This window comes from Desmodus rotundus, chromosome 10 (assembly GCF_022682495.2).
Source record: "Desmodus rotundus isolate HL8 chromosome 10, HLdesRot8A.1, whole genome shotgun sequence".
Taxonomy (NCBI): domain Eukaryota; kingdom Metazoa; phylum Chordata; class Mammalia; order Chiroptera; family Phyllostomidae; genus Desmodus; species Desmodus rotundus.
Genome location: NC_071396.1, coordinates 28,538,103 through 28,659,998, shown reverse-complemented (window position 1 = coordinate 28,659,998; position 121,896 = coordinate 28,538,103). Strand labels below are relative to the sequence as shown.

Below are 121,896 nucleotides of genomic sequence, written 5' to 3'. Positions count from 1 at the left end.
GTCAGATTTACAAGTAAGTAACCTTATAAGCAGACGTGATTTCCCTGCTACATGATATTTCCCAACAAGACACAAGCCTTCACACAGGGTTAAATTTGGAGAATTTGCTAATTGGGGGTAACACATTCAAACCTTCAATCTGTATTAATTGTTTATACTCATACAAGATTGAGACATCACGAAAAATATTTATTGAGACACTGTGCCTGGTTCACATCATATTTAATAAACATCAACTGTGTTCAAGTATTGGGGGCCCAGATTGAACACGGCATGGTCTGGTTCCTACGTTCTAGCAGCCCCCAGAATTTAAGTGGCCTTGCAGCTCTTTTTTACGCCAATAACTTTTGGCTCTAGTTTTCCCTGGTTTGGGTAAACTTATTTTTTTCCCTTTATGAATCCGTTTTCTGTTTTCCTGTTCACTCCCCCACCATCATTCTTCTACTCCTTATTTCATTTTCTCCTTTCACCAGCCTATATTCCTCAGTTTTAAAATTCTGCTGAAATTTCTCCTCCTTCAAGGAGCCCTCCCTGAGCGGTCCCGGCTCACCTAGTTGTACCTTTCTCCAGGCTCATGGGGCTAAGGCTACATTATCCCACAGGTGCCTCAAAGTCAACGATGTGAGCAGATGTAATCCATCCTATTGCCCTCATCCCGCCCGTCAGCCTTGTCTTCCTCCAGTGTCCTTCAGGCCAATGATGCTGCTAGTATCCACCCCTGGAGCCCAAACCAGAAGCTGGGGTGGGGGGTGGGACCTGAGACTCCTCTGCTGTCCCTAACCCCAGACTCAATGGTCAGGCAACTCTTTTCATTCAGGTCCTCTTTCTTCCTTATCTTAGTTACCATCTGTCCCCAGTGAGTCCCCTGAAAAGAACACCCTGAAGCAAGGATTTTGGTGCAGGTATTTTCTTTGATAGGTGATGTCAGGAAGCACTGTAAGGAAGTGGGGAAGCGAGATAAGGGAAGGGAGGAGGCAGTAAAAAGTGTGCAAATGAATGCATCACTCCTGAGGGCCCCTTGGGGCTAATCCTCTTGGAGCCCCACTTCCTGAGAGATTTTTAGGGAACGTGCCTCAGAACTGTCTTCCTGAGGCACGAGGAAGCTGGGGTATTGATCCACGACTGAGTTGAGCCCTCCTGTGGGGTAAGACCATGTCCTGAGTGGAGACACACAGGAAGCCGTCAGCATGTGTGGGGACCGTCTGGGGAGAGCTTCAGGGAGGGGGCGTTCCCACAGCAGTGACTACACCTTGACTGCACCTTGACAGTGATTACAGTCTTCCTCACTGGTTGTGCTGCTCCAGTCTTGCCCCCCTCAACTTCTTCCCTAAGCGATCCTTCTAGAATGCCTAATAGATCAAGTTAATTCACCTGCTTTAAACCGTCAGTGATTTCCCATTGCTTTCAGAAAAATTCAAAGGTCCTGGCTTGAGTTAAGGCTTTGCACTGTCTCACTCCCGACCACTCCTCCAGCCTCATCCCCTAGCACTTGATCCAGGCTCCAGGCTCCAGGGACACTACGCTGGCTGTGGCTTCTCTCTCGAGCCTCACTCAAGGGGTCCTTGCCCCTAGCACTTGCTCATAAATATTCAACAAATATTTATTTCATTATCTACTACACACCAGGCCCTGTGCTCGGTATTGCAGATCAATTAAGGAGTCAGCCACAGTTCTTGTCTTCAAGGCGCTCCCTCTCTAAAGGGGAGGAGATAGGCATACATTGGGAATACTCACCTTCCAACTAAGGCGCTGTATTAGAGAAGGGCTCTTGGAGAAAATCATGCCCAAGTGGAGACTCGATGGATAGAGAGGGGTGTACCTTGCAGAGAGGAGGAAGTCACTTGGCGCGTGCAGAGAAACTTCACCGATTTCTGAATGGGGATAGTGAGGTGTCCAGAGGGAAGAGGTGAAGGTGAGGCGGGCCAGGTGGTCTGGATTCCCTGCCTCCTAGGGGGCACGGGCTTTATTCTGAAGATCAGGATACAATAAAAGGGCCCCCTTTTTCATCCTCAGGCTTTCTAGAATCTAAGGGTGTCAAACTCATTTTCACAGGGGGCCACATCAGCCTCACAATTGCCTTCAAAGGGCCAAGTATAATTTTAGGACTGTATAAACGTAACCACTCCTTAACACTTAAGCGACAGCTTGGCAATGCTGCCAGGTAGAAACAAGGTGCCAGGCTGGGTAAAACAAGGTGGAGGACTGGATTCGGTCCACAGGCCTTGTGTTTACCACCCGTGCTCCAGACCCACTGTGGATTGCCTCCTCTAAGCAGCCCTCCCTAAATTCTCTTCCTTCCTTAGATTTATCATCTGTGCTCTTCTAGTACCCTGGGAAACCCCTCTTTTGGTGGCCATTAGGGTGGCTTGTGTTTTATGGTGTATCTCCCCCCAAAGGTGGAAGCCCCTTTGAAGGAAGAGCTGCTCCTCACCTCGATATCGAGGTGCCTAGTACAATGTGAGTCCCTTCAGCTCAGACACACCTGAGTGCTTTAAAGAGGGCTCGAAAGAGTGGGAGGACGGACAGGTGCTGCTCCTCAGCAGTTACCTCCAAGACATAAGTGCTCACATGTGGCCTACGTCACGTTGTGAGCCAGAAGCTCGTATAGACGATGGAGTCCAGGTACGTTCTCGAAACCTGAACAAAGGCTGTGATGGTTTCCTAAAACTGGTGACTTTAATTACAAGTAAAAGTGACTGTTTTGCTAATGGATTTTGTGGTGCTCTAAACTTCTTAACCTTACTCTTCCTTCCTTCTTACCACTCCCTGCAATTCTTCGACAACTGCTTTGATGGTGGGGAGAGAAAGGTGCTTCCTTAGGTGAAGCAAACACTGTTCATTTCTGCTTGGGGTGGACTGAGAGCCAAGTTCTCTGTCTGAGTGACCAACAGCATTTGAATGGGTAGGAGGTGGTCAGTGTGAGCTGAGTCTTCTGTGCCCCAAGAAAGGTAGCTTTTTTGCAAGGGTGGGAGCTGGGGTGGAGCCACCAGAGAGTGGAAACATCTTTTGGAACAGCCTGGTCTCCTTCCAGGGAGAAGGACAGGTGGGAATGAAGGAGCCATTGCTCATTGTCCCCCAAACTCAGACTACCGGTCTCTGAAGGAAAACTGTCTAACTTTTATATTCCTGGAGCAGAGAAGCCACATGCAGCTGGGTTTGCAGCTCCTGGCAGGATAAAAAGCATGCATTTCCACATGACTTGCTGAGTTACACCAAATTTTATTGTGTTCCCCCTGCCTCCCCTCCCCCCCCTTGTCCCTGTGGCTGGCTCCTCTGACCACAGACGACGTGGGGGCCCTCAGCAGCACTCCAGGTTTGTTTTCCAGTGTCTGGTGTTTATGCGCCACTTTTGAGTTGGGTTTTCCCCAGGCCATTGCCTGCTCTTTGAGGGAGGAAGCCTGAGAGCCTCCAGCTTCCTTTGTAACTTCCCAGTTCCTCTGCCCACAGCCTCTTGGAGTCTGTGCACCCACCCCAGTCACTTTGTTTTAAAGTGCTATGGGACTGACTTTCTTTTCTTCGTAGGAAAATCAGCGCTTGGCCGTGTGTCCGTGGCATAAGGCGTGCAGATGTAGGCAGTGCGGCCTTAGAAAGGCTGCGGAGCCGAGCACCCTTCAGGACGAAAGGGCCAACCATGGCTCCCCTCCTAACGACCTTCCTCCACAAAGCGGTGACTCCACCAAGCAGAACAGCTGTCCCATGCACGTCTCCTTTGCACCTCTCAGAAAAGGCGGTATGCAGCGCCGTTGGTAGTTCAAGTCCTCAGTGTCCCCCCCACCCTTAAGCTTTGTGACCTCAGAAGGTCACTTGAGCGCTCTGCTTCCCTTTCCTCTCCTGTAAAATGGGAATAGAAACCGAATCCAGTTCATGGCGATGTTGTAACAAATGAGCTATGGTTGGCACATAGTATTCCGCTGGAGGCACACTGGCCTATGCCTATTAGTAATTAACTGTTACTGATACAAAAGATTAGGAGGTTGTGTCTCTTCCACGACTTGGTTAGTGTGGCCCACCGGAGCCTTCAACCCTCACTCTCTCCGGGCCCGGTCCCAGCCGCCTAACCAGGTACCACTGTGATTGCTCAACAAGGTTGACCTGGGGGACGCCCAGACGCGAGCACAGGTGCGGCCCTGACCACAAAGAGGGCGTGGGCTCCGGTGCCGAAGCCGGGGTTTGGGGAGGCCGTGTGTGCCAAGAGTGGGGTGGGGATGGGGGCCGGCCTGGGCTCCACCGGCCCCGCGGGGGACGCCGAGGGTGCCCCGAAGGACGCTGTCTTGCACGGGACTCCACGACACCGCGAACTCTCGCACCCAAGCCGCGGCCCCGCCCCTCGGAGCCCCGGGTTGGCTGCGGCCCGCGGCCAGGCGCGGCCATTTGCCACGCGCAGCGTCACTGGAGCCGCTCCGCCCGGCCCCCGCGGGCTAGTCAGGGGGGCGGGGGTCGGAGGTCCTAGACGCCGCCGGGACGCCACCCGGCCGCCCCGCCCTCATCAAGTGACCAATATCCCTCCCGGGCGAACACGCCTTCAGAGGAAAGCAAGGTCCATCCCGCAGCCCGGCGCCAAACCGCCGTCATTTCCCTTCCTGTGCTGGATGATCTGTCTCCTCACCCACCCGGAAAAACATAGTCCGCCCCTCTTGTCCTTGTGGGGTAACTCTGGATTCCAGTCGGTGTGACTTAGTCCACACCTTTGTCTTCCCCATTTCAAGACTCTAGGGTCCATCGAGGGGGTAACGCAGCTCCAAAAGGAAACCTTATGATGTGATAGGCGCGAAAGGGATTCGGGAGAAAGGAACGACAAGGCGAGGCTGGCGGAGGGACACCGAGGCCTGTCGCCCAGCGCGCATGCGCGCGTGCGGGAACGAGTTCCGGTCTGGCCGGGGCCTGGCTCCTAAAAATAGCCCCGGTGTGGGGATCCGTGCGCGGATGTCCCGGCGAGTCCCGGGCTGAAGGAGGCGTCTCCGGGCGACGCAGAGCGCTGGTGGCGGGTCCTGGCTGCGGCGTGTGTGCGCCCGCCAGCTGCATTGGAGACACGGTAAGGGCCGCGAACGGTGGGACTGGGTCCTCGGGGCCGGAGGTGTCAGGTCGGCGTTTGAACCAGGGGGCCAGGCAGGGGCTGAGGGGCGCTGGGGCGGGATGCGGTGTGACCGAGGAGGGGAGCCTACCGGCCCCAGGGACACCAGGACAGGGCGGCGTCCGGCTGGCAGGAGGCCGGATGGCGGGCGCTGGGGCGGGCGGCTTGCGGTTAGGCGACCAGAGGTGATCGAGAGGGGTCGGCTCCGAGGGGCGAGGCGCCCGGGGAGGTGGGGGCGGGGTGCCCCGAGGGCTGGCCCGGGGACTGAGGGGGTGTCGCGGGGGGACTGGGCAGCGCGGTCTCCGCTGGTTGAACCTCGCCGAGCACGCGCGGCGTTTGGGGCTGGGGGGCGAGGGTAGACGTCACCTTCTTGAAAGTTGAAGGAGTTCCCTGGGGGACCGCAGCCTCTCCCGGGCGGAACGCCCGAGCGCCCTTTCCTTCCTCGTCGGCTCCGAGGCCGGGGTCTCGCCGGAGGGGTGGACCCCCAGTGTGAGGGGAGTTCTGCGCTGGGGTGGGACTTGAAGAAGTTCCCCCAGTTCTGCTTTGGAAGGTTGTTGGTCTAACGGGGCGGAACATTTAGGTCCGCACTTTCCGTGAGTGTAGATGTCAATGGCGGGGTCGGCATTCGGGGGCGGCGGAGGCGGCCCGGGCCCGGGCCGGGGGCACCTGAGGGTGCCGACAGCGGCCCCTTCGGGGAAGCGTCTCGGGGAAGAGGGGTCCAGGAGGGCGCCGCGTGCTGCCCAGGACGTCCGAGTATCGGCAGACAGATCTCGGCTTGCGGGGAAGGGTTGGTGTGATAGAAACTTTACCTTTGAGTTCGAGTATCACCCGCCTTGGAACCGTGAGAATGCAGTCAGTAGGTGACAGGGTGCAGCCAACTTCGGGGAAGGTGAGCGTTTCTGAATCGGAGAAACCGCGCTCCCCGCGGAGGTGCGGACTGGGAGCGCGACGGCCGAGAGGGGGAGCGAGCCTGCTGCCTCGGGCCGGCGGGGAAGCGTGTGTAGAGCGGAGGGACCTGCGTTTGACTTCACGGTGGGGTCGCGATTCCGGGAACGGCGTTCGCGTCGGGCAGGCCTGCCGCGCTGCGTGAACGACAGACGGTGCGTTTGCTTTAAAACAAATCCTGTCCAATTTTTCGTTGTTCGTTTGTTTCGTTTTGTTTTGTTTTGTTTTTTAAGCGCGGCGTGTTTCCTTTGTGTCTTGTATCGCGCATTACTCACGAAGGGAAGGTTTTTTGGAGCTGTAATTAGGTGTGCAGGACACGGGAGTACTTTCCCTTTAAGAATCCAGCTGTGTTGTTTTGGCGATGCTGAGCACTCCGGTTGTCAGTTTTAAAATCTGTTACCTTGGCAGTACTTGGACAGTCTGTGGAAAAGGTAAACAAAATAGCTTTATTTATTTTTTTTGGAAAGAAAGTAACTATTGTGCTGTTGTAGCTTTTGTTTGTCCATCTTTTGGTTCTGGTTTTTTGTTGTTGTTGTTGGGTATATTTTCGGAGGGCTTAGTCCACTCATTTCTTCAACGGTATGGCAACTTTTGTAGGAAGAAGTAAAAGATGTTTTCGCATGCCACTTTTATGTAGACTTTAGCCCATGTAATGGTCTCAGGTTACGTGTCATAAAATATTAAGATCAGTTTGTTCTGTATGGCGGTGCCCTCGGTGATTCTGGAGTCACTTTGAGTTCTAAGTGAGCATATTGTAAAAAGTTGTGATAATGGTGTTAAAATGATGAAAGTCTTGTGAAGAGTTAAAACTGGGATTTAAATACTTTGTTGTAGACTCAGTCTTTGCGATTAACTATTTGCAAGATTGTTTCCAATAGAAACTTAATTGCTGAAGTAGTCAATGTCTTGAATGGTGCCCACCTGAAACAAATTTTGCGTATCTCATTTAATTCACATGTGTTTAAGACTAGGGTTTTGTGTTTTTTCCCCCAAACTGGAACAAATGTTATGAAATTATATTTAACTCAAATTACTTTCCAGGGAAAGTTAAAAAAAAATTAAATTGTTAAGGGGTGTGAGTGAGGGGTACGGGTTGTTCAGTGGAAAGAAAAGAGCTCACAGGGGCCCAGAAATAATCTGTCACCGGGCTGAATTACCGTTTGAGAATAATCTCTTTCCATCTGCCTCGAGTTTTTATGTTTCCTTAATAGGTATATGTGACAAAGGTTGTTTTTGGTAAATGCAGTAGGAAATAATCTTTTTAAGGTGTTGAGTATTGTGGAGTGGTGTTTTGTTTTTCAAAACAGTTGCATTATGGCTTTGTATTTTCCATTTAGAATGCCATCCAGGTTGCCATTAATTTTATTAACATTCAAGCAATAGCAACATTACTTCGTCGGTTACCGAGAGAGAAATAGTGAAGGGTATTCTGAGGGTGGTTAAGTAATTGTGGGAATGTTTAATAAAACTTGATTTTAAAGTTTGGACTACTTCACTTACATCTTTAGTAGATTTGCCTTCTGATTTACAAGGAGGAGGCAGCTGGAAACAAACTTGTTATTGGGAAGGAGCATGCTGTCCGTTAGCTTTTAAAAAGCCTTTTATTTTTTTTTTCCTTTTTTTCTTTTCCCCTCCCTTTGCTGCTTTTAATCTGACAGGGCATACAGTGATGATGGTTCTCCATTGTCTGTGGGCATTTATTCTGCCTGGTAATCAGACCAAACCCCTGTATGTTTTTCACAGGATATACTCATGGTGCCTATGAATGTTACAAAGTCTAGCTGAAGCTTCTTTATCAGTGATGGGGCAGTGAAAATACTTCTCCCTGGGTTGAAAATGATCAGTCCTGCTTTTCTCTAGATTAGAAAGCAAATCTGTGAACATTCTTAGTAAATGGAGATGTTTAACTAATTAGAGAAATAGAAATAGGGAAAATCATATCCATCTCCCAGTTGGATGGCGTCCTGCAAAGGGACACTCGAAGGTGTGCTGATCTGCATGCAAGTCCTCGTGAAGGAGGACTTTCAGTGCTCCACTGCTGACAAAGTTACGAGACTTCCATAAAATCCAAAGGAATTACACTACCTACCCTTGGAATTGCTAGAATTCAATGAAATAAGGGATGTGAAAGTTTCTAACACACTGCCCGAGGCTTCATGTACAAAAACACACGTTCCCTGTATTCCTTTCTCCATACATCCCTTTTTTCCCCACGAGATGACACTGGTGCTTTGCCTAACACTTGTCCGCGTGGTGCCTGTGACCACAGGCCTCCATTTAGTGTGTAAGTGCAGGAGAATGCACACGTATTTGTTTGGGATACAATACCCTACCCCAGCCTTTAAACTCACTGTCCGGTTACACATAAAATGTTGAGTTGGCTGTTCTACATTACGTTTGCGATCTGTAATCATTGTTTAATTCTAACCTCCATAACCTCCCCAAACATTAAGAAAGTTAGAGTTAAATGTAAGTATTTTTCTTACTCTTTAGCGAAATATGTCCTTTAGGAATTCCCTGTGTCTTTCAGATACAGTAATTAAAAATTAAAATTAGAAAAATATTTTTATAACATAGCCGGAATAGGTATGTTTTAAACATAGCTTTTTAGTAGGTAATCTACAGGATGGGGCAAAAGCAGGTTTGCAGTTGTGAGTGTGTGAAACAGTTTATTCTATTATTATTAATTGTATTATTTTCCATATGAACAACTGTAAACCTGTTTTTGCCCTACCCTGTATAATTTTTTGTACTTCATTTTACCTGCTTTGTGGAACTAAATGATTTTATCTGCGTGTGCTTTATCTGTGTCCTGTGTAATATGTGGACCTGTGTCCAGTTTATTATAATTCAGTGTAAACCCATTTGTTAATGTCTTATGCATACCACATGCGTATGTTGACACATAGTAGATACTGTATTTTAATATAAATATTTGTTGTTTACTGATTTTAATATTTACTGGCATTTAATGACTTCAATTGATATTTATTGAACTTCAACTTTTATTTAATATTATCTTAGTAATCACTTGATGAAATCATAGGCATGTAAGTTAAAAAATTAGCTGCTTTTGAGGTGGAATATTTGAACACTGGTGTATGACAGCAGGTAACTAACTTCTTTAGTTTATTAACTGATGGTGCTGAACGCCAGGGGAGCTGTTAGCACAGGTGAGAGACAGGCACTAATCAGACTTCTAATGAACACCAACCAAGGCCCATCTTCTTACGGTTGTTTTGAATCAGTACTAATTTTATTTTCTTCCTCATACAAAAATATCAACTTTAATCTGTGAACCTAAAAAACACCCCCAAACCTTAACCATCAATAAAGTTAGGTTGTGAGGAATATTTTCGTAGTGGGTGGTAAATTTATACTGCCTGAGCCGGATCCTTTTACCAGGTTATTTTTGTTACCAGCAGCATGCTTGTGGAGGTTGGCTTGGATTACTTTTGAGGCATGATTTGTGACCCTTGGAACAAAGGGATCCTCCTCATGGAACCTGGGAAGGTAACTGTTGGCTTATTAAAACAAGGTGCTCTTGCGTTGACTAATACTGTGTTCGCCTCTCACTTCTATGCCCCTCCCTGACATTCCATCTTTTACATAGAGGTGGGGATCCTACTTCTAAAACTCAGATCTAAATGCCGTTTTGTTTTTTTTTTTTTTTTAAGAGAAGCTTTGAAAGCATAGAAAATTAGTAGAGAGGCAGTCATTTAAGGGATATGAGATTTGCTTTAAAGTCATACCGTCTTAGTAGAATACCCATTCTAGGACTTAATGCTCTCTGGCAAGTTCTCGATCTTTTCGCAGCTCAGTGTATAAAATAGTGATTATAAAGTTATCTACTCTGTAGAGTTGTTGAGATGATTAAATGAGACGTGTATCGGAAAGGCTTTCGCACAATGCTCGGTACCTGAAATGCGGTGATTTTTGCTCCCTGCCACTGCTATTGTTACCCCACTGCGATTGCTGATATTTCAGTCAGCGTTCCCTTCATCATAGGGTTCTGTCCTGTCTGTCCAGGTTCATTGTCAGCCGCTGCCCTTCAGTTTCTCTGACCCAGTTAAGGCCAGCTGTTTGCTCTTCCCTGACAAGGCCATGAATGCTGATGATTGCCACTTTTATTTTTCTAGCCCAGAATTTTCCCTGAGTTTGATATCCACTTGGGAATTGAGTTGGAATTTCAAACATAATATTAGCCATATGACTAAAATATAGCTATTTATTCCTTTCCCCCATCTTCTTCTTCCCCCGTACCCCCAAACCTGGTGTCTTTGCTGGCTTTTTCTCTCTCAGCAAATGGCAGTACTCGAGTCAGAGAAACTTAAGCTATCTTTCTAGATTCATTTCTTTTCTCTCAAGTCCTATCCACAAGTTCTGTTGTTCCCTCAGAATTTATCTTGAGCCAATCCACCACTCTTAGTCTTCGCTGCCACCTCTTAATTTCAAGGCATCATTATCCCTCGCATGAATTACTGCGGTAGCTCCTAACGGGGCTTCTTGTTTCTTTTCTTGCTCCTTAGAAGTTCTTTTTATCACACAGCAGCTCCAGGGATTATTTTAGGAGCTAAATCATGTCATTTCTCTGCATAGAATCTTCCTGTGACTTACCATTCCTCTCGAAATGGAGCCTGTATTCCTTTCCTTGGCCTGAATGGCCTTGATCTTTCTCCTTCTCACCCTTCTTCCTCTCATCGATCGTTCTTCTCCTCATTCCTTGGATGCCAGCCACAGGGACCCCTCAGTGTTCTTTAAACACGGTATGTTCTTATTTTAGGGTCTTTTGCACTTTTTGTAGTACCTATTAAAATGTTCTTCATAAGACTGGTATGTCTGAATCCTTTGGAACTTGGCGGAAATCTCACTTTGTCAGTCAGACCATCTTGTTGCTTAATGTCGTACTTCGTTAGTTACTGTCTCACACATCTTATTTCCTTTAAGATACTCATATGTATGCATATCACTTGGAAGACAGTAAGTACTGGGCTGAGTGCTTCGGTATCCTGGTTCGTGTTGGTGCCGGGAGTCGGCATGCTGCTCTGCTCAGGTGCCTGTTGCACCATTCATTCTTTAAGTTGTAGCTCAAATGTCATCTGTGATACCAGTTTTAATCTCTCTAGAGAAGTTTTTCTCCCTTGCTCTTGATACACTATTTGCAGGATAAATACCACTTTAGAATATCTGGAGTATGCCAGTTGATGTCATTCTCTCCTGCTCGGTTGAGCTCCTGCATCAGAGACTGTCTTGCTGTTTGTATGCTCAGTATTCTCCAGGCTATCATGGTGTGAGTGAATGCTCAGTAAAGGCTGAAGTTTCCCTAACTACTGGGTTGGCCAAAAAGTTCGCTTAGTTTTTTTCTGTATGATGGCTCCAGGAGTGCTTAGTTGTCTTTTAACTTCATTCAAAACAATTTTGTTAGATTGCACTGTGACAGCTGTCATATCAGCATGCATTAAAGAAAACTTACCAAAATTAGTGAATTTTTGTGCAACCATTTTAATATTTAAGATGGAAGAAAGTATGCAATATCTTTGGCATATTATGTTTTATTATTTCAAGAAAGGCAAAAATTCAACAAACGCAAATAAAGATGTGTGCAGTGTATGGAGAAGGTGCTGTGTGCAGTGTATGGAGAAGGTGCTGTGACTGATCGAACACGTCAAAGGTGGTTTGCGAAATTTCTTGGTACTATCGACACTTTGGCCAAATAATTCTTTGCCGTGGGGCTGTCCTATGCATTAGAAGATGTTTGGCAGCACCCCTGGCCTCTACATGCTAGAAGCCAATAGCGTGGCATAGTTGATATACTCAAAATATCCAGAACAATAAAGTTATTGGTGAAAATGAAAAATGTGTCTCATATTTTATGGAAAAAACCCATACACACTTTTTTGCCAACCCAATAAAACGACCAATCAAATCTAGTTTTCCCAGTTCGCCCTTAAACATCACAAAGGTACTTTCCCGACTATAAAGTCCTATCTTATGAATTTGTATGCATATTAACACACTGTCATCAGCATTCTGGGTCAGGGCGGTGATCTCAGAGCTGTCGAGCGCGAGCGGCATTTCCTGATATTCCATTTTGCCTTCCACATGGGCAGCGAGTGGCCGTCTTACCGAGGGCTCTATTTCCAGCTTGAAACACCTATCCCTGTAAAAACCTGGCTAGACAGTGTAGTTGGTCACCAGTCGCTCCTTCCTAACCAACCATCCCCTCCATTTCCTCCCTTTAGCTTATCCACCGAATTTTGTGTCACTTCAGAAAGGCTCGGGGAGGGACTCTGCAATTTAACACAGGGTACCTGAAGTAGGGTACTAATTCAACTGTGTTGCTAACGAAGGTTTACGGGGAGCTTTTGTGGCTGGTACTAGGAACGCAACACCGTTCGTGATAGTGAAAATCATTCCACATTTTAAACAGCTGCCTTACAAATGGGCTTTTGGAATATATCCCATTTGCAAGTTGGGGACTACTTTAGCAAAATGTTGATTTTGATACCGAAAACCTTTTTCTTAATAGTGTTAACCTTAATTTGACATGGATTATGAAGGGGAAGGAAAAGAAGAATCTGGGAGTTAAGATCTTGTCGTTTAGAAATGGCTCAGTTACCCAAAGGAAACTTTGAGTATTGGCAAAAAGGCGTTTTGTTTTGTTTTGTTTTAAACTTTTTGTTTTGGAGAAAACTTAAAAGGTACGGGAATAGTACAATGAACTTCCATATGCCTGTCACCTGCAGTCACCAAGTGGTAACATGTGGCATGTTTGCTTTATTACTCTTTGTGTTTGCAGAGTGGCCCCAAAGTCTGGAACCAGATACTAGTATTCATTTTATTTCCAGTTTGGCGCTCCTTGATTACGTCCTCTGGAGTGTGTCACAGGCTTCCCATTTGGTGTGAAGCATCACAGGCGCACACACAGGGGACGGACGGAGATGCTGCACCAGTGCACCGCGTGCTTCGATAACTACGGAACTGTGCGTTAACTGTACAAGGTCATTGGACATCTGTCTGTCCTGTAAAGGAATGGCAGGGATACACTCTACACATCTCCTTTTGGGTCTTCTCCTTCCTCCTCTTTGTTTCCTCTTACTCTTGTAAATATTGTCATTATTGAACCGTTTGAGAGTGGGTTGCACGAGGCATGGTCCTATTGCATTACAATTGTCATTGCATTATAGTTACCATGTCTTGTCTCCTTTAATCTGAAACAGTCCTTCAACATTTTTTCCTGTTCCCTGACCTTAAAAGGATTGGAGAGTCCAGAACCCTTGTTTTGTGGGGTGTCTGGTGGTTTGTGTTCATCATGCTGCTCCTTTGTTGTCAGACTCTGGCTGTGCACTTCCGGCAGGAATACCAGGGAAGCGATGCTGCAGCCTCACTGCACACTACCTTAGGAGGCCGGACGGTGTCAGTTTGACCCACTGTTGGTGATGGTTACTTGGGCCGCTTGGTTCAGGTTTGCCTGCCAGTTTTCTCCTTATAAAGTTATCATTGTCATCTTTGTTATTATTGAATAATTTGTGGGGAGGCAATTTGAGGCTGTAAAAGTTCAGTCCTCCGTAAAGTGGTCATATAATAGTTGCACCATTCATGGGTGATTCTTGCCTGAATCAATTATACAATGGTTCCAAAATGGTGTGTTTGTATTATTCCTGCCACATTTATTAGTTGGCATTTTATTCTGTTGTAAAGAACAGCTTACCCTTCTTGTTTGCTTTTTTAATACCAATATAAATGCACATACGCTATTAGTGTTAGTACAGTATTCATTTTGATGTTCCACGTTCACTCACATTTGGTCAGTGGGTGCCCCTTTGGCTTAACTCATTGATTGCGTTCACCTCTTCCTGTCATTTTTGGAGCACTTCCTTCTTTTGGGACAAAATATTCCAGACTCATCCTCTGCCTTCCCTACTGCTGTCTTAGACACAGCCGCTTCCTGCAGGAGTTCTGGTTCCTTTGATCGCTTAGGGTGTGTAGAAACGTAGAACCGGGCTCTAGACATGCTTGTTGATAGCGAGGTTTTAGATTCCTTCAGCTGGCCAAGCTAAGGAGTTTTGAGTGATTCCTCAGGCAGTAGACTGTAATTTCTCTTTACATTCCTGAAACTCTTTAGAAGAAAGTCTTCTCCTTTGCAAATGTTAACAATTTAAGTGACTCCTTTCACCTAATTTTTCTGTTTAATTTTGTAATGGTTGGGTGTTGTTTTTCAAAACACTTTAAGCTTCTTGGGAGAAAGAATCCTATTTTATGTTTCTTTTTGTAGTCAGTGACTATGTTCCACAGCGCCCTGAATACAGTTGATACCTATGTTGTTTATAACATATAATTATATAAATGACTCAGTCAGTATTATCTTTATTACTCTTACACCATAATTAAATATTCTTATAACACTTAGGTAATTTTGTGGATTCTTTAAAGTGAATTGGTGATTCATTTGTTCTGTTTTTAGTAACTCTGCTGTCCTAGAAGAAATGAAAAACTTTAATGTTTTTCCACTTCAAAATTTAAAACGCTAATTCCTGAGATTAAAGTATGTAATTAAAGAACATCAAAATGCCTAATCTTGGCATTGCTCTTTTATAGTGTTTTGTTCTTTAGCCAGTAATAACCTCTCTGGGCATCACTTTAATTAATTAAATGAGTTGATAGCTAGATCGTTCTTAACTTTACATGCTTGATACCTAATTAACATTGAATTGTTTATGAAAGTAAAATTAAGAGCCACAAAGTATAGTGGAAGGAATATTGTGCTCCTGAGCCAGCACTCGTTGGGTCTTACTTAATTCTCTGCAATGTATTTCTTAGTAATAATGGTCATTACCGATTTCCTCAGTCCACTGGGCTGGGTGGTGAGGCCTCCCAGTGACCAGGCTTGGCTTTCACAGTTGTATGGGTGGGAGTGTGGACGTATCCATATGTGCAGTCCACTGTGTTGTGTGCTTGATTTGGGCAGTGCAGACTTCTCCAGGAACACAAAGAAGGGGCGATTCACCCAGTTTAACTGCAGCAGAATTTATTCCAGAGGAATTAACACCTTCAATTTAGGTTGAAGCCTGCAGAGAGAATAGCATGGCTTTGTGAAGAGGGAGGGTAGTGTTCATCAGGCCTGTGTTAAGGACAGAGACACACTTAGAGAGCTTGAATTGCTTGGGGAAACTCAGAGTACTAGTGTGGGTGGATCAGTGCGGAGAGGGCAGGCCTCAGGGAAGGTGGGCTGAGAAGGTAAAGGGAGGGGGCAGGTTTTGAAGAGTCCTTAAGCTACGTAAAGGAATTTGTGTTTCAGCCTGGGGGAAATGGAAGCATCTTCAGTCTGGAAGGAGACTGATTAGAAGGATAATAGGGATTGCACTGTGGAGAATTCTTTGGAGAGGCTAAAACTAGTAGGCAGGGACAGTAGAGGGTGTTAGAGCAAGTTCTTGGTTGTTAAAAGGGGTGAGGTGGCCTGGAGTACCATATGGGGTGAGGGTTGAGGAGATGGGCGGATTGGAGAGATACAGAAGGCAGAATGGAAGGACTCAGGGAGGGAGGGCATGCGGAAGGTGAAAGAAAGAGTCATGGGTGCAGTGAGGTATTTGGGCAACTGAGGGAATGAAGGGCCAGGTCACTGAAAAAGGAAGCACAGGAGGAGGAACAGGCTTGAGGAGACTATGTGTCCCTTGTGGGAGAGTGCCAGGGTGGATAAAGGGGCATGTGGGAGTGGGGTGTATAGTTCAGTTCCAGGAGTGCACAGGTCCTGGTCATGACAAGCCCAGCGATTTGGCTGTGGAGTGGGTATTTGGAGAGGACTGGAAGTGAGGGAATGAAGTGGGCAGGGAACGGAAAGGTTTATCTACAGGAGTGTAAGGAGTAGTCTTGTTAACTCATTCTTCTCTTGTCTTTGTGATCTGGGTGCTTCTGAGAAGTACCAGTCTTTCCATTTCAGAATGCCTTTCCGTTTGCTTGGGTTGATTTGATGCTTTGTTATGATTCATTTGGGATTTTGCATTTTGGCCCTAATACCATAGGAGTGATGGTATTACACCAGGAGGCACATTGTATATCAGCAGGTACATGATGTCCGTGTCTTATTACTGGTGATGTTAATTTTGATCACGTGATTAAGGTGGCCTCTTACTGGTTTCTTCATTGTGAAGTTGTTTTTTTTTCTTTGAAAATGATATTTTGGGGGAGAGTCTATGTTAAATTTCCTGTTTCCCTTCAGACTTTCACCCACTCATTTTAGCATCCACCAGTGGGATTTACTACAGCAGTTATTTCTGTCATATTTACCTAATGGTGATTTTGTAGTTTTTTTCCTTCATTTACCAATTGAAAGTCTTTTATAATGAAGAGTTGTCCCTTCTCTTTCATTTAGTCATTTATTTATATTAGTACAGTCCCAAATATATTTTGTAGGTTATATGTTACACTCTCATTATTTATGTTATTGCTCAGATCATCCAGCTTTGGTCATTGAGAGCTCCTTCTGGTTGGCTCCTGTGTCCTTTTGACCTGTCTGCATTCTTTTTAAAGAACTTCTTACTTTCTGAAGTACTGTGAGAGACTGCATCCAGGCTTAACTTGTAGTTGCCCTGTCCCAATCCCATGACTGTCTTCTTTCCCAAAGAGCGCTGGCTTTCATTGGAGGGTAGCATTTAGATACCCAGATCTGGGAGCTGGGTGTGCTCGTTGCTACCGAGGTGTCTTTGTTTCTAGGCCTTCTCCTAGAGCTTAGGGACACATGTGTGTGCACGTGCACACCTGCAGTCCGTTCTATGATACGGCCTGTGTGTTCCCAAATTCCCTGAGCCACCTGCAGCTGTGCAGCACGTACCGCAGGGCTGTGTGGGTCTCTGGCTGGTTGGAGCATCGTCCCGCATGCTGAAAGGTGTGGGTTCCATCCCTAGTCGGGGCCCATATGGGAGGCAACCGATGGATGGATGGATGTCTGTCTGTCTGTCTGTCTGTCTGTCTGTCTGTCTGCCTGCCTGTCTCTTCCTTCCTCTGTTGAAAGTCAATAAACATATCCTCAGGTGAGGATTAAAAAAAAATACAGGGCTAATGGGATTGATGGAGTTAGGGGAACAAACTCAAAAACGTTGTCAGTGACACATTAAAAAGAAAGAGTAGGAACCTAGTAAACCTATGTAAAATAGCAGCATGGTTTGACATGTCAGACGGTTAAGTAATACTAAATACATAGCAAGTACAATATCTCACTGTGCTAAAAAATGTAAGTGTGCTTATGTGAGTGAGTGTCTGAAGGGTGGTAAGTGACTGGAGTAACCCTGGCTGGGTCACGCTGTCCCCGTAAGCCAAGGCTGTGGGTCCGCTCTCTAACCAGGCACAGGCAAGAATCAACCAATGGATGTGTAAGTAGGTGGAACAACAAACTGATATTGCTCTCCCTCGCCCTCTAGTCAATAGATAAAAAACAGCTGACTGTGGGGTTGTGGATGGGGAGTTGTCTCAGATCAGGTGAAGCACAGCAGCAGGTGTGGCTGGCTGCGGCTCATCGCGCAGGCGGTGGACCGTGGTAGCGCATTTTTATTTGAGTCACGTCTCCCGTGGGTGACTCGCAGTTTGTTCCTGACTTCAGTAATAATGTCTAAGTTTTTCCCATTTCTTCTTGGCATTCAGCTAGCTTTTTTGTGTTTGGTCCATTTTTTTGTTTTTAATGTTTGAATTTCTGATTCAGCGATTTTCATATCCTCAAATACTTGTTTGAATATATTTAATTGTGTTTGGAGTATTGACTTACCTTTTCTTCCTGCTTTGAGGTTGTTTTGGGTAGGGGGTTTTCCTCTGTTGATATGTGTCAAATTCCTGATTTTCTGGGCTTTACCTTTCCTTTGTTTATGCTTATGGTATTGGGGTGTTTTGCAGTGTTCCCAGATTATGGGTGCCCTCTTCTGTCAATATACAGCTGGCCAGTGGTTGGGAAACTTCAGTGCTGCGATTCTCTTTGGTCTTAAAACAGCTTACATTTTCCCTTTTTCTCTTTCCCTTTACTCTCCATTTGCCAGAGGATGTTTCCCCCTTCCCTTTGCCCATTTTCTTCACCAGAAGCCACGTGTTGCAAAGTTCTGCCCTTCTACGTGGCAGCTGGTGCCTTCACCTGGTGCCTGCTCCTTCAGGTCACCAGAACTTTGAACCACTCGTCCCAATTCTGGTGCTCCAGACACGTTTCCAGTATTTTCAGATTTAGAGTGGGTTTAATATTTCCGGTGGTCCTGGTAAATGACCCCTAGGCCCCTTTGCTAGCCTCCTTGCCCCCAAGCCTTGTGGCTGAGTACGCTTAGAGGGACTGCCTGAGACATCAAACGCTGGAATTTGGTGAATTTTCTGTTTTCATTCACAGTTAGTTTGCAGTATCAGCATTCTGTGTCTTCAGGCTATGCTGAAAGCGTGGTTTTGTGTAGAATTTCCTTTCCCTTTGTCTTTTTCATATGATTTAGGGAAGTATTTTTGGAGTTACTTAGATATTCTACAACCATTGTTCTCAATAAAGTCTCTTCTTTTGGGGAAGAGTGTGTGGGAACCTATTGATTTATGCCAGTGATTTTCACCTGGTGCTCCATACCACTCCGGCGTGCCGCAAGAATTTTTAAAACATGGAGTGCCTGACTATTTGGTCAGGGGCACTGACCTCTTTTCCCTTAGATTGTCAAATTTAAGGGAAATTGTTGTCAAAAAAATGACAACAGCCAACACAAGAATAGCCGCCTGGTGTGAATGAATTAAAATTATACCTATTTTTTTTATCAGATCAGCAAAAAATATATTTGTTGGTGTGCTGCAGAATTTTAGTAATTTATGTGTGCCCCAAGGTGGAAAAGGTTGAAAATTGCTGCTTTATGCTGTCAGGGCTACAAAGCTTTTAGTTCAGAAAAGACACGGGCAGTCACCTGCCACTGGTGAGCTAGACGCTCCAGAACGTCCCTTGTATGAGAAGTAAACTAACTAAATACAAATAATCGGACTGCATTTTGATGGCATGCAAATACAGGTTCTGGGCGACTGCAAGAGCCGTGAGTGCTTTTTTTCTGTAAAGCACGGCTATTAATTCAAAGGTCTGTTTTTACGACGTGTAATGGAAATGCCACGGTATTATTATAACACGAATGAGTTGCAGGCCTGTATTCAGCCGTGGGCTTTGGTACGGCTTTATTCTAATGGCAGTTTAACATGTGAAGTTTTCAGAAAAGGTAACGTCTCAATTTAGGATTTAACCGATAGATTTTAACTTCTTTGAAGATTAGGCCCCATGTACTTTTAAAAATTATTTTTCTATCCTCCTTTGGTTTTCTCAGTTTTATTTTATGATCTTGATAGTTGTCCTTTGATTATAATAAATGGTTAAGTGTGGGTTATTCCCTGCCTCTATACGCCTTACTTTGTTTAATGAGGTGGCACTATATCTGTTTGTGGTAGCTCAAGTTAATTGGTCCTCTGTTTTTCATGCCTTTTAACATGAGAAATTTAACAAAAAGTTGGAATTATACGTGGGAGTATTTTATGATTGGTTTCTAGAATTTAACTATTTAAAATATTTCCCTTTAAGCGTTTCTTTTTCTAGAATTAAAAAAATTTTGTCAGTGTTTTATGTTGTAGGAGTAGAAATGGACTTGTATTTCTTTAAAAAAAGAGCGGAAGCCGTGTGAAGAGGTGTTGGGCCTCCTGGGAAGTTCAGGGGACAGGGGTGGAGGTGGCAGGGCACAGGGGACGATGGCGTTTCTTGGCATGCGAGCACGATCTTCTCTTTCCGGGACTGTGTAAGAACCCAGCTTTTACGCCTTACTCAGGCTGGAACTGCTTTACTCTAGTTGACAGGATTAGTCTTGCCTTTCTCTTATCTTCGCATTTTTTTGTCACGTTAAACTCCAGTGCTTTCCTGTTTTCAAGGTTGTGCGTAATTGTGTTGTGCCCAGCTGTCTATCCTGTGCCCCACTTTGCCCTTTCTGTTCACACCTACTCGGGCTTGTGTCATCTTCCTTTCTTACCTCCCGCAGTCGAACAGCCCCTGGCTGCTTAAAAATCACCGTCTTCCTTGGAGTGCTTGCCTCTGTGAGATTTTACTGGCTTAAAGATACTGTTTCTTGTGACTTACTATTTATTTATATGCTTATGAATCTTTGTAAGGCTTTCGCACTTTCTTTTCAATTTTAGTATCAGATATTAAGTGACTCCAAATTTTATCCAAACCTTCTAATTGGCTTTTGTCATAATGTTTGCCTTTCTGTTTTTGTGAACAGAGTGACGAGGTTCTGTCATAGGAATGCTGTTAACGAACTGATTTCCACTGACATTCATGTGTTCTGCCTGTCCATTTTCTGGGCTACTTCTTTACGATTGCATTGCCCCTTCAATAAGTAATTGTAATTATTATGATGATGCTGATTAAAAAACCAGCCCAAGTGATTAGTTACCACTTCCTGAGCTTACACTGTACGCCAGGCACTGCGCCAAGCACATTATGTGCCCATTTAATGCTCACAACTAAATTCAGGATGGTTAGGCACTACCGCCACAGCAGAGGTGAAGACCCCAAGACTGAAAGGGTGATGTGCTCCTTGTCCTTGGTCTGAACTTGGTGAAGTTGGAACCCTATGTGTATGTAGAGCTTTCCGGTGTTCAGGGCCGGCTTTCCTAATGTGTGAGGTTTGGAGTTTTGTATGTTCTCTGGCGGGGGCTCAGAAATGTGCAGGTTTATTCGTAAGTGGAATCATACAATACGAACTCTCTAGTGTTTGGCTTTTTTCTCTGACCAAGATGTCTCTGATTGGTTCATGCATGCATCCTATCAGTACTGTTCCCTTTGATGTCTCCACCACAGCTTCTCCGTTCACCTTTCGTGGATGCTCTGGCTGTCTCCAGGTTGGAGCCGCCATGAATAAACCTCCTGTGTACGTGTGAGCACAGCCTTGGTGTGGACATACGCTTTCATTATTCTTGGGCAGAGACCAAGGAGAGGGATTCTGGGTCATGTTAGGGATATGCTGACCTTACAAGCAACCGTAAAACTGCTTTCCGAAGTAGTTGTATAGGGTTATAGCCCCACCAGCAATGAGAGTTGCAGTGTCTCCATATCTTCAGCAACACTTTGTGTTGTCGGCCTTTTTTGGGTTAGCTACTTTAGTGAAAACACACTGGCCCCCTCCTTATCCATGGGGGGGACAGGTGGGGGTACATTTCAAGGCCTCCAGTGGATGCCTAAAGCCAGGGGTAGTACCGGACTTATATATACTATGTTTTTTTTCTATACATACTTTGATGACGTTAAATGTACACATTACAGTAAGAGATGAGCAACAATAACTAATAGAACAATTCTGACAACATACTTTAATAAAAGTTATATAACGCAGTCTTTCTCAAAATATCCTATTGTGTTATACTCACCTTTTCACTCAGAGGAAGCACTTTAGGGCTTCTCTTTGGGGCCACTGTTAAGTGAAGTAAGGGTCACTTGAACATAGGCTGTGATACCAGACAGTGTATCTGGTAGCCTCGGGGTGACTCATGGGCGGGGAGCATATACGGTGTGGATGATTCACATCCCAGGTGGAACAGAGCTGGACAGCGTGAGGTTTCATCACCCCACTCAGAATAGTGTTCAGTTTGAAACTAATGCACTGTTTATTTTTGGAGTTTTTCATTTCACATTTTTCCGACCGTGACTGAAACCCCAGAAAGTGAAACCACAGTTAAGGGGGGACTACCGTGCACTGGCATCTCAACTGTAGTTTTCAGTTGCATTTCTCTGATGAGTAATGATGTTAAACATTTTTTATTTACTGGTTGGTTGTTGACGTGTCTTGTTTGATGAAATGTCCAAATCTTTTTCCCATTTTTAATTGGGTTGTTTGCCTTCCTATTACTAAACTATAAGACATCTTTATATATTTTGGATAGAAGTTGTTTTTTTTTTTTTTTTTTTAATTCTCACCATTGTAGAACATTTTCTACCACAGTGGCTTGATTTTTATCTTCTTATGGTGTCTTAGGAGAAGCGGAAGGTTTTATTTTTCATAAAGTGCTGTTTGTCAACTTTTTCATTTATAGTACTTGCTCTTTGTGGCCTTTGTGATACATCTTTGCCTTATATGGGACAGTGGACTTTATTTATTTTTTTGCTGCCATGTGTTTTGGAAGTTTCACAGTTTAGCTTTTACATAGGTCTGTGATCCTTTTTGCATTAATTTTTGTGAATGTGATGAGGTAATATCAAGATTCATCTATTCTTGCACTGTTTGTTGATAGGCTTTTCTTTTCCTGTTGAATGAATTACCTTGGCACCTTTGTTGAATGCAAATGACCATATGTGTGTGGAGTTATTTCTGGATTCTCTATTCTGTTCCATTGATTTATGTTTTCTCTCTTTCTCTCTATTTTGTTCTAAACACAGCAGGCTGTATCCTCCAATCTTACTTGTTTACATAATTATTTTTAACTATTATACATTGGAATGACCTTTGTCAATTTCTACAAGAATGCTTGCTGGGATTTTGGCTGGGATTGTGTTGAATCAATTTGGGGAGAATCAGTATCACACTAATAGTGGCTGAGTGTTGTGATCCAGGAATGTGATAGGTCTCTCTCTTCCTTAATTTCCCTCCGCAGTGTTTTCCAGGTTTCAGGTTAATAGTCTTGCACACATGTTGTTACATTCGTCTTTACATAATTCTTTCTTTTGGTGCTAAGGCTAACACTATTTTATAAAAGTGCAGTTTTGCGCTTGTCTTTACTTGTACATAGAAATATGACTGTAAAAAAATTTTGATCTCGTATCCTACACCCTTTCAAAACCAGTGTTTTAGTTCCAGTCTTTTATTGTAGATTTTTTTGGATTTACTGGGTATTGTCATGCCATGTGCAAAAAGAAGCTGTTTTCTTTCTGTCTTTGCAATCTGGATGCCTTTCTTCCTCTTTCCTATATCACTGCACTTGTCAGGAACTCCATCCAGTAAACTGGGGACTAGAAACGGGAGTGTGAGTGAGTATCCGTGCCTTGTTTCCAGTCATGGTGGGGATGGACGATGTCTCTCACTATGAAGTATGACGCTACCTGTAGTGTCATAGTGGATGAGCCTCATAGTGGTTGAGTGACATAGCATCAAAAGTCATCTGTGGGTGACTCTTACTAGGTTGAGGAAGTTCCCTTCAGTCCTAGTTTGCTGGGAGGTTTCTCCACATCCCCCAAGGAATGAGTATTTTATTATGATTAGGTGCTTTCTCTACATCTGTTGAAATTAATCATGATTTTTCTTTTACCTAGCATGTTCATGTGAATTACATTCATTGACTTTTGGATACTACACCAGCCTTGCGTTCCCTGAGACAAACTCCACTTACATGTATCGTTGGATCGGACCTGCTAGTATTCTATTAATGATATTTGCTGTATATACACACACAGATGATTCTGACATGTAGCTTCTTTCCTTGTGGTCTCCTTGCCTTGTTCTGGTACCAGTGTTAACGCTGACCTCTTTAAATATGGTAAATGTCTTCTCATTTCCTCTGAGACTTTGTGGAAGACTGATTATTATCTCCTTTAGAGGTTGCAAGAATTCACTAGGGGAGCCATCTGGGTCTGGAGTTTTCTTTGTGGGAAGCCTTTTTATTTCGAATACAATGTGTCTATTAAATAGAGGGTTATTTAGACTTCCTTTTTTGTGTCAGTTTTGATAATGTGCATGTTTCAGTGAGTTTGGTGTATTTCATTTGTCAAATTTATTAGCTAAAATTGTACTTAGTATCATCTTACTATGCTTTTACTGTTCAAAATACCTCTCTTTCAGTTGTGATGTCGGTAGTCTGGGCCTTCCCTTTTCTGTTCTTGACCAGTCTAGCTAGGTGTTCTTTTCAAAGAACCAGCTTTTGTTTTCATTGATTTTCTCTATTGTTTATCTCTGATCTGTTACACCAATTAACTTTCATCATTTCCTTACCTCTTTTTCCTTTAATGTGGTATTTTCACTTAGCTTCTTGAGGAAGCTAATTTAGAACAATAATGTTACTTTTTTAGTCTTTTCTGACATAAACACTTAAAATTGGTAATTTCCAAGTATCCTTAGCTCCACCTCACATTTTTAGATAATGTGTTTTTGTTGTCATTCAGTTCGAAGTATTTTACAATTTCCCTCATGATTTCTTTGACCTGCGAATTTTTGGAAAGTGTTAATTTCCAAATACTTTGAAAAATCTCCAGTATTTTTCTGTTATCGACCTTTAATTTTATTCTTTCATGGCCAGAAAAACACTTTTATATGATTTCAGTTCTTATCTTTTTCTTTGTGTCTTATCTTATGAGACAGCATGTGTTCTCTTAGGTCAGACTGGTTCATAGTGTTGTTCAGGTCTCCCCTGTCTTCCCTGATTTCCTTTCTGCTCGTTCTACCAGGTGTTGTGAGGGGTCATTGACTCCTGCAGCTGTGATTGTGCATTTATCGCTTTCTCCTTTTAGTTCTGTCGGTATTTGTTTTAGGTATTTTAAAACTGTAATTGGCTGCATAAATAACTGAGGACTGTGTTGGATACTGATAACTTGACAGTTTAAGAACTATGATGTATGTTAATTTTTATACCTTGTACTACTCATTCTCCTGCAGTCTGCTGTGTGTAATACAGGGGCTCCAGCTTTCCTAAGATTTATACACACACACACACATACATACATACATCATACATATATATACACACACACATGCATACATATATATGGTATACCCTTTTCTATTTTATGTTTAACCTGTCTGCATCATATTTAAAGTTAGTATCTTTAACCAATTTAACAGTGTCTGCTTTTAGTCTGATAGTCTCTACCTTTTAATTGGGACATTTGGCCATATATATTTAATGTAATTCATATTCATATAGTTGGATCTAACTCTACCATCTTGCTATATGTTCTTCTTCTTCTTTTTGTTCTATCTGTTTTCCTACCTTTTTTTGGATTGCATATTTTTTAGCAATTCATTTTATCTTTCTTGGTTCATTAGTTTTATTTTATTAGTGTGTGTCTGTCTCTCTCTCTCTCTCTCTCTCTCTCTCTCTCTCTCTCTCTCTCTCTCTTGTAGTTGCTCTAGGGTTTTCCAGCATGCATTTGAACTCACCACAATTTATTTTCATCACTGTATGAATAATGTGAGGTCCTTCTTCACATTACCAATTTTCCAATTTTCTTTTCCTCGTTCTTCTATTTTTGTCATTTATTTTATTTTACATGATAATTCCATTATTACCACCTTTGCTTTACACAACCAAGTACCTTTTTAAAAAAATTAAAAGAAAATAAATGGTAAATTCACATATTTATCATTTCTGTTGCCCTTCCTTTATGTAGAACTAGGTTTTCTGTCTCCTATTTCTCTTTTCATAGATGTATTTTTAGACCACTTTTAGGGTTACAGAAACAGTCGATGTATTTTTAGAGCACTTTTAGATTTACAGAAAGTATAGAGTTTCAGTATACTTCCCCCCCCAACCTCCATTTCCCCCCTCACTCCAGGTCCCCTATCATTAACATCTTGCTCGGGTGCTGTGCATTTCCTACAACTGATGAAACAGTGTTTATATGTTATGAATGACTAAGCCCATTGCTGACATCAGGGCTCGCTCACTCTGTTGTGCAGTTCTGCTGTCCTTTTTCTTTCTCAAGAACTGCTTTCAGTGTTCCTTGTCATGCAGGCCTGCTGGTGACAGGTTCTCAACTTTTGTCTGAAAGTGTCTTTGTTTCCCCAGCTGTGAAGGATATTTTTATTTTATGTAGATTTTCGTTTACAGCTTTTTTTTCTTTGTAACACTTTAAGGTGTCATTCCTTTGTTTTAAATTTGCTTGCATTATTTTTGACAAGGAGTTTGTGGTAATTCTTATCTTTGTTCCTCTGTAGGTGTGTCTTCCCCCACTTTGGCTGCTTCTAGATTTTCTCTGTATTACTGGATTTCTGAAGTTTGATTTGTTATATGCCTTGGTGCAGTTTCTTTGTGTTTAAGTGGTTTTTGTCCTTTGAGTTTCTTGAATGCCTGGGTTCAGTTTTCCTCAAGGTGGGAACTGCTTCGGCTCTTCTTTCTTCAGACTTTTCTTGTCTTCCCACTCTTCTGGGACTGCAGTTTTACACCGTTTTTAGATTGCCCTTGATACCCTCGCAGGTCCTCAGTGCTCTTTGTTGCTTTTTTGCATCTTCAGTTTAGGAATCTTTTTTTCCTGCTCTGTTTAATCTGTTGCTAAGTCTGTCCAGTTATTTTTCCAGATACTACCTTTTACATCTTTAGAAATCCATTTGATTCTTTTAAAAAAATAATTCTTTGTTTTTCTTTAAATACTTTAATATGTTTATAGTATTCTAAACTTTGTATGTCTTTAAAGATATCATCTCTCTATTTCTGAGTCCGTTTCTTTTTTAGATTTTTCTCCTGGTAAGGATTACACATTTTTCCATTTTCTTATGTTTAGTAAGTTCTGATTGACTCTTGGACAGTCCTCACACCATTGTCTGAATTTTGATTTCCTCAGGAGAGATTTAAATTTTGTTTTGGCAGGCTGTTAACATTTCTTGCAGATCATTTTGAGCCTTTTAAGGCTTGTTTTTAAACTTTATACTGGCAGGTCTAGTGTAGCCCTTACTCCAGAGTAGTGTAAGTGAGGATTCTGATTCAGTTGCTCCTGACTGCCCCACGGTTTCAGGGAGATCTTTCTCCCCTCTGGTCGAAACGTGGACATCCGTCAGGCGTAATGTAGTCCCTGGGAGTTCGGAGCCTGCTGCTTCCTGACCATTGTTCTTTGCAGGGCCTTGTGGCGTTTCACTTCATTCATGCACGACATCACGTTCAATGAGAAACTTCGTTGTCAAGTTATGATAGCACTCAGCCACATACTGCTATTGAGAACTTCAAGTTTGGCTAGTTCAAATTTAAACATGCTATAAGTATAAACCACACTGAATTTCAGTCTGTGATATCCTGAAACGATAGTGTTTTGAGCATATTGGGTTAGATGAATTGTGTTAAAATTAGTTTTGCCTGCTTCATTTTACTTTCAAATGTGGTTACTGGAAAATTTAAAATTATTAATATATTTTAGGTTTACCTTACATTTGGGCAGAACCTCTCTAGAAGCCTCTGCAGACTTCAGGAACACTTTCTGTCCTTGCGCTCATGCTCTCTGCCGCTCTGCCCCGCAGTGCCCCGCTGCCTCGGCCTCCCTCAGTGCCCCTGTCTGTCTCGCTCACCCAGCCCTCTGTATTCTGCTTGGCTTCCCCTTCTTGCCCTTCCTCCTTACTCTGCGCCGAGACATTTACCTGTAGGGAACACTCGCCCTTTTTGCAGGCATCACAGTGCCGAGATGCTTCTTGTCCCGTGTTTTAAAATTATAATTTTACATATCTGACACATTTCTTAAGTTCAGTGGGAGGAGAGCATGTTTGGTACTAGTTACTCCATCGTGGCTGCGAGCAAAATCTTCCTAAGGCATGAATTTGATGCCCACAAATGAGAGCTGGCCCTTATGTGAGTGAAAAACACCGTTGCCACTAACCCAAGCTCTGATTACAAACTGAAGTTCGTATTTGAGCAAATACACACTTTTTATTGTGTTTATAGACAATTTTTAAATTTTTTTCACCTTTCATTTTTGTCCTAATCTGGATTGACTTTAAAGCTGTTTATTTTCAGGTAGAAACCTTGTTTCTTGCGCCCTGCCTTATGTTCAAGGCAGAGGTGTTCGAGGAAGCTTTGATAATTTCCAACATCTGACAACAATTTCCTTTATAAATGTATCGGATTGCGTTTTTTTTTTTGTTGTTGTTATTGTCTGTCACGATTTTAGGAGATGCTTAGGTTTTTAAGTTTGAAACTAGACTCATAATATCATGCCAGCAGTACTTTTGTCTCACTTTGCCTTCTAGCTTGTTGGCACTCACTGACTAGGCACTTAAACAGCAAGCTAACATAGCAGGAGGTAGGAGTTAGGGAGCCAGTTATTTTTGGCCATTCAGGTCTTCAGTTACCATCAACAGTTGTACTAGGTGTTGTCTGTTTGCTTGGTAAAGCGTAGCTGAAACATTTGAGAAGAGGAGTTTGACCCTTATTAAACTGGACAATTGGAAATTGACAGGAATTTGTGCCACTTACAATACCTTCAAAGGTCTCGTTTGTTCCAGTGCCTTCTTTAAAGGTTTTTTTTTTTTTTTTTTTTTTTTTTACCATGTGATTTTTGTGATATTGTCTTGTGTAATTTTATTTGTGGCGACTATCATGTATAAATTTAAAATGTAGTTTCCCGGTTATTGAGAAGTCATCAGTGCTTATCACTTTTGCCCACAGCAGGTACTCGCCTGTTGCCCGTCAGGGTGTCTGTCCCGCAGGTGTGGGTGTGCAGTGTGTGTCCACGTGTATCAGAAGTTGCTCAGGTGTGTCAGCCCTCTGATACTGAGGTTTGCTCTGCTGTGTTTCTAATTTGTTGCTACAGTGGGCATTCATTTTTTTACTAATTGAATTCATTAAAAAAAAAAGCATTGCTTGAACTGTGGTTAGGCGTAGCTGTTAAAGCATGCCTGAATTCTAATCCTGGCTTCCCCACTTCACTAGCTTAGCTGCGTGACCTTGGCAAGCTGCCTCTTAGTGTTTCAGTTTCCTCCTGAGGATAATAGTGAGGTTATTGTTGGTTTTACATCAGTTAATACATGTAAAGCAATTAGGAAACTGATTAGCAGATGATAAACACTGAGATGTTACTGCTGCTGTTCTTACTGTGATTACATTAGGTCTTCCCTGTTCCTTTTCTCACGTTTAGTCTCCTCCCTATGGCAGTACGTCATCCCCCCTTGCTTTATTTTTTATTTTTTTCTCGTGAAGAAATTTTCACTAATCTGCCATATCCTCATTCAGTGGGCTAGGAACTTGAACAGAGTAATGGAGCTTCACAGTTGAGGCAGTGGTGTGTAGTCCAGGTTAATTAGAAGTAGAGGGAGCTAGGTGGTTGGTTGGGGCCAGGTTTGGGAGGCACAGCAGTTAGAGGTACAGGTTGTCTAGCCCTTGCTGGACGGGAACAATGGAATTTGGAGGTTGGGTGTATGAAATTTACTTATAACTGACTGCAGCACTAATATTTTAGTTTTAGTGTTTGAAGGTCAGAGTGTTTCATTGTAGGTAATTATAGAAGAACTAGAAAAACGTGGCTTTCAGAATATTGCCTTTTAGAAACTGAGCACTGTGTACAAAACATAAGTCGTCGATAACAGTTCACGTGCAGAGTTTAGGAATGAATTGGATGTAAGAATGTGCGCTGCTATATGTACCTGTCACATTTGTGTTTGATCGTTTGTTTGCCATGGGTTGAATCACTAGCCTTCAGTTCCTGCGGTGACACCGATGACACAGAACTGTAGCTAAAATCCCTAATAAAATAATTAGTTTGGTGTAGACTGAGGACCCCTGAAGAGTAGTTTCACTTTGAATTACTGGGTTTTAGAAGTTGGTAAGTAATAAAACTGTATTTGAGGAGTTTCTCCTTTCTGCATTTCTTAGAATTAGGTTAAAGGCTGAAACTGGCTTTTTAAAATAAAGCAAGCTCCTTTTCGTCTTGCAAAAAAGGCTTATTTGAGTGTGTATGTGTGTACTTCAAAATTCAAGCTTTTAATACTTAATTTGTTGATATAAAAGGAATATAGAAATAGGAAAGATGAAAAAGGTATTGTTTCAAATAGAAATAACATTACAGTATTGTAGTAATTAGTATTGTTGAATCAGATTCAGAGGACTAGTGTTTCTGTGCAGAAATGAGGGTTTTCACTTGATGAAGCAGCTTCACTTGAGGGATTGGCAGGGTTACCCAGTCATGCAATTCTGAGTTATTGGGTTAGTACCATAATGGATCCTGGCTTGTTGGGGTGAGGAGAGGGGTGGTTTTTACCGTCTTTTCCCCCTTTCTGCCTAAATGTCCTGCTGTTATTTCCAAGCAAAAAAGTAGCAGGACTAGATTATTCTTCGTGCACTAATCCATTGGTTAGTATTCACCAGTGTTCCTTTGTTAATGTGAATTATTGACATTGATCAGTTTTATATTCATTTTTGGCATTTTATGGTCATTATCTTTATTTTATGTTCCCTTTAAGAGGTAGATAAAGCTGTAATTATATACTTTGTGTATGAATACAAACATGTATTATGGCAATAGAGATCATCGGCCCTGTCGACAGTTTTCTTTCTGAATGAGAACATAGTACAATAAACACTTTCAACTATTTTATCAAAACATAAATTCAATAGTCTGTGTGTACCAGGTAAATATAAAGCATTGTACAGCAGGTACATATAAAGCATTATCATGTGATACAGAGGATAGGAAAGTGGAACCTAGGAAACCAATTTGCTACTCTTGGAGTGCATAGGATATTACTGAACATCTGAGTAATACTCCCTGAAAAAATGGATTAGTCACATTAGAAATGCTCAATTGGCTAACATTATGTTTTTATCAACCAAATAAAGCAACTGACTTTTTTTAATTATTTTTAGAGAGAGGGGAGGGGAGGGAGAAAGAGAGGGAGATAAACGTCAATGTGTGGTAGCCTCTCACACGCCCCCTACTGGGGACCTGGCCCACAACCCAGGCATGTGCCCTGACTGGGAATCGAACTGGTGACCCTTTGGTTCGCAGGCCGGCACTCAGTCCACTGTGCCACACCAGCCAAGGCAAAAACAACTGACTTTTAAAAACGTATTTTATATTATTCGGCAAGTATTTGTGGAGCTATCTGTCTGGCACTGTGTTAGTATTAGAATTTGTAATAATGAATGTATATTTAATTATATGTCAGTTAAGAACAATTACTAACTCTTATATTTTTTTCTTTATTAGGAAATTGCATTTTGTGAAAAAGAAACAAAGGAGAATTTTCTGCAAGGATCATAGCTAAGTGCGCTTTTTGTTGAACATCATTTCTAGTAAGACACGTTTCATTTTTCTGTGATATGTAATAAACGAATACACTGGAAATGCTTTGTTAAAACACTGAACTTTGGGAGTTAAATGTAATCCATTCAGACTGCCTTGTGAGTTTGAATGACAGTCATTTGGGAGTTTATTTTGGGGATCAATGTAGATGAAATTAAGGACAATTGTAGAATCCAGTTCAAGTGCATAATATTACCTAGATAATGTCTCATATTTTGTCTGCCACTGCTCAGATAACACCAGATCTTTCCACTTTGACACGCCCATGTAGATTACCCTTGTTTTTTAAAAAAGAAGAAAAAGATCTAAAGTAGGTAGTTCATATGTAACAATAATTAGGAGGAAGGGAAGGTTGAGGATATTGCATAAGCTAAGGAAGCGGTTTTCAAATGATAGACGAAGCGGACAGATCTAGCCACGTTTCTTGAAAGGTGGGAAGGGTCAATGAAAAAATTAAGCTAATTTAAGCAATCCTTTAAAATGTGGACTTTTTTTTGTTGCTTTATATCATAGGCCCATAATTGCAAAGCCCTATAGGCCCTTTTGATTTGAAAACTTAGTTGGTCTAGGTTAATGGTTCCAATGTGCCAGTAAGATACGTCGCTCTACTCAGAAGTTTTCATGAGTGAAACCTCATCCGAAGTCTACCTTTTTTTCTTAATGGGAACAAATTATAATGTCACTAGACTATTTAAAAGTAATGTAAAAAATAGTTGGTATGCTATAACAAGTAATCATTAACATTTTAAATATTAGGTATCATTGATTAAGCCTGATTTTTGTCAGTAAAAAACTTGGGAAAAGTACTCAAGGTATTTTTCTTGTTATTTTAAGAATAGTTTTGCTATTTAACATAAGGTCTGATATTTTATTTGCATAATTAAATGTTAGCAAGTACTTTTATGAACTTAACAAAATGAGTTCCTTGTTAAAATACTGTATTCCAATATCAGTTTCTTGTGGCTATATATTTTTACTGTTAAAGTTTGAAAAACAGCCCATTTTATGATATCCTTCAGTTTGGGGAACTAGGAGAAAAAGCATTGTTTTTTCAATTGAAGCCAAGTATTTTTCAGTCCAAAACTTACATATGTACAGGCAGGATGGGAATAATGAAGTTTACTCTACATTTTAAAGTATAAACTTTGGTTAGTCTTGTATAAATCTTTGAATGTTTATTTTTCTTTCTTTCTTTAAAAACTTACACTTCTCATAAGTTCCTTTTGTTCACCAACTGCTCAAAACTGAGTGATTTGCATTAAAGCTCTGTAGGTATTCAGCCATTCTCATGCCCACAGCTCAGAACCCTGCACCTTCTCTGAACCTTGGAAATGGCTGTGTGCACAACTTCAGCTATTACACTGTGGGTCATGTTTAAGTGTTAGGGGATTCTCTGTGATGCTTCCTTTGCTACTTCGCTGCGATAATCATTCGAGGCTGTAGATAGTGTCTCATTCTTCGTGTCAGGGTCACAGTAGTTGATAGTGCTCTTCAAGATTTACCCCTCTGATTGTCTGTTTATTTCAGTAGTTGCTGACTGAGGTGTATGGAAATCTTCAACTTGAATTATGAATTTGTTTCTCCTTTCACTTCTTGGTTCATGTATTTTGAAGGTCTGTTATTAGGTGCATATTTAGTTTTTCTAATGTCTTCTTGATGAATTGGGTCCACTATCTTGAAGCGCCCCTCTTTATCTCTAGTAATATGTTGTAAAATATCAAGTTTCCGAAATAACTTGCTTAGTTTGGGACAGAAGGTCTGATGTTACTCTTATTTTGTATCCCCATATGTAAATGTTTTTTGGACTCTTAAGACTTTTGCAGTGACTGTTTTAGTCATTTGATTAGGATGTGTCTTAGTATGGTTTTCTTTGAGAAAATACTGCTTAGATTTTAATTTTAATTTTTTTTACAACAAAATTTGGAAATGCAGGCCAATATTCAAATACTCCACTTGCACCAGCCCCTCCCTCCCTTCCTTCCTTCCTTCCTTCCTTCCTTCCTTCCTTCCTTCCTTCCTTCCTTCCTTCCTTCCTTCGACATTCTCGTTATACTTTTGGTATTATCTCTCTTGGCTCTTATGCTCTTTGATTCTTTAAAAAATTCTTTTTTTCTCTGCTTTATTTGGAGGGTTAGTATTGTCATCTTTTCAAGTTTACTGGTCTTTTCTTCTGCAACATATACTGTGTTCTTAATCCCATCCAGCGTTTTTTTTAAAATTTCTGATTATTATTTTTCATCTCTGGAAGTGTTACTTCTTCCATTTCTCTCCTTATTATGTTATTTTCCTTTACCTTTTCCAGCATATAGAGCTTATTTATAATCATTCTTTTAGTGCCCTCATCTATTAACTCCATAAAGTTTTATTTTTCCTGGGTTTCTTTATATTGATTGACTTTTCTTATTACGGGTCACATTTTCCTCCTCTTCATTTCTTTAATTTATGTTTATATGCTGAACATTGTGATTTCATATTGTTGGGTGAAGGAATTTTTTGTATTTTTTGTATAGTGTAGAACTGCCTCTTTGTACAGATGTAAATAAATTACTTGGTATCAGCTGAATTCTTTTGAGCCTTCTTTTTGAGCTTCGTCAACATTGGTCCAGAGCAGACTTTGTTGTAGAGTTAATTTAGTCATCCCTTGCGGTAATGCCTTTCCAAGGGTTAGAATCCATGTCCTTTGGAGGATAATTCTCCATTCTAAGTGCAGTTGACCCATGAACAACATGGGTTTAAATTGCACGGGCCACTTTGGCATGGGTTTTTTTCAGTTGGACATCGTTCGGTTGTTCCTTGCTGTTCAGCTGACTGCAGTTCACCTGACCCGTGCAGGTCAGACCTGTTGTTCAGGGATGAACTTGGCGACTGGGAACCAGTGTAAGTGGAGGGCCAACGGTAGTTATGTGTATTTTGGAGGGAGGTTGGTGCCCCACTTCCCAAATTTTTCAGATTCAGCTATAATCCCAGTTGGTATTATTAAAATTTTGTTAGTTGGTCTGTTTTTGTATTGTGTTTTAAGGGAAGTTTTATGGTCCAATAATAGCTTAGAGTTCTGTACATACACCGTTGTGTCATCTGCAGATAACGACAGTTTTACTTCTTTCCAATTTGGATGACTTTTGTTTCTTCTGGCCTGATTGCCGTGGTTAGGACTTTGGGCACTGTTTTGAACAGGCGTGATGAAAGTGCACATTCCTGTCTTGTGTTTTTGATCTTTAGTTTTTCCCTGTTGCTTATGATGTTAGCTGTGGGTTTGTCATGTATGGTCTTGATTACCTGTGGTATGTTTCATCTATTCCTACGTTGCTGAGAGTTTTTATCATAAATCGGTGTCAGATTTTGTCAAATATTTTCTTTTGCATCTGTTGATATGACCATATGATTTTTACTCATTTGAGCTTAGGTAGTGTTGAAAAAGATGATCAAAGCAGGAGGACTTCCTATACTCAATACTTAGATATCTACAATAATTACTTCCATGAAATAGGTGCACAGAGATAAAGAGAAGAAACAGAGCCTGGGAGAAGGTCAATATGTCCATGGACGCTTGCTTTAGAACAAATTGGCACTTTAATAAGGGTATCAGGGAAAAATTATTCAATAAATCATATGGGAACAATTGGTGATCATAAAGAAAAGAATGGCTCACGCTCTGTACTGTATGCAAAAGTCAATTTAATATTGATTGAACATCTCAACATGAAAGGCAAAAATTATACAATTTTAGGAGCTAATGCAAAGAGAACATTTTTGTGGTCTTTTGACAGGCAAAGAGTTATTAAAAAGAAATAAAAACCACTAATGTAAGTAAAAGTGGTGAACTTGATTCCCTTAAAATTAAGACTTTTTTTCTTGCAAAGTTACTTTTAGGAGAGTAGAGAGGCAAACAAAAGTGGAAGAACATATTTGTAACACATGAAATGGACAAAAGGCATATGTCAGAATATTCAAGCAGTTCTACAAATCAGTGTGACGATCCAGTTGATAAACAGGCAAGAGACATGAAAAGGTACTTCATAAAGTAATCCAAATATTTAAAAGCTGTGTGAAGGTGCTTAACCTCATTAGTAATATGAGAAATACAAGTTAAAACTGCAAAGAGACTGTCAGAAGCAACTAGAGTGGCTAAAAGTAAAAGAAGTTCAAATTTTGGGTAGGTAAGTTATGGAAATTCAGTGTGCACTGCTGATGGGAATGTATGTTCTTACAGCTACTTTAGGAAACTTTTTTTTGATGTTCACATGTCCTGTGACCCAGTAATTTCTTTCCATGGGTGTACCCTCGGGAGTAATGCATGATCACATGTACAAAGAGATGTGTTAATGAGATTGGTAGCAGCAGTGTTTGTGATAGCTTCAAATATAATACATTGTTCATAAAAATCGCCTAAAATTGTAATATAATCATATAAGGTAATAAAAATAGGTGAACTACTGCTGCAGACTCACACAGGTGAATATCAAATACATTTCTCAAAAAAAAGCCAGAAACGAAGAATTCATAACTTGCAATTCAACTTATATAAAGATAAAAATACACAAATTAAGCAGGTAAAATGTTTATATTTTATATTTGTATACATTATATATTAACACCAAATATGCCATTTTCTAATTTTATTGCTTGCTTATTTTCTATACTTTTTTCTATGCTCCTTTTCGTAGTCATTTAGAAATCTGATTCTGAATATAATGGTAAACCCCAAGTCAAGTTTATCGTTATAAATAAAGATAAGGCTATTTATTTATCTGTACTTATCTTTATAAATAAAGATAAGGTTAGACCTAGAGAAGCATTTATATAATTTGGGTGATAAAAGGTTAGAAGTTTTTAGCAAACGGTATTTGAATCATAATGTAAAAACCGAGATGGTTTCCGGTCATGATGATGCATCTTCTGCACATAATGTAACTATGGGCAGAGCTCCCCTCCACCCCGAAGCCGTGGCAAACGGAAAAGCCCTTGGGGTAGGTATAAGTGTCCGCATTCTGCAGGGAGGGAGTGTTAACGCTGAAAGCTTGTTAGTGGTGCTGAAGGACTGGAACATCACTTTCATTTCCACACCTCGCCTCGCTATGTCCACTACTTCCCTTGTGTGGCCCATGTGAAGACTGGACGTTGCTGTTAAGTGGGTGTAATTAACCTGGTAATGAAAGGTCATGTGTAGATGGGTAGTAGTCTTAATAAGGGCAGTTTACAAAGTCTCTTTTCTCATCATGATTTTAATAACACTGTGCCTATCTCTAAGGAGCCCACTGTGCCCTATGGTTATATCCTGTGGGGCACAGAAAATAACCTTCCTCCCAGCTTCTCTGAGTTCTTTTAGCTGGGCTAATAATCAATTAACATGAGGCAAATTAACAGGAGAAAATGCCCCAAATTTATTGCAGATGTACATGTGAGGGTGCCATAAAATGATTAGACCCATGTGTGCATTGGGCAGTTGAGGTGTACAACCATTTTGGAGAAAGGAAAATGGGGCAGGGGTCTGGGGCTTCGTGGGGGCAGTAGGTGATAACACCAGCAGCAGGGACAGGGCACATCGTGGCAAGCACATGCGTGCTGGGCAAGCCAGCACCAGTGGGACACAGGGAGTTTAAGAACAGACTCTGATTGGGTCCTGCCTGTGTGTCACACTTGATTCAAAAAGGCTACGCTGCTAATATTCCCTTCCTGAATCAGGTTCTTCTTTCTGAATTTCTTTAGGCAGGTAAGGGGGAGGGTCAGAGGGTCTTTGAGTCTTTTGTTTCTTAATAACCAGCATAAAATCAATATCCTGAAAGGCATATTTGGGATGGCGAAACTTTGGTCCCTTCAGTCCTCCTCAGAGGTCGAGCTGGGTGCTTGCTTAACCGACTGAGGTAAAAGTGAGTCACTGAAAAATCATGTGCCATGTCATTGGTATACCTAGAAAGAAAATATAAAGTGTATAGACTGGTCATTCTGATAAAAATTTTGAACTTGTAATGTCTTTTTTAGTCAATAGTTTGAATTATTTAACATGATTAATACTTTATATCACTTTTACATAAAGGTATGTCTTGCTTTAAGGAAGCACAACTAAACAACTTCATTCTACCTGTACAGTTAAATGAAGGGAGTAATACTGGCATTAAAAAGTTGCTTCTAGTTTCTGTAACATTTAGTTAACTTCTGTAGCAAATTTAAGATGATTTGTTACCAATATTGGTGACCAACATAATTTTTAGAAGTGTGTTGCGTTTTGTATAAAACAAGGCATACATGTATTTCTGTAGTTGGAACAGGCTCTTAACATTTCATGCTATGCCTTTCCTCTAATCTTTAGCATTCAGCTTTAAAGTGCCCTGAATCTGAAACACAGGGTCAAAGCACACACAAATGTACCGCCTGTTACTAATCAAGAGAAAGCCAGGTACAGGCAGAAAGATGCCATATTTAAACCACTTCGGTTTTTAGATTTTACCTGAAACATTTCATAGAATAAGCACGTGATGAGAGGTGATATTTTGGCGTTCCAAAATACCAGGCAAATCCACCGATATTCAGTATTTCAGTTTTCCTAGCTTTTGTGCAAGTCCTTTGGAGGTGTGAGAGCCAGGCCACAGCTAGCCCTCGCAAAGATAGACAAAGGCCCCCTCCCAGTTTCAGGTGGATGCTGGCCTCTGCTAGGTTTCTGGGGCTCAGAGAGGGAGAACAAGCTGGCTCTCAGCCCCCATTTGCCTTCTCTTGGCGCCACACCCACGGGCAGGGTTCAGCCTCCATCCACTCTTGTTCATAGTGACTTTCAGGCAAAATGATTTCTTGCCCCTCTTCTGATAGGGGTGTAGACTTTGCGTTGTCGTGCTGCTCAGAATACCTGTCACGATGCCCAGAGTGCTTTGAGTGGGTTTTTAGTTACTAAGGATTATTTGCTCAGTGCTGTCTGTCTTTCTGGAATCAGATGCTAGCGTTTTGAATTTTACCTAAAATTTATAACAACCTACTATAAAAGTAGGCTTTATAAAATTACGTTTGAACATTTGTTTCTTTATGAAAGTTATATACAGCAAAAGTGCATTTATATTCAAAGGAAAGGGATTTTTGTGGTGGTTGTTGAATCATTTCTTTAGGTAGGGACTAATAGCCATCATTGCGTCCATACAACATAGCATTGTGTTTTAAAAATATGTAACTGGATGCAGTAGGCACAAGTCGGCTACAGTTCTGGCCGAAATGAAATCTCTAGTTATTTTCCATCAAACAATAGTTGATGATAGTCTTAAATTAATTCAGCATTTGAATTTCTGCCTGGATTTAATTTTTGGTAAACACTAATGGAAACAACCTATTTTAGAGGGAACAAAGAAAGACTGTTTCTTATTAGAAGTAACTGAAAGATAATTCTGTAAGGGCAAAGAACCTCTGATTGCATTACAACTTACAGAAAGATAGTTTCCCTCAACTTTGGCAAAGAGAATGTATAGTCTGATTGGTTTTTTGTTTGTGTATTTTATAAGGGAATATAGTGCATAATCGTGTGCATGTGTCTGTCTGTGTGTGAGTAATGTTGCACTATATGGTACTGAAATTGGGATTAAAATTATTTGACATAGCTTGATTCTGACTTTTCAAGGAGATCTTTTAGCAAAGTGGATAGCCTTTAGAGTTTCTTGCTTGATTGGATAATATTTTCCCCCTTCTAATAGATAGTAATTAGATGACCCAGGGGATTCATACTCAAATGCAGTAAACTTTTCTAATACTTTTTTAATATAATTGAAAGTTTCTGAAATCAAGAATCATATAGCTCTGGCTGGGTTGCTCAGTTGGTTGGAGCATCATCCCATACACCAAAAGGTTGCAGATTCGGTTCCCAGTCAGGGCACATAACCTAGGTTGTGAGTTCAATCCCTGGTGGGAGCTCATGCGGGTCTTTCTCTTTCCCCCTTCTTCTCTCTCCAAAATAAATAAAAAGCATGTCCTTTGGTGAGGATTGAAAAAAAAGAATCATATAGAATGCTACTAGGGAACTCTATAATAAAATTGAGAAAACAGTTCCATTTATTATAGCAACAAAAGAATAAAATAATTGGGAATAAATTTAAGAGAGGTGCGACACCTGTACACTGAAAACTACAAAACATCATTGAAGGAAATGAAGACCTAAGTAAATGCAAATGCATGCTGTGTTTATGGATGGGAATACTTAACATTATTATGATTGAATGACTCCTCAAACATTGAATGCAATCTATAGCAACATCTTAGATGGGTTTTTTTTAATTTTGTAGAAATTGATAAGCTGATCCTAAAATTTACATGGAAGTTCAAAAAGCCCAAAATAGGTAAAAAATAACCTTTGAAAAAAATAAAGCTGAGGACTGCCACTTCCTGATCTTAGAAATTACTGCAAAGCTGCAGCAGTGAAGACAGTGTGTGGAACTGGCACAAGGGACTAACATAAAGATCAATGGCATAGAATTGAGAGTCCAGAAATAAACCCTTGCATTTAAGGTCAGTTGATTTTTGGCAAGGTTGCCAAGACCATTCACTGGGGAGAAATAGCCCTTTAAACAAGTGGTGCTGGGGTACCTAGATATTGACATGTAAAGGAGTGAAGTTCGTTTTTTGCTTTACACTATATACAAAAATTGGCTCAAAGTAGATTGAAGACTTCAATGTAAGAGCTAAAATTATATTAGTTAAAGCTTCGTGACCTCGCATTAGGTAGTGGGTCCTTAGATGTGACACTGAAAGCACAACCAGCCAAAGAAAATAGGCATAATGACCTTTATCAAAATCAAAAACCCCTATGCTTCCAGGGATGCTATCTCAAGACAGTGAATACACAGCCTGCCGAATAGGAGAATGTATTTGCAAATCACATCTGATAAGGGTCTAGTATCCAGAATATATAAAGAACTCTTTTATAACCTAACAATGAAACGATGAATAACAAAAGGATGGGAATAAACTTTTCTCCAAAGATATACCAATGGCTGATAGGCACATGAAAAAATGTTTTACATCATTAGGGAAATGCAAATGAAAACCACATGAGATACCATTTCACACCAGTAGGATGGCTGTAATAAAAGAAAGTAACAAGCGTTGGTGAGGATGTGTAGAGATCGGAACCCTTGTGCTGTATGGCGCTGGCGGGGATGTAAAAGTTTCTGATGCCTTGGACAGCAGTCTGGCAGTTCCTCAGAAAGTTAAACGTACAGCCACCATGAGACGCAGCAGTTCTGCCCCTGGCTACTGTATACCTAGGAGAACTGAAAACATCCCCACACAGAAACCTGTGTTCCGTTAATCATAGCATTATTCATGAGAGTTAATACATACAGTGCCCTGACTGGGCCAACCCATACAGACAGAAGGTAGACTAGTAATTGCCAGGAGTTGGGAGGGGTGGAATGGGAAATGTCTTGCTAATGGGCACTGAGTTTTCTAGGGGGATGATGAAAATATTCTAGAATTAGATACTGGGAATGGTTGCACAACTTTGTGAATATCGTAAAAAGACAAACCCAGTGATGTTTATACTTTAAAAACATGAGTTTTTATGGCACAAGTGAATTATAACTTTTTGAAATTCACATAGAAATGAAAACAGATTGACCTCTGATACAATTTATTATCAAACCAGGATATTCTGATAGTGAGGGGCCTTGCCTAATAATTATGTCCACCCTCAGAGTGGACATAAAGCTGGCTGTTCCAGGTAAACCAGAATGTATGTTCTCCTTCCTTCCTTGAGTGTTTAAACTGTCCTCTTTCTCCTTATAGAAGAATATGAGGGATATAAAACTCTTGTATCTTTATCAAATATGGGAAAAAGAAAAAGGCTAAAAAACCCATGTAAATCAAGGAACAGGGAGAGAAAGTACTTCTTTGTGGAAATGAACATAAATGTGTGTATCAAGCGCAATCAGGACTTGACAAATGAGTCAAGGACTTGACAAATGTGATTTTTGTCACTTCACTCTTGCACATAGCCAGTGTTTGAATGAATGAGTAGTCTGGTGTTGTGATAAAACAGTTTCTCTGAGCTAGGGATGTGCATCATCATAATCTGTGGAGCTTTAAAAAATTACTGTTGCTGGGGCATTAGTCTCAGTTATGATTTAATAGTTTCGTTGTGGGGCCAGAGTAAGTTCATGAATGCAAAATAAATGTTTTAGCCCCTCAGTTGAATCTAGTATCCATTTAAATTGAGAGCTGCTGCATTCCATCAATGAGTTTTATCGATCCATTTTTTGAAATATATACTTATTATTGTTTTGTGCATAAATAGTAAAAGGCAGCAGGGTCTGTGAGAACCTCAGTCTAAACTATGCCCGCTCATCATTTTGTTTTCAGGACCAGTCTGGGGGTAATACAGAAATTGTGATTCGTCAAGAATCACTTTAGTCATTTTAATTCTTCAATAATAGAGATTGGGAGGAATGTTATTGTTTATGGGTTTTTTTTTTTTTTTTAACGTTATCTTAAAGCAAGAGTAGTAGTGGGAAGTAGGTTCAAGCTGAGTTCCTTTGCAGATACTTGAAACTATTCTCTTGATAGGCAGGGAAGGGCATCATCCCTGCTGTGCATAATAGGAGGGGCTGGGAGATAGAGACCTGTTAAGTCAGAACTCTCTAAGTTAGCTGAAACCCGCCCGTGGCCCTTCTATTTTGACAGCCCACTGTAGCCTCCGATAACTTGCCCTCTGGGGGCAATGGAACCGGGGGAGGACATAGTGCAATGCTGTGGTCCTTTCACATCTTCACTTTCTTTTGTGAATCCGTGTACAATTTAATAGAAATTACATTAGTGCTCTGCTGTTGAAAAGTAGCGTTGACTCATTAAGTGAGAGTCGGATGGCTCTTGAAGATTTTGAAGTTTAGTTTATTTCGTGATGGATCATGTCCATCCAGAAATGTCTCTGTGACCTTTTTGACTGATAGCTTTTCTTCAGCTGCTGCTTAGTAATTCCAGGGGTCATTCTGATGGGTGGCTGGATGGGAGGGGAGTTGGGGGCGATGGGTGAAAAAGGGGAGGAGATTAAGATGCACAAATTGCCAGTTATAAAAAAACAAGGCATGTGAAGTGTATGTAGCATAGGGAATATAGTAATACCTCTGTGGGGTTCTGGATTTACCAGGGTGATCACTCTCTAAGTTACATAAATGTCTACTCACTGTGCCGGACACCTGAAATTGGTACAATATCATATGTTAACTGTAATTGAAAAAAAAGAATTAAAAACAGCTCCAGTGATGATGCTATGCTGTTACAGCGAAACCTGGCATTAGAGCCAGAATTTCAATGCGGCCTCCTCGTGTGATGCTGCATGAATAGTACTTGTGGCCCCCAGTCCCTTCACCAGGAAATGGAGCAAATGCTAACTGCCTTATAAGGTTCCTGTGACTGTTAAATGAGATAGCATGCCCTAACGTCTCACATGCTGTCGGCGCATACTGGTGATTGGATGGAATGCTACTTACCTCCCCTTTTCCATTGATGAGGAACAGTGGACAACCTTCAAAAGGTTGGCTCTCGGAGAGTTTTCAGAGTTCGGGGCCTGAAATCTTTCTTAGACTGTGATTAATTGCTTTCATTCATTAACTAAGCAACTATTTATTGAGCTTCTGTTTTGGTTAGGCCCTTTGGTAGCCGCTCAAGTTACAAGGGAAAAATACAATAGATTTGATCCTCTTCATCACTGAGCTTACAGTTTGGTGGGAGTTGGGAGAGAGAAAATTAAACATTTCATTGTACAAGTAATTACATTACAGTCGTGATGAATGCCATAAAAGAGAAGCAGAGTGTGCTCTGAAGTATGTTAGGAGCCCTAATGTAGGTTGGGTTAGGGAACATTTCATGGAGGAAATAATGGTAATACTGAGACATGCAGAATGTCTAGGACTCTTAGTAAGGGGACGCCGCATTTGGGGTGAGACCTCATAAGAGGGGGCCAGCCGATTTTGTGTGTGAAGACCCTGCAAGGAGTCAGGAGCTTTCAAGTACAGAAAGGCCTGTACCTGACGCTTACTGAGCAACAGGAAGAGTGGCAGAGAATAAGGGCTGTGGGTAGGGGCAGAGACAAGATTAGACAGGACTTTGTAGGTCACATTCAGGGCTTGGGCTGTAAGAACAGTGGTGACATTCCAGTATTTGGATTTTATTTTATATTTAAGATATTTTTTTGAAGATTTTATTTATTTATTTTTAGAGATGGGAGGGAAAAGAGGGAGATTGAGAGGGAAACATCAATATGTAATTACCTCTCGAGCGTCCCCTACTGGGGACCTGGCCCGCAACCCAGGCACGTTCCTTGACTGGGAATCGAACCAGTGGCCCTTTGGTTCATAGGCTGGCACTCAGTCCACTGAGCCACACCAGCCAGGAGCCGGTATTTGGATTTTAAAGTTGCTCCAGCAAAAATGGGGAAATTGGATTGGAGAGAAATACGAATGCCCACTGAGACCAGTTAGTGGACTGTTGCAAAGCCTAGGCTAGGGCGGCAGTGGTGGTTTTGGGAAGGAGAGTCCTATGCTGTGAGTGGGAACCAAATCTTGTAGTGACTTTCTTCTTGTGGTCATAAAACTCAGCAGAGATTTTATAAATGGGAGTGATTTGGCTAGGTAGGATGTTTAAACTGGGCAGGGGAAAGGTGTCAATACAGGAAAGGTTTGGTTTTAAAAAATGTTGGATTTTGCAATACCTGTAGGATGCCCAGAGTGAGTAGTTGAGAATGTGGTTGGAAATACAGGGCCCGTTAGGCTGGTGATTTCGCTCTGGTGTCCAAGTGGTGTCCAGGGCCTTTGCAGTAGGTTGGTGACCCAAATACCTGGTGTTTGTCTTTAATGCACATTTCACAGCAGTTTGGATGCATCTGCTGTGATTTTCTTACCATTTGTAAACTTATTTGTGCTGCATACCACACTAAGGGTTTTATGTTATCTCTCTTAATTCTCACAAATGTCTGAGCATTATTATCATCCTGATGTTTTTAAGACATGGCACCTGAAGCTTAGAGAAGCTAAGTAACTAAGGTTAGCCATTAATAGGGGTGGAGCTGAGGTTTGAACCCAGCCAGGCTGGCTGCAGCACCTGTCCTCTTAACCACTAGCAGATGCCACTCCTCCGCGATATTTGACCCAGCAAGTAAACTAGACTGAGAGTGACTGAGCGAGAATGCATTTGTTGACCTTCGAGGGAGCCGCGTGTGCTGTGTGCGCTTGTGCCTTAGGTGCGTTAGTGTGCTTTCTCATTTACCTTAGTATTTACGTGTTCTGTGAGGTATTTGGTGTCTGCTCTGCTTTAAGAATGGAGAAACTGTGGCCCAGATGGCCTAGGTGACCTGGTCAGTTTCCTTAATGGCTAGTTAATGGCAGAGCTAGGATTTAAAATGGGCTCTTTTACTCTAAGGCGAGTATATTTTCTATTCCATTACTTAAAAATAAGAACTGTGTTGACCTAAAAATGAGAACTTTTTCCTTGAGGAACGTGATGGATTTAATGGTTATATACCAAACTACAGTCTTGTTCTTACAAATAAATTATAGATCGTCAGTGTTTAAGGTGGTACATTGAATTTCAAGGTTAAACAGCTAAACACATTGAAATACTTAAAAATAAAAGGTAGCTTTTATATGTATAGAAAGTAAAGATTTTTGTTTGTTTTAGAAGAGAGAAAATGGGAAGATATTATCTAGCAAATTCGTGTTTATTTTATAGTGTCTTTGAAGAAATGAGACAAAAATCACAATATTGATGTATTCGATGGCTTTTTATAGTCTGTAGGTAATTGTTAGCATTTTTATAGGACTGCGTCTTGATTTTGCTCAATTCAGTCATTTAATTTTCTTTGTTTCCTTTTTAATTTGAGAGGACAATTGAAAATTCATGTAATGAGGTAACATAGCATAATGTATTTTCAATATTGGCTTCTCTTGGTATAAGAGTTCAAGACTTTTATGTCACCAGTACTTGTGAACTGCCTACTGGATATCAGTGAGAGGCAGTTAAGCCTAGTATTAACAGTATAGCTCCTTCTTCAGGATGTGACTTTGGGATAAAGAATGTTTACCTCAGTGAGCCCTCTGCACAAAGACTAGTCTGAGGCACAGTCTTAAGAAAAATCGCCTGTGGTCTGTCTGCCTTCATTGTTTTGTGCTGTGAGTTGATGAGGTGGAGCGTCTTTCGGGTACTGAATGCCTGTAAAGTCACTCGAGGTTGAGGTTTCTTTGGGTGTCTGAGCTGCGGCCACGAGCGTTCTTATCACAGTGAAGGTGAAACCCTGTCTCACTTGGCCAGCGGAGCCTGTCTGGAAAAGATACTCGACTTTGGCTGGGTGGCTGGATGTGTGAGAATTTTGAAGCAGTTTGTAAGGTTCTTGAGAATTTTAGGGAGCAGTGAGTAGCTAAGTCAACAAACTATTCTACTGTCTCCTACTTTATCTTTGTTACGGTCAGTTATTAGTTACCATTTCTTGTAAAGACTGTGCTGTACCGAGTACCTGTAGGATATCAAATACCTTTCTTTAGAGCCACATAGGAAACTTTCATTTTTAAGGCTATATATGTGCTTCACTATGTGATTTATATTTATTTACAAGGCATTTTCATTTTCTGTATGTATCATCTGCTATTTTGACTTGGAAAATTTTGGTCTTACGACCATTTGTACATCTCTTACATCTAAAATAAAAAAATAGAACAAAATGATAGATCATGGAAAAGTGTTTATGATGTGGTGTGAAACTAACCTGCCTGAACCATTTAAAAATGATCTGTAATTTATTTACCCTTTTGGGAACAGATTACAGTCCGCTCTTAAACTGTCCGCCATGCATGAGTCAGGTGGGTGCTTTCTGCTGCAAGTGACGGAGAGGCTGACCGAGCAGTCAGCGTCTGACCATCTTGTCTGACGAGAAGGTCGGAGTTAGGGTGGTTCCAGCGGCGGTGAACTTGGGTCGCTCTTCTCTATCTTCTCTGGCGTTCTCATGGTCTGCCATTTCAGTCTAAGTTTATGTAGTTTTCCTTCCCTGCTAGCACAGTCCCGAGGCAGAGTGTGGCTGACCTGGACTGCCTTTATGCCTGTGGGGGAGGAAAAATGCAATTAATTAATCGTAGACTTCTTTGCTCTGGATTGCTTCTAAAGATCCCATCTTATTTTCTGTTTCATCTTTTGTTTTCATTGTTGACACCGAAGGAATGTGAACTGTCTTCTAGGTATCTACTGATGCTTATTTTTAAATTACATATATACATCAAGGAAAATGAACATTAAAAAAAGAATGGAGAATGACAAGTGTTTCTCTCTGCAGTCAGAAGTCCCTCAGACAGGGGAGGGTAAGAATAGTGTAGGAAATGTAGAAGCCAAAGAACTTACATGTATGACCCATGGACATGAACTATAGGGGGGGAATGTGGGAGGGAGGGGGTGGGCAGGATGGAGTTGAGTGAAGGGGCGGAAATGGGACAACTGTAATAGCATAATCAATAAATATATAAAATAAAATTTAAAAAAAAAAGAAAAAAAAGTCCCTCAGACAATAAAGAATCCCGTCAATAGATCCAGTCCACTTACTATGATGTCCATGGTGTAACATTAAAACATGTTATTGAAACATGTTAACAAGAGTGAATGCTGTTGGTGAAAATCTGATGTGTCTCGTCATGAACTTTGAATCCAGGCAAATGAAAAGATGATTCTTCCTTTCATAGAATCAGTCTTCTTCCATATAACAGCTTTTTCTGTTACGATAAATGTAAATTTTTTTAGGTTTATAGTATCTGATGAATTTCTGTAAATATCTTATTAAATTTGCAAAAATTTAAAATTGATGTTTGCCTTTTAGATATTCCCTAGGTGGCAGCCAAGCCTATGCTGGCCTCATTAATTTTATGATCAACAAATGGGTACTTGGAGTTGAAATAAACTGAGTATTAATAATGAGTATAATTTTTAAGCGCCTGTTACACCAAGTGCTGAACAGGTGCTGTATTTTTAGGAACCATCACAAAATCTCACGTGAAATTCATTATTCTCGTGTACAGATTTGAAAGCAAAGGGCGAGAGACGTTTACGTGACTGGGCCCCAGACTTGTGTATCTGGTGAATAACTGACGCCTGGGAAGGGGGCAGAAACTTGTTTGTGTGTCACTACATCTTTTGTTTGGCCCCTGTCTTCGGTGCGAGCACATGGGACAGGTCCATGGAGAAGAACACAGTCCCCTGTGTCTGGGGACTCCAGAGGTCCTAGACTCGCATGCCAGCCCATGCAGCCTTTAAGAATGGATTCCTTCTTACCAGCTTTTGTGGTAGAAGCCTGTAGTCTCAGAGAAACCTGTCAGCCTTTGGAATTCCATCCACATGGCTGCCTTGCAACCTTAGCTTTTTGATAAGCTCAAGAAAAGTTATGCCTTGTAAAGTGTTTGGCTCTTTCTCTCTGTTAGGATAGGAGCAATGTTATCTTGAGGCTTTTTAGTGTCCTCAGCTGAAGTTGTACAGTGGATCCTGGGGCAGTGCCGGGGTTAGAGACTCACAGTCGAATAGAATGGAAATACACCAGAATTTCTTAGGATGCATTTGTTCGTTGTTAATTAATTGTATAAATTAATATCGGCCCTATGAGGAATAAGTTGTCTTGATTTCATTTAGGAATGAAAGGCAGGATTCTGTTAGGAGTCTTCCTGCTGTTTATCATGGCCATAGATGTGTTAGGAAAATGAAGCAGGGTAAAGAATTTTGTTCTGTGGTCTTTTTACATTCTGTGTCTGTCTATAGAAAACAGTGATTGTAACCTAGGATGCTCTGTAGAGCTGGATTATTCTTATAGAAATGTATAAGTCTCCTGTGCTTTTGATATATTTACTGTATTTTACATATAACTAAACACTGAAACACTTGATGCTATATTCCTCCTTATCCTTGGCTGTACTGGAAATATATATTTTTTCTCTATTTGAAGTCAGTAAATACCTTTTCAGATAAACAGAGCAACTTTCACTGATTAGAAGTATTTGTTTTTATGATCTTGCTTGTCTTAGTGTCTGAAAATCTAATTATCTTGAAAAAGTGCAAAGTTTTTACCTTTCAGGGATTGTCCTTCTCTCTAATAATATTGTTGGACACGAGACCCTTGCCCGCATGACAACTGCGTAAGACTTTATTTGGTGTTGCCCTTATCTGTCCCGCTTCTTTTCCTACCAGCTCTGGCACTTGGGGTGGGCTTCCTGTGTCTCTGGCTGCATTTTATTTGTGTGGAATAGAAGGAGACTGGGATGCACGTCTATTTGTAAATTATTGAATAGTAAGCATTATAAAGTAACATGAAGGCCTAGGAAAATGTTTAATGCAGATAAGTGTTATTAACAACAACTATTCCCGGTGATTTTCTGTTGATCCGCAGATGGGAAATTTTCCTCCATGCGTCTCTGAGCAGTGAAGTAAAGTTGGACGAGCATAACCTTTGTTCCCCGAATAATGATGTCTTTAATAACTGGATATCCTTCCACTTCACACGGCATCATTTTGATGAGGATTTATGTTGTCTGTGTGGTATTCACAAGGATAAAGTTGATCTTTGTTCAGTAGAGGTTGTAATTTTCAAATGATAAAGACTTCACTTTTAGAAGGGTTTTATACATATTAATTAGAATCATAGGATGTTAAAGCTGCAATATTGGCTAGCATTTATACATTTTATATCTACTTGCTACTGTAATAAGAATTTTATGCCTGTTAGTGAGAGGTAGATGGACACCAAATGCCTCTGGAGGTGCTAATGTAAGAAGGATGCAAATGTTCTTGCTGGGACCTCAAATGTGAGGAACTATCAGACAAACCTAAATTGGGAAATATTGTGTAGAAAAACTGGCTCGTATTCTTCACAATATCAATGTCGTGAAAGCCAAAGGCCAAGAAATGTTTCTACGTTTAGGCACACTAAAGAGACTGACAGCTCCGTGTGGTGTGGGATCCTGGATAATGTGGTACTGTCCGGGGGGTGCTTTAAAGAACATTATTGGGACAACTGGCAAATTGGAGTATGGCCTGCACTTTAAAGTACTGTATTGGCAATGTATTTCCCGGATTTGATTATTGTACTTCAGTTATATAAGAAAATATTCACATTCTTAGGCAATTCACACTTTAAAGATTGATATATGCAATTTACCCTCAAGGTGTTCAGAGCAATGCGTTTTTAACGTGTGCAAGAATATTATAGTAGGTCAAGGAATATCTATGTCCCAAAGTACAGGCAAGTAGGAGGAGGCAGCCACCTGCAGCTCGATTGCAGCGCGTCTGGCGTGGCCATATGGATGGGAGCAAGGAGGAGGGGAGGAGCCAAGCTATGGGAGTGGTGGTGGGTGGAAGTCTTTGGCTTCTTCTCTCCCCGCCGTGACCCTTTGCCACAGTGGGATACAGGGTTTCCGTGGTGGGTCTGGGCTGGAGATGGGCTTGGAGGGGGTGCCTGCCACTGTCTGCTGCAGGGAGACTGACGCAGGGTGCTCCTTTCTTCCTCTTCCTGCGGCAGCAGAGTGCAGCTGTGTCTTTAGGAGTTACAGAGCCCCGCTCAAGGGTCTAGAACAGGCCCGGCTCCGTTTCTTATCAGCTCTGGCCTTGCGGGAGTGAAATGTATTGCCTGAGCTTTGGTTTTCTCAGACTGAAAATGAAAATAATAATAATGCCTCTCTCATAAACGGTGTGCGGATTTGAGAAGGTAAAGTGTGTGAGTGTTTCGCTGTTATTAGGTACCATGACCCTCGAAAAACTTCATTTTTCCATTCAACCAACTAATAAATGAGAGAAAATGTGTTCGTTGTCTGAGTCGATGGTTATGAACGTGCTTGTGGGGTGAACCGGCAGTGAACGTATTTTGAATATTGTGAAAAGATACTTGAAAGGCCTGACAGAAGCTTTGAAAAAGCATTTTCCCCAAATGGACGGAGGAAGTGGATGACGGGAGACCCCATTTCCCACCACTGTTTGAAAACGGCCGGGTGTATGCCTGCATTTGTGAAGGGGCTTCAGAAGCCATCTTGAGGCAGCAGTTCGCTGGACAAAAGTTACCTGCTTTTTTGACTAGGAACGAATTTTCAGTAATTCAACCCTGTCAAAGAACATTGCTCAATCTTTCCCTTTTCTGATTAAGCACACATAGGAGATGGGGGTTTTTGATCTGGTTTACATTAAAACTGAAAATTGGAGTTGTCTTCCTGAGTAAAATGGAGCTGAATCCCTCTTTAATTTTTTGTAATCTCATTCTTACGAAGGGAGTTATTGTTTAAATAAGCATTTTTACAGATCAGGCCATTTGACTTATTGTTACTTACAGTTAACACGATTATGTACATATTATGTTATATATGTTTATATAAAGGCAGGGTGGGGCAAAAGTAGTTTTACAGTTGTACGTGAAACAGTTTGTTCTTGTATAATTTATTAATTTTATTTTTTCCATATGAATATCTGCAAACCTACTTTTACCCTACTCTGTATATATGTAGTTGCCATATACTATACATGTTATATGTATCTATTTACCCCATATAGTCATGGAAACTATAACTAACAATACCATGATACATATATACATACCAAAATTCTCTTGCTTCCATTTTACTTCATATTTGATTGTTTTTATTACTTTAAGGCTATCTTGCATTTGTGGCAAGTTACATTAATTTTTCTGTTACAGCAGTAATACAGTTTAGTATTTACATACATGTATTAAAGTGAAAAAGGCAGTCCGGAGAAAGATGACGTAGACTGGTGCAGAATCAGGAGTAAGACTGCGAAGCGAGCGTGTGAGTGAAGTTAAGGAACACGTGCTGCGTCACAGGAGGAAAGTTCCTGGGTGTGCGAGCAAGCGAGCGAACTGAGTTTGGATGGCACATTTTTTTCCTTGGACTTCAGTTTCTTCTTTGCTGAAAGGGTACAGGTTACAATACAAAATGATTTCTTAGGTAAGTTGAAAATTAGAGGATGATGCACTTTTCAAGTATCTTATTGGAGTGTGGTAAAGAACAAGGTTTAGGTGAAAGTGGGTCATGGAACAGTATTGACTCGCATTCTTTCTTCCCCTTCTTTTTGTCGATAGACTATTTACGGAGAAAGGCCGAGATCAAGTCAAGTATCTGCTAAGCTTAAGGAAAAAATTTAAACTGTGTGTAAACTCTCTATAAATTTAAACGCTATATGTATTAATATGTAATATGTTACTAATATATGTTAGTACTTTTATCTCGTGTTTAACTTGCTTTTTAAATATATAACTTTACGTACTGATTTGACATTCATTTATTGGATTATTTACAAGATAATGTTTTCCATTTAATTTTTTCTGATTTTTATTGCATATGCAAAAAAGGTATCATATGTTGTTTCAAGGGAAGTAAATGTGTGAACTAGCATGCACACAGTAAATAAAGTACTTTGTTTTCTGGTCATAAATACTACTAACATATATGTTCTTTGGCTAATCCCTTCAGCCCTGGCCTCTGACAGCTGTCAGTCTGCCCCATGTGTCCACGCCTCTGCTTCTGTTTTGTTTGTCAGTTTATTTTGTTCATTGCTTTCCACATACAAGTGTGAGCATGTGGTATTTGTCTTTCTCTGACTGGCTAATTTCACATAGCATAATAACCTCCAGGTCCATTCATGCTGTAACACAACATAAGATTTCCTTCTTTTTTACAGTCACTTAGTAGTATTCCAATGTGTGAATGCAGCACAGCTTTTTTATCCACTCACCCACTGCTGAGCACTCGGGCTGTTTCCACATCTTGGCTATTGTCAGTAACACTGTTGTGGACATAAGGTTGCATATATTCTTTCAAATTTGTGTTTCAAGATTCCTAGCATAGATTCCCAGAAGAGGAATCGCTGGGTCAAAAGGCAGTTCCATGCTTAGCTTTTTGAGGAAACTCCTTACTACTTTCCACAGTGGCTGCCCAGTCTGCATCCCCACCAGCAGTGCACGAAGGTCCCCTTTCTCCACATCCTCGCCAGCACTTGTTGTTTGTGGGTTTATTGGTGATGGCCACTCTGGCAGATGTGCGTCATATCTCACTGTGGTTTTAGTTTGCATCTCTCTGATGATTAGACACAGAGTACACTATGGTGATGGCCAGAGGGAAGGTGGGATTGGGGCTGGGTAGAGCTGGGGAAAGGAGACATCTGTGATAGTGGCAACAATAAAAAAATATAAAAAATAAGTAAATGTTAATAACATGGCATGCTTGCAAATATATTGTTAATAGTAATAATGAATCACTTTCCCACAGATATTTGCACACGTATTTCATTCTAGCCTCCTGTGGTACATATAGCATGTATAATTTCAATTTTCCTGTTACCAAAAAAGTTTCTTTTACTTTGAAATTGTCAGATACCAGAGGTTATTCAACTATTTTAGGGCTAGGTGTTTTTTCACTCAACTGCTAATAGTCCTTCTCAGTCGGAAAGTGCTTTCAAATTCAAGCAAGTTGTGAAGAAAGAGTAACTGGAAATTGCACAAAACACTCCTGTAGAAGGGACATTTTAGTAATGTTTAAAGTTCATGCTTTCTGGCCTCCTTTTTCTTCTTGATTTTAAAGGCAGCCATGGGTTTTTGCTGTTTGTAATAATTCTTCTCCTTAGCACAGCAATGGCACTTATTTTAGAAAAAGTAAATGTAATTTTAAAAACCATCCACAAGTTATTAATTTCAGTGGCATGAGTCTGCATGCAGTGCCATCTTTTGTTGCTGCACAGCTATATCAGTAGAATTATTAAAAGCATGCTAGAATTATATATTTTCCTGCCCATAAAAATGCATTGTGAACACTTGTAAAGTGTTTAGGCCTTATTATTGGCTACCATATTTTATTATATAAACAAGTTATCCCTGGGTGCTTGCATAGTACTTGCCCTTTATGTTTTCATATTTCTATTGCATTGGGGTGAGAGCATCCATACACATATTTTTGTCATTGTCTTACTATTTTCTTAGAATTTTTGAAAATGAAATGGAATTTTCAAGGGAAGCTGAAATTCAGATTTCTTTTGAAAAAAACATTAAAAAAATGTCGACCAAATTGTTTAAAAACCTTATATCTAGAGGATGATTTTGGCCTATTTATCTTCAAAGACAATGACAAAATGTTTTGTTCCGTGGTGCTCTTGCTTTCTTTTCATTTTATATTTTTATTCCTAAATGGGTACATTTTTCCTACAATATTAATATTATCGAGATGCCCAAGACTCCCTGTGGTGTATTTTTAGCTCTGATTTCTGAGTTTTATATCAGCTTCCTATTTGACATTTTCAGTTGTGTGATCCATGACCATTTCAAGTTTAATAAGTCCAAAATTGAATTCTTAAGTTTCCTCTCTTTTAAAGAAAGAATGAATCATTTTCTCTTGATAGATACCTGTTTGTTTACTTACAACATTCCGTTGTTGATCATACAGTTACTTTATTAGAAAATTTATTTTAGTAGCTTTCGAAAAAATATAGTTGATTTACTAGAATCATCAAAATGGTGTGTTTTGATGAACAAACTCAGAGTGGTGTTGATTTAACAAGGGCCAAGTTGAATGGAAAGTTCACCTTCTGTTTAAAGTCCGTGCTCCTAAAATATTTATATACTTAAGCAACAAGTTTTTTTTTAAAACAGTAAGCAAAATCGATTTTAAAAGGCTGAACAGCTGTATCAGCATCAGTGTAACCTGGCCTGGATCCGAGCGCTAGACTCTGCGTTAATCTGTTCAATTAAGACAGCAGAACTCATACTGGGGATCTTCGTAAAGCTCTAGCTCCTGGCTTTCTTTAAATGACATACAAAAAAATTTCAGCCGAGAGTTCAGTTTTAACTGATTTTTTTTACTGTATTATTGTTGCCCGAATACAGTTATAGGCCTTGGGGACTTAATTAGAGAGATTCATTTTTATCCCCTAGGTAAGATATTTTACTTTCTCTGTGGGGAAAAAAAATTCCCAACTGTGTTTGCTGAAGATAGGCTTTATAGTTTTAAAGGTAGGTTTTAAATGTTGCCGTTTCTACCAAAACTCCTTGTATGCATAACATTTGTAACGTTCAGTTATTTTAAGAGTATACATACTTTTTAGAGTATTTGTGTTTTTTGAAATTTTGAAATTGTGGCAAAATATACATAACACAGTATTTACCATTTTAGCCATTTTTAAGTGTACAGGTCAGTGGCATGAAGTACTTCCCCATTTCTGTGCAGCGATCCCCACCATCCGTCTCCAGAACTTTCTCACCATCTCATCCTGAAACTCTGTCCCCTGAAGCAGCGATTTCCCATTCCTTCCTCCCTTCTGTCCCTGGCAACTACCATTTCCCTTTTTCTGTTTCTATGAATTTGCTCCAGGTACCTCCTATAAATGCAATTATACAGTATTTGTTCTGTGGCTGGCTTATTTTACTTAGCATAATACTTTCAAGATTCACATGCTGTGTTATAGCACGTGATAGGGTTTCCATTTCTCAGGCTGAAAGGTATTCCACTGTGTGTTCATAGTGTGTGTATGCTATAGTTCTCTAGGTTTTGTTTGTTTTGCTTCTCCATTCGTCATGTGCCAGAGGACATTTGAATTTCTTGCGCCTTTTGACTGTTGGGAATAATGCTCCTATCAGCAGGTGTAGAGATGTGTTACTTGAGTCGTTACTTTAATTTTTGTGTGTGTGTATACCCAGGAGTGGAATTGTTGTGTCAAATGGTAATTCTATATATATATATTTTTTCAAATAACCGCCATGCTGTTTTCCACGGCAACTTTGCCATGTTACATTTCCAAAACAAGGCCCAAGGGTTCTGATTTCTCCCTGTTAACACTTGTTTCATGTTTTTGTTTGTTTTGTTTTGATAATAGCCATTCAGATGGGTGTGAAATGGTTTCATATTGTGGTTTTGGTTTGCGTTAGTGACGGGGATTTTGAGCATCTTTTCATGTGCTTATTTTCATATCTTTGGAGAAATGTCTGGTCAACTCCTTTGCCTATTTTTTAAATTGAGTAGTTTATTCTTTTGTTATTGAGTATTAGGGGTTTTTAAATATATTCTGGATATTAATCTTGTATGAGATAATGTGACTTACAGTTATTTTCTCCCATTCTGTGGGTTGCTGTTTTACTGTGTTGATAGTGCCCATTGCCACTTTTTGACATCATCCATCAATGATTTTAGGGGTAAAATTAACAAGACTTCAACTTATTTACTAATTTTACATAACCAGAAATTTGGACAAATAGTGCTGACAGTAGTGTGCAGCATAAAAACAGGCTTGACATTTATATAACCTTTTCATGATTTGCAAATTTATAGAACTTAAATATTCTAATTTGTTTTTTCTTTTAGACCTTACAGAAAATTTCAGCAGTAGCCCTTGGACTAGGAGCTGAAATAATAGAAGCTGTGGACGATGCATTAGAGTTTTGAAGAAAACTAATTTTTGAATTGAATATTTGGAATATAAGGAAGGAAAGGTGACTGAAAATGGGGCGGAAGAAAATACAAATCACACGCATAATGGATGAAAGGAACCGACAGGTAAATGAAATTTTAATTTGTATATTTAGTTGATGTAAATTTTTTTTAAAAGGAGTATAGAATAAAATGGTTGCATTTTTCTTAAATTTAATTTCAAATCAGTATTTTTATTTCTAGAGTAAATTAAATACTTTAGCAATCAGCAAGTTTTGACTTTTTATCATGTGCTTTAAAGAAACTTTTGGCCCTGGCTGGTATAGCTCAGTGGATTGAGCACAGACCTGTGAACCAAAGCATCACTGGTTTGATTCCCAGTCAGGGTACATGCCTGGGTTGCAGGCCAGTTCCCCAGTGTGGCGTGTGCTAGAGGCAACCATACATTGATGTTTCACTCCCTCCTTCTCCCTCCCTTCCCCACCTCTCTAAATATAAATAAATAAAATCTTAATTTAAAAAAAAAGGAAGAATTGAATGAAAAAGGAAACAAGAATTTAAAAAAAAGAAACTTATTTCAGAAATCATGTGTGTCAATTGCAAAAAATATAGGCAAAAAAGAAGAAAAGTAAAATCACTGCAGTCCTACCACTAGCATTCATTGTGTAGATTTATCATAATACATTTCATGTTCTGCACATTCACTTGTTAGTTTTCTATATCTTGATCAATTTAGATTATCACCTCTGTTTTCACAAGTAGGTAACACCTAAGTTAGCTACAGCCATCAGTGATGTGTCTGGTCAGTTGAATTGTCTGGTTAACCAACAAATGATGAGAATTTTCTTATAACTCCTACTATCACAAATATTCTAAACCATTTACATACAGGGTTGGAAAAAGTAGGTTTACAGTTCGTATGGCAAACAATACAATAATTAATAAACAATGCAAGAATAAGCGCTGTGTTTTGTGTACTCAGAACTGTGTAACCCTACCTTGCCAACCCCGTGTGGTTTCAGTACCAAAGTCAGCCAGCTCTTTACCAGCTCAGGATAGTCGTGATTACCCATCGCTAAACACCAGAAGTTGTAAGGGTTTAAAGCGTGGGTTGGAAACTACGGTCCACAGGCTGGCTGCCTGCTTCTGTGAATGATGCGTTGCTAGTGCGCCGCCACCACCCTGCCCTGCCCCGCCCATTCGTTTACGTGCTGTCTGTGGCAGCTTTCCACTACAACCACTAGTGGAGTAGTCAGTTATCCCAGAGACCATGTGGCTCAGAGATCTAAAGTCTTCACTCTCTGGCCCTTTAAGGGGAAATCTGACAACCCCTCGGTTTAAAGAAAAAAGGAGAAATAATTTCCCAGGTTATTGTAAGTGAACTATTTCAAGCATATGCAGGAGGGAGAGAGTTTCTCTCTGGAAAAGCTCTCCATCAGAATTTTTAAGAACAGCTGGTTTCTGGAAGCTCACAAGGAATGGAACAGCACTAAAGACGTGTTCTGCAGAGTCTGAGCAGTTCACCTGGTCGTGTGGATATAACTGGAGGCAAAACTCAGCTGAGCAACTGGTAGAGACATTAGCGGGAGCAGCGAGGGCTGCCCATAGTCCGAACTGATGAGGGCCCTTGCTCAGCTCATGGAGGTTCCTTAGCTAAAGTGGAAGGCTCACACAGTAGGGTTCATTACCAAGGCTGACAAAATAGGGAAGGCTGATAACCAGACCCTAATTCCAAAGGAATGATCCTCAGGGAGGTTGCAAGTACATTTCCCTTCTCAGGTCCGAGGATTTTGACATGTAGGGGAGGCATGGGCACCTGCTTCACGAGTACATGCGGGACACCTGTAAAATAGGGTTTGTTAGGGGTAACACAGGAGCACTGAAGTAGGAGAGCACATAAGAGCCCCTGACCTCTCGTCACCAGCACGGAGAGATTGCACCCACCAGGGGAAGGACTCGACGTGATGCCGGGGTGGAGCACCAGGAAAAGACGGCTGTGTCATGGAACTTGTTAAGGAAAGGACCCTGTTAAAAAGATGGAGTCTGTCACTGTAGCTCAGCAGCTACATATAAGAAGTAGATGTCTTACAAAAATGCTGTCTGGAAGGAAAATCTCTGCATGACATCCGTAAACATCTAATTGCAACAGCGTGGTCATTGCAGGGGGGAGGGCGTATAAGGGGGATATGTGGTAATGGAAAAAATACAGTAAAAATTAAAAAGAAAAGAGAGAACTTTAAAGTTGAGAGAAACACAGACTCTGAAGGATTGCTTTCCTGCTTTGTACCCAGCTTTGTTATATCCAGTCTTCTAGGCAGAACGGTCTTCCCTTAAGCTATAGTCAGTGCGGTACTTCCCCCTTATGCTTGGCTGTCACACTCCAGAACCCCCAGAGGATGCCTGGGACTGCAGATAGCACCAAAGCCTTATACACACTGTTTTCTTGCTATTCACACATACCTCTTCACTTAAAGGAAGTGCTTCACGGCCTCTCTTTGGTGTGCCCAAATTGCCAGCATCACGCTGTTGGGCATTGGGCGATTATTAAGTGCAGTAAGGGTGACTTGAACACGAGAGGACTGCTACATTACCAGCAGGTGAGTGGTATATACAGTGTGGGTGTGCCGGACAGGTTCGAGTCCCGGGCAGGGCAGCGTGAGACTTCACTCTGCTCCTTAGAATGGCGCCCAGTTTAAAACATGAATTGTTTATTCCTGAAGTACCCATTTAATAGTTGCAGACCACAGTTGACCACGGGTGCCCTTGTAAAGCAAAACTGCACATGGGAGTACTGGTTCTGTCTTCTGGAAGATTGTAGAGTATCGGTATAATTTTTAAACATTTGCTAGCATTCACCAGGGAACTCATCTGGGCCTGGTGCTTTCTGGTTTAGAAGGTTGTTAATTATGAATCCAATTAATAGTCTGAATAGACCTATTTTTTTCTTGTGGGTTTTGGCAGATTGTGTCTTTCAAGAAATTGGTTTCTTTCATCTAGCCTATCAAACCTATGGGCATAGAGGTGGTTTTTACTATTTCATTATCCATGGGATCTGCAGTCGAGTTGTGATGCCTCTTCTTTCATATGCGATATTAGTAATCTGTGTCTTGTTTTCTTAGTTACCCTGGTGGGAGGTAGCCAGATAACCAGTTCTTGGTTTTGTTGATTTTTCTCTATTGATTTCCTATTTTCAGTTTTATTGATTTCTGCTCTCATTCTTTCTTCTGCTTTCTTTGGATTGACTTACTCTTTTAAAAATTTCTTAAGGTGGTGGCTTAAATTATTGGTTTTAGGTCTTTCTTCTTTGCCAATATGTGCATTCAGTGCTGTCAATTTCCTCTAAGCTATGCTTTCATTGCTTCTCACAAATTTTGAAAAGTTGTATTTTCATTTTAATTTAGTTCAAAGTAGTTAATTTCTCTTGAGATTTCTTCTTTGATTTCTATGTTACTTAGAAGTGTGCTACTTCATCTCCAAGTATTTTGGGATTTTCCAGCTATCTTTCTGTTACTGATTTTTTTTGTTTAATGCCATTGTCATCTGAGAGCATACGTTGTATGATTTCTATTCTTTTAAGTTTGTGAAGCTGCATTTTATGGCCCGAAATGTGGTCTGTCTTAGTGTTTTCATGTGAGCTCGAGAGTAATGTGTGTTTTGTTGTTGTTGGATGAAGCAGGTATCAATCATATACGTCCTTACGGATTTTCTCCAACAGTTTTGGTAGAAGGGTATTGAAATCTCCCCCTGTAGTAATGAATTCGTCTATTTCTCCTCACCTCACAGATCTTTGACGCTCTGTTGTGTGGTTCATACGTTTTAAGGATTTAAGGATTGCTAATGTCTTCCTGGAGAATTGAGCCCTTTGTCATCATGGAGTGCCCTTCTTTATTCCTGATAATTTTCCTTGCTCTGAAATCTGCTCTGTCTGAAATTAATGCAGCTTCCTAGGTTCTCTTTTGAATTAGTGTTAGTAGAGGATATTTTTCTCTCTCCCTTTGCTTTTACCCTGTATGTGTCTTTATATTGACAGTGGGCTTCTTGTGGACAACATGTATTGTTAGGTTTTGTTTTCTGATTCACTGACAATCTTTGTTTTTTAATCAGCATATTCAGAACACTGACTTTTAAAGTGATCGTTGATGTAGTTGCATTAGTATGTACCACGTTTGTGTTCTGTTTGTTACTCTTGTTCTTTGTTTTTATTTTTGTCTTACACTCTTTTTATTCTTTTTGTGGTTGTAGTTGTGATTATCCTGATTCCATTTTCTCTCCTTTCTTAGCATATCAGTTAGTCTTTTTTACGCTTTTTAGTGGTTGCTCTAGACTCTGCAATGTTCATTTGCCACTAATCCAAGTCAACTTTCAAATAACACTGTACAGCTTCACAGGTAGTATAACTACCTTGTAGTAACAAAGTACTCCTAATTCCTCCTTTCCATCCCTTGTATTGTTGCTGTTATTTGGTCCACTATTATATAAGCTATAATCATTTTAATACATTGGTGCTATTATTTTGAACAAACTGTTAGAAATAATCTGTTAGGTCAATGAAGAATAACAACACTTCTTTCATGTAGATCAGAGTTTCTGGTCTGTATTATTTTCCTTCTCGCTCAACTTCTTTCAACATCTCTTTTACAACAGGTCTACTGGCCATGGATTTCCTCAATTTTTGTTTGTCTAGGAAAGTCTTTATTTCTTTTGAAGTGTAATTTGCTCAAGATGCAGCATTTTAGGTTAGTAGGCTTCCCCCCTTAACATGTTAAACACACTCTTCTTCATTGCATGGTTTCTGAGGAGAAATTGGATGTAATTCTATATTTACACTTCTGTATATAAGATGTTTTGTCCCTCTGGCTTTATTCAAGATTTAAAAAAAAAATCTTTGACTTTATATAGCTTATATGTAATATGCTTTGGTGTCGTTTTAGGGTTTTAAGGGGTTTTTTTTTGTTGTTTGTTTGTTGTTTGCATTCATACTGCTTGGTGTTTTTAGAGCTTCCTGGATCTGTGGTTTGGTGTCTTGACATTAATTTGGGGAAATTCTCAATGTTACTGATTCAAATATTTCTTCTGTTATTTCTCTTTTCTTCTAGTATCCACAGTTTCTGTTGACATATCCTCAAGCTCAGAGATTCTTTCCTTATTAGTTTCCAGCTTACAAATGAACCCATCAAAGACAATTCACTTATGTTACAGCATTTCTTATTGCCAGCATCTGAAATTGTTATTTTTTTAGAATTCCCATCTCTCAGCTTACCTGCTGCTGCATGTTGTCTGCTTCGCCATTGGAGCCTGTGGCGTGTTAACCATAGTTATTTTGAATTGCTGGTCTGATAATTCCAGCATTTCTGCCATATATGACACTGCTTCTAATGCTAGCTCTGTGTCTGCAGATTGTGTTTCTTGCCCTTTAGTATGCCTTGTAATTTTTGCTGAAAGCCAGGCATGATGCACTAGGTAAAAAGAACTGCAGTGATGGGCCCTTAGTCATGCAGTGCAGGGATCGCAGAAATGTTCTGTTGTCCCGTGATTAGGACTCAGTCTGTAGTGACCTGTGCCTGGGGACTGCGCACTTTGCTGCGAGTGCTTTGCCCTGCTCGCCCCAGCTTTAGGTGGGTTAGGATGGCTGGGAGGAACTGCATGGGCTGTTTCCCTCCTCCCCCTCAGTTAGGCTCTGGTAACAGAGTTTGTCTTGAGGGCAGGCCTCTTTAAGAAGGAATGCCCTGGAATACTTCCAAGTAGCTCCTTTTCCCTCTCCCTGCTGGAAGCCCAAGGGGCGTTTCTCTGGTCTTTACCTTTGGGTCCTGGAAGGGAGGTAAAACCGGGAAGCATAGGTGTGTCCCTCTCAGACTGGGCCCTCCTGGGGCTGTGAACTTGGGTGCTTATCCACACCAAGCCTCCAGCATTTCCTCAATTATAGTTCTGGTTTTCCTACCCTGGTATGGACTCCAGTTTGGGGGTGAGGAGGGCAGAAGTTGCCCTCTGACCTCAGTTCTCTGAGGGATCTAAGAAGGGTTAAATTTTCAGTTTATTCAGCTTTTCATTTATTGTTAGGATGGTGTGGCAACTTCCAAGCTCCTATACGTGCTCAACCAGAAACTATAAGTCTCTTATCGACTTTTCAGTTCACAATGAACTAAAGATATGCCTAAATATATATCATGTGAAAATCTTTGCAGGTACTTGGGATTTAAGTATAGAAGATCTTTTAGAGATGGTGCAGCCAGCCTTCTTAAATGTAGGGAATTATATTTGCTGAGTTTTGGATTTGATACAAAATTAGAAAAACTGGTTAGGTTAAAGCAAAATGTGTCTCAATTTATGGAAGCACTGAGTTTTATAGGTTAGGTCTTTAGCTTTATTCTTTCTTTATAGTGATTATAATCCTGGAGTAAAATGGCAATTGAAAAAATAAAATTTTTATTTATTTTGGCTAATAAATACTTAAATAGCTTTATTAACCCTGATATTTAAAATTTATTTAAATTTTATAGTACTTAATAAAATGAAATTAAGTGTTTCATGGACCAAAATTTATAAGCCTATTTCAAAACGAAGATTGATATTTATAGGAGGAATTCCTAGTGATGAAGGTAGTTGTGAGTGATGAAATAAGGTCAGCGAGAATGAGGCCAGAACATTTATTTTGTTTGCTTAATGAGCTTGGATATTACTTTCGGTGCAATGAAAAACTATAAACTCCTACTTGCACATTTTGGTTTATATGTCAAAAATATCACTGTGGAAGGTAAATGGCAAATATTACTACAGGGTACAGTAGGTGAAACAGGAAATGCAGTTAAGATGATTACATAAATAATACACATTAGAGGGGATATACGTTAGCCTAGGGTGGTAGCAGTGTAGGCAGAGTGCATACATTTGAGATGTGTGAGAGGTAGAGTAGACACAATTTGTTGATGGATTGGTGTGGTAGATTATTTGGTAAGAGGGATCAAGGATAGCTGCTAGGTTTTTTGGCTTTGTGTGAATGGAAGGTGGTGCCGGTGGCTGAAGTGGGAAAGACTGTGGAAAGAGCATATGTATTGTTTCTCAAAATCATGACGCCGGGTGCAGTCACCGGGCAGGACTGTGAGGGTAAAGAGGGGGAGCAGCTCCAGTCTAAAGCCCCTGGGCACTTCAGCACACAGCGATGAGCAGAGGAAGGGGTCATAGCTCCAAAGGCTGAGAAGCCGCAGTCACCGAAGGAGGAGGAACGCCTGGAGAGTGTGGTGCCAAAACACTTGGTAAAGAAAGTGTTTGAAGAGTGAGACTGTGGTCAACTTTGTCAAATGCCGCTGGCATGTACACTAGGATAAGGACAAAAAAGGGACCATTGACTTTATGCACATAAATCGAAGTTATTATTGATAAGTCTTAGGGGAACATGGGGCATGGAAGTCTGAGGGCAGTAGGTTGAGGAGACAACAGGTAGAGTGAAATTGGGGACAGCCGTAGATGTTTCTTTCGAACATCTGTGCTCTGAAGTAGAGCAAGGAGAAGGGGTGGTAACTGCAGGAGCAGTGTGGAATCGCAGGAGAGGCTGGAGCAAGCTTACATGCTTATGGCCTGTGACCTGGTAGAGAGGCAGGAGACCATTGATGGGGGGCTGGGGAGGGGAACCTCTGGCACATGGAAAGGAGCAGAAACAGAAATGTCAACACTAGCAGCAGAGAAGGGAGAGTATGCAGAGGTACAGATGAAGTGTTTAAACTGACGGTTTGGTGATGGGAAGCGCCTGTTTCTGTTGTCTCAGTGGTTTGAGGCTGGGCAAGGTTGAGGGGAGAACGTGGGCAATAGCTGATCTGGAGAATGGGCTGCAGGGACAAGCGGAGTCATGATTGTCAGGCACTGTTGAATGTGAGTTGAGTTTGATAATCATCAGCTTGGGAACATCCAGGGTGTGCATGTGTACGTGTTCAGGTGTTCCCAGGAGAAAGGAGAGCTACTTGGATAAAGAGTCAGGGATAATTTGGTATATGAATAGGGGGTCAGCCCCTGATTGGGGCTCTGCCAGGCAAGCATTTAAATGAGAGAAGGGTAAAGAAGTTCTGTGTGTTTTTGCAAGGGAGTGAAATCAGCCGTAGATCATGGAATCGAGGTCATGAGACTAGATAGTAACAAGGTTGTGAGATCAGTAATTGGAGGACTTGATAAAGGTTAAAGAATTTCTGGAGAGATAATGCAGCTTAGGAGAGCAGGAAAAGAGGCAATGAAGTGGAACATGTGAACTTGAGATTTCGGAGCGGGTGTGATTATTGGCGGTGGCAGAGTTAGGGGTATGATTTTGGGAGTGGGGTATTTGACACATGGTGGAGGATGATTACTTGTAAGTTGGGAGATAAAGGAACTGACAGTCCAAGGTATTCATAGCGGTTTCCCGCACTGATGCTGAAGTCACCAAAGATAAGAGCAGGGCCAGACAGAGAAGGAGTCAGGAGACACTTCTCAGTGCATGAGGGAGGGTGACCAGGGGTCATCTGGTGCCCATCACAGGAGGGTTTTGGGTGGTGTAAATGTCATGGCTTGAGCTTCAGAGTATCTGGGGGTCTTGAAGGGGAAGGAAGGAAAAATAATTTGGAAGAGAGAATAGAGAACAGAAAGGACATATCTTCCAGGTCCTTTAGTATAGGGAATGTAATGTTTAAAAACAAACAAAAATTGATCTCTCTTTGAGAGGACTTCAGGCGACAAAGAAAGACATTTTCAAAGGACATTAGGGAATTGCTGACCCTAGACTGTGAGTTTTAGTGGTTGCAGGAGAAGGGCTCGGGAGGGAGGGGGCGTACAAGTTAGATTAGTGGGTGCTTAGTTGTTTAGGGAGTAGAGCCTGAGGGATGATAGATGCTTCAATGTACGACTTGGGGCTTCTGAGGGGAACCATTTTTAACTAGACGCTAACGGGTCACTGGCCAACTGTCTCCTTCTCTGGTTCCTTGCCTTCTGCAGCGGAGTGGGTGAAAGGAACACCTCCTCAGGCGGCTGCCCTGCCAGCGCCCTTGGAGATACAAGACTCACGTAGGACCGTAGCCCTGTGGCCAGTGGGGGAGGCAGAGACTCCTGGGAGCACGAGGCTGCGAACCTTTTCCTTCTTCGAGATCGGACTTGGTGTTAAGAAGACTCGTCTTCAGGTAGCCTGTATTCCAGTTCTCCTAATGCCTTTGGTAAAGACACACTTTTGTTTCTGTGATTGTCTAGGTCACCTTCACAAAGAGGAAGTTTGGGTTAATGAAGAAAGCCTATGAACTCAGCGTGCTCTGTGACTGTGAAATAGCGCTCATCATCTTCAACAGTTCCAATAAGCTGTTCCAGTACGCCAGCACCGACATGGACAAGGTGCTCCTCAAGTACACCGAGTACAACGAGCCGCATGAAAGCAGGACCAACTCGGACATTGTCGAGGTAACGGTCCCGTGGGCCCGAACCGCAGGGGGTGCTGGTCTTTTGTTTAGTAACTTTAGCTGTCAGGTTGCTTTTTACATCCAGAATAGAAATAGATGTCCAAAGGGTAGACACATCTTTTCTCTGAATCATTTCTTAGACGGCTCTCGTTGCTTATGATGAACCATTTATGTTGTAAATATAGCCTACTCACTGAGAGACAATGAACTGGGTGGTTATACCATATACCCCGTCTGACCTAGCGTTTCATCTATGATGACTTATTCTATGAATTTTTAAATTGTCATCTCAATTACATGCTTGCCTGGCACATTTACGTAAATGTACATCTCATCCAAATAAGACTGTCATCTCTGTGGACAGTATGAAGTTGTAGTTTTAATGTCTTAATTATTTCATTGTGTCAGCGATTGCCCACGACTCTAAACGCTAACAAAATGAGAGAAAATGATGTAAACGGTAGTGTTTAGTGGTGCCCTCCTTTCCCTTCACCTGCGGCTCTTCAGGGTCTCTCATCACTTTGCCAAGCTAATTAAGTGAAAAGAAGGAAAAGGGATTTTTAGAGAATGATTTCTTTCTATTCAGAAATAGTGTTTTAAAACTAAACCTTCAAAAAGGAGAACCAATATGCTTCTCCTTCAATGCTTTTTCGTTGCAAAACCTTTTTGTAAAAGGTAACTTTCCATGTATCTCTCCGATAGTATTTTAAATTAGCTTGATCTTCACTTTTGTCCTTTTTGTTTATATTTAGAGATTTTGCTTCATTTTTACTCAAATTTTCCTCGCTACTTGAAAAGATACATACTTGGGTTTAGTTTATTGAAACAGAAAACTATTTTTATGAATTAGGCACTTCCTGGGTGAAGGTACTGCAACTCTGTGAAATGATGCACAACTAACTGTAACAGAGGACATGAAGTTCCAGTCTAGATTTTATTCAAATAATTGAAATTAAGACAAAGATACTTTGTTGAAATCTAATTTCTTTGCCTCCACAGATATTATAGTTCTGACAATGAGTTTTAAGTTTACCCTGTATTTCTCTGCAATAGCCATTCCTTTTTGGATAGTAATTGTTACTACAAAAAAAACCACAAAAAACAACAACAACCCTCTGTTACTTGTGTTAAAAAAACATTTTTATTACTTTTTAGCAGTTAACCGATTGTTTGAAAAGAGAAGAAAAAGCGTAGCGTACTTATAGCTGGGACTCCTCTCTGTTGCTTGGTTGGCTATTTTATTTAAGTGGCTCACTCCTGCAAACCTCCCCTGAAAGTGTGTGGAACTTTTGATTGGGCCTTTGTTGAATGAACACTTCATTTAAACTGTATGGTTCTGTCTTTAGCCAACCCCTTAACGCAATTATGTCAGTTGTAAGTTATTTTGCATCATTGAGCAGTTTTGGTATATCTCACCACTTATATGCAGTACAAACCATTCAGTAGACTTTTCCCCTGTTCTATTGATACGAATTTCTAATCAAAATTTTGTAAATTAGGGGGTCACCATTCGGGTGGGCTTTAGAGGAGACTTTGTGACTGAATTTCCTTGAAATGGGGAGTATCCCTGGTGTGTTTAGTTTAAAATGCTGTCTTATTTTTAAAATCTCTATTTCTTAATAAAAAGTTGCACTGCCTTAAGTCAAACGAATAATAGCTTTGACTTTCTACTGGCAACAAATAGGTGGTCAAGTGAGTGTCTCTATGGAAGGCGGCGGCCCTTCTGAACCCTGACCACAGTGCTCCTTTATTGCAGCAGGGTTCTTCTCAGCCCCCGAAGTTGAGGGAGCTCTGCACGGCCTAAAGCTGACTTCTGTAGAGAATATGAAGAGTACAGTCTGATTCAGTCCTCCCAGAAGTTTCATAAGGCTACCTCAGTTCATCTGTTGTGGGCAGCCATGGAAGTGTCAGAGACGAGACCCCACAAATTTTTTTAGCAGTCTCCTGTGTTACAGTCTGCTTCAGCGTGAAGAAAAACCTTTGCAGTTCAGTTACCAGTTGGGATTTTGATACTTTCTTTTTAATTGAAAATTTTAGAAGTGAGTATAAATCTTACCAATAGGTTTTTATGAAGTTCTGAATTGCATCAGTACAATGGATAGAAAACACAGTTGTTTATAAGGGCTTAATTTGTTGTGGTAGAAAAAATTATATGGCTGAATTCGCCTATCTTGGATGTTAGTACACCCGCGTTATAAGACGATGGTGGTTACACTTGTGAGATATCCTTTCTCCCACATATGTAAGGTGTGTCTACACTAGTAGTGTGCACAACCCGAGTTCTTTTCACCAGCAGTGCTCGTGGCTGATGCTGATGCGGCCACAAAGGTCATTGTGAGCCAAAGCACTGACAGATACTTACATTGAGTATCCTCTGGGCCACTTTTTAAAGCGCTTTACAAATGTCTCAGCCGAGGGTATTTTTAGAATTGTAAGTATTTTTCCTTTTTCACGTAGTTTCCTTTCAGACAGTTGTAGTCATTGGAAGCACATGTTTTGATGTCCGTTCGTTCATTTGACAAAAATATTTGAGGGGCTCTTGTGTGCCATGAGCTCTGCAAAATGATGTTACTTGGAGATTTCTAATTCAAGCCACAAGACGATTCTTTCTACCCAAGTTTTATAAATCACGGAGATTGACTTTTTCCAGCTGAAGATCTTGTATCTCTTAACTTCTAACACGTTGGCATGTGATGTTCTAGCCATCTCGTGTGACCAAGTACACACTTCGCATTAAAAGGCGGCACATAAACAGCTGTAAGAGATTGGCTTTCCTGTGTTTCCTTATGCAGTATGGTCAGCAGTGAAACCGAAAACGTGGCGAACTGCTTTCATAAAGCCTCTAACCTGAAGTCACTGATTTGCTGCTGCAGCCTGTGTCAGTCTTCAAAATCAGCAGGATTGTCCTTCCCTAATGTTACTGAAATGTCCTTTGGCAGAGTCTTGAATATATTAAAATAGAGTCGTCTGTAGATGCGTTTCTGTTGTACCCTACACACAAGTTCTTTGGGACAGACTGTGAAGAGAAAGGATGGGTATCCTGTGTTGTTAGCACACCTGCGTAGTCTGCAGCGTAAGCGCACGTGTGTGTTATGCCTGTGAAAGTAGATTTCCAGTGTGTTCTGGGAGCACCGTGGTAAATACATATTAAAGGTGTTGGTATTTGCATACCGAGGGTAGACTGACAGAAAGACACGACGCTCACGTGTATCTGCCTTTCAGTTTGACCATGGGTATTAGCAACCCTCTACAGAATGATCTCTGCTCTTCCTTGTGTCGTACTACCTGGGTTTTCAAACTAGCTTTTAAAATTTTTAATTGGCTGTAACATTTTAAATATAGCTGATAACATTATTTCTACATAACAAAAATCAACACTTACATATTTTAAGCGACATTTAGGTATTTTAAGTTAAGGTCCGCAGTGTCTTGTCAGATATACGTACTTTCTATGTTGAGAAAATGAAATATACGAAGATGGAAGCTTACATAGTAGTAAATTCAGTTGTTATTAAGATAAACTTCATAAGAACCTTCATAACTGGATTTCTTTATCACTGTGTTTAAAATAACATCTTGTTTGAAAATGTTTATATACTGCTTTTCAGGAATGTAATTTTTAGAAAGAAATGAGTTTTATTTATTTCCAATAGTAGGAGACATTATACAAAGAATATTATCAAAGATATACATTGAACATTTTCATGTTGTTAAGCATCGATACCAAAAGTAGTAATGTAGTTGAAATGTACAAAGAAAATGTTAGAACCCCCAAATTTTCAGCAAATTGAGATTTATAAACATGCAAATTATGTTATGCAATTGTATAAGGACATTAGATATGTCCTAAAGTATTAGCAACTAGAAATGAAAATCTCCAATCAATTGCCATTACTTATGCACATATGTGTATATACATTGAATTTAAACTGAATAAAAGCCCAGAACCAATAGACAGGTTCTGCATCAAAATAAATATTATACTAAAGGCATAAAGGGAGGATTTTTAGCAGCTGCTACACAGTAAACACTTGAAATTCCTTTTATATCCTTTTTTAATTTGGCTGGCAGGAGTATTTGAAATGTTAAATATTCCTGCTCAGTATTTTTTAAATAGCGATGGCTTGGTGGCCTTGGGAGAATATCAGTAAATGGCGGTTCAGATCATTGCGGCATCATTTAAGGATCTAAGTACAGGGGCTACGGCCATTTATCTCACTTGTTAATGTCTTGTGAACTGTTCCCGAAGAGAGCTATTTTATTCACCACAGGGATGCTACAGTACTTAAAAAAAAATCCTACTTGCGTTATCTCATTTGATCTTCATATCCAAGGTAAGCGTTTTCAGAAGTAGAAATTGAGACCCCTGTTAAATGACTAGTGCTGAGTCAGATAGCAGTTTAGTGGCAGAACTGCGATGGGAGCCTGGATCTTTGATTTCGCCCGCCCCCTCCCTTTGTTCCCCTGGTCACTGAATCCACTGGGACTCTGGGATATTTCACCATAGGTAGATAACATTTCATGCCTATACCAGTAACGTATAAGGTGTAGCAGACATGAGTAAGTTTTCCTCAATACTGAACAGAAAATAAGTGAGGATAATTGTAATAGAATAACAGGTAACATTTATCCAAGGGCTTATATTTATACTATCTTATTAAATCTCTCTACTGACCCCATTTTACAGTTAAGGAAATTGAGGCACACTGATAAATGAAGTCAGATGATGATAATTTGGATTTTAAAGAAAGAAATAATCTGCTTTTTTGAGTCTTAATAATCCCTGCCTGCTTTCATATTACAAAGGGATTCAGAGATTATGTTGAAATTAATATGAGAGGATATTGAATCAATAGAAGATGTACCTGTTAATTATTAAATAAAAACAGGTGGTAATAAAGTGGTCACCCAGGAGTACCTTATTTAAAAGCAGTAGTTCTCAGAGTGTGGTGCCCTAACCAGCAGTGTCCGCATCTTCAGAGAACTTACTGGGAATCTAAGTTTTGGAGCTCCTTTTCAGGCCTGCTGAGTCAGAAACTTTTCCAGAGAGGCCTCAGCAATCTTGTATTAACGTGTCCTGAGTGCAGTGAGACTGAAAGCCTCAAGTTAACATGACGTCTCTTGGCGGTGGTTTTCCAGTTTTTAAAATACTTTCATTCCCAAGAATATCCTCTGAAATAATCTCAAACGGTGAGCAAGCAGAAATTGTAATGCTCAAGACCTTTCTAAAAGCAATTCAAAATAGTACGGCAATATTGTGAATTGCAAACTAGGGAACACATTTCTAATGGGTTTTCCATTCTGCATGGTTATAAATGATTCTTTGAGTGTATTTAGGGGGTCTGTTGAGGATGTGTGGGAGAGGGACTCTAGTTCCTCAGTTGAGCAAAAAAAAAAAAAAAAGATAAATGACTTTTGTCTCCTGCTGACTTTAAAGAACTGGAAGTGTGGTTCCGTTAAGTTTTCGTGCCAGTATTATAATGTCCGCAGAGAATCTTTCTGAGCCAACAGTTTTTTCTCCCCGTGTTACAGATGAGGAACGGAACAGACAGGGAGTGTTAAGAGGCTTGCCTAATGTCTTACCGGGCTGCAGTGGAGCAGCAGGGAAAGGGGAAAAATAATGAGACCTCTGAAGACAACACAAAGCCTCCCTCCACCTCCAGCCCCCTGCCCCGCTCTTTTGTCCCTAGCAGAGCCTGACGCTGCAGGACGGTGACGCACTCACAGGGTGAGGCACGCTACGCTCATGGCCCTCCTCTTCCCACGTGTCCCGCACCATCTCCTCACACAGCGGTCACCGCAGCTCTTGCAATTTCTGTTTCACGGTTTTTATTTCGCTCTGTGTTCGAATATTATTACTCATCGCACAATTATTGGTTTCCATTGTGTGCTTTTTCTCAGGAACTGTGCATCTCTGTGTGACTTTTCTTTCATTGAGGTCAGATTTTTCTCCCTCAGAGATTGATGATGTTGATATGTAAACAGGAGATCATGGGGGAGAGGGTGATGCATCCTACTTTACAATATAGCTTGCATTTCAGTGATGCATTTCTTGTGATTACTGATTAATGCCTATGTGCCCTTTTTACATCTCTGTCAGGGAGTGAGTGTTTTAGTACTGATGATCAGATAAATTCTTCTCCCCCACCCCCCCAGCAGTTCTCTGATACTCGGGCCAGATTTTTGACAAATGGGCGGAGGAGGGCACAGAGGACTGGGAGAGTGGTCAGGAAACAGTCCTCCAGAGGACAGGGCTGGAGAGGGAAGGGCTAGAAGCAGGTGTTTGGGGCCAGGGGGTTAGCTTACATGGGAATAGGGAAAGAGGCATGGTGCCGTCTTGTTGCAGAATTCAGATCAGCCAAATATGGCGGAACTGTGGTGTGAAGAGTGGGAAGAGCCGAGCCCCGCACAGTAAACCAGACCCCAAAGAGAGGTGTGAGGCCCTTGACTTTCTCCTGAAGATTTGGGTGCCTATCGAAAGAACTTAATAGAATAGCAGCCTAGGGTTTACTATCTTGTACTTCCCAAGCTCATAAATTGTGTTAGATTTGAACTGACTTTTTTGAAGAGGGTTAAAAGTGAAAGGGTAAAAATGTTGAGTGAAATGCATTATCTCTCTACTTTTTATTGAGTTGATATTTATCATTACTGTGTGGGGCATGATGCCAGCCACTGGAGTATAGTGGTAGCTGGCTTATGTGCCCGCTGTTCTTACAAGAGGATATGCTGGCTATTTTATTGTCTTCCTACATAAGTCCCTTTGTTGGGTATGCTTCAGAAGGATTCAGGACACTCAGAACCCCAAGATTTTGAAGTTTCCCACCACATAGGGATCATTCAGCATATATATCATACTACAGTTAGAGCTGGAATCTCATTTAGAGCAGAAGATGCAGGGTACTTACCATATGCGAAACAGTGTTCTGTGTCTGCCTGTGAAGTGAGGTACAGCCTGTGATGCTTCAGTTTTAGAAAAAGGTAGCGGATGCAGACATGTGGTGTTTTTAAACGTGGCTATTAAAACACGTTGGCAACACTAAGCAGATAGCTGTATGGTTTTCATAGTTATTTTGAGTTGTAGCTCAGTTCTGAGAGAAACTCTGTTTAGGGATCTGTGGTGTAAAGAAAGAGGTGTGTCTTAGACCGGTTGTCACTCTACTTAGACGTCATGGCCAGTGCTGCGTCCGTGCAATTCCCAGTGGTGGCCTGCGCCTCACAGCGTTGTTCAGTGGGCTGGCTCCCAGCTCGGGCGTGTGCTTTGATTCTTGTGTGCCCTGAGGGTATTCTCTGAGGAATAGCACGTATGTGGGTACGCAGACACGGGGCTGTATTTCTTTACTCAGAGGACACTTATTGTAGTTCTTACTTTCATTCATTGGTACGAAGACACCAGAAGGCAAACTGTTGGTACTGGTTTTGAGGTCAGTGATTAAAGCTTCATAAAGAAGCTACGTGCCTGAGTCCTAGAGAGTAAGCCAAGGCTCTGTGATTTAGATTGGACTTTATTTTGTAATTCAGTGGAGACTATTTCTGTCAGGATTTGATTTTATAGAACATTTGTGTTCATATAACTTGCTATTTTTTGGTTAATTTACAGGCTTGGGTTATTATTTCCAGAATCTGTCTTGAAAACCTCAAAAATGTTTATGTTCTGCAAAAACAACTTAGAAATAGCAACTAGCATTTGTACAGGAATTTTAAAATTCAGCATGCTTTTTTTATGCAATTAGTGTTCACATAGGATTATCTCATAATACTAATAATTAAAATATTTTATTGCCATTTTCTACATTTGTATAGTTGGATTAAGTTTTTAAAAATTGTTACTTTGAAGTATAGAAAACCTATCAGTCTTGTTCTGTTGGATGGTAGAAAATAGCGGTTTAGGTGGGTATATAGTTTGTGAAAGGTATTATTAATCCTCAAATCCTATTATTTGATATTCACTTAATTGTAATTCAAAGTAAGCTTCTATAATTAGCATTTCTCGGCTGTATTAACCAGTTGTTTATTGAATGTTTATAATAACCAGCTACTAAGCTCAGTGTTTAATAGGAAGAGAGACTAGTATTAAAGTTCTAAACCTCATGGGTTTTGAGGGTCAGTTAAAAATAATGTGTGTGAAAGCGTTTTGAGACTAGCCTGGGTTAGGTTGTTCTGGTTGCAAGCAGCGCAAGACCTGACCAAACCCGGCCTTCGGAGTAGGGGTATTTGTAATAGCGCACAACCAACCCCAGCAGAGTGGCAGAGATGAGCCTCTGTTGAACTGGGCTGCAGTTTCTGCCTTCCCTCCGGCATCCGCTTTGTCCTGCCGCCGTGTCTTTGTGCTGACAGTGGCTGCTCCAGCCTCACATCTGCGCACAGAAGCCTCTCAAGCAGCACTGTTCATTCAGTAGCATTCCGTGGTGACGGAAGTGTTCCGCGTCTGTGCTGTCCAGGACAGTAGCCATTAGCCATGTGCAGCTGCTGAGCAATTGAAATGTGAGGAACTGAATTTTTAATTTTAATTATGGTTAAGTAACTGCATGTGGCTAGTGGATGCCACTTTGTTAAACACTGTTACAAAGCATGAGAGATCAGTTGTGTCCCAGAATTCCCACCAAGCGTCCTAACGTTAATTTGATCGTACTGGTTTCCATCACATGCCTTCACCCCTCACCCCACTCCCAATACACTGATCAGGGTGGTGGACAGAGGAGGGAAATGACCAATTGTTTTGCTCTAGCCAGATGTCCCACCCCTAGGACATACTGTAAGGCTACAGTAACACAGAAAGTTCGCTATTTGCATACGGATGGATATGTAGCTCAATGGAACAGAATGCAGAACTCAGAAATACTAGAATCACATAAGTATGGTTCATTGATATTTGGCAAAAAGTGCCAAGGGAAACTAATGAGAAAAGGAAGTCTTTTCAATAAATGGTCCTAGAAAAACTGGGTATATTTATAGGGCAAAAAAAAAAAAACGCTTCAGCATTTACTTCACAACACACGTCGTACAAAAGATTTCTGTGAAATAGAGCTGGTGTAGGGGAGAATAAAGGTAAGGAAGAGACAGATGGGAGTAGCTGATAGGCAGTGCCTTGCATACCAGGCTGGGGCCTTTGACAGTTGTCCTGTGGGCACTGGGCTGCCATTAGAGGTGTTTAAAGGTAGTCAGGTAAGGGGTTCAAGAACACTAATGGTAGCAGGAGATAATCTGCGTCTTAAGGCAAGTTTATAGCTCTTAAAAATAGACTGAGTTATCCCTTCTCTTAACTGCGATAGGTTTAGTAATGTTGAGGCTTGTGTGAAAAGAACACCATTCCCTGGGGAAGGGAGATGAGAGCGAGGCTGTAGGCTGTGTCCCGAAGAAGGAAGTGCAGGCGCTTCTGCTGGAACGCAGTTTGTGCGCTCCTGAGAAACCTCTCTCTCTGTGAAGCTGGTACAACTTTGTGTCCCAAGCAAAACCCACCTCCCTGAAAATTACCAACCTAAATGGGAAGGGCAGGGTCATAAAACTTTTTAGAAGGTAACATAGGAGAATATCCTCATGTTGAGGCAGGGAAAGCTTTCTTACACAAAACATAAAAAATTACTGCCATAAGGGAAAACTGTAAAGAGGGAAAAATCAGACATTTGACTTTATTAAAATTAAGAACCCATTTTCATCTAGAGACAAGTATTTTAAAAAGTCACAGAATGGGAAAAGATTTTTACAGTGCATAAAATTAGCAAAGGACTTATGTCGATTACAAATAAAAATGACTATAAAGCAATAAGAAAAAGAAACAACTCTACTTTGCCAAGTAGAAAACTTGGCAAAGCATTTGACAGGCAATTCACAAAAGAGAAAATCGAAATGGCCAATGGATATGTCATGCGCTTCGTTCCCTTAGTAATCAGAGTAATACAAATTAAATCCTCATTGCGTGTAGAAACATTCATTGATACAGCCTAAAACACAGTTTGGCATTGTCTAGTATAACTGAAGACTAACATTTTTAATTTTTTAAAAGAGTTTATTTGTTTTAAAGAAAGGGGAAGGGAGGGAGAAGGAGAGGAGGAAAAACACCAATGTGTGAGAGATACATCCATCGGTTGCCTCTTGCACGCCCCCTACTGGGGACCTGGCCTGCAACCCAGGCATGTGCCCTGACTGCGAATTGAACCAGTGACCCTTTGATTTCCAGGCTGGCACTCAATCCACTGAGCCACACCAGCCAGGCCTAACATTTTATGAACTAACAATCCCACTCCTAAGAATATACCCTAGAGAAGTGTGTAAAGATACACAGTAGACTATCTGCAAAAACATACATAGCCCCATTTTTATAATAGCCAAAAAACTGAAGCGCTGCAGTGGTCTGTCTGCAGTAGATGGATGATGCCCCCCCGCCCATGTAATACAGTAGTCAGTGGAAATGAACAGTGTGACTGTATGGAGTCCTGTGGATGACCGTCATACAGGAAGGAGGCACAACAGAATGCCCAGTGCATATAAAGAGGCCAGACAAAATAATATAGTGTGTGTGTTTCACTCACGTGGTATCTAAAAGCAAGCAAAGTTAAATTACGTTTGTGGGGATCCGTGTGCCTGTGGCAGACCTGTCAGGAAAAGGTAGAAAGTGGTCACCGCAGAGTTAGGATGGTATCGCCGGTGCAGGGTTGCGTGGTTGTGGCACATACGGAGGGGGCTGATTCTGGGCGGTTTTTTGACTTGATTACAATCACTGCTGTTCACTTCATAATTACTGAATTTCATATAAATTTTGATGTACTTTTCCTTATGTATGTTTCACAATTAAAAAAATTAAATGTTTTTATGTGTTTTCAACATGTCTAGGAAGAAAGATATTAAGAAATATCTTTCAAAATTGGAAACAATGATTAAAAATGGGGGGAAAAAGATTTTTTTTTCATTAAAAAAATCCTAATAGTCTAAGTTCCTTGGAACTGAAGACGTTACTCCTATATTTTACAAGTGCTCATTTATACCTTGTGCTAGATCTGAGCAACTATCCCTGCAGCCAGCACTTATGGGGCGTTGACTGCTCAGCTGCCTCACAGAGATGCGATCCACAGTGGGTGGTGATCTTGCGGACTGATTTAATTGATGAGCTCCCTGTGCGTTTAAAAACCGTGCGCATGGGCCTTTTCAGTACTTCCCGTTCCATAGCTTTACTTCTGAGTGCTGCGATTCTGTTAGCTCGGAATGGCATCTGCAATTATCATTATGGAATTGAGCACATATTAAAGAACATTGCAGTTCTTTGTAGGCAGTAGGTTAAAAACAGTCTTGTCAGGCATGGCCTCAATTAACACTCAGGCAGTAGACTCCCAAATCCAGAATTTAGTAGTACACCTCAAGAGTGAGGAAATTGACAGTCTCTTGGGATTTTAATCAGTCCTTATGTCAGATACTATATCTTCATTATTTAAATATTTAAACACATTTCTAATGAAAAATATCCTGAATACTAGATTTCTTTACTCTGTACACAAACACCAAAGATTATATATATGTCTATGTGTATATATGTATGTGTGTATACATATATACACGTGTGTGTATATAAGCCTTTAATGTAGAATAAGTATCTAAAATGTTAAATGTATTTTTTTGCTGATCTGTTCATACATTAGATATCGTATCTTATTTCATGCTGATTAGAGAATATAAGCCAAAAGAAATCTATTTAAAGTTAACTGCCTCTAATTTATAATTCATTTTGAAATATGTTTCTTAAGTGTATTGTGTAAAAGAAAACCTGGATGTATTTATAAAGTGTAAACATCATTGTTCTGCCTCCTCAAGTTTCTTTTCCCTGTCGCCTTCCCACTCCCTTATTCTTTCTGTATCCACTTTCACCCACAGATTTACTATGTAAACTAGAATATACCAGGCAAATGCACAGGGCCTGCCAAGCAGCATTATATACCCAGAATTCTATACATGTTTTCTTCTTGACTTGAAAGATAAGGGTGCTAATACTTTGTAAGTAAAACAATAGAACACATGACTTTAAAGGTCTTTGTTGGTGTATGTACCATATGAATCAATTTCCTCTGGCCCCAAGCAGTAAATAATCCACAGTCACCTTACTCCCAGCTTTGGGACCCTTTCCGGACTCTGGGTTGTGGAGGTACCAGCCAGACTTGTTGTGGGACTTACCTAAAGGGTTATGACAGTTCTGTTCACAATGTTTCTTTGATTGTAAGGCATTAAAGTCTATTTTAAGAAGCTCAAGCTAAAGGGGAATTTCTTGGAAGAGTGTGGGCAGATGTTACCCAAGGCTGGAAGGAGTCCCTGGCTTCCCGAAGGCCCAGCACCAAGGCGTGTGGCTCAGGGTCTGCCCGCCGTGCGTCCACCCCCATGGCTGCTGGCTGGCAGGGTCACTCCCTGAGGCACAGCAGAGGGTTGTTATGTAAAAGCAGTTAACCAGTTTTGTGATCAGAACATAATTCCCAAATGCGGAAAGAGCCTCAATTGTGGTACTTGCACGTCTCAGTGGGAGGAAATTTGAGAACATTGTCATGAAGGACAGAGGCTGTATCAAGTCAGCCTGAGGTAAGGAATAGCTTAACTGCTCGTCACAGCAGATCCTTTAGCAATGTGTGTTTTTGGAATGGAATTATTTAAGGAACACAACTAGGATAAATCAACCTGAATGGTCTGTGCCCCTGAAGTTCCAAATTATTTGGCACAATTGATTTTTCGCCTTTAAGTTTGCAATGATGGCCCTGCAAACCGTCAACCCCATGTACAAGAATAGAGCCTTTTGAAGCCCCGTTTCCTTCAGAACAGAGCATTATCATCACAGATAGCCGTGGAGAGTACGCAGTGTAAGTACGCTGGATGATTTATTTTTTTCCCCCCACTTAAAAGCAGATTCCTCGTAGTGCTGGTGACTTCTGCAGCTGTTTTCTTCACTGAGCAAGTGTTTTTGTGGTTGCTCACTTGAAGCAGGTGAAAAAACCCGAAGCTAGCCTGTTTCTCGTATGCCTCGCCTGGCCTTGCTAATAGATTACAGCATTCCACTTGTGAGCACCAGTGGCCCGGGAGAAACTCGTACTATTATGCTATGTGGCAACGATAAAGAAGCCAGAAAAGGTCTTTTTATGGTAGTTGGGTCCTCAGAACAACTCTTCATGTGCCAGTGATAAGACACACGGTGGCTTTCCAACAGAGGTACATTAGCTCGTTATCGGCAGAGCTGATACAGGCTCTCAGCTCCCCTCGCAGTGCCGGGAACCCCTCTGAAGTGAAGGCTTGCAGGGCTGGGGGTGCAGCGCGCTGTTCTTCCTCCTGAGTGTAGGTTGGGTTAACCCTGCTGTTGTAGGATGAGAATTGTGTGTCATCGTGAGACACAGGCCCTGTTCTTTTTCTTAAGCAATTGAAAAAGTGTCCAAAGAGGTACATGCTCGGTGATCGCCATTACCACAAGTGCGAGGCTGAGTTTCCTGGTCTGAAATAGGTGGATGCGAGGGGGAACCTCTGGAGATCGCAGGCGCTAATAAATCCACAACGTCGTGACTGAGTCTGTGTGTAGGCACCTGCTATGTTTGTTCCGTTTCTGGGGCTCTGCAGGTTATGAGAGTTCACTGGGCACCAGTGTTCTAGTGCTAACATCTTCCCCGCAGATAGCGACTGGCAGAGCTTTGGCAGGCAGGGCTGGCTGCCGTGAGTGGGGGAGGACGCATGTCCTTATCCTTAGTTCTCCATACCAGGGCCTTCTATGGCTAAGTCTGCAGGGAAGTCCCCGTGTCACTTAGACCCTCAGAACTTGGGCCCGCGGGCTGATGTGCGGGAAACAGGTGTTGTGTTTGCTCTGGGCCCACGTTCAGTGCTTGTGTTGTGGTGGGCTGTCAGGCATTGTGGGGGCATTCCTAGCGCATGCCAAAGCAACTCGAGAGGCTAACATATCTATACCAATGATTTCTTAGGATTCTTTAAGCATGAAAAAAAATCACGTTTAGTCAAGCGAAATTTGAAAATAATTTCACTTCAGGGAAACTAAGAAAAAATTCTCAAATCGTAATGTATAGTGTGTTTACTTTCTACTTCTTTCAAGAAACAAAGGCAGCAAATAAGCATTTACAGTTATTGTGAGTCATGTTTTAAAGGATACCAAGATCTATTATTATGAATTGGTTAAAGATATATCTTAATTAAATCTAACTTCAATCATTATTTATTAGTGAACTTCTCTAGTGCTAGTCTATTGGTCAAATCACTTTTTCTAACTATATTAGCTCTGTAAGGTAGGCTTACCTGGGAAATTTTAGCTTCTTCAGATTTCTCTGTGCTTGGCTAGAAAATCAACAAATCTCAAAGCTATTTAAATTCTACTGTGAAGTAATTCTGCTTTGACATAAGACCCAGCTTTTTTTTAAATTATAGACATTCTAGAAGTAAATTAGTATTCTATAGCTTGTCAAGCTCTTGGTTTTAAATACTCGACAAGTTGTTTCATGATGATTTTAATTAAAAAAAAAATTGAAAGTTGGAAAACCAACTGTTCACTGTATTTTTGCAGTATTAGGAAGAAGAAGAAAAGAAGTCATTTTGGTCCAGGAGCTACATTCAATAAAATTCTCAAGAAAGTCGCTTCTGGTGAATTAAATAAATCCACAAAGGAGCTGTGTATAAAGAGATTGGGGAAGATACTTGCTAAATAACTTATTTCTTGTAAATTTAAAAAATATGTAAGGTTGCTAATATGGTCATTCTACGTAGGAAAGAGTCATTCCTGTCATATATTATTTGAGTTTTTATACTTCCAAATTGTATAGGAAAATGATAGTATTTCAGAACAAATGAAAGATGAAATTATCGGGATATTGGGCTGATTTTTTCCTGGGGGGTAGGGTGACTCTCAGGCAGAGTGGAATGTCAGTAGATGGAGTTGCTGAGATGTTCATTTTATAAAGGTACCATCATAACTTCTCAAAGCATCATTTTGGTACATTTCCGTTTCAGTTCTCACAGTCATTGGCCCCGGCAGAAGTGTTGACGAGGCTTTAATTACATTGGGTTGTAACTGTCAGAGCAGTGAGTAATTTATTAGTATTCTCTTAGAAGTATGGAAAGAACACATCTGAACAAATGAGTATTCCTTTGCTCTTAATGTACAATGGGAGCATCATCCAAGCTTCCCTTCCTGAAGCACTAGAGTACATTTGTGATCATTGACAACCATTCCAGTGGCCCTTTTTATAACTCCATTCAGTCTGTGCTCTCTTAGTACATTTTACAAAGAACCCCGTGGCAAGTGAGTATCATGTGTGTGAATTTTCCAATTGTATTTCAGACGTTAAGAAAGAAAGGCCTTAACGGGTGTGACAGCCCCGATGCTGACGATTACTTTGAGCACAGTCCGCTCTCGGAGGACAGACTCAGCAAACTAAATGAAGATAGTGATTTTATTTTCAAGCGAGGCCCTGTAAGTACTTTCGCTTTACCTCTCCTTTTTATGTGTTGATCCTTTCTGTTGACTTCATTATTTAGGCTCTCAACAAGAAGGAGCACAGAGGGTGCGACAGCCCAGACCCTGACACTTCCTATGTGCTAACTCCACACACAGAAGAGAAGTATAAAAAAATTAATGAGGAGTTTGATAATATGATGCGGAATCATAAAATCGCAGTGAGTACGAAAGTATGGTTTGTGCTTTTAACTCGTGCATGAAGAGATTGACCACACGTCTGTGTTTTCACAGTGGGCGCGGCAGCAATACGTAGAAGGGGGAAAAGCATCCTTTTTTTGGCTTTGTAGAAGTTTAGAATAAAATTGCTGAAACCTTATAAGATGCGTCCGGTCCCTTAAACATGGAAGTGAAGAGGGACATCCCAGTCCAGGCTCTGCTGCTTACCGCCGCCCGTACCTTTGGGCAGGCACTGTGGACATCCTGGACTCCAGTTTCCTTGTCTGCACAGTGAGGGAGTTGCCTCGCGTGATTTTTAAGGTTGCGTCCAGCTCTAAATTTCAGTGATTTTTAACTGTAGGGTGCGTATGACTTCCCTCTCCCTTCCATGACTTAAAAAAAAAATTGCATGTACTTTAAATAGCTCTTGAGACCATAAAGTATAAAATGGTTAGATGTATTACAAAATTTGGTGTTTCAAATGTCCTCACGCCACTCGGCAGCCATACCTCCAAACTCCTATGCTTTTTTTATCCTGTAGGTATGGAGGAAGAGAGCCTTGGTTCTGTTTTAATTTAAGGAAACAGGGTTCTTAAACTGGTTGCAAAACAGTCAGTTTAAAATTTTCCGCGCTCATACGTCTACCCATAACGGAACAGTATTTCTTTGAGCTCACGCTCCTTTGATAGCTCTTCAAAGCGTCCTCGCTGGAAGTTCCATTGGCAAGAGCTGCTTAAGGCAGCTGCTCTCGAGCTGGTGTTCGAAGGCTGTGCATGTATGCAGGCCTCACGGAGCAGACTGGTTCCGATGCTGGCATTTACACCAGTGTCAGCGCCGTGCCCTGAAGTAGGCACCGTGGGTGATTTCTTCAGGGTCGTCCTGCACTATACAAGCCACTTGTGAAAAATAGACTTAAGGAGCTATTTTTGTGCTAATACCATCATTGTTCTTAAAAAACAAACGAAACAACAACAAAAACAATAGCCAACAAAAAGTAAAATCCCTTCTAACCTCATATGGATGCTGGTGGACGCGCGGTTAATGTTAAGATGCAAAAGTATTGGTAAATAAGTGCTTTACCTTTGAAAGCTTTTTAATCTTATATCCTTTGTTTTATCTGTTAATGAATATTGATTTTCTACCTGAAGTAAACTGTTGAATAGAGTACATAAACTATCTTATATTCTTTCAACTTTGAATTAGCAGTGTTACCTCTGCAAATCATTTTGAAAAAGTAGGAAGAGGGAAGTTTTTCTCTTTTTAAATTATATAAAGGATTGTTATTTATCTTGGTTAATAAGTATATTATAAATGAATGAAAGAGGAAGCAGAAATATTTTAAAAAGGGGATAATGGAATATTTTAGAGGGAAGGAAGATAGCATTAATGATAATTGTAATTTAATCACACAATTTAAAGAGAGCTTGTCAGTAGTTAATTTTATTGTTTAATTATTTCTTTTTACTTTCATTACATTCAGTTGCATTGTGCTACCTATATAACTTTATTATTATTATCATTATTATATTTATTTAGTTTTGTTCATTGACAATGTCAGTCATTTAAATCATACCAGGCCTTATTTCTAATGTCCAAAATTTTATGTATTAAGTTTATAATATGTGTGTGCACTTCCCCTTTTTATTATAATTGGAATCTCCCAACAGGAATATGTTACTAAACTAGTTTTCATTAAAGTACTAATTTATGCTTTCTTGGTAACACGATATATTTTGTAATGTCTAAATTTGACAACAGTACTTTAATATCAGGTTCTGACATCTAATTTTCATCTCTGTGAATGTTTGAAATATGTAATATATACATTATTTTAGTATATACGTATTAGTACATAAAAAGTTGAAATGGCAAAGGTTCATGTTGGACATATTCATGTTTATATATAATTCTAAAGAAAACTTAAATCTGCAAGTTGATTTAGTGAGAACCTATCCCCATCCTCCACTTTTAATAGCTGGAGTTACCTTGCCAATTTGAAGTTCATGGGCTGCTGAACTTGGGTAGTAATGATGAAATGAGAACTAACAGCTTCCTCTTCCTTGTTCTTTCTTTCCAGCCCGGTTTGCCGCCTCAGAACTTCTCGATGTCTGTCACAGTCCCTGTGAGCAGCCCCAACGCTTTGTCCTACACCAACCCAGGGAGCTCCCTCGTGTCCCCGTCCTTGGCAGCCAGCTCCGCGTTGGCAGACTCAAGCATGCTCTCTCCACCTCAGGCCGCGTTGCACAGAAACGTGTCCCCCGGCGCCCCTCAAAGACCACCGAGCACCGGCAATGCAGGTGCGTGGGGATGTCTGTCCTGCCAGCTCTTGAACCAAAAGGGTGGAAAACCGAATTGCTAACATAAGCAATCCCTAACTCTGCTACTCTTAATGTTATTGTTTTAATAAGCAAGAGCCAGTCCTACACAATGGGCCCTCTCTGGGAGGGTATTTTGTGACCGTCTGCTGTGGCTCTCGCATTGTGTTGGGCCAGTGGAGCGGTATAGACAACCTGCCATCTCTAAGCTTTCCGTATCTGGGGAAAGACGCAGTTTGACCGGCAGGACCTTTAATTAGGGCATCGTGAGAAAAGATTTAAGGCTGAGTGTGGACCGCTCATATTGAAATACAGGACTAGACCTAACTGATTGGATTAGTGTCTCTTGCATCTGTCCCTGCCTGATTTGTTTATTAATTCAGCAGAGATTTGTGCCGCATTTACCGCATTAGTCCGTGTAGCGTCCTGCATTGAGTAGTACTCCATTCGCACGGCTCTTCCGTATCAGTCCGTACTCCCTGGTATCGATACACAGGGCGGCAGAGCCCGGATGCAGGGGTGGGCAAAAGGAGGAGGTTCACAGTTGAGTGCGTGAAACACAGAGTTGATTCTTGTGTTACTATCTATTAATTATTATATTCCTCACTTTATCTGTCTTACTGTGATTGTTTCATGTCCTTACTTACCACTTACCCTTCAGGTGATGGTGGCTGATGATTTAACCTGCTTCTGTTACTCATTATTGCAAGTTCAGACTGGGCTGGCTTTACTTTTTGTGTTCTGGGGAATGGAGTGAGGGTCACCTCCACTGATTTCGTTCTCAGTCATCCAGATGAGGAGAGCCAGTTCGTACTCACTCTGCCCTCTCCCCCTCTCTCTGTGCGGTTGTCAGGTGGGATGCTGAGTGCTGCAGACCTCACAGTGCCAAATGGAGCTGGAAGCAGCCCAGTTGGTGAGTGAACTCCTGCTGTTTCACTTGGGGGGCGTCTATCCTGTCCTAGGTGAAGGGAATACTGTCGCTCACACACAGCCTTCTCCCAGACCAGGAGGAAAAGTGGGGGGGGATGTGTGACTGAAGTAGACATTTCCCTTTGCAGGCTTAATTTCCTTCTGTGGGGTACTTTTACTGATACTTACTTTTTTTTTTTTTTTTTTTTTTTTTGCATAACTCCCCTGTTTTACCCCTTACGCCGTAGCCTTAAATTCAGTTACTCATTTATTCAATAAATGTTATTGAGTGCTTCCTTCATAGCAGACATGGTTCTTTTCTAAAGACTGAATTGCCCTAGTACCATTTTGACATCAAAACTATGAAGGAGAAGCTTTCTGTATCACCTGTTCTCACCAAAATTAGACTAACAGACTCCTGCTACACCTTACAATAGCGCAGAATGCTTTCAGAGAGATCACAGCGCGAATGGTGGGCTTGCTTCTAGAGACGCAGAGAGCACTGAGAAGTCAGCCTCTGAATGGTCTGTCTCAGTGGCTGTGGGCAGGACATTCACCTTTTGTCACGCCTGCAGCGATGCTCGTTCTCTCACCTTGGGACCCTTCCCGAGATGACCGGCAGGTTAAGCCCCAGTCATAAAGGTGTCTGCGCCACCCTGAGGTGCTGGTAAGGACAGATTGTAATCTTACGGCGGCTAACACGTGGCACATGTGTCAAAGAGTTGTAATAGTGAGTGTATCGCTTTGGATTATCATCGTATTGATCATCCAGGTCTCTTCTCTGACTATCATCATAGTTATCTGAGGGTAAAGGCAGGTACCCCCCCTCTCTGCTTTTAACCACTATCGTGTGTCCCCGGAGACAGCTGAGGACAGATCTGCTGTAGTGAAAATCCCTGATGGCATACATCCCATTCGTTCCACAAAAGTGTAACAGGCCTCTGCCTAAGGAAAACTGTGGAAATGATTGATTGACTTAATTCAAAATGATGAGAAAGAAATAAATAGGCATTATTAGTAAGACAAATTACAAAACATATAGTGACCTATATGCAGGAATCAGTGCATAATTACCATATTTCCCCATGTGTAATGCACTCCTGTATATAATGCGCGCCCATGTTTCTGGCCCAAACTTTCAGGAAAAGAAAATCTTTTGTTTTAATTTTTAATTTAATTTTTTAAAAGATTTTATTTATTTATTTTTAGAGAGAAGGGAAGGGAGGGGGAAAGAGAGAGGGAGAGAAACATCAATATGTGGTTGCCTCTCATGCATGCCTTACTGGGGGCCTGGCCCGCAACCCAGGCATGTGCCCTGACTGGGAATTGAACCGGCGAGCCTTTGGTTCGCAGGCCTGCACTCAATCCACTGAGCCACACCAGCCAGGGTCATTTTAATGTTTCAATTCAATTATTTATTTATTTATACTTAGATAATTGTTTTTTTGCATTATAAAGGAATTTTAGCATTTATTTTTAAACATGTTATGGTAAAAGAAATTTATGTAACAAATAATTTTACAAAACACAAGAACAGACACAAGGTATTTTAGGTGCTACCCATGTATAAAGCGCATCCTTATTTTTCCCCTCAAAAATTTGGGCAAAAACGTTCTCATTATACATGGCAAAATATGGTATATCTGCCACTGCGTTGATTGCTATTTTAATGGAATTAAACAGATACGATCTAGTTGTAGGATTTTAAAACAAGTAATTAATATGTAAAAGTTCATAAAGGCCTTACCAGTTATACGTTAGGGAGGTTACACCTGGATGTGTATTTCCAAATATTTGGTGTCTTTTCACCTCTGAGTTTGTTTGCATTTTTCATATATGCTTTTATTCCCCCAACACTATCCATCTTGCTCTCTCTTCTACTTCCCAGCCTGCGTAAGGCTGCAGTCAATCATTCCTGTTTTATTTAATGTTAATTTTAACTAGGTCTTGGTTTTATTTCCAAAATTATTTTTACTTCGTGGAATGAAACTTTTGGAAGATGTCCTCCCGTGCCTTTATCTCTCCCTCATCCGGCTGGTGCCATAACCGTAGTTTTTCTCCTGGGGACAAGTATGTCGGCTCTTTTCGTTTTTCCCTTTCCACTAAATTTAGACTGTGTCTCTGTGCCTCCGTTTTCTGTGTTCCCTTCGGTGATTTCAGAGTCAGATTTTGTCACCATCCTTATTTGACATGCTACATGTAATTGTTTCTTTCTTTCTTTTCTTTTTTCTTTTTTCTTTTTTTTTTTTTGGTAAGCCTCTTTCCGCCTTTGTAGACCCTCGGGGGTAGAGGGCTGCCTGAATCATACATCTCAGGTTAGGTGCGTCGTCTTGGGTTTACATGGAGCGTCTCAGCGTGCTACTACTCACTTACCCCTTGTCTGCCTCTGTCCCACCACCGTTCCCTTCCTCCCCATCATAGGCAACTATTTTAATATGGTTAGCGTTAATAATCATAATTAGTGAACATAAATTTTTATTACAATTTAAAATTTAGTATTAAAATATTTTGTCCTTAGTGATTTATTGAAAAGCATTTTCATACACAGAGGTAAATCCTGTTTCTCAGTATACATCTTATAACACATCGAGATTGGACGTCTTGATTCTTCATCGATTAGTTCTGTTACAGACTTATTTTACCCGCACTAGGTCTAATTCTCCTTTTTCTACTCATCTGAATTATACCCTAAATTACATGTGTTATAACTGCTTTTTAACACGTGCTTCCTCAGAATTTATATTCAACCAAGTAGACATCTTGTATCACTTAATTCAGATACCAACTGGAAGTGATGATTTCTCTGCAATACTTAGAGCATATGTGGATTTAAAGGCTATAAATACGGACCCCCTCCTACCAGAAGAAGTGGTTTCTCTTAGGTCACTCAGAAGTGTTGTTTTGGTGAGGAGGAGTCGGATAGAGTAGGCAGCAGAGGGGTTCTGGCAGTGTTCTGCTTCTTGATTTCACTGACGGCTGCGTAGACGCACACTCTATGGTACGTCCTTGATCTTTAGGTTTTCGTTTGTGTTGTATCATGAAAGCTTTAACAGTAAGTGTACATGCTGGTGGCACGGTAAATTAGTAGTCCTCTTAAAAGCTTTTGGCAAGGCGTTTCAGTAGTCATAAAAATGTTTGTACCTCTGTGCCCACTAATCCCATTTCTGGGGATCTCTCCGAAAGAAAGAAGCTAGATTATGAAAACGTTCATTACAACTTTATCTTCCGTTTTTCTTTTTGTTTTGTTTTTGTCTTTTTCTTCCCCCCCACCACACAAACCCCAACCCCCATCCCACCAACTTTATTTATAGTAGTGAATAATTGGAAGAAATCAACATGTTCAAAAGTATGGAAATTAAGTATATTAAAATTTTCAACTGAATTCCCTTTCAGTTATGATTTAAAACTATGCAAAAAAAATGCACATGGAAAATAAAAAGGAAGGGGAATCCAAACTGATCATGATAGTTACATTAGGGTGCTGTGAATATGCGTTTTCCCTCTTTTTCTAGTTTTTGGACTTTCTATGATGCTATATTGAGAGCATACCTCTAGAGTCAAAATTATTATTATAGTAAATGAGAGCATTTGTTTTTTTTTCCTTTTAATGTGGTAATTTTTTTTTTAGTTAATGTCATCGTATATCCAAATAAAACCTGCCAGTTTTGTACATACTATAAATTGAGTACATCTTTCACAGTGGCAGCCCATTTACTACATCTGTTTCTCCTCTGAGAGTTTACATGTAATACTCAGATGATACTGTAGTTCAGATGACTTTGGGAACTCCTTTTAACTTTTGGGCCTATGTTTAAAGATCAAGCATAAAGTAAAATCTCTGATATCTGGCAACTTCACTTTTTAAAAACAGGTTAAGAAAGGAAAAATATATATATATATATATACTGGACTAGAACTAGGCTCAAGAAGCTGTTGGGGTTGCTGAGGGTCGAGCGACGTTAGTTGGGGCTGGGCTGCGGCAGAAGCGGAAGCAGGCGAAAAGAGCCGAGTGAGGCGCAAGGCTGGTGAAGAAAGCGCAGGAGAGCCCGAGGGCACCGGGACAGTGGGCAGGAGTGCCGGGGCCGACAGCGCTGCACATGCCCGAAGCAGGTTGAGTTTGAGATGACAGCAGCGTGTCTGGGGAAACGTGGCCATTGGATGGTGCACATGGACTAAAACTTAGGGGACGCAAAGCAGGAGCGCAGATGTCAGACTCGTATGAGATGGTGGTGGGAGCCCTGGGCGGGGAGAGGGTGCGTGAAGTCTGTGAAAGGGAAGCAGAACTGTGGCCTCGTTGGGGCTGCCCCTCCGGAGGGCTTGGGGGTGGGGTACAGTGTCCAGAAAGGGAAGCGGCAGCACCTCCTGAGCACTGTTGGTTTTAGATTATACATTTCTAATGGGCAGAAATTATTTTGTCCATCATACGCAAGTTTCCATTGAGTCAGGTAAGTATGTCATCAGTGATTTTAAAACCCAAGGTCTTTTTAATTTTAGAAACCTCATTTAGTCTTTCTTGCAAAAGACGTATTTTACAGACTTAAATGTATATTTGTTTATTGAATAATCAGCTGAAAGTTTGTCAGATATTATGAAAAATTTGTCAAATATGCTAAAAGTTAATTCTTGAACTTTGCTTTAGATGAATTTTTCAGAATCCTTTGAGATTTTCGAAATGCTTTGCATGTCGGTTCAACTTGGGGTAGATTCATAGTAATAAGACATTAATAACATCGTTGTCTACATGTTAGCCCTAAAAGAGTAGTATTGAGGACATGGAGTGCTTCCCAGCCACCTGAATTGTTTTAGCTGAGACGTATTCTGTGAGCCAGACTGACGGAGCTGAATGATCTGCCTTGGAGCTGACGTTAGCTTTGTGACGTTTCTGGAGGCGTGGCTGCGCAGGTTCCTCGAGAACCTATTTGTCAAGTTTGTGTGAGGCCCCCAAAGCACATTTTGACAGAAACCACATTAAATTGGGTTTACTCACTTAGAATTGGCACTTAATTCCTGAATTTGTAGGCCATGGCAAGATGAGTTATATACTAAAAGATTCTACCTCAAAAGTCTACCTCAACATCTTCATTTTTGCCATAAAAAATGAACTGGTGGCGTATCACTCCACTCCACACAATAACAAATGTTGCGTCTAAGATTATCTCGTTACCTCCTGGCAAGCCACCAAACCCTGACGTCATCCTGGAGCCAGCTGCTGTACTTGGCTTCGCACCGCAGTGCGTGCTTTTAGGTGCTTCCCACGCTGTACCTGGGTTCCCAGGGGCTACTAGCTGCCGTGTCTAGCCGAAAGGCAGCAGGGACTCCACACGGGAAGAGCCGTCAGCGCTTACTGATGATGCGTTCTTCCAAATCACATCTTTGTATCATCCTGTAACATACTGGAGAGGAAATACTGCTTTAGCCTTCAGGTTTGAGTGCAAAGCAAGTCAGTAAGAATCTTCTAAGTGTTACCAGAGAGATTAGGAACAGACATTCATGCCATCATTTAATTTTAAAAATGCTGTTAATCTGTCACTAATGTTAATCTACCATTCCGGTAGTTTGTAGTAAACCTTCCTATCTTTGAATGAGATTATGGGGTAAGCGTTTTACATCCAGATGATTTGCTTGGCTGTTACCTCTGCCCAACTCCCAGAGGAGCTCCGCTCCCCTGGGGGAGGCCTAGGGAGGAGGCTGTGTTTGCCAACTGCGCTGCTTTCTGAAGCTCTGCACCATGCCGGAAATGGCTCTCTGGGTGTGGGCAGCGGTCAGCCTGGGTTCAGTGCATGCCCTTCAGGGTAACGGAAGCAGAAGGCAGGAAATAGCCTCATAAGGTTAACTGAGATGCCAGTCCCACAGCAAAATTTAATCGCGTAAGTGCGTGAAAACTGGTAGGTCCCTTGGTAAAAGTTTTGGAGAAAGCAGGAAGAATGGATGAGAGTGAGGGGGGAGGGCAGGGAGGAGAGTCAGACCTCTGGAATCCTGACATTTTGAATGACAGCTGCTGAGGAGACACAGGCCAGACCCTAAGTGCCGCTCCCAGCACTCTGGTGTCTTTGTCCCTGATAAACATCCTGGTTAGCGCCCAACAAAGTTGGCTCTGTCCTACTGGCAAAACATCGGCTTTTAGTTTCCCCTATGAGTAATTAACTAAATTACATGTATTTTTTAAACCTTAGGTATGTTATAAGCAGATATATTGAAGCATCCATCCATTTTCTTCAGATTACCTTCAAGGACTTAGTGTATCTTTTTTTAGTTACATGTTTTAACAAAATTTTAGATTCAGTAATGCACGTATCTATCAGTTGGCCCTGTTACTCATATCCTGTCCTGAAATAGTTCATGAACTTCCAAACATTATATAGTTTTGTGGTTTTAAGCAATAATTTTATTTCATTTAAGAAACTCAGAAAGAATTAAAATGACTCCATAAAACCAATACAAAAGCTCTTAAAGTGAAACACAGTGCGGTACGTAGTGGTCGTCGTCACCGAGGCATTGCAGTTCTGCGGGGCCGTCACTGCGCGTCTTGAGGGAGAGCACGGGAAGGCTTCTGGGCCAGTGTGGGTTCTAAAGGTGCCTGTCTTGCTTTCTACGGGAGGGAAAGGAATAGAGCCAGCACAGCTGCCCGTTCCCTTGGCTGGTCGCTGGAAGGAGCCATGGCCTCTGCGCATGTCTGACCCGCCTTTCCCTTCTCTCCTTTACCCAGGACGCCTGCCCTCTGTCATCGTGGCCCACGGAGGCTGCTGTGCAGTCGGTCCCACAAGGCTTCCCTGCAGAAGCCCCATACCTGGGTCTGTGCCCTGCCTTCTGTTTCCTTCTAAGTTTTGTGTGCTCGCCCTGTCTCGAGTAGCCTTTGTCCTCACCGAAGGGTGATTCTGGCATACTGACGAGCGCCTCAGTGGTGTGTTCCCTCTCCTGCTCTTGCCAACCAGATGAAAAGCTCTTGCAGACGGTCCAGGGTTTCTCTCCTTTCCTAGACCCTCCCCTGTGCAGGTTGCCTCCACCGAACAGATGTTTAACCGTTTGTTTCCAAATGATGGAGGGAGCTCTGTACAGGTGTCTGAAGTTTGGTGGTTGTGCTACAGTTGTGCATGACTCCAAGTCCCAGCCAGAGCGCTCAAGGGGCCTGGTCAGACCTCCACAAACTTCTAGTTCACTATTCTGAGTACTTTTTTTTCTTGGTCAGCTTTGCAATAAACACTAAGAATGGAATTTTTAAAATTTTACTTCTCAATTACAGTTTACATTCAGTATTTTGTATTAGGTTCAGGTGTACAGCATGGTGGGCGGACAGTCGTATCCTTTACAAAGTGCCCCCCACCCCAGTATTTCCGGTACCCCCCACCTGGCACCATGCATAGTTGTTGTAACATCATTAACTGGATTTCCTGTGCCGTACGTGCATCCCTGTGATTGGTCTGTGACTGCCAGTGTATTCTTCTTTATCTCTTCGCCTTTCTCCCCGCTTGCCTCTGGCAGCTGTGAATCCGTCCTGTACATCTGCGAGTCTGTTTCTGTTCTGTTTTGTTTTTAGACTCCACATGAGTACTAATATGGTGTCTGTCTTTGCTTACTTCACTTCGCGTTAGCGCCCACTAGTCCCATTCAGATTTCTGCAGACGGAAGGTCTCCTTCCTTTGTGTCCGAGCCGCGCTCCGTCGTGTTGTGTGCGCGCTGCTTTCCATCCCCTCGTCTGCTGCGGGCGCTTGCGGTGCTTCTGCTGTCTTGGCTGTTGTAAAACACTGCAGTGAACACAGGGATGCGTATATTCTCTTGAATTAGTGTTTCGGGTGTCTTTGGAGGTATATCCAGAAGTGAGACCACTGGGTCACAGGCAGTTCTGTTTTTAATTTTTTGAGGAACCTCCACAGTGGCTGCACCTGTCTGCAGTCCCACCAACAGTGCACCAGGGTTCCCTTTTCTCCACATTGTCCCCCACACCTTTTGATTTATGGATGATGGCCATTCTGACAAGTGTAAGGTGATTCCTCATTGCAGTTTTAATTTGCATCTCTGATAGTGATGAGAGCATCTTTTCCTATGTTCATTGGCCATCTGGATGTCCTCTTTGTAGAAGTGTCTAGCTGGTCCTCTGCCCACTTTTTAATTGGATTGTTTCCAATTGTTGAGTTGTATGAGTTCTTTATAAATTTTAGATATTGACTCTTATTGGATGTATTGTGGGGAATATCTTCTCCCCTGCATTAGTCTGTATTTTCATTTTGTTGATGGTTTCTTTTGTGGTGCAAAACCTTTTTTTAGTTTTATGTGGTCCCATTTATTTTTTTTCTTTCCCTTGCTCAAGGAGATACATCAGAAAAAATACACTAACAGAAATGTCAGGGACTATACTGTCTTTTTTCCTAGGAGTTTTATGGTTTTAGGTCTTACATTTCAGTCTTCAATCCATTTTGAGTTTATTCTGGCTTATGGTGTAAGAATGTGGTCTAGTTTCTTTTTTTTGTTTTGCATGTATCTGTCCAGTTTTCCCAACACCATGTAGTGAATAGACTGTCTTTACCCCACTGTGTGTCCTTGCCTCCTTTGGCGTAGATTAATGGACCGTGTGAGTGTGGGTTTATGTCTGGGCTCTATTCTGATCTATTGATCTGTGTCTGTTTTTATGCCAGGATCATGCTGTTTTGATTTCTGTAATACAGTTTGATACCAGGTAGTGTGACACCTCTGGCTTTGTTCTTCATTCTCAAGATTGCTGGGGCTCTTTGTGTTTTTTTTGTGGTTGCATACGCATTTTTGGATTATTTGTTTAGTTGGTGAAATACAGATTGGCATTTCATGGGAATTGCGTGGAGTCTGTAGATTGCTCTGGCAGTATGGGCATTTTAATGATGTCGATTCTTTCTATCGATGAGCACAGCCTATGCTTCCATTTATTTGTCTTCATTTTCTCTCTCCAGTGTCTTACAGCGTTTCAAGTACAGATCTTTTACCTCCTTGGTTGAATTTATTCCTAGGCATTTTTTTGGATGCAATTTTAAAGTAATTGTTTTCTTAATTTCCCTTTCTGATGGTTCATATTATTGGTGTAGAAAAATGCGACCAATTTCTGAATATTTATTTTGTATCCTGCTATTTTACTGATTTTTTTTGGGGGGGTTGGGATTTTTAGGGTTCTGTATATACACTATTGTGTCATCTGCAAATAATGAAAATTTTACTTCCTCCTTTCCAACTTAGATGCTTTCCATTTCTTCTTCCTGTCTGATTGCTTGGCTAGGACGTCCAGTATTGAGTCGAGTAGCAGTGGTGAAAGTGGACGTCCCTGTCTTGTGTCTGATCTTAAGGGAAACGCCTGTAGTTTTTCCCCGTTGAGTATGGTGCTGGCTATGGGCTTATCATATGTGGCCTTTACTATGTGGAGGTATGATCCCTGTATTAGGAATGGAATTCTTTAGCCAGTAAATGTATTCTTTTATCTAATAGTCTTAAATTAACGTCTGTGTACGGTAGTAGACAGATACTAGGGACTATTCAAAATTAAAAAAATAGTACAGTATTCATGATACAAAGTTTCTGTTACCAGAAACACACTATACACATGGTCAACTTAGTTTTTTATGTTTTTATTATAGTTGATGATTTATGTTAAAAATATGCAATAGTAGAGTGACTTATGCTGTATTTTTTATGGGCAGTTAACACTGTATCTTGGATTTCATAATTAAATTTTCACAAAATATTTTAATTATATATTGTAATTTTGTTTTCAATTTTTTTTGTGTTTTATTTGTGATCCACTTAGGAATTATTATAGCATAATAGCCTCTATTTTATAAATGACATTTTATGGTATACTTGTTTTTTTTTTTTTAAATTATCTCCACCACTGAATTACAACTGGTGAATAGTCACTGTTTGTACTAGGATACCATCCCTTGAAACTAAGAAAAACATTTGAATTAAGCTTAAATAACAGGACATTTCCTCACTGACATGTCACTGGAAAGATTCAGGAGTTGAACAGACTACAGGAGGGGCCGGGCTCCTTCATTTATTCTCAGTTCGCCCTTCTCTGTCAGCCTTCCCTTCAGTCTGGCTTTCTTCTGAGTCTCAAAGGGGCTTGAGAATAAAATCCTTCCTCGGTCACTTGTAGAGGAATGTGGAAGCTTCCCTCACCACCACGTAACCACCTCTTTACCTAGGCTCTGACGGGTGTCTGTGGTCCCATTGCTGCGGTGAGGCTGAGCACACATGGCCTTAATCTTCAGCTTTCTATGCATTTCGGACTTTGGTTAACTTTCTTTGCTCATTTTTAAAATAGTCAAAGGCTACATGGTTAGCTATTAATGAGTTTTCTAACAAAACTCATTCGAAATCGGAACTGGGGAAAACTTCATATTCATACCAAAATATTTGGATGACTCTTTTTATGTTAATGAGCGGTATTTCTTTTTTCCAGGGAACGGATTCGTGAACTCAAGAGCTTCTCCAAATCTGATTGGAACTACTGGTGCAAACAGCGTAGGCAAAGTCATGCCCACAAAGTCGCCCCCGCCTCCGGGCGGCGGCAACCTGGCCATGAACAGTCGGAAGCCAGACCTCCGTGTCGTTATCCCTCCTTCTGGCAAGGGCATGATGCCGCCGCTGGTACGTTTGGCCCTTTCCCAATGCCGGTCTCTGAGCCGCAGGTTCTACACACAGTCAGTCTGTTTTCTTTTGGAATGTTCCATGCTGCCTTAGAACCTAGGCTTTTTCCCGATGACTTCTGTTTGAAATTAGCATTTGAAGAAACAGGTCTGTTCTAAATACACAGAAATCAGATGAGGGAGATACGGGAAATCTGCTTAATGGTTATTTAAAATGAAAGCTACATATGGAGAGGTTAGTTTTGAGTGGAACTTTAATTTTAGCAGGCTTTACTTTGGCCTGGTAACTTTACTTGGAGGTCTCATCCCCGAACTGATGAACTAAGCCCGACTGCAGTATTCCTTTCTCTGCACCGTGCGTACTCCCAGTAATCCATTGCCCGTGGTCCTCTGTGAGGAAAGGTTATTTGTTAGGGAATTCCGCATTCTTCTAGGGAAGAATGCATGAAAACCTGAGTGACGTATTCTCCAAATAAGTTTCCTGTTTATTCCTTTTCAAATCACCTTCCCACTTAAGTCTGCAAAGAATACGGGTCTCCCCAGCCCAGACCTCGACAGCATCTTCACAGTTCCAGCCTCGTTTCCTTTTGCACCCTGTATCTTCAAGCAGAGTAGCGTGTGTTTATCCCCCTAGTCTCTTGTAGGAAAAAAAAATTAGAACACACGTGCCAGTTTTGAAACAATTGTTAGTTTGGCAGCTGTCGGACTACAAACATGCAACTCGATATTGCCAGTGGTCCCGTCTGAGGGGCAGCTGCTAGGAGTCCACATTGGAGTTTTTGCAAGAGAAGGTGATGCTCTCAGGCTTTAGATAGTAACTCCACGTTTGCACTCTGCTTTAGAGGTGCCCGAGCGTCTTCACGCATATTGTCTCATCCACCCCAAACCGACCTCGGCTGGGCAGGGGTGAGGCGTGGGGGAGATGCTCGTGCTTCCCCAAGGTGGCATGGAAGTGACCAGGACCAAACTCTTTTAGCTCAGAGAACAAGGAAGTACTTTTTCATCTGGAGACATAGAAAGCTGGAACTGTGTCCCTCCCAGCCTTTTGGTGAAAAAGTTGGGCAGACAGAAAGTTCACAGTTCTTCTCCATGAACACATTGTAGTGCTAACACTTTGGGGCAGCTTGCTGGCCCAGACTCTGGCTGGGGAGAGGGCAGCGTGCGCACTGACTTGCCCCGATGAGTAAGGCGAGGCAGCAAGACTTGAGCCAGGGGGCTGGGGAATGCTTGGAGACCAAGTGTTCCCTGGCCAGGATGGGGCCACCAGGGGCGGGTCCAACTCGTCCAGGAGCCTCTCGGCGCTCCCAGAACTGAGGGGGAGTGTGCTGACACAGGCCCTCCTGAGGGGTGCCCCAGCGAGCGGGGCAGGGAGTTTGGCCAGAATCCTCCCCTTTCTCTCTGGTGGGACAGAGATTCTGTGCTCATCTGTGACAAGATGGACAACAGCCCTGGTGCCCTGAGGGCCCCTGGGAAATGGGAAAGGGTCACTAGCTCAGCCACATTCATGAGAACTACTGGTAAACGGCAAAGTTTCCAGGCAAACTACATTCCAGGCACGTAGCAACTTGTCAAGATTATCTCTGACTTTTTAAAGCAGAGACCATGAAGCATCTCCATGGAATACCCAAAGTTGACCACAAACCACCTCCACCCATGTCCCTGCAGGGCGCAGCAAAAAGTACACGCATGCAGGTACACGCGTGCATCCTCGCATTTTGGTGGGTGACCTGGAGCTGCGGATGCGTGACTGTTCTGTAACTCGAATTGAAGAGCATTCTGCCCACGTGTGAAATAGTTGTTGGCCGTTTTTTCTTGGCCAGCATCCCTCCTATTTTATGCCATTTCTTTGCAGATAAACCTGCTTTCAGATTGAGGCTTCATGTATCAGTGATGCCTGTGAAGACACCTTTCACAGACTGACAAAGAAGCTTGACTTACTCAAGTAAAATAGGAAAAAACTAGTCAGTCGATTACTTCTAGCATATTAACATTTTCTAGGTGTGTAAGAGAGGAGTAAATAGGTTCTGCTTTCCCTCCTGTACCTGATTCTTAGGTTGTCCTCCTGCCGCCTCCTTTTCTTCCTGTTGGGGGTTCTCTCTGGCAGTTAACTTTATTCATAGGAAAACTGTATTTGCAGACGATAGGCATACATAAATCTGTGTTAGGTAAAACTGTTATTAACCAGTTTGAGATCTTGTGGTTTCATAACACTGTGCTAGTAGCTACTGTGGGGAATGAGAAAAAAGTAATTTCTGCCCAAGAAGCAGAGACTCTGAACGGGAGGTAAATGAGGTGTGTGCCGAGGTGGGGCCGGGCTGAGAGGGCTGAGATGTACGGCTAGAGGCAGTCTTCTCAAGGACCCAAACACAGACGGGCCTCACGATTGGGAGCCCCATTTCAACACAGCGGCGGTAGCTCGTGCAGGGGTGCAGCCAGTGAAAACGAGGATCGAGTTGAGTTGGAGGAGGCACGTCTTTAAATCCCGGCCCTAGAGAATGTCAGAGAATCTTCCCAGTCTTTCAAGATCCACTACGAGTAGAGAGACAATAAGTAATTAATATTTGTATTTATTGCATACATAATGACCTGTATAGAGTTCCCAGCAACTGCTAGTGTCCAAATAACATGTTTTTGTAAAGAAATACTCTATTGTTGAATACCAACAGTCTAGTAACTCTCTCATCCCTCTTATGTCCTGAGTGCAGTCGGAGGAAGAGGAATTGGAGTTGGTGAGTGTGGGTTTCTGCTTGAAGGGAGTTGGAAAAGGTGTAGAAAGTACTAATCTCTCACGTTTCTACCTAACCAGTGCTCCCTCGTCGCACAGATTTTTTCCTGTCATTAAACACCGTCCAAACACTTTGAATAACTAAACTACTCCACTGGCAATACAGTGTCTAGATTTCTGTTCATAATTGAGTATGCTGATCCATTTTATTTGTGGGAGGGAGCATTGGAATGAAGCATCTAGAAACAATAGCTGTCTGTGATCACAAGACACTTGTTAGAGATTTTCTTACAGATGCAAAATACCTTATATAGTTCCCCAAATTATTAACATATTTTTAGAAAATGACTTCACCTTCAAAGTTCCTCAGATTGTAACACATGGTCTTGTGTTATTTCTTTCAAAATGATTACATCATTTTTGGTGAGGTCACCTTTCTCACAGAGTTGGAGTTACTTCATCCTGCATGAAAAGGCTCTGAGCCACAAAGGAGTTCCCTGTTCACCAGAGGAATGTCTATAATTGCACACAAATTTACTACTTTTTATTAGAAGATATTCCATTTTCAAAAGTAGCTATTAATATCTTTCCCCCCCCAAAACAAATGATTTCTATTTGCTTTTCTTTTAGAAAATAAGTTTGACTAAAAATAACTTTCAGTTGATCTGTTTTTTCTTCGGGAACTAAATCTCAGACCCCACAGAAGCGAGCGTATGAATTCAAAATCAGCTCTAGTTAGAGCCCTTCAGGGGACAGACGCTTGCCCACGTTTAGGTTGCAGCGTGGGGGGCTCAGGGTGCATGGAAGCATGGGGGAGCGGCGTGTGCATGCTGGTGTGTTGTGCACAACTCGTTTCTTTCAAAATAAGACTGTGCTCTGTTCTCAAAATAAGAGCGAGCTCATCCTTTATTTGAGTTAGTGATGGTTCTCACACTTTTGGATGTGGTTTTGTACTGGTTAAACTGTACTAGTCAGCTGTCATGTAGTATTGGACTGTCTTTTGGGAAAATACTTAATGGTACAGTAACGATTACCAAATGGAAGTTTACAATTCGAGATAAAGTAATTCATATTAGAAGTTGTCGTGAAGGCTGCCTTGTGAATTATCTGGCAATATATTGCCCTCTAGTGGTTCTGGAAGTCACTTACTCTTATAAATCTCGGTGCCTAACACACTCTGTTGGAATTTAGAAAGTTGTTCACGCTGGTTTGAACTCGGAGATATAATCACGGGTGCCTCTGGCCCTTGGCGAGGGGGGCCGGGTGTCCTGAGGCCCATACTGAAGACTCCTGTGAGAGTCGGACTGCAGAGTCCTCCCAGAAGCCTTGCGGCTCCAGGGCACTAGCTGTGGGTTGGAAGGAAGAGATACATTGATCCTTTTTCACCAGTTTTGTAGAAATCTTGGGTCCCAGCATTTGGTGGGACAGGAAGGCCCTCCTACACTCGTGTGGTACGCAGGCCAGCTGCCTGAGGTCACTGCCTTCCTGCCTGACAAACAGGAGGTCCAGGGAGGGTCCCGGCACTGTGGTGCATCTGGGACAAAGTCCTGGGCGGTCCAACCACGTACTGAAGGGTCTTTCTAACATTCTCTCACTGAAGGTTGTACAGAAAATACAACTAAAAAGAAGGAAACCGAGATCTGGACCCTTATTACATCAACATCCAAGTGTCCAGATCTAGCCAAGGCCTTCCTCTTTGAAAACGTGGCAGAGAAACCCGAGTCACACTCTGGTGATCCTTAATGATCTCAGGAGGGCTGAGCGACACTTCTGTTGGTGCGGCTCAGACGCCAAAGGGCAGCTACCAGGCTCTAATTTCTGTCAGACACAAACGCCCTGAGAGCTATGTTCCAGCTCTTGTGCATGGGCCACAGCACACGGCGTGTATTCTGTGCCTCAGGCCCTTGGTTGTGGAAAGTGCTTCCGTGAGCCAGTTTGGCCAGAGGCTGCTCCCTTGCACACCCACACGACACAGCGACTGTCTTAGACGGACCTGATTATTCATAGCAGACTTGATTCACTTGCTCCCAGGGCAGGTAGGGTACTAAGCAGACGGAGTCAGTCCGCAAGCACGTGCTATTGTCCCTTTCACAGCCCTGTGGCACGCATGTCCTTCAGCAGCTCTGCTTTCAGGAGTAGGGAGACGGACGCGACACAGGCCTGAATGTGCTGTTAGAAACCGGGTCAGCCGGTGGGCGACGCAGGAAGCTGCGCAGGTTTGAGGGCAGGGGGCACGGGGATCTTTGCACCTTCCCCTCCATTCTCCTGTGAGCCTGAAACTGCTCTAAAACAGAGTCTTTAATATATAACTCCCCCCACCACCACCACCAGCTGCAGAATCATGCGGAAGGGAGTCCAGATAGGTACAGGCTGCCCATCAGTAAGCCGTGATGGAAAGCAGTTTCAGCTCATGGACTTAAGTTTCTCTACAGACCAACTCTCTGCTGCCGTCAGCACTTACACCTGCAGGTAGTTCCTACTGGGTGGCCTGGCCCATCTGCAGTGGCTTCGAGGCCTCGTTCACACCTTCCCGGAGAGGAGCTAGCCCTTAATGCAGCGTCTGTGCCGTGGGTGCACCTCTGACATCAGTAAACTCTGCATGAAAAAGACGGGAAAGTGAATGGTTGCTGTAAAAACACGTCCCTTAAAATTCAACATTTAGTTATTCCCATTAGTATTTATTTTTAAGGTTTTCACATCAGCACTGCTTCAGGAAGTGACACATCATAAAACTGTGGAAAATGTCACTTTCAGATCGAATGTTATTTTTACAGTGTGAAGTCTGAACATGAATGCTCACCCAGCGCGTGTCCCTCTTTTCTCCTCTCACAGAACCCCCAAAGGATAAGCAGTTCTCAAGCTGCGCAGCCCCTCGCCACCCCGGTCGTGTCTGTGGCAACGCCCAGCTTGCCCCCGCAGGGGCTCGTGTACGCGGCCATGCCGACCGCCTACAACACTGGTAAGCCGGCCTGCTGCCTCCTGGGCCTCCTCTCTTCCGTGGTCAACCTGTGCTTTTGTGGGGGGGGGGGGGGGGGTGGGGGGGGGTGGGAGTTGTTGTTGAAAAGTGTTTATTGAGATGTATTACTTGCAGTTTTTTAGACTCACACTTGGTGTTTTAAAAGACATGCCCGCCAGCCTTGAGGAACTCACAAGAAACACACTGGTCACAGAACGATTTCCCAGCATGCACTTTTATTTGCCCGGCAGCTGCGCCCAGAATTACTGTGTGCCCCAAATAAAGAGGGGGCAGCCCGCTTCTCCTCGCAGTCTCACTCCTTCCAGCTCTGCGATTAGACATTTGTCTCCTTGCTGTGCCAGCCTGCTCAGGACGCGGGTGTGGCAGGCAGTTCACCGTGCCTGGCATGCATGCTGCCGCCAGTGTGGTTTCTGTGGTTTACTCTCAGGGACAGAACCACACCTTCTCGTTCGTCCTCGGGGCCGGTCAGTCAGTGCCCACCCAGGAGGAACTTGTCCTTTGGTTAGGTCTACTTTTTGGCTTAGTGGGCTGAAGAGGGAGGGTCCCGGGCAGAAGGTTATCTTTAGATGGGCTGCTCTGGGGCCTGGCGGACTCGCGTGTGGGTCCCCCTTTCTCATTGGCTGGGCTGGACTCCTAACGCTTCAACAGAAGAGGAGGGATGTGGTGAAATTGTGTCTTACAATTCCTCAGATGCTGCAACACAGGGAATTCATTCCCTACGCTTGTAAGCAGACGGTAGTAAAGACCATCTCAATTTAGACTTGAGGGTAAGTGCTTGCTCACGCTGCTTCCAAACTGCTCTGTGGAGTGCCCCTGGGGCTGCAGAGCGGTCCGTGTGTTTGACTGCCGCTTTAATTCCAAGTTGTTCTTTTAAAACAAACGTCTGTTAGATGAAATGTTGATGACGTTTTCTTACAATCGGCACGAAAAATTGTCCATCAGTCGCCAGTCTGGAGTAAAGCCAGGGCTTGTGTACTCATGGGCAATGTTTCAGGGCGCTCGTCACCGGCCTGCGGGTGGCACCCGCTGGCTTGTCCTCCCACGCTGCTGCAGAGGCGGCGGCAGGTCTGACCCGAGTCCTGAGGGTACATTCAAGTCTTTCGTCCATTGTGAGTTCATTCTCGTATATTAGGTGGTGGTCTAGGGTTTTTTTGTTTCTGCGTGTGTCTATTCGATTTTCCGGGACCACTTATTGAAGAGACTGTCGTTACCCCACTGTGTGTTCCTGCCGCCTCAGTAAAACATTAATCGACTGCAGAGGCGTGGATTTATTTATGTGTGTTCTTACACCGGCGCCATCCTTTGTGTTTCTGGTCTTGGAGTGTAGTTCGGTGTCACGTAGTGTGACCCCGCCAACCTTGCTCTTTCTCCGGGGGCCGCTGTGATTGTTCGGGGTCTTTCTTCGGTAGTTCCATATACATTCTTGGGTTTTTCTAGTTATGTGAAAAATTCAGTTGCTTTTTAAAAAAAATGTTAATTCACTGGGAGGACCAACTTCATTAAACACCTCTCTTGAGATATGAAAAAGTTGAGTTTTTGCCACCTCTTTAGAACTAAATGGAAAAGACAAGTGTTAATGAGGAGCTAGAATAGCTTCGCCTGTGAATGATTAACGGACGTCCCAAGTTTTGGACAAAGTGACTGTGACTGAAGCAGTCACAGAAAATGGCCTGTATTACACTTTATAACCCAGTTCTTCTTGTGAACGGGAAAATATTTTGCTTGCAGTCAGGGATGTCTGACAGTCCCCGTTCTTCCTGTTGATGTCACTGAGCTTGGCTCCCGGGATGGGGTGCTGGGAGCTGCAGGGTGTGCGTGTGTGTGCACTTAGAACAACGGTTGTCTAGCACAGCCTTTGTATTATTTCCAAGTCTGGAAAAGTATCGCAGCTCTTCGTGAAATAATAAACACTAAATATTTAGTTTAAAATTGCAACTTAGTTTATTGAAATAATCCCAGACAATCAAATATAGTTTAGTCTATAAACCTCCCAAAAGAAAGTGTTTTGTGGGATTTAGACCCTTAGGTCTGTTGTTTCAGGTTGGGAAGTCCCTGGCTTCTCTCAGCCTAGGAACTTTTGAAGCTACTATGTGAAAACCAGACTTTGAAGCCAAGCCAACACTTCCCTCTCTCTTCCAGATTACTCGCTGACGAGTGCAGACCTGTCGGCCCTGCAGGGCTTCAGCCCCCCAGGCATGCTGTCCCTGGGGCAGGCGTCGGCCTGGCAGCAGCACCACCTAGGACAGGCCGCCCTCAGCTCTTTGGTGTGAGTGACTGGAGACCTCCTTGCGACCCCTGCGCGCACCCTCTTTGTGCCAGATTCTTCCCAGGGACGCTGCAGGATAGTCCTTAGTGCCCTGAGCAGAGGCGAGGGTGCCAGCGGGGCTGCCGTGCTGTCCCCTCTTTGGGCACACGGTCTGTCCCCCGCCTGCCACTCTCCCGGGTCTGCAGTGTTTAGGTGGCCCCAGTATTTGGAGAGAACTTCGTGTACGCGGCTCTAGTTTAATAGCTTGGGTATTGAGCGCAGGAGGCCTTCCTTAAAGGAGCTCAGGGACTGGGGCTTCCTGCAGGCACAGTGAGGGTGGGCCTCAGTCCCTGAGGCAGCGCTGGGCACCCTGCCTACCAATCCCACCACGATAGAGGGGGCTGGAAGGTATTGGGGCGCACACACTTCTCTGTCAGCAGAGAGGTGAGGACGGTGAGCTGTGCCTCTTGTTCTCTCCCTGCCCGCCACACACCTGTCCTCCCCGGGGAGCGGGCGCCAGAAGACTCGGTGCTCCGGCTGGGTGTGGGATCGGCAGGGTGGGCAAAAGTAGGTTTACAGTTGTGAGTACGTGAAACAATTTATTCTTGTTTTTGTTATGTCCCCCACGAACAACTGTAAGCTGCGTCTGCCCACCCTGTGAGTGAGCAGGGCACACAGTGGCGCCCAGGAAGCCAGGCCCTGCCTGCAGGAGGAAGGAGGACAGGGTCTTGGCAGAACCAGGAGAGCCACAGGCCGCAGAGCAGGCGGCACACAGTGTCCCAGAAGAGGGGGCAGCCCCTGCTGGGCCTCTGAGGGCTCAGGATGACCCTGCTCCTACCTGGAAGTCCTCAGAGGGACAGAGGGAAGCAAACCCTTTGCCTCCTGAATGAAATGTCCTACAAGTGTCCCTGCTGCAGGAGGGGCATGGCTTGGCATTCAGAGCAGGGAAAGCTTGCTGTGCGTGCCCTTCTGTCCTACCCCGAGCAAGTTACTCACCTTTCTGAGACTGCTTCCTCTCTGGAAAATGGGGTGACGTGGCTGACTTCTAGAGTTGCTGCAAGCAGAGGTGGTGTGCCTCCCGCGGCCAGTGCGAGACCCAACTGCGGGCGAGGGGGGGAAGACACAGAAGTCAGGTTGTGGGACTGCCCCCCAGGGCTCGGCCCACGCGCGGCACTGGCCACTGGCCCTGTGCTGGGCGCCCCAGCTACGGAAGTGCCAGGGTGCAAGCGGGACTGGCCCCTGAAGGACTGTTTCTGGAGTTTTTCCTGCCAGGGAGATGTGACCTCTTTTGGGGCCAAGCACTGAAGGGAACGACCAAAGCCAGCCTCGGGGAGCCGGGCAGGATCTCGGACGGGGCTCTCCTCAGTCAGGCGGCCTTCCTGTCCTTCGATCCTGCAGGTACGTCTGCAAGCCCTCTAACATCTTTTTTCCTCTCCCCTTCAGTGCTGGAGGGCAGTTATCTCAGGGTTCGAATCTGTCCATCAACACCAACCAAAACATCAACATTAAGTCAGAGCCAATTTCACCTCCCCGGGATCGAATGACGCCATCAGGCTTCCAGCAGCAGCCGCCACCTCCGCCGCCCTCGCAACCCCCCCAGCCCCGGCAGGAAGTGGGGCGCTCGCCTGTGGACAGCCTGAGCAGCTCGAGCAGCTCCTATGACGGCAGTGACCGGGAGGATCCGCGGGGGGACTTCCACTCTCCCATTGTGCTTGGCCGGCCCCCGAACGCCGAGGACAGAGAGAGCCCATCTGTGAAGCGCATGAGGATGGACGCCTGGGTGACCTAAGGCCTCTAGGCTGGTGGTTTGTACTGTGTTACTGCAGCGAACTGCCGACATAGCTGAGGGGGTTGGTGAGGACATGAGGGAAATATATTTATATGTACATACATACATATCTACCCTTCGCGTATGTATGTATGTGGTATGTGTGTGTGCGTGGGTGTGTGTTGTATACGCAGAACCAGGCACTTACCTGCAACTCCTTGTGAATCTGCAGATACGTGTCCCCGGCAGAGCAAGCACCCTTTAGGCAGTGTCTAGCCTGGCATCTCCCGGACCCCGTGCTCGCGAGAGAGCCAGTTTTCACAGAGAAACGTGCACCCGTAGGTAACCCTCCCACACTAGCTTGCAGAAGCCTGCAGGGCCCCTACCTGTTGTGTTTAACTGTGCGGTGACTGTAGTACTGCGGAGAAATGCTTTGTAGAACAGAGCAGTAGGAAAGCAGGAACCAAGAAAGCAATACTGTACATAAAATGTCATTTATATTAACCACCCAACCTGGCATGGGTCTCTTTTGCAAAGGGGTGCATGGTAAAGGGCTGTTGATAGTAAAAAAACAAAAAAAAAAGCCCCACACGTAACTGTTTTGCACGTGCAAAAATGTATTGGGTCAAAGAAGTGATCTTTAGCTCATAAAAGAGAATAGAAAACACGCATGAGATCTTCAGAAAATACTAGCCTAGAAATATAGAGCATTAACAAAATAAATTAATATATTAAGTTATAATTGGAATATGTCAGAAGTTTCTTTTTACATTCGTATCTTAAAAAATAAACTGATTTTAGCTCATGTATATTTTATATGAAAGAAAACACCCTTATGAATTGATGACTATATATAAAATTATATTCACTACTTTTGAAAACATTCTGCTATGAATTATTTATATAAGCCAAAGCTGTATGTTTTAACTTTTTTTTTTTTTAAAAGAGACTAGCTTTATCTTGTTTTAACTTTTTAGTTTTATTCTAAGAGGGAAAAAATATCTTGCAAGCAGAACCTTGGAAAAAAAAAGCCATGAACACTTACTATTCTATATATAAATTAAAAGTTGAGCCAAACTTTCTGTAAATAGCATCTTAAATATATTATCACCTTTGATGTAAGTACCTATGTATTGTATGGTCACCAGATTAAAAAGTATATTTTTGTGGATTTGCCACCAATCTGGGGAGGGAGGCGAGGTCCCTGGTGAGTAGAGTACTCACTGTTCGGTAGTTCCTACTTTGTTAAGTATCCTGTACTCTGGAGTTCCATTGTCAGCCCAGTCCTTCCGGGGCTGCTTACGGTCCCCCTCCCTGGTGGTGAGTGTGTGGTGTTGCCTTGTAATCTCTGTGCCGTATGGATTGAGCATCATATGTTTTGTGTGTGCATAAATAGCAAAGTGGCAAAAAAAAAATCGGTGTTGTTCATCTGCATAAATATAAAATGTGTTCTAACAGATTTTACAAGGCATTACTTAAAACTTGCCTTCTGTGAGGAAACACTAGTGGGAAGGCTGACCTGGTCCTACAGGCGACGGCAGACTAGATGAGCACAAGGTTCTGTGAGTGGTAAGGGTCGGGAGCCCTCGCTGGCCCGGGGCCTCTGAGGCGGGGTCCTGCAGCCACTCTGCCAGGCACAGGACGCTTTGGGGGGGGGGGGGGAGTCACGCCCTCAGCTCCCATCCCCACCGAGGCCTTACGCTTGCAAGGGGACAGCAGGTACGTCCCTGTCCTGGGCTTGTGCCACGAGCAAAGTTCAAAGTCCTGCAGACCTTCTACCACAGATTTTTCAGTACTACTTTTCCTGAGAAACTCAAACTAAGGGTTTAAAAATGCTGCTATTTTATATTTTACACTTAACATGGAGCAGCTACCTACAATTTGTACTTGCGTTTTTTTCCCCCTTAAATTGCATCCCTTTTGGGGGTTCCCTTGGATACTGTTTGTGACACATCATCAGGCAGGGGCTCCGAGCGGCACGTGAGTGGGAGGCTGTTATGCGTGGCCCCAGGGAGCGCCAGGTGCTCCCTCAGGCCAGCGCAGACACACGCTCGCTCACCAAGGATTCGTTTTTAAGATGCCTCCCCCATTTCTGAACTACTTCCTCGCAGGCACATGGTTTCATAAGGTCACACCCAATCCAACAAGGCAGTCTCCCGACACTGACCTTCCCAATGACCCTTACCGCTCGTAAACCGCCCACAGCTCTGGAGGTGGTCAGTGGCCGTTTCGTCCTTGCTTCTGCATGTTCATAAACGTCTGCTGGCATGGGGGTGGACACACCACATTTACTGTCTGTTTTCTTGTGTGCCTTAAGAGATGGCTTTTCTGACTGTATCTCAAGTCTTTCTTTCTATGCAGGTTTATAATCAGTACAACTGTTTTCTAAAATAATCTTACACGAGGCTCGGAGTTTGTATTTCAGTCACAATGACCAAGTAACAATGTATTCCGTTCTCGGGAACTGAGTGTTCGACTGTTAGCCCTTTGCCCACACGCGCAGTGACCCGGAGCGCGCGGACGCCCCAGCTCCCGGTGCATGCCAGGGCTGCGCCACTGACAGGGCTCCTGAGAACCTCCATCTCTCACCCCTTCAGCTCAAGTGTTTTGTATGACACCATCACGAGAAAAATGCATCCATGCAGATGAAGTATTTTATTACTAAAAGACAAAAACAAAAAAAGCTTAGCGTGAATTGCACTGGTTACAGCGCGGTTTCTGACAGCCGTGCTTCCCTCCGGACCCTGATGGCGGGGGGAGATGGCCCCCCGGAGGCCTGCGGGTGGTCCCACCCCAAACTCCATCGAGTGAGCCCCCATTACGTCCTTTGTGTTACTCGATCAGGGGTTTGTTCTGAAAGGAACGATCTGTTTTACCATTTCCTTTAACTAGGGGGACAACTAACAGCACCCACATATTTTCTGTACTAACATCATGTGCACGAGAAATACATAGTAAATACGGAGGCAGAAACTCCTGGCATTGGATCATAAGAAGCTAGATGAGTATTAGAATGTGAACCAGATTTTACAAATGTAAAACTTTTCTTTCTCTGTAGAAACTTTCTTCACTTTGCTGTGCAAGAAGACACTGCTTTGCTATATTTAAAATGGCTTTTTTAAAAGAGATTTATGTATTTGGTAAATGTTTGTAGTCCACAGTTCACACAAGAAGCTGTACGCGGTTTGACCACGTGAAACCGTTTGGCGGCACAAGCTGGACTTTGTTGCCATCCCTGAGATGAAAACTAAGTTAATCTCAATTCTCCCTGATGTGTTGTTTTTTCTTCATTATACAATAAATATGGTAGTGAACTTTTTATCAAATGGATAAGAAAATGCTCGAGGTTGTTGTAAACTTTGTATCCTGCACTCACTACAGTAAAGACAGAGTGGCTTTTCCTGTGTACTCCAGACTCTGTGGTGTTTGCCACCGGCCGTCCCCAAGCCCCTCACCTGTCCCCTTCCGCGCAGACGCCCTCTGTGCCCTGAGATGCAGCCAAGGGGACCGTCGCGGTGCCCGCCAGTCTCCCTGCCCAGGCTGGCCCTGGGCCCCTAGGACGCAGCCAGCGAGCCACTCCCCAGCACTGGCCACTGTTGAGAGGCCACTGCCTGCCCCCGGTGGCTCTCACAGTGGCCCTGCACGCAGGATGGGGGGACGGACACACCCCCCCACACCCACCCCCACCCCGGAGCGCCAGGGGGTGAGCAGCAGGTGGCTACCATTAGTGTCTCTGTCTCTGTCTCTCCCTCTCTCCCCCCTTCCCTTTCTCTCTCTCTCGGTTGTGGTGAGACTGTTTTGCCCAAAACGCACACATAAGGCTGAGCCGGGGCAGCCAAAGACGGATCTCCTAAGTGAATTTTTATTTTTAAAAGCAATAGGTGGGAAAAACGTGCAGTGGAAAGTTCTCTTCCTCCGATTTGCCTTCTACGCCTAGCTAAGCAGACTCCTGCAGTCAAATTAAAAGCTACAGTTTTCGGCTGCTGTTACTTGCGGGCTAGAGGGAGGCTATTCGGAGGTTTTTGAAAGGTGGCTGAGTGCTGTGGCTAAAAATACTGCATCGCACCTGCAGCTATTTAAAACCCATTCGCTGCCACTGCCGAGTCAGCTCGTGTAGGACTGACTGGGCTTGACGCTGACTCGCAGCCAACTGGATGGCTCTGGCCTGTTCCATCCGGGGCCTCACGAGGGGTCGCAGGACCCCTGGGCGTGGAGCTGAGGGGAAGCAGTGTTTCTTCCCGGCCCCACACAGGCATGGACACTCAGGGGAGGCCCCCCCCCCCCCCACCAGCAAGGTCGCAGCCACAGCAGACGGACGTTGCAGAGCATGAGAATGCCGGAGTTGCACTAACTGGTTTCACTGCACCCCGCCCGCCCATTTAACCTCACGTGCCTGTCACCCCTAATGTTAACACGTATGTGACCACAGACATCCACACCACACGGCCCCCGTGTCACTTAGCTGCAGCATCAGATGGTACCATCTCCCCGCTAGGCCTGCCTGTGGCCAGGTCCAACTCAGGACCCACGGGGCATGTGGCTGTCCTCTCTGACAGTCCCTCGGTCCTGCCTTTGATAGAAAAGAGACACTGGAAGATGACCCATGGGTTGTTTGGAAGAGTGTCCCCCTGAGGGAGTTTGTCTGCTGTCTGTCGGGATTGGTGTGAGCTTGCGCACCCTGGGAGGAATACCACAGACCCAATACCACACAATGCCACGGGCATGCTGTGTGCCCGGGGCGTCACGGAGTCCAGGTCGACCTCGCTCCAGTCCATGCGGACTGTGACCAAAAGCAGCTGCATGGGGGCTCTGGGTTCTCCACGGTGACATGAACTACCTTCCCTGCTGTGGCTCACAGGTGACTCAGGGAGATGCTCAGAGACATAGGTGTCCTCACCCATTCATTTCAGCACCCCGTCTGCAGCAGTCCCTGCTGCAGTATTCCCATCTCTCCCTGCACTGCTAACAGGGCCTCTGAGAGGGACAGCTGTCTCTCCTCTCCACTTGGATAGTGGCTGACCCCGTGGAGCACTTAATTCTGGGGGCTATAATCTAGTACCATTAGTAATTTGTTCCGTGAATGATTTCAGCTTTGGCCACGAAGAACGCCTCCTGTTAGGTTCCCCTGTTCCATGGGAAGCCCCCCTCACTTCCTGGCAACGTGCTCCCCGCTCGTCCTCTCTCTGACCCAGCGTTGCGCTGGCCACGCCTCCAATGACAAAACAAAAAGGGACATCAAGAAATACCTCGCAACACATGAAAATGGAAGCAGCGTGCACAAACCTATGGGGTGTGACGAAAGCACCCCTAAGGGGGAAGCTAGTTTACAGTAATAAATGGAAACGTAAAAACCAGCGAAGGTCTCAGATCTATACTTGCACCCCAAGGAACTAAAGAACAAAATAAGCCCAGCTTAGCAGAAGGAAAGAAAAACAGTACACAGCAGAAATAAATGAAATAGAGATCAGAAAACCAATAGAAAAGATCGATGAAACTAAGAACCAGTTTTTTTAAAAAAGTGGAAGTCTTAAAACCACACAAGGAAACAATCAGAACTGAATGAGGACGTAATTGACACCACGACTTCCGCAGGGTCCCAAGGCGCTGCTGTGGGACAGCGGCAAGCGGGGAAACCTACATTAAATGGGCGAATTCCTAGAAACAAACCCTCCGAGCCTGAATCGTGAAGAAGTAAAACCTGAGCTGACAGTCCTGGGCGTGGAGACTGAATAAATAATCAAACACCTCCCCACGCAGAAGAGCCCAGGACCAGATGATCTGTGTCACCGGTGAATTCTATCAAATACTTAGAATTAACAACAATCCTTCCTCCCCGGTACCGAGAAATAAAGAGGGGACAACCCCAAACTCACGTTACGGGGCCGGCGTCAGGTGCCCCGGCACCAAAGCCAGACACGGATGGCGTGAGAAACGAATCACGGCTGTGGTCCCTCAGGACCACAGGTGCACACACCCTCAGAGGATTAGTAAGCCAAGGTCAAAGGCGCAGGAGAATCATTCACCACGAGCAAGTGGGACCAACCCCGGGGATCCAGGGTGTTTCGACAGTCACCAGGCCATACACCGCCGTGACCGAGTGATGGGCAGAACCACAGGGCCCCATAAACACAAAGACCTGACACAGACGACACCCCTTCCTGACAACACTGCTCAGCAAACTGCGCACAGAAGGAACGTGCCCCAGTGTGATGGAGGCCACGCACCTAATGCACGTCCACAGCTGACCCCACACTCCACAGTGAAGGGCTGACCATTTGTCCAGGGTCGGGGAGGGCATGTTCCGGAAGAGCAGCCAGAGCAGTCAGGCAGCATAAAGCAACGGGAATTCAGGGTGGGGAAGGGTGACAGAGGAGACCCCAGCTCCCCCATCCCTGCCCCCCACCAAGATCCTTAGACAGCTGCCCACTAACAACGGGCCAGGAGACTTCTAGAATCCACCTGGGAAGTTTCTGCAACGCCACGGACGAGCCCAACCGAGAATGCAGTGCAGGGAAGGAAGACGACTTCAGTTTGCCTGTGGTACCCCCCACCCCCGTGGGTGCTGTTGGACCCTCTTGCCAGGGCAGGAGAGGGCACCACCCTGCAGGGGAGCTCAGCAGCTTCCCCCCCACATGCAGACTTTTCAGGCCTCTCCACAGGTCCCCACGTCCCCCAACGCCAGCCCAGCCACAGTCCCTCCCTGCTGCCCGCCCACCCCCTACCACTGCTGGGGCCTGGACCCACACCCTTGGCCACCCCAGGTCTCCCTGGCTGTTTAAGGGTCAGACACCAGACACCCGGGCCCCAGCTGCCCCACAGGAGCTGGGGAGCTCCCACCGCTCTGCAAAGGCAGGTGCCCACCCCAGTGCAAGGCTGACCCCACTGCTGGCTCAGGGCGCAGACCCGCCCCTCCAGCTGTGCATCTGTGTGCCACCTGCAGGAAGCCAGTGTGGCAACACACATGCACGGAGGGGACAGTGGTGGACTTGCCACATCAGGGCCCCAGCAGCTGCTCATGGGAGAAGGTCCCGCCTCCTGTCACTGGCCGGCGGGATGTGAAGCACAGAGGCCATGGCAGACACCCAGCACCTCCACCCTGCCAAGGGGCCCAAAGTGGCCCTGGCCACCTGCCCTCACCCCAGCACCATGGCTGTGTCTGCAAGCTAACAGGGACCACAACCTGGGCCCCTGCAGCTGGCCCCACAGCTGGGCTCCAGCCACGCCTGCCGCTGTCCCGGGCCCCCAGCTCCTGCTCCCAGACACACGGCTTAGGAGCCACAGTCCCTGCAACCACCTCGGACCCCCGCATGCCTGCTGGGGGTGTGCTGCTGTTGCCGTGGTGGACGCCAGGGGGCTGAACCAAAGGGACATCACCCCCTGGGATGCAGTGCTGCCACATGCCCTGCGCCACTGATTCAGGGCCACAACTTGACCCCCTGTGCCCCTAGCCACAGGTGGAAGGCTTCCCTTCCCGAAATCATCCCATGAAGTCGGGAGAGGGGCCACTTCTTCTGACACGCAGACACCTACACAGGGCGAAAGGGGTCGAGAAGGGTAGGGGACACGGGCCTGACACAGTGGGTGGCCTGGAAGACTGGGGGCAGGCACAGAAGGCCGGGCCCGCACCACGCCCGTTTCCCAATCACAGCGGTGCCCACCAGGGTCCCCGAGGAGCAAAGCGGGGAAGCACAGCCACCTGGAGACGAGGTGCCCACCAGGGTCCCCGAGGAGCAAAGCGGGGAAGCACAGCCACCTGGAGACGAGGCCGCGCGCTCCCGGAAACCCACAGTCTGAGGGGAGAGGTCGAAGGGAAACCCGGAAACACCCTGAAACGTGGGGCAAGGGCAGCGTGACCCGGGGTGCAGTGCACTGCTCTGCGAGGGAAGCTCGCAGGGCGGACGCCCCTGGGAGAAACCCCAGAGCGCGCAGGCACTGGGACAGGGAACGCCCATGCTGAGCAGGACGGGAAGACGAAGATGGGGGGAAATAATGAAATGGAGACCAGACCCTGGACATGAAGGTGAGCCTCTTTCTGCCAAACACTTCCACAATCGAGCAACTCCAGCTCCTGCCAAGATGAAGCTTCCAAGGAACAACGGCGAACGGGCCAGTGGGGGCTGTGGGCGCACCCCTGGGCTCTCCAACCAAAGACTGACATCAGCCAAGGGCTGTGGCTGGACAGCAGCCGGCAGAAAATGCGGGGCAGTGCGGCCCCTGCACAGGGATGACAGAAAGCAGCACCCCCCACCCCCCACTTCCCGGGGCAAAGCTTCCTGAGGACGGAAGTGCAAGCACTGTCCTCGTCTGCGCCAGTGGTTCAGCCCCAGTAGGGACCCCGAAACCAGAACCCCAGCGCCCCCACCTTACACGGCACCTGCCCCTTTGCCTGCTCCTACAGTGGCCCAGGCTTGCCCCGGGCCGTGCTCGGGAGTCTGGACCCAGCCCCTCCACGCTGGACAGAGCTCATGGAAAGTAGAGGGGTGCTAACGAAGGTCACAGAAACGGGAGAAGGAAGCCCGGACTCCCTGGAAATAGTAAACACAAAGAGTGAAAGTTGACTCTGCAAGGTAGCGGTGGTAGTGCGTTGGTAACTCTCAACAGCTCCGGCTGAAAAGTCAAACGCGCAGTTTGAAGGACCCTAACCACAGTGGTCCGCTGCTGCTGGTCACACAACGGGGAAAGCGTGCGCTTCCACCTCCATGGCTAAGAGGTGTGTGTGGTTTTGGGGGGGACACCCCTAAAATGTTAAGTTTAGGAACACTATAAAACATAAGGCACCAGTGAAAATGGGGTGTTATAGTTTTAAGGCACTTTATGTAAATCTCATGGTGACTGCATGAAGAACACCTGCAGGGGGCGCACAAAAGGACGGGAGGAAGGAATCACAGCACACTGGTGCCGAGACTCACCGCAGCAATCAGAAAAGGCAGCAGAGTGAGAAGCAGAAGCAGCCCGGCTGCTGTAGCTCAGTGGATTGAGCACCAGCCTGCAAACCCAAGGTTGCTGGTTTGATTCCCAGTCAGGGTGTGGGCCTGGATTGTGGGCCAGGCCCCCAGCAGGGGGTAGGCAAGAAGAACCACATATTGTTTCTCTCCCTTTCTCCCTCTCTGGGCAAAAGTAAATAAATGAAATTACTGAGCTAGAAAATGAGCTAGAAAACAATCAACAAAACGGCAATAGTAAGGCCTCGCATGTCAATAGTTACTTGAAACAAAAATGGATTAAAAACTCCAATCAAAAGACACAGAATGGTAAAATGGATTTTTAAAATCCAAAGACTTTTAAAATCCTACAAGAGACTCACTTTAGTCTTAAAGATGTAGACTGATAATAGAGGATTAGAAAAAGATATTTTATACAAGAAGTACCTACCCCTCCAAAAAACCCCGAAGGTGCAACTAAGACAACATGGGCCTCCAACTGAAAATGGTAAGAGGCGACAACGAAGACCACTGTATAATGTTACCGGGGTTAGGCCCTCCGGAAAACGGAGAGATGTGAATACTTGTGCGCCCCACACTAGGGCATCTGAATGTGTAAAGCAGATACTAACAGACGAGAAGGAGAAGCGAGCAATGCAGTAGCGGTTGGGGACATTACTACCCCATACCCCCTTGCTGATGGACAGATCACCAGACAGAGCATCATCAGCAAGGAAACGGCAGATCTGAAGGGCACGCTGGACCACAAAACAGTGCTTAGCAAAGTCAGGACGACCGAAGTCTCTCCAAGGATCTTCTCTGAATAGAGTTACGGGAAACTAGAAACCAGTAACAGGAGGGAAACAGAAATTCATGCACACGTGGAAATTCAACATGCTCCTGAACACCAACGGACCAAACAAGTGGTCACATATGAAATACAAAAGCATACTGAGACGAACTAAGAGGGAAATACAACACACCAAAGTTACAGGATGCGGCAGAACCAGTCGCAACAGGGAAGCTCACAGCAGTAGACACCCACATTAAGAAGCGACCTGTGTGTGGCATTACTATTTCACACACTGGAAACTAGCGTGCTAGTGCATGTCACCTCCAACTTTCAAAAAGCAAGCCACTCAGAAAGAAACAAGGAAGGATGCAAACCCCCTAGCTCTCCATCTTCAGAAAGTAAAATGTGAAGAATGAACTGAGCCAAAGTTAGCAGCAGGAAGGAAATAACGAAGGTCACAGCAGATGCACGAAACAGAGACAGAACAGCAGAAAAATTAACGAAACTAAGCTGGTCCTTTGAAAGAATTAGTGACACTGAATGCCTTTGGGCTGACAAAACAAGGTAGAGGAGAGAGGGCCCAGCTCAGCAGAACTGTAAGTGAAAGGAGGAGCCGTCACCTCCAAGACCACACAAGTACAAAGGACCACAGGAGGCCGTCACGGACAACTATATGCCAAACCCGGACAACCTGGAGGAACCAAAAAAGTTCTAAGAAACAAGCTACCAAGATCTCAGAAACAACTTACCAAGACTGATTCAGGAACAAACAAAAACTCTGAACAGACCAGTTATTAATGAGAAGATTAAATCAATAATCAAACCGCCCAAAGAAAGAAAGCCCAGATCAGATGGCTTCAATTTTACCAAACCCTTGAAAAATTAACACCAATCCTTCACCAGCAGTTCCAAAAATCAAAGCGGGAACACTCCCAGAGTCATTTTACAAGGCCAGCGTTACAAAAAGCCAATGTAAAAAACTATAGGCCAATATCCCAGATGAACAAAGATACAAAAATCCCCAATAAAAATACTAGCAGATCAAAGTCAGCAGCGCATTAAAAGGGTCATCCACCAGGAGCAAGTGGGATTTACTCCGGGGATGCAAGGATGGTTCAACACCCCCAAATCAATTGATGTGATACACTCCCTTAACAGAAGGAGCATTAAAAATCCTATGACCACCTCAATAGATGCAAAAAAGGCATTTGACAAAATTCAACGTCCATTTGTGACAAAAACTGTTAACCAACGGGGTAGAGAAGGAATGCACCTCAGCGTAACAAAGGCCACACAAGACAAGCCCACAGCTGACGTCCTGCTTACGGCAGAAGGCTGAAAAGTCGCCCTTGGAGAGCAGGTGCGGGGTGCGAGGACGGGGCACCCACTCTCACCGCCCCTGCTCTGCTCCGTGCTGGCAGGCCCAGCCGAGGGCGTGCAGGCAGGGAATCAAAAGTATCAGAATTGGAAAAGAGGTAAAATTGCCTCCATTTAAAGATGGCTATTTCATATATACCAAATCCTAAAAATTCCACCAAAAAACTGTTTGATGAATCCAATAAAGGTCCAGGATACAAAATGAGCACACAAAAATCAGTAGTGTGTATATGCATATACTAACAGTGAATTATCTGGAAAAGAAAATGATCCCACATACGATAGCATCGAAAACAATAAAACACTCAGGAAGAAGTTTGGCCATGCTGGTGAAGGACCCCTACACTGCAAATGACACAGAGAGAACGAGAGAAATGGGAGACACACGTGAAGAGGCATGCCCGGGTCCCAGACTGGGAAGCTTAAAATGGTTAAAAGCCCGCATTCCTCCAAGTCATCGACAGAGTCACACTATCACTCTCAGGTCTCCGATGGCATTTTTTCTTCTGCACAGGTAGGAAAACACAGCCCTAATTTATAGGGAGACACAAGACTCTCGACACTTGGCAATCCTAAGCAAAAAGCACAAGGCAGGGGACAGCAGACTGCCTGGGTTCAAGGTACATCACAGAGCTACAGTAAGCCGAAAGCTCCGGTCCTGTACACTCCAGAGCCGGGAAGCTCCAGCCATCCAAACACTGTGAGAACGGCCCAAACACACACAGGCCGACGGAACAGCACCAGGAGCCCAGGAATAAGCACACGCCCGCAGAGTCCAGTACTATTTGGCAAAGGAGCCAGGGACACTCTGTGGAGAATAGAGTGTCTCAATCAACAGTGCTGGGAAAACTGGATATTCACACCCACCACAAAAACTAGGCCAAAATGGACCAAAGCCTTGGATGTAAGACTAAACACCGTATAATTCCTAGAAGAAATTGTAGGAAGTAAGCTTGTTTCTTTTAAATTTATTTTTATCTTTCTTTTTTATCCAATGTATTGGGGCGACATTGGTTAATGAAATGATATAGAGCTCAGGTACACTATTCTACAGCACATCATCTGAATATTGTATCGGGGGCTGGCCACCCCAAGTCAGGTCTCCTTCTGTCACGTCCCCATTTACCCCCTCATCCCGTCCTACCTCCCGCCACCCCCTTTCCCTCTGGCCGTCACCATGCTGTCATCTGTGTGAGGTTTTTTTTCTTTTTTTGTTTAATCCCTTCCCCTTTCCCCCCAGCCCTGCCCACCCCTCCCCTCTGGTTCTCTACCTGGGAGCCTGTCTCAGTTTGGTTTGTTAGGTTATTTTCCTCATTAGATTCCACATCTGAGTGAAAGCACATGGGAGGAAGTGCGTTTGACACTTGCCCTGGCAATGACATTGTGGGTCTGAGCCCTAAACCTAAAGCACACGCCAGCACGTCAAAGACGAACAAGTGGGGGACATGAAACTGAAAAGCTTCTACACAGCAAAGCAAACCACCAACAAAATAGAAAGACAGCCTCTGGAATGGGAAAAAGTATTTGCAAACCTTGTATCTAATCAGGGGTTTATGTCCAAAATGTATAAAGAACGCACACAACTCAATAGGGAAAGCAGAACAAAATAATCCCATTTAAAAATGGCCAAAGGGCCTCAACAGACATTTTTCCAAAGAAGTTATGAATCACCAACAAGTCCATGAAGAGGGGCTCAACATCCCTCACCATGTACCTCAAAACCACAGGGAGACCTCACCTGACACCCGTTAGAATTGCTACCATCAAAAAGATGAGAGACAAGAGCTGGCGAGGACGTGGAGAAAGGGGACTGTGACCTGTGCAGCCGCTGCAGAAAACAGTATTGGGGGGGGGGCGAGGCTCCTCAAAACACCCAAAAGAGAATGATCCCGCGACCTAGCAGTCCCCCCACCCTGGGAATACATTCAGAGGGAATGAAACCACGGTGACGAAGAGATCCCTGCACTCCCACGTTCGCAGCAGCTTTACGTACAACGGCCAACACGTGGGGAGTAAATGGGTGTAGAAGTTATCCACACACACAATGAAGTACCGCTCCGTAAAACAGGAAATCCCACCACTGGAGGCGGAAGGCCCTTAAGGGCCTTCTATCAAGTGAAATAAGCCAGTCGGAGGAAGACAAATACTGTACTGTCTCATATGCGGAGTCTATAAAAGAAAAAAAAAAAAAGCAGCAGCCAAACTCATAGAAGAAGGGATCAGATTTGTGGTCAGCAGAGGTGGGGGGAGGGGACATTGGCAGAAGGTGGCAAAGGGACAAACTGCTCATTACACGGCCAGTGAGGACAGGGGCCGTAATGTACACGGGGACGGCAGTTAACGCTGCCCAGTGAGACACACCAACCTCCTTACGAGTACACCGTAGAGAGTTCTCATCACACGGAAGAAACCCTTTCTTTTTCCTTCGTACCTATGAGAACACAGATGTTAACTGAACTTACTGCGGGAATCGCTTCACTGCAGCTGTAAGTCGAATCACTGCGCTGTGCACCTTAAACTTAGGAGGGCCGTGCGCCAGCCCTACCACAACACAACGGGAAGAAAGAGAAGCCTTCAGAGCTTCTCTGCGAGCCTCTCTGCAGCCCCATCGCTCTCCCTCAGGTTTAGTCATCTGTTAAGGCAGAGGCAGCAGAAAGAGTGACCTTCCCCAGGAGGGCAGGGGTGTGGCCTGGGGGGGGCAGCCCTGCCCTGGGTGACCGAAGCTTCTGCTCTGAGGCCTCTCTGCGCCTGGCTCCCAGCCTGACAGCGCAGCCCCCTGCACTGCAGTTCAGTGGTGGGCGCCGCAGTTCAACCAAAAGGACCGAACACACTTAATCGCTTCTTTGAAACACGAACTCCTCAAAGACACTAAAAATGTAGTAAAATACATAGGACACAAGCTTCATGGGCTCCAGCGTGCACACCTGATGAACAACTGAGAGCACCTTATGCGGACCAGTCAGCCAGCCAGTGGGTGACCGTCACCTTGGGCACGAGCCTGGGATACCGTCACCTCCATTTTCTCCAACACATCCCACACCTTTTAGTTTTCAATTACCAGCCCCCAAGTTAAAAAAGGAAAAAGGGAAAAAAAACCCAGGAATCAACTTTCCTTCACAGAAGCAATTATTTTATTCCATTTGGAAATAGTATAGAATACAGTTATTCATTCTTTGCCAGGCAAAAGTTACTTTCCCACAGGACGCTGGGCCCCACCTGGTGCGGTCAGTGCCAACTAGTGAACCCGCCGGCCCTCCGGGGAGCAGCGAGCGGACACCTGGCTGGAAGAGCAGCCCCGAGGTTAACACATTTTTTGCGGCAAAGGTTGCCAAATTTGTTTTACCCAGAAGACCACTTTGGGTTTGGAGAGCACACTTAATCTCAAAGGCACTTTCAATGTACCCATTGAACGTTTGTAGAGGTAAATTGTTTTTCACAAAACTGAGGAGAGAAACAGGAAGCCCATTGCAAGCACCCGTCTCCCCACTCGCCTCCTCTTCACAATGAGACCTCCTCAGTCCATCACTAGGGACTCGTGTGCCAACTGCCACCAACCTCGCCAGAAACTCAGCCTTTGCGCGTGTCCCTCCCTGGAGAGAGACCTCCGAGGCTGAGCCACCAACCCCCTCAGCCCATTTCCCCTCCACAGTGGGACCCAGCCCGGCTCCTGCAGATGCAGGCTGCCACCCCACCCTCCCCTGGCCCCTGCTGTCGCCCTGAATGGGAGAAGGTGGGCAAACCCCGGATGGACAAGCACCGGCCCCTTTCTGTGGCTGTTCCCAGCAGGGTCGCCTCTACGCCCTCCAAGAAGGGTCTGGTCTTTCAGTGCTGGGTCGCATCGCAGACAGTGCGGTGTTCACCGGAGAAACGCGCCGCACCCTAGCCTCTTCCTGTGGCTTTGGGGTTCCGAGTGGTGACAGGGAAGCAATGCGCAGAACGCCTGCTCTCCTGCACCCTTGTGGGTCACACAGTGGGACCTTGGTGACTGGCATTCACTCTCTCCACTCAGCTCCAGATGCTGGCCAGTAAGAACGTGCTCCAAGAAAACTGACTTGGGGAATCAAGTTAGTGAATGCTGGGGGCCGGGGAGTGCTCAGCAGGTGACACTGGCCACAGCCCCCAAATGCTCTGCCAGGGAGCGCTGGCCACACGTGCAGCAGCTTCAAACACACCTCGGGTGGGTCGGGCTGAGTAGCTCTCGAAGCAGGACAAACAGGACTGCCGTTACTCAGTATCGCAGCAACCAGGATTTAGGGCTTTTTAAAATTTTAGAGGTGTTGTTGCCTCACAAACGGGAACTGGTAAGGCAGGTACGAGGCAGGGAACATTCCCCATGACTGGACAGCACCTTCTGCAGGGCAGATGGGGACACCACTGGTCAGAGCCGGCCACTCTCGCGGCAGGCAGGGACCACTGCTGACAGCCAGGCGGCCAGAGCCAACTCGGGGTTCCCGCCCTGCAGGTGCACCGGCCAAGGCCAGCGCTCCCCTTCCCAGCACGTCCGGTCTGGGGGCCACACATCACTGTTGTGAAGACACTCAGCCCCCCACAGACACGTGTGTCTCTCCCGCCACACCTTTTGGGGCACAGGAGGCCGGGGTGTTGGTGGTTTGGCTCCGCAGCCGTGGATTAGGCGAGGACAGGGCATGCTCACACGACGAGGCTGTTAAGTGAGGGCACACTGGTGGCTTCAGGAACGGGTCCCATTCCCACAGGAAAGTAAATGCAGCACCCCAGGACGTGGCCAGTGCCAGCGGACGCGGGTCACGAGCCCCGTTGCTACCTGGGCCTTTAGCCACAGCAGTGGCAGCTAGTTCCCTGCCCAGGCGGTCGGCCTGAGGGGACTGTCCAGGAGGGGACTGTCCAGAGACGGGGTGGCTGCCCCTGGAATCGCCGCTTTGGGGGCTTGCCCTGGAACTGCACTCACTGCCACCGAGCCATTGGGGACAGCAGTTGAGTTCAAGCTCCCAGGAATCTCCCCCGTAACTTGTATTTTAAAATAGACCAAATAAAACACTGGTAACACAATGCCCACGAGCAGCATGATACAAACGGCATTCCACCACCGAATCCCACAGTCCGCCCCGTCGGCCAGCATCTTCGGGGGAGCCGGGAGCAGCGGCTGCTCGGGGGGCTCCTCGCAGTACCTTTCCTTCACAAAGATTTCTGACCGCACCGCGTGGTCGATGTTCTGATCGATGCCCTTGAAGAAATCCGCCAGCGGGCTGGCAGCGGCGCTTGTAGCCGCCCCGTCCTGGTCTGGCTGCTCCTCGAAGGTCACTCTGGTCTCCGAGGATGGGCTGGGGAGGGGTCTAAGTTCTTTGTGGGTCTCTGTTAGGATCCCATGGTTTTTCACTGGAATCTTAATAGATTTCAAAGCATATAAGTCTTGTTCTCCGATGAAGTTGTTGGCTTTCTTGATATCTGCAACCTAGGGAACCATGGAGACAAACATCACGAAATACACAGGACTCCTCAGAACTAACATCCAAACAGCGGCCCGAGCCCTTCTGGAGGGTGGGCCACGCACTCCCTGCTCTAGCACATTATGGACACTGGGAAGCTGCACCTATACGTAAAGTTAGTTCAGGCTAAGGAACGGAGTGTTTAACGTGTAGCTTCATCATCAAAATTTCCTCTACATTTTCAGCTTTGAGCAACTTGAGATCAGTTTCAGAAAAGACTCCTGTGTTTGTTTAAAGTGTGATGGCAACAAAGTGCTTTTAGGTGGAACACCAGCCTGGTGGTGAGAAGCCTGCGGAGTCCAGTCTGCTTTTAACTCCTGATGCAACAGCGCCCCCGTCTGGCTGCCCGCCCTCCCGCAGCAGCAGCAGCCAGTTCAGCCGCCGCAGTGCACGTTAGCGCTGCGCAAACACAGCCCTGGCCAGCTGGCCAGACACGCAGAACGGAGTTTACCAGGAATAACCTTTTAAGAGGTGTGCCTCCAGGATTCTATCACACTTTCTTTTGCACAAGTGCTGCATGGCATACAGATTTATTTTTTAAATAAAAGTGACCTAGAGTTAATTCACTTGGAGGGTTTCACAACACGATAATTAGAAGCATGTGAGGAATCAAGTTGGAAACTAGGGACTGAAACCTACTGGACTGAAACCTACACTACTCTGAGTTTTACAAAGTAACAAAGTTCCCCACAAACACCTTCCCTAATCAACCTTAAGATTTATGCAGGGGGGGGACATAAGTCAAAGATAAACCCTTCCTCAAGCTAATGTTTGAAAGCAGCAATTTTAACACTTAAGCGCCCTTGGAGAGTGTAAGTACAGCCGCCGGACAGTTACAGAGTCTTACCCAGGGCACCTCCACCGTCTTAATTATTTAGCAAGTGCTTTTAATCACCTAATTAAATTGGGGTAAGGGACATTTTTAATTGATGTCCTGAAACTGAAGCACAGGTGCTTGGGACCATTGTGCCTTTGTCTCTAACAAACTAACATCTATTTATTTGCGACGGGAAAACTCATCACTTATTCGAGGCATGATACAGTCTTCATGGATTCATTACACGTCACCATTCAAAGAAACTCAGTGCGTCTATCCAGCTCTTGCGGGGTAGGATTCCTTTTTCCGCTCATGTTCTAGAAACCGTGCAGCCGGCCTACAGAGGCTGATTGGGAGGGTCGGATGTGTGCATTTCAGTACAATTCAAGGACCACTACGGGTGTTCCTGGAGGCCAGCCTGTTTACTTCCCCGGGAAACACCCCCCACACCCCCACACCCCTCAGGTGTGTTTAACCATTTGAACCTTCTTTGACAGTGACAGACAGTTGAAGGACAAAAAGGTTTTTTAAATATCAACAAACTGCTCAGGTAGCCACAGAGAAAGCCACAGAAACTTGTAGCAT

At 43.4% G+C, this 121,896-nt stretch overlaps 2 protein-coding genes and 1 long non-coding RNA gene across 11 annotated transcripts in view; 1 reads left to right on the top strand and 2 right to left on the bottom strand.

The window, feature by feature from the left end:
- The first annotated feature begins 4,447 nt into the window (after positions 1–4,447).
- MEF2A (myocyte enhancer factor 2A) lies at positions 4,448–107,346 on the top strand. 6 transcript variants are annotated; one of them, XM_045196630.3, is made up of 12 exons: positions 4,451–5,032; positions 30,873–30,958; positions 55,295–55,486; positions 64,562–64,765; positions 80,257–80,394; positions 82,470–82,689; positions 83,561–83,620; positions 94,037–94,224; positions 96,929–96,952; positions 99,781–99,907; positions 102,065–102,191; positions 103,614–107,346. In XM_045196630.3, the coding sequence occupies exons 3-12, from the start codon at positions 55,433–55,435 to the stop codon at positions 103,957–103,959; spliced, it is 1,488 nt and encodes a 495-aa protein (XP_045052565.1). In that variant the 5' UTR covers positions 4,451–5,032; positions 30,873–30,958; positions 55,295–55,432; the 3' UTR covers positions 103,960–107,346. The 6 variants fall into 6 exon arrangements, with proteins under 6 accessions (XP_045052568.1, XP_045052565.1, XP_045052566.1 ...); XM_045196632.3 differs by lacking the exon at positions 80,257–80,394 and adding an exon at positions 80,060–80,191 and having other exon boundaries at positions 4,452–5,032; XM_045196633.3 differs by lacking the exon at positions 83,561–83,620 and having other exon boundaries at positions 4,448–5,032.
- On the bottom strand, positions 86,909–103,592 carry LOC123479878 (uncharacterized). Its single transcript, XR_006655674.2, has 5 exons — positions 103,167–103,592; positions 99,410–99,543; positions 98,098–98,294; positions 96,266–96,752; positions 86,909–89,009 (listed from the first exon to the last, which is right to left on the bottom strand). It is a non-coding gene; the product is annotated as an uncharacterized lncRNA (long non-coding RNA).
- An 11,008-nt stretch (positions 107,347–118,354) lies between the features above and the next one.
- Positions 118,355–121,896, bottom strand: part of LYSMD4 (LysM domain containing 4) — a 5,520-nt gene continuing 1,978 nt past the window's right edge. For all 4 annotated transcript variants that reach the window (XM_053913277.2, XM_024561896.4, XM_045196635.3 and 1 more), the window contains one exon: positions 118,355–120,460. In XM_053913277.2, coding sequence (XP_053769252.1) covers positions 119,840–120,460 — 621 coding nt within the window. In that variant the 3' untranslated portion in view covers positions 118,355–119,839. The remainder of the gene's footprint in view (positions 120,461–121,896) is intronic.

What these genes read in the sequence shown, in the direction of transcription:
- MEF2A (XM_045196631.3), top strand. Translation starts at nt 55,433, where the DNA reads ATGGGGCGGAAGAAAATACAAATCACACGCATAATGGATGAAAGGAAC. An exon ending in TGGATGAAAGGAACCGACAG is followed by an intron (nt 55,487 to 64,561) that starts GTAAATGAAATT and finishes GTGATTGTCTAG; the next exon opens with GTCACCTTCACAAAGAGGAA. An exon ending in GCCGCCCTCAGCTCTTTGGT is followed by an intron (nt 102,192 to 103,613) that starts GTGAGTGACTGG and finishes TCTCCCCTTCAG; the next exon opens with TGCTGGAGGGCAGTTATCTC.